A 116,408-nucleotide genomic window follows, 5' to 3' on the forward strand; every position below is an offset into this window, starting at 1 on the left:
ATTATGAAGAAACAAAGAAAATGACATTTTCATGCAAAAAAAAACTAGTAGTTTCTAATGCTTTAGATTTTCTCAAAAACTATCTTATTTCCAAAGAATACTCACTAGACAAAGGAATTTCAATTCTCTGTAATTTGATATACATTACAACTAAATTAAAGCAAATATTATTTTTATGCAAAATAACTAGGAGTACGTGTTGATTCAGTTTTTTCAATTTACTCAGAAGTTATAAGTTTTGACATGCATTTTAACAAGATGTTAAGAAACAAAGCAAAAGGCATTTTATGCAATAGAACTAGGGAAACCTATAGTTTTTTTTTAATTTACTCAAGCTCTTAGAATCCTCCTCTCCCTCAAATAAGGCTGATCCTACCGCAGCCCCAGGTTTCTCTAAAACTCTTACTTCGCATGCAGTATGGTATATCCAAATTAATAATTGTCACTGATTGAATTAGCTGATTGCGATTGCAGAGGAAGCCATTAATTATACAGGATGTCAATAAAAAAATGTTTTCTTTTTCCCAAAACGTGATAAGGGTCTACAGAAGGGCCTGCAAGTACTTCTCAAACAATTTATTTGTCTATATATAAGCATAAAAAAAACAACAAAATCCCAAACACAGCAATACATAACATACTATTTATAATGTACGTATTTAGCGGATCATAACAATGACGATGGTGAATTTATATACAGCGGAGCACTCAAAAAACGAAAATGGTGACGAGGGTGATTGGTTGGTTGGTGGTGATGGTAGTCTTCAAAATATCGGCACCTCTTTGGGGGGATGATCGTTACTGATCAGCCAACTGGTGCCACTTTTTGCTGAGTGCATCAGGTCGATCAGAGCTTTGCCCAGTTTTTCTGATCTGGAAAAAAAAGTTTATGGATAAACGCAAAGTAACAAGCTAACAATTGGTTATCTTTGATCTGAGCGTCATTAAGCGACTGTATACTTTCGAAAGTTTGATGATGCCTTTAGGGAGCGAAACTTTAATGTATGTACCGGGTGTCCAAATAAGAAAGGACGCCGGCTGTATCTCGGAACATATTCATCGCACAGCGCTAAAAAAAAAGTGGCCAAAAAAAATGGCTGGAAAATATTTACAAGTTTCTAAGACTACCACAAGAGGGCGTAACTGTACAGTAATTTCAAAAAATTTCAATTTCGTCTAAAATAGCCAGTATTAGGTACCATTTTGAAAACATCAGAATAATCTTCATTAATTTTGCCTTAATTTGGCTAAAGAATTTTCTTCATATCTCCAATGAGAAGGGTGGGGGAAGATCATATATAATGCAACTTTTTAATCGCCCTGTACTCAGATTCTTTATTAAAAGTAATTCAAGTGGGTACTCGTTGAAAAGGAAATTCAAAGGGTTTTCAAAATATGCACCTGTCAATGTCACTTTGTTTTCAGTGAAGGCGTCAGAGGGCGTTGTTTAACAAAGACTGGGTTGTTAGAGATTTTCTCTAAAAAGTTAAATGCAATAATATGATTTTTTCACTGCGGTTTCGAAGACTTAAAACATACTAACAAACCAGTGAAAACCGCGTTTCGATATCTGCATTTGTTTTCGAGTAATTGTAAAATAACCTATTTTTCAAATTTTAAATATAAGTACCTATAATTAATTTAACAAATGATTAAGAATTAGCAGGAATTGACAGATTAGATAAGTCGGAATAAGTTTGTCTTAGCGTTTTTACATATATTGAGTCGCATTAATATACAGGGTGATTCACGGTAGATCGCCTATTAGACGTTTTAGGCGAATGGCAACGCCGATCAATCTGAAAAAAAAAACGTTACAAAAATTAAACTCCTCCGACTTGATAACAGTTTATTTAAAATGCAATCAGAACTCAACGGATGCCTCTAGAATAATATATATGCTATGCGGTATCCAGAACAGAGACATTATACGAAAAGGACATTTGCAAGATTAGCTACTCGGTCAGCAGAAAATAGCAGTATCCGTTTACCTCTTATTCAATCTTCAAAATCCTTCTGACTAAACAATTATAACAAATAGCGCAAATTAATACTAAATATAAAATAAATAAAAATAAAACATATAACTAAATCAATTTCTTTCAAGATGTTCGAAGTGTCCACCATCGTTACTAATACAGTCGCGTACTTTTCGATAAGTAACGTGAACTGCAGCCTCCACTTCGGCAACTGATACGCTTGTTACCGCATTTCTGATCTTCTGATCCTAGCTATCATATCATCTCGTGTTGTAGGTCTGGTTTGGTAAACGATATCCTTTAGTCTGCCCCACAAATAAAAATCTAGGCAAGTCAGATCAGGAGATCGCGGCGGCCAAGGAAATATACTTCCTCGACCAATCTACCTATGAGGAAACTAAAATTTAAAAAATTTCTTACATTTATTGCAAAATGCACGGGACATCCATCGTGCTGTAAAAACATCTTTGCACGGGTTTGAATTGGGATGTCTTCAAGCAGTACAGGCAAGTGATATATGTAATGGCAAGGCAAGTGATGTAAAAAATCTAAATAGGTGTGTCCATCGAGGACCTCTTCAAAAATGTATGGACCAATAATTCTTCCCCCTATTATCCCACACCAGACATTAACAGACCACCGACCCTGATACTGCACTTCTCTCATCCAGTGGGGATTTGTCGGAGCCCAATAGTGCATATTATCTAAATTTACACTACTAACACTGATGAAAGTTGCCTCGTCTGTCCATAGAATGTTTGAGACAAACTGGGGATCTTCTTCCATCATATTGCTAAACCAGATACAATAATCAAGTCTATCATAATCGGTTCCTGTTAATTCCTGATGCAGCACCATATGATATGGATGCAACCTAAAATAACATTCAAATTAGGTAAAAAATAAAAATAATATATATTTTTTAATATTCGATTCTAGTAATAGTCAAATTTAGTTATCAACTTTTTAACAAAGAAATTGTGGTCTCTTAAAATGTTATGCACAGTTGATTTCGTAATGCTCAAATCCAATGAAATTTGCCTTATTCCTATGTGAGGGTATAATCCAATATAAGCAAGCACATTAACAATATTTTCTTCAGATCGTCCAGAGCGACGTCTTCTGTTAAGAGGTAAATGGATACTGCCATTTTCTCGCAACCGAGTAGCTAATCTTACAAATGTCCTTTTCGTATGTCTCTGTTCTGGATACCACATAGCATATATTCGAGAGGCAACCGTTGAGTTATGATTGCATTCGAAATAAACTGCTAGCATATTATAGGCTACTTCATTTGGAATTTTCATTTTTAAACTTACTAATTTGCAGTAAAAAAACACTTACACATAAGAAATAACTTAAAACTGACAACTGTCAATTTAAGTAACTTTAAATGACATTTTCCAATCCTTTGTTTCTGTTTATATTTCCATAGGCCTCTTGATATAATAGTAATATTCAAATAGAATTAAAAAATAATGCTCTAATAAATCATATTCGGAGATTCTCGATTGCCAATTATATTTTCAAGTGGAAATAGGATTATGAGCTTTCAAATAATTTTCAGTAATTTTTGATAATATTCTGTCACAAAGACCGCCCTAATATTGCTAATAATATTTAAAATTTGAAAAATAGGTTATTTTAAAATTACTCGAAAACAAATGGAGATATCGAAACGCGGTTTTCACTGGTTTGTTAGTATGTTTTAAGTCTTCGAAACCGCAGTGAAAAAATCATATCATTGCATTTAACTTTTTAGAGAAAATCTCTAAAAACCCAGTCTCTGTTAAACAACGCCCTCTGACGACTTCACTGAAAATAAAGTGACATTGACAGGTGCATATTTTGAAAGCCCTTTTAATTTCCTTTTAAACGAGTACCCACTTGAATTACTTTTAATAAAGAATCGGAGTACAGGGCGATTAAAAAGGTTGCAGTATTCATGATCTTCCCCCACCCTTCTCATTGGAGATATGAAGAAAATTCTTTAGCCAAATTAAGGCAAAATTAATGAAGATTATTCTGATGTTTTCAAAATGGTACCTAATACTGGCTATTTTAGACGACATTTGAATTTTTTGAAATTACTGTGCAGTTACGCCCTCTTGTGGTAGTCTTAGGAACTTGTAAATATTTTCCAGGCATTTTTTTTGGCTACTTTTCTTAAGAATTTTTTTTTTCAGCGCTGTGCGATGAATAGTTTCCGAGATACAGCCGGCGTCCTTTCTTATTTGGACACCCGGTACAAAAAAAATCACGATACTCTAGATGTAGACGAGAGTTTTTAAGTGAGTTTCTTTGGGATGATTTCTGCGTTTTTTTTTTACAATATTTCAAAAAATCTATTAATTCACTTTGTTATCGAGTCACAGCATAAGGAAGACTAATTGTAACTGTAATTATTTAAGCTGTGATCGAGTTACATGGTGAAAATGAAAAGTTTCCCTTTTTGGAAGGGATGGTGAAGAATTTACCTGGAGATTTGACCTCGATATATAAATAAGGCCTAATGTGGTCTTAATAAGTTATGTTAAAAGAAAAACGTTAACAAGTTTTTGAATTTAATTCGCTATTTTCTTTATTAGAAAACTAGTATTCTCAAACGCATAATGGCAATTCCTAGTTTTCGCTTTTGACGTGCATTAATTAATAGCGCATAATCCAGAAAAATACCAAAATTTTTAATTTAATAAACTATTAAAAGAAATGTATCATTGATTTAGGCACAAATTTCTCGGGCATTCTTTTATGTTTTAGATTGGTACTCTATAAAAATATTTCTTAATTTTAGGAGCGTTTATTAAAGGTAAACATAATAATTGTGGAAATCACATCAATCGTGGTGAGGGTGAGAAAGAAATATTCATCAAATATAAGTGTGGGAAAGGCAGATCCTTTTACAAATATGCGAAAATTAGCACTTGAGTTTAATTGGCAAAGACCTACAGTTCATCGAATCCTGAACGAATCCCTGTTGCATTCTTATCATTAACAAAAAATGTGTGACGTAAATTTCTATGTATTCCATATAGAATATTTTTTTTTGCTCGTTGGAAAGTTGACTTTATTTTTTAACTTGATTAGCAATAAGTTCAACTTATTGCTGGGTGTCTTCCAGGGATTCAATTTATTAGAATAATTTTTCATGTTTTCTGGGCTTTTGAACTAAAAATTACCTGATTTTTGTGACAATAATGTCATTTTTCGCCCCCTTCCTGAACACTATATTAGACAACAAAACCAACCGATTTGAACAATAAGAAAATTATGTAAAAATCGACTTAGGAGCTACAAGGCAAAAATGTCATTTTTCATTTTCTAACAGTTCAATTTTTTTTTAAAGTAAAGCCTCTAGCTTTAGTTGACTTCGTTGCATTGCAAAGATAGGGACGAAAACCAAGGCGTCATAAAGTTTGAGGCTTGACCACGTTTTTAAATATTATCAACACTGCCGTCGTAAAAGAGAGTGCCGTATCTGCAAAATGTCTGTTTTGAGAAAACGGTTAAAACGCGTATTTCTCTATAATGGCGTGAATTAAGTCCTAATGATTTCTAAAATATATTTTATTTGTTAATTTTGTGATAAAAAAATGAATAGAAATAATTTTAACATTCCTGAATTTTAACAGTAAGCTTAAAATGCACTTACGGCTTTTAAAGTTAATAAAGCAATATTTTTTAAGCCGCTCATTGTAACCAAAAAAGCTTAACTGCAAAACAAATTAGTTATAAAGGTACTATATTCTATAAAAACTAGAAATTATTTTAGCTTTAAATCTTTCTTTGTAGTAAATATATATTTTTTTGCACCAATGAAATAAAATAATTTGTCTTTTTTAAAGAAATGCATTTATGTTATGCTATAACGCCTATAACATAGAAAAAACACAGAGTCATTGTATAAACTTAACTCTTACATATTTGCCAAACAAAAATAATAATCGTTTCTGAATACAAAAAAAAACACTCTCATACAAAAAACACAAGAACAAACACATTCATTCTAAGTTTTAATATGGATATTAACAATCAGCTTTATTCAAAAGTTTCAATGAGGTCATTGGACGCATCAGAAATTGGAATATCCTCCCAAAATTTCAGTCTATCTTTGGGCATAACAGAAGACACATTTTTTAATATATTATCACATTTTAACGTAGATATCCCCCGATTTTTTGTGTATTTTTCAGGTTCTGGCATTTGCTGCCTATTTTTAGCCAAAGAAACTTTTAAAAAATTTAGCTCTTTAAATTCCTCGTTCATAAAATGATCTTTGTATTTCAAGTGAAGACAGCCGCGTTTTGCAACTACTTCTACAAGATCTGCTATATACACTCTGGGCCTCAATCTATTCAAAACTGCCTTTGAGGAATGATCTTTCCAATTAAAAAAATCAGAAAAATCCATTGATTTTGTAATAACTTTTTCAGAGTTCGCTTTTGATAATAATAATAATAATAATAATAATAATAAGCCTTTATTTCCAACAGGCAACTTGCCCAATAACAGGAAACAGTTGCAAAACAATGAAAAATATAGTTAAAAAAAAAACACACACACAAACAAACCTAAAAGAATGAAAAGAAAAGAAAAAGAGTAAAGTAAAGTAAGTCACATTCTCAAAAGTTATCCAAAGAATTAGAACAAATAACTATTAATATGATATAAAAACCCAATTATAAAAGTTTAACAAGATAATCACATATTCAACAAAATTAAATTAACTGCAATATACCTACTAACTATAACTTAAACACATGGGTCTTAATCCCAAGAGTAATGATTCACCAAGATATCGACAATCACATGAACCGGAGAGAAATTTATATCGCACATGTGACAGATCCGATTAAATATAGCGCATATTGTATATAGTGGCGATTTCAACAGGATGTTAGTATGAGGCCTTGGCAGAAAGAATGTTAGGGGATGTCTAGCATTAAGCCTAGGCACCATGAAACGTACACCGGAAAGAAGTACAGGACTATCAATGAATCCATTCAGTAACCCATGCAGGAATTTTACAGAGAAGATTATTCTTCTGAGTTGTAATGGATGTAGATTGAAGCGTTCCAATAGTTGCCGATGATCAAACCCTCTTACCGGATATATGCCATCCTGCCTGAAGGCCAAAAACTTAGCAAATCTACGCTGAACAGATTCAAGGAGACCAACATGATTCTGATAGAGCGGGCTCCATATAACGCAGCCAAACTCCAGTTTTGATCTCACAAAGCAACAGAAAAGCAGTTTTAATGTAGACTCCAAAGTAAAACTCTGAGAACTTCTAATTATGAACCCAAGCCTTCTCAGGGCTGACTTGACTATGTTATTGAAATGTGGAACGAATGTAAATTCAGAGTCAAAGGTTATACCAAGATCAGTAATTTGCTCTAATCTACTCAAAATAGTATCATTAATAAAGTAATTAAAATTTAAGGGTGTTTTTGATCTAGAGTAACTGACCACACTACACTTAGCCGCATTCAAGCCTAACCTGTTAACAGCGCACCATACCTCCAATGTATTTAGACAGTTCTGAAGAAAAACACAATCCTCCAAGCCATATACATTTAAATATAGCTTCAAATCATCGGCAAAAGCCAGCCTATGACAAGTGAGTGACTCAATCAAGTCATTTATAAAAAAACTAAACAGGAGCGGAGCCAGGTGGCACACTCTCGAGCCCTGTGGCACACCCGACGTTACGTTAAAAAGTTTCGATTTAAAGCCCTCATATTCGACATATTGAGATCTACCAATCAAGTAGGAATGAAATAAATTAAATAATCTCCCTGAAAAACCATACTGAGTTAATTTATGCAGCAAAATATAGTGATCTATCCGATCAAAGGCTTTTTGGAAGTCGGTATAAATAACATCGACTTGAGTATTAACATCAAGTGATTCACAGATGTGACTAGACAGACAGGATAAGTTAGTAACACAAGATCGCCCGCTGAAAAATTCATGCTGGTCTACAGAGATGAGTTCTTTTGCGTGACTAAATAGCGACCGATTCAGGATAATTTCGAAAAGTCTTGAGAAGTTACAGTTGATACTGCAGTTTGCTTTTTTAAGGAATTTTCAACCTGGTGGTGAAAATGGTCTGCAGACATGAAAGTATGTCCAGCTTCAAAATATTTTAAGGTTATTCTTTCAGTTCTAACATGGTCTGAATTTATTAGGTACACTAGAAACGAAAACAACGCCCAGTTCTTGTTTTGTCCACTGCAATTGTCAAGCCAAAGCACAATGTCATTCTGATCCCGATGGTACAGAAAAAACTGAAAATAGGCGCTGATTATTTCCTCTTTTTTTCGGCCTGCAGTGGTTTCATGCCATATTACTGCAAAAGGTTTTTGTCTAGAATTTTTTCCGATTGGCACAAAACTTTCATTAAAAGCAATAATTCGTTGAGTGAAAAGAACACTTTTGAACATGTCCAGCCTAGGTAACATTATTACTTTCTGTAAGTCTGCGGAAAAATATAATGTTGTAGACTCGATGGAATTTTGAACATCATTTCTATACATCTGACGGGCAATATTGGATTTTTTAATATGTTTGTCCCATTGTTGACAATTGTGCTTCATTATGCAACTTATAGCATTCACATATTTCACATTTCTCGTGGCCGAGATGTGCAAATGAAATATTTTTTTCTTTAACCACAACATTTCTATAAAGTTCATATGAACATTCAATAGTGGGATTATTTTCAACAAAGTCAGAGTGCATTTGTTTAACTGTTATATCAGAGGGTAAGTATAATTTATTTGGGGCGTGTTCTCGCCTGTAGTGTGACACGCTTGGATGATATTTTTGAATATGATCATATATGGCTTGTCGATTAACTTTTTTGTGTTTTGGATGTAAGCCTCGTTTGTTTTTTTCTACTGACATAGCCGTGGAATTACACACTAGCTTTATAATTGTGTCATTATGACTGTTATACCCTAATGTTGACAAATAAAATGTCTTACATACTTGCAAAGAATCTCCTTTATCATCTTTCAGATAAAAGTTTATTGTTTTATTTCTCCTTGAGTCTTCTTTTAAGGTATTTGCCGTCCTTCTTTTTACATCTATTTTTTTAGTAGTGTGAAGAATAAATAACCTTCTTGGTATCCATTCTTGATTCCAAAATTTTTCGTTAATAACCTCTCATCTAGCCGTAGTTATTTTTGTGGGACATTTTCTTTTGCAAGTGTCTTTGCAGGGTGGTCTAACTTTATGCTTCTCTTTATTTTTTTGCTTTTTTTTTTGCACATACTACATCTCTTGTTTCCCTTGCTTGCTTCATTTTCCGTTTTCGTGGTTTTCCTTTTTTTGTAACTTCCATATTTTCTACCTTGTTTCCATCACCGGTGTTTACGTCTGATTGCAGTTCTTCTCCATTTGTAGCTAGATCTTCAGTTGTTTCAGTAAATACGTCATTCGATTCAGTTATTGCTTGAGTGTCTTGGTTTTTATAGCTTCCGGGTCACAGGTACTTAAAAACAGCGCTGATGGAGACATCACATTTTGCTCTTCAACAATTGGCAAGTTTGGCGGTACCGGTAATAATGTTTGAAATATCTGTGGCTCTGCTTCACTATCTGAATTAGCAGGTTCAATAACGGATGATGCATCTTGAATTTGATTAATTTTTCCTGGCTCAATGTTAGGTCTATTATGCTTGACAATTGTCGTATTTGAAAATTTAACATTAGAATTACCAGAAAGTTCCACTTGGTTTTCATTTGCGAGGCGTAGGATCTTTTTAGTTCTCTGCATCTTTAAACGTTGCTGTCGTTGGTAACTGAAAAAAACAACAGCATTAACTAATAGTTAGCTAGCTACTTACTTTTCTAGCATCATAATATATTGTAGGGTGGTTCGTAATAAATGCGATTGAGAGTATTATATACGTGCAATAATAGATATAGTGAACAATTTACAAATGAAAAAATTGCAGCAAAAAAAGGAATTAGTGATGAATTCATTTCTAAGCAGTAAATAATTCATATCTAAGAGTCCTAATTAAAATTGATTAAAATTATCCTAAATAAAAACTAATCCCCTTTTCGCTGCAATTTTTTCATTTGTAAATTATCCACTATATCTATGGCGCGTATAATAACTGGCGATTGTTTAAGTGAAAAAAAATGAGATTTGGCTAAATTTATATAATCCGAAAGTGACGATAGAAATATGTACTTACCGAGATACAGGGCGTCGAAACTTTTTAAAAATCTTAAATATAAATAGTTAATTTTTTAAATAATTTTTTTTAATATCTGATATCTAAAAAGTTTAATATCTTATAAATGCACCCAAACCAAAAATTTTAATAAGTTGCATCAATGCCGAAATTTGAAAATATCTCGAAAACGATGATATGTAGCTGTTTTAAAATTGGGTTGGGTTGGTACCTTTAAAAAAGATGTAGGAACGATAACAACTCATTAAAAATATCAAAAGATTACTGCCAAAAAAGTTAGAGCCAATTAAAAAGAAGAATATAGCGTACGTAGCGCCCTCTAAGTCTTACATGAAAATTTAGTCCAAATTATGATTTCTCACCTCAAAAAAACCCCCAATATTTGTCAAATTTTGGGTAAAAATTGAATTTTGTGTTAATTTTATGTTAAAAATTCGAAAATAGAATTTCATTTTCAACTCCCTGTATCTCGGTAAGTATCGATTTTTGGATTATAAACTTAGCCAAGCCAAATCGATTTTTTTTAACTAGAAGAATCTCCCGAAACTCTATATGTCGCATTCATTACAAACCATCCTGTATACATAAATAGTTACTTACCAGCTAATTTTTGGTATTTATTATTGTTTTTAAAACAAACTGCCACAAAAACTTTTTTCCAAATAACACAAAAAAATACAGATATATGTATAGGTAACATATATCGAAAGCTGATTGCTGCACGTGGTTTTTCTATTATTATTATGATTGGAGACAGCGTATGTATATCTGCACAGCTCGGTGGTCAAATTAAAATTAATACTAAATTATCCTATCACTGGTAAATTTAAATATGGAAGTGTAGCATAAAAAGCCGTAACTGTTTTGCGCCAATGCAGTTGCGGTTTTTTAAACTAGTAATCCGCGTTACATCTTTCTAAGCTACAAACGTCTAATATATATTTGCGTTAACTGTAAAGTAAAAAGGTAAAAGTTTTTAGATACGGGAATGTAAGCAACATTTGCTAGTTAGGGTTGTTTAAGTTATGAAATCGGAAAATTACGTCATTTTGTAGTAATCGTATGTACATTTAAGCAAACTTGCGATGCAGATACGCGTTTTTAAGATACATCAATCGATTCCTCATGCCTCAAATACCCATATTATAGTTTTAACCAATTTTTTAAAAAAATGCAGATACGGCTCTCTTTCTTACGACGGCAGAACAGTCAAGGCTTTTTTTTATTTCTTGGTCAAAAATCTCTGAAAGTAGTATTGTTACTCTCTATTCTGTCATTTGGCATTTTTTGGTTTAAGGTCCGCTAATCGGTACAATTTTAATTGGTGACAAATGAAATATTATACTGGTATTTGTTACCTCAATTTTGTTTATGAATTGTACTAAAACATTCCTTATGGAACATACAAAGTGCTCCAGTTTAAACGTCATTAATTTTAATACGTGATAGAGAATTTAAAAAGAAATATACATTCATTATAACATTTTTCTCTTCAGAAATGTTTAATAACAAAGATACAGGGTGTTAAAGTTAAGAATAGTTATTTGTTTATTTATCATAACTTTTAAACTACAAGCTCAATTTTAATTAAATTTCGCATGCAGGTTATTATAGTAAATTTTCAATTACTGATGAAGCCAATTTAAAAAAAAATTGCCAGTGGCGTAAACGGACTTGGTCCTTTTTTGCCTCAAATCTGCGAGGTGATGAAATATTTTTTTATAAGAAGTCAACTATTTTATTCCCCGTTTAATTTCGAAAAAAAAAGTTACTCTTGCAAAATTATGATTTAAGGCACTGTTTTTAAAATAAAAATTTCACTGTTCTTAACCTTCTACAAAAAGCAAATCTTGCCTTGGAATCTTAGGTTTTCTTTAACAAATAGGGCTCGTATGTGTATAGAATGGCGGTTTTAGTCCACCCTATATGTGGCCGGCGGATTGGCCTCCTTTTTCCGGACACCCTGTATTTACTTTTAAGATGTGTATTTTTATTATTGAGGTAAACTTACTTCACGGGTGTGCTACTCGACGTATCCCTGAGCCACGCCTGTTCGTATTCTCCGCTCAGTATCCGCTTTCGGGGATCCCCAGCCATCTCAGCTTCGGTTGGGGTGGGGCACAGCGATATCACCTTGATCCCCGTTAAGTTCACGTGGTACGGATCGCCATAGCATCGGGTCAGGGCAGCTACAGCTTGTTTCGTCGCTGTGTACACCTTCGGACATATTTAAATTTGCAATTAATTAATTTAATTTATTCAATATATTAGACAGTTTTCGAAGCGATTAAAAAGTATCAACCATTAATTGACATGTATGACATTTGAAGTTTCATTTATCGTATATCCCTATCGGCACCCTCCGCTATCTTACGGACGATAGATAGTCATAAACATAGCGAAACGCATTGATGTTGTTTACATTATTGTCAAATAATAATAATTAGTAATTCAGGTTTATTTAGTATCTTTTTGTCTAAAACAGTAAAAGAAATTCAAAGAATTTTACATAACAATGACCACGACTAATCCAAATCTAAATTCTCTTGACAAAATTCAAGAAAAGTAGGGTTACATTTGTTACCAAATAAATGGACATTCAAGCCAATAATCCCTATGTTGATCCAGCAAAATCATACACAATAATTTTTGTCTGATTCAAGAGCTGCTTTAGTACTTCAGGTACTTTCCAATTTTTAAATAACGCTACCTAAGTAAATAATTAGATATAATATTGTAGACCAAATAAAGGGTGCACTCTTAAAAATAGGTGAATAAAAATTCAACAATTGTATAGATTTTACATACAATTTGATTCTGGAAATGGTACAGAATCAATTTGTGTAGAATTTCTCTATGCTATTGTGTTTAAACAACTGTGGTTCTATAATCAACAAATTGTGTATCAATTTGATTTATTTTATTGTATATATAGTACACTATTTGTGTACTTAAATTCAACAATATTTTATATTTATTTAATATAATTGTTCAGTAAATAAGCAAACTCTTAGTGTTTTTTTTAACATGGTATGTACAGGAAAAAAACACAATTTGTGCATTTTAAATACACACGTTAGTGTAGGTTGTTTTTACAATATATTTTATTTTCTTTCAACTATAAAATTTTATTACAAATTGTGTATATTAATACTATATATTGTTTTATAAATTTAAATATAGTGTAGGTTACTTATTTTAGGTTTGTATATCAAATTAATATAAGAACTGGAGTTTTTTATTACAATGTTTTGTATTTATATTTATAAAAATTTAAAAATAATCAATATATTTGTATAAAAAATAAACAAATTGTTTAAAAATTTAAAATACATTTTAGAGAATTTCGTCATAAATCTGTGTAATAATAAATTCTAGGGCGCCTGGGAAAAACAGGATAGGTCATAATTTGATTAAAATAAAATAAGTCTTGTAAAAAATGGCAAATAAGTGAGGCCCAACGTTTGGTAAGAAAAGAAGTCATATAAGAAAAATACAGATTGAATATGTATTTTCCTAATTTGACTTATTTTCCATATTGACTGTTTTTCCCGAGCACTCTAACATTTATGTTTTATAAAAATTTTGTAATTTTTGTAATGTTTTTGTTTTATAAAAAGTTGTATAGGTAGGGTAAAAAAATTCAATTGTTTTAAAGAAACATTTTTTTATTTAAATACCTTTTAAAAAAGTACATATAACCTGCACAACAAATTAAAAAAACTTTAGTAGTAGTATTACAAATACACATTAGAAACGCAAATAGGAACTTAAAATGGAAATTCTTAGTTGTAAAAACAGGATTTTAACCTAAAGGCTAATAAACACATACATTTATGTACAGGGTCATTTTTTATATTTGCGTGCCCATAAACAGGGGTAATGTAAGTGATGTATCAATTTTTTTTTATCACATGGTGTTGAAAATTGCACTTTTCATAACTTAAGGAGGCTTTAGAGCTAATTCTGTTAAAAATAGAAAAAAAAACCTTAGAAATCATTTAAAAAGTTTAAATTAAAAACACGAAATGGAAAATTGAAATATGTTTTTTCTTCATAACAGAATTAGCTTTAGGTCCCTTTTAAAGTCATAAAAAGTGCCAGTTTCAACACCTTATATTAAAAAAATTGTTAACAAGTATGACATTATGATACAAGAAAATGTTTAACATTTTATGTAGAATTTAAAAATGTGTTGCCTATGGGGTGGTTCGTTTACAATAACTAAGGTTTTGGCATGTTTACATATACCGGATTTTCATATCCCATGGAAATCAAAATGATTGTTATTTCGTTTTAAATCGCCCTTCATCAATTTATTTCAAAATCACTTAATAAAAATAAATGACACAACAAAACGAAAAAACTTAAAAGAAAATAGAAATACCTAATAGGAACGTAATTAGGAACTTAACGAAAATTCTTATGTAGATACATACCTACATATTAACAACATACAGTTTTAAGCTAAGGGTTTTATTTACAGGTACATAATAATATGCTCCTGGAGTTGGTCCAATAAACCCCACTCCTTAAGTTTATCTTCAACGAATATATCCATATTCTTCTTATGCAATTTTAACACTTTTAACAATTAATGAAACGAAAAAACCTTAAAACAAATTAATACCGGTCGGTTGATTGAAGTACTGAAGAATGAACAGTTGAACACCTTGGCACTGGGAATTATCAGCAATGCTGCCAAATCAAAGGTATCTTAAAGATTACACCGCCAATTAAAAAAGTTACGTTTCCTTTTTCCTTACGCGTGTTATTATCACGATATTATTTAAATAAATAAAATTAGAACTTATGCTGATTGGGCTTATTTTTAAATATCCTGTTAAATCATTTTCAATTAACAACTTTAAATCGACTGCAAATTTTGATGCATACCTTTACAACTGTTTAATATTGAATCTGGCAACATTGACGCTAATAACGAAGTTCTAGCGGCAAAGGCAAGGGCGTCGGGCGCGTCCTCCTTTATACACAATTGTGTATTATAACTACACAATACATGTTTCAAAATTCTACAATTGTGAAGGGCTATTAGCAAGAATCTTTTTTAATCTACACAATTGTAAATAAAATCAACACAAGCCAGAATAAAAAAATTAATTAAAAATTGTAGCAAAAATATACTTTGTTATATACTATGATTGTTAGATTTTTTACCAAACTGCATTGGATTTAAAAAAAAAATGTGGAATATTTATACACATTATCTTAATAATTAATATCCACTTATGATGTATTAATTTAATATGCAATAATTGTATGAAATATACACATTAAAACATATACAAAATGCCTAAGAATTTTTATACAAGACTGTGAGTTATTATCTAACAATTGTGTTTAAAATTAAACATTTTTTTTACACAACAAAATGTGAAAAAATCCATCAGGATTTTTCTGTGTGTGTTTTTTTGAGAGGTATACAAATTTGAAGTGAAATAAAACTATTAAAAAAAAATTTATTGACATGGTATTGGTTTTATTTAAAAGATATTGTTATGCCATTAGCGCTTAAAAATGATTTCGGGCATATGAGCGCCACGGCTGGTTCGTATGTAGCGTAATCGGGAAGTCCAATTTTCGACCACTTTTTCAAGCATCTGGGGCCGTATCTCGGCAATAACGCGGCGAATGTTTGCTTCCAAATGATCCAACGTCTGTGGTTTATCTTTGAAGACATGTGACTTCACATATCCCCAAAGAATGTAATCCAGGGGTGTGAGATCACACGATCGTGGAGGCCAGTTCACAGGTCCATTGCGTGAAATTATGCGATCATGGAATGTTTTCCGCAATAAATTGATAGTGTCACGCGCTGTGTGGCATGTTGCACCATCTTGTTGCAACCAAAGCTCTGCCACATCAAGTCGGTTCAACTGAGGAACAAAAAAGTCGGCAATCATGGCTCTATAACGTTCTCCATTGAATGTTATCATCTTTAAAAAAATATGGGCCAATGATTCCTCCTGACCATAAAGCGCACCAAACTGTGGCTTTTAATGGATGTAAGGGCGTCTCAACAAAATCTTCTGGATTTTCTCCACTCTAAATTTGCTTATTGACGAAGCCGTTCAACCAAAAATGAGCCTCATCGCTGAACAAAATTTTGGATTGAAAAAATGGGTCAAGCTGAATACTGTTTTCCGCCCATTCACCGAACGTACGGCGCGCATAAGTTGGATCTTGTAAGCTCGCAAGCCAAGATCTTGCCGCAAAATCTTCCACAAAGTGGATGGGCACAGCCCCAATTGTTGTGCACGATGGCGAATCGACTCATTCGGGTCCTCTTCAACACTATGCTCTACAGCAGCAATAACTTCTTCTGTGCGCACTGTATGACGTCTTTGTGGATGCGTATTATCAACTAGAGTATGCGTGGTATGAAAATGATCCATGGTTTTTCGAATAACTTGCTCGGATGGCCGATTATGTCGACCGTAAAATGGACGCAGCGCACGGTAAGTTTTGCGAATTGAACTATGATTTTCAAAATATATTTGCACAATTTGAAAGCGTTGTTCTGGAGTAAGTCTATTCATTGTGAAATGGCAAACGGTACTGACCACGAATACACCACCAACTGTCAAATTGACAATCATCAGAAACAGTTTTGACAACTTAAAATCCAAACCTCTAAAAAAACACCCTTTATTAATAAAAATCTATAGTTGGTTTAATATTAAATAAAAATGAGGTTATAAAATTTAAGGAATAATAATCACAAAGAAAACGAATTTGTTTCTATCGTTAGGTTAGCGGTAAACGTATCACCTATTTCGAAAACACTTTTTGGGGAGCTGTCAAACAGCGGCTAAGGTAATGTTTATGTCTATATAAAACGTCAAAATATATGCATCTTCGAAAACTATCTAATCTTGTTATACATACACTTATTTCCTGATCATTTGGCATCCCTGCTGTTCAATGTGCTGTCTACAAACCTGCCCGAGATTTTACGTCAAAGCTGTCAACACCCGGCAACTTCGAACCAGTTTGTAGATAGCATATTGAACATCGGCGATGCCAAGTGATTAGAAAAAAAAATCCGTATTTCCAGAGAAATGTATGTTCCAGCAACATTGTGGCTCAAAGTGCTGTTTACAAACGTTCAAAGCTGTCAATGGCATTAATGTCAACCGTTAAAATTAAATCCAGTATCATCGATGCATAAACTTATAAATAAATATATCTGGACTGCTAATGCATATGGCCACAATACCCAAAAATGACCACAGCCTGATGGCCGCCATTTTTATAGCGGTTGTCTCCTTTTGATGTTGCTCACTCTGAACATTTACAGTGTTGCCAACAAAAAATATATTAAATAACGTTAATGAAGTTGACGTTTGACGTGTGAGTATAGCGGATTGCCTAGTTTTTGGCGACAACGCATCCTACTAAATTGAGGGATTTTTGGACCCTGCGTCACATAAACGCTAATAACTTGGCTTTTCACTTCTGGTTTTCACTGCTTTATGCAAGAAGGTTGAGGCTACGTGACTGTGAAAATTATTTTTCCCGCAAAAAAACCGCATTTTTCGCGAAAACAGTCGGTGCAGCAGTTTGTGGAAAATTGACTATGCCGATTTTTTTGAAACTCAATGATATCAAAGGCCTCTATGGAAAACTGCTCCTAAAGGGCGCTTTTTAAGATAAACCCTCTAGAAATGGGATTTTTCTGTGAATGAAATTTGAACTTTTTGCGCGGTACCTCGCGGACTTAAACGGTTGTGGGGCCTAAACGGTAACGTTCCCGACAATACGGACAAAACAGCTCTTTTGTACGTGAATGTAGCTATCTTTTTTGCTAAAACTGTTTTTTTTAAAAAGAAACTCCTTGCGAGATAAACGAGCTCAAACTTAAATTTTTTTTTTAGAAAAAAAAAGTGAATTTTTCAAGAAATAATTTTTTTTCTACTTCTAAAAAATTTTTTTTTAATTTTCTTTGTTTACACCGTTTGAAAGCGTAATCCTTTAGGATTAGACAGAGGTATTACTCATAGCGCTAGGTATTATACAGGGTGAGCTGTGTTAACAAATATGAACCCGTTTTTGAGCCTTTTTTTGACCGATTTTTTTCTATTTTTCTTAATAACTCTTTATTGGCGGCACCTAGAGATTTCAAACTTTCAGCGTTTTAAGAACTTTTTAAAACCTATTTTTCGACGTAGTCTACAACTTTCTACGTAGAGTAGTTTTTGCTCTACACCTTTTTTAACTTTGACGCCTAATACCGGCATACCTATGACACCTGCGAAAACCATTTTTTTTCTGAAACCACCGGACATTATCTGGCTATAATCCACTAAAAACCGTTTTTCCTCAAATGTTACCGTTTTTCCGCAACGCGCTGTTATTTAAGAAAAACCCCAAAAACAAGGCCAGTACAATCAACCAGTCATATCGTCGACACCACGGGAGCCCATGCATGGTACAATAAAGTTGGCGGTCCAGCACCCAATGTAAAAGTATAGGGACAAGGTCTGTGTCAACAAGCCTATGGTCGCGTCTCCATGGCAACGAAAACCGCGAAAAAAGACCCTTTTTATAATCGAAATTTAACTACTAAAACCAAGTAGAATCGGTCCAGAATTGATGTTAATGTGTTCCTAAGGCTTTATACTATTTTTCCATGTACAAATCATAAGGTAAAAACTTTTTTTTATACCCTAAAACATCGTCTGAAAATGGTCGATTTTGACGTCTACGTGCGATTTAATGCCGACTTTTACGGCGGTTTTGACAACATGGCGTCAACGTCTCGGACTTGCTTCTTAATTTAATTGATAAAATGCTTAAAATAGCTCAGAACTTCCTAAAATTGGTATGGAATTATTCAAGAGACTCTGGAGAATCCGAATATGTGCATATCTTTTACCAAATCGGGTTTTTTTAGCTGTGATAATTTGGAACGTTTTGACGTTTTAGCATTTTCCGTGTATTATTATAATATTCATGCGACACAGTGTCTATACAAGGCATTTTGCTAGACAAAAATTACAACACAGTGGGTCCTAATGATAAAAAAAAATCTAATCGGGATTTATTATGTATTATTATTTTGTGTGGAATTTTTTTTTTAAACTTTTTTGTTACTTGCCTGATTTGAATGAAATTTGGTATTTGGAGTTTATTTAATAAATAATTATTGATTTTTAACAAATTTTTTCCAAATTAAGTTTTAAAATATAAAGCGTATTATAATAATAAAATAAGAAGGTATCATTGAAGATATCATTCAATATTAGTTATATTCATCCGAGTTACTTAAGAGCGGAGCGTATTGTAACACATCATGGTTCTCTGAAGGATGATACCCAGAAATAAGTAAGTAATATTTAAATGAAATTTATTTCTGATTATAATATATAATAAGACCTTCCGTTTTCTCTCTGTATTTACTATAGATGTAATTTTTTTCGAAGTACTAAGAAAGAAAAAGTTGGGCAAAGGATCGTGCCGAGGCTAAGGTTTGAACTCAGAGCCTTACGAGGATACGGCAGGTCTCTTCCCCACTGCGTGTTTAGGGCACTCCTTGGATAATTGTGGAGATTTTTGTTTGTAATACTAACAAAAATTTTAAAAATTTCCACTGGATCCCACGGACTAAAGTAATAGTTGAATAATGTATCACCATCTTTATTTAAAGGTATTTGGTTCACTGTTTCTCAAAACCGAATTATTGTGAATTGTCTGTCTGTGGAAACACTGTACGCAGAAAGAAAGTAAAAGTCCTAAAGTAAAAATAGAAAGAAAATAAAATTATTTTTAACTGAATTTGTTAAATAAACACAAGCATAAAAATTTAAATGAAGATCATCATTTTTTGGTATCAGGATTTATAAAATTCAAGTTTAAGTTTAGATTTATAAAATTCAAGATTATCAGAATAATAAAACAAATATTTTAAAGTGCATGCATCCATCCTAAGTTAATTAAAATTCTTTCATAAATTTTAACGAAATTCTTCAGAGTTACCAACATCGAAAGGACACAATCACGCAAAATGGCGGCCCTCTAATAGTGGTCATTTACTTTTCATTGAATTGGCAGTCCAGGTATATTAACTAAGTTCGGGCATACTGCAAGACTGAAGGCTTGTAGGCAGCACATTGAACCGCAATTCAATTTAAAAAAAAACACTCACTCACCGGTAGTGATAGCAACGGATTTTTACAGCAACTGGATCCGGCGTTTACGACCACGCCCCCCGGTCCGCCCCTGTCTTTCCCTAAAAACCTGAAGGCTAACAGGAGACCTCGGATCACCCCGTTCTAAAATTTCCAAAAAAAAATGGATTTTCTGGATTTTTCTGGACATTTTCCAGTTTTTAACTCACCAAGTTGACGTCCACTTCCAGCTCCCACAGTCTGTCGTTCATCACTGAGGCGTTATTGATGACTATATCGACCCCGCCCAGTTTGGTGATTGTTGTCTGGAAAGCTTCTGGAAGGGTAAGAAAACATGTTAAGCACACTAATGTTTTATGATGGTTTTTTGAATGAAATATTCCTGTAATTACTACAATAAAATATGTGTGAGACTTGGTATAATTATAGAATGTCCTGGAAGAGTATTAAGTGCATGTTCCTGGTACGTTTGTATGGTTTTAATGTAGAGTCATAGCTTACCTTCAAATTGCATGTAGTCGGTCACGTCGCATGGTATAAATATCGCGCGATCTTTGATGTTTTTCGAGAGGGTGTGCAGCAGTTCCTCCCCTGCGTCCGCGTTTATATCACAGATTGCTATCTAGAAATTGGACTCTTTAATGAGGTTTAATTCACATAGGGAAAATATTTTAGATGACAACTTTCTTATTTCATATATATATTATTCTGTATATTATTGTATATTAAAATCAACTTGAAATTCTAAACACATAATGGGTTACATGGTATAATTTGGTCAAGCAGTTTCTGAGATTTAAGCAGTTGAAAATCGCTCTTCTTGATATCTAGAGGTTCTTTAATTGAGCACATCCTGAGCTCTTTTTAAGAACATTAAGTATAACATGTGACCCATTAAATCTCTTAGAATTTCATGTAGAATCTGAAAACGTAATAATATCTAAGATATTATAAATATAAGGTCGGTACATTTCATTTACTTTAAATCGAGTCTTTCTTATTTCATTTTCAGGTTCTACATAAAATACCAAGAAATTTGATAAGTCACACGATGTAGTTTGGTCACATGGTTTCAGTTATAATTTAACGAGTGAGAAATTCAAAATATTTCTAGGTTGGCAGCAATGATTTGTCTTGGGAGAATTGGGGAATTTGTATTTTTAAGTTGGCACTCAGAATTTCAATTTTTATAAGTTGGTAGTATTGATCTGACCTCCTTTAAACCCTCGCAGATTCCTTTTTTAGGGTTTTTTTTTTAGGTTGCCAGTATTGGTTTGTCTTTGATTTCATGATTTTTCTATGTTGGTAGTACTCATTAGGCTTAAAAAATCCAAAAATTAAATACATTTCTTTGTTGGTATTATTAATTACTCGAAAATTCACAGGCTATTTTTCTATTGGCAGTACTGATTTGGCTTTAAACAACAGAGAGTTTTTAGGTTAGTATCATTGCTGTGAACACTTCAGGGGTATACGTAAATTGGCCCTACTGATTTGGAAACTTGAGGATTTCTAGGTTGGTAGTACCGATTTCTGGGTTGGTTTTAGTAGTTAGGGGTTGAAGATATTTTTATGTTGACAGTCTAATTTGACTGGAAAATTAGAGAATTTTGAGTATTTTTTTAGCTTAGCGTCACACTCAGACATTTATTCAAAGCAATTTTGAGTTGGTAGTATTGATCTAACCTCTGACTCTATTTCTATTGAAAATTTGGCAAAAGTTGTTTTTTTTTTCTCAGGTTGGCACTATTGATTTGCTTTTGAAACTCATCTAATTTCTAGATTGGTAGTATTGATTTAAATGAATGGATAATTCAAAATGTACTAAGCTGGCAGCACTAATTAGACCTGAAATATTCCTAAATTGTTATAATATTGTGTTGTGAAAAATGCATAGGATCTGTCTATATTGGCAGTACTGGATTGGCATAGAAATATACGGATTGTTTAGGTTGCTATCATTGATTTGAGCTTCAGGGGAAAAACAGTCTTTAAAAAAGGACAATGCCAGGTAATAAATTGGCAGTTTAATGAATTTACATGGTAAGTTGACTGCCTTTACTGGGAAAAATTGAAAATGACTATCAATAGTGTCAATTGTCTGGATGTATCAAAAAATTACTTCCATTACAGCCATAATTGCCTTAAATGCCTTGAAAAGTTGTTTTTCCTACTTGAAACACAAGTGACTATTCCAGGCAGTTGAAACTTCTTCCAGGCAATTCTCTGGAAAAGCTTGATGCTTTAAACTGCCTGAAAGTACCAAAAAATGACTCCCAATAGTATCAACTGCCTGGAGTGACCAAAAAAATAAATTCCATTACTTCCATTAATTCTTCCAGGCAATTCCCTGGAAAAAATGTATGCCTTTAATTGCATGAAAGGGCCAAAAAATGACTATCAATAGTGTCAATTGTTTGGATGTATGAAAAAATGACTTCCATTACTTTAAAATTGCCTTAAATGCCTTGAAAAGTTGCTTCTAATACTTGAAACTCAAGTGACTTTTCCAGGCAGTTGAAACTTGTTTCAGGCAATTCTCTGGAAAAACTTGATGCTTTTAACTGACTGGAGTAATAAAAAAAATAAATTCCATTACTTCAAAATTACCTCAAATGTCTTGAACAGTTGCTTTAATTACTTGAAACTAAAGTGGCTATTCCAGGCAGTGGAAACTTCTTCCAGGCAATTCCCTGGAAAAACTTAATGCTTTAAATTGCCTAAAAGTGTCCAAAAATGACTATCAATAGTGTCAATTGTCTATATGTATCAAAAAATGACTTCCATTACTTCAAAATTGCCTTGAAAAGTTGCTTTAACTACCTGAAACTGAAGTGACTATTCCAGGCAGTTCATACTTCTTCCAGGGAATTGCCTGGAAAAAATTGATGCATTCAACTGCCTGAAAGTGCCGGAAAATGACTCTTAATAGTGTCAATTGCTTGGATGTATCAAAAAATAACTTTCATTACTTCAAAATTACCTCAAATACCTTGAAAAATCGGTTTAATTAGTTGAAACTCAAGTGACTATTTCAGGCAGTTGAAACTTTTTCCAGGCAATTTCCTGGAAAAAATTAATGCCTTCAACTACCTGAAAGTGTCAAAAAATGACTGTCAATAGTGTCAATTGTCTAGATGTATAAAAAAATAACTTCCATTACTTCAAAATTACCTCAACTGCCTTGAAAAATTGCTTTAATTAGTTGAAACTCAAGTGATTATTCCAGGCAGTTGAAAATACTTCTAGGAAATTGCATGGAAGAAATTGATGCCTTTAGTTGCCTGAAAGTGTCGAAAAATGACTGTCAATAGTGTCAATTGTCTAGATCTATAAAAAAATTACTTCCGTCACTTTAAAATTGCTTTAAATGCTTTGGAAAGTTGCTTCAACTACTTGAAACTCAAGTGACTATTCCAGGCAGTTGAAACTTAGTCTAGGCAATTCCTTGGAAAAACTTGATACCTTTAACTGCCTGAAAGTGCCAGGAAATGACTCCCAATAGTGTCAATTGTCTGGATGTATCAAAAATGACTTCCATTACTTTAAAATTGCCTCAAATGTCTTGAAAAATTGCTTTAACTACTTAAAACTCAAGTGACTATTCCAGGCAGTTGAAACTTCTTCCAGGCAATTTTAAGACAATAGGATCTTTCTATATTGGCGGTACCGGATTGGCTTTGAAATATACAGATTGTTTAGGTTGGTAACATTGATTTGACCTTCAGGGGCATGTTGATTGGACCTTGAAACTTTAGGATTTTTAGGTTGGTAATACCGATTCTGGGTTGTTTTCATTAATCGGATATTGAAGATAGTTTTAGGTTAGCATCATTTTTTTTAGATTAGCAGTATTGACTTGAAAGACTCGAACATTGAAAGTAATTTTGGGTTGGTAGTATTTATCTGATCTTTAACTCCATTTCTATTGAAAATTTCAGGGTAATTTTTTTTTTTTATAATTTTTTTCATATTGGCACCATTGATTTGCCTTTGAAGCTTATGATATTTCTAGATTACTAGTACTGATCTAAATGTGTTTGAAATTTAAAATATTTATATATTGGCAGCACTAATTAGATCTAAAATATTCTTAAACTGAATAGGGTTCTATGTTGGTGATATTGGTTTCTCAAAATTCACAGGATCTTTCTAATATATTGGTATTATTCATTTGAGATTCAGGGGTATATCTAGGTTGACGTTACAGATTTGAGCTTAAAACTTTTGGGTTTTTACGTTGGTAATACTGATTTCTGGCTTAATTTCATTCTTTAAAACTTTTGCTTTGGCTTTAGAAAATTGGGGAGTTTTTTGTATTTTTCAGTTAATATTCAGAAATTTAGGTTAGTAGCATTGACTTGAGCAACTCGAAACTGCAGACTATTTTTGGGTTGGTTGTACTGATCTGACCTTTAAACCCTTGCAGACCCAAATTATTTTTAGGTTGGCAATACAAATTTTGTTTATTGGTTTGCCTCATGATATTTTTAGTTGGTAGTATTGATTTAAATGAGCGGGAAATTCAAAGTATAAATTTACGATATTAGGGTTGCTGTCATTTAAACACTTATAGTAGATTTAAGTCATTTTTATGTTGGTTGGCAATACTGATTTGGTATTGGACGACCATGATCTTCAAAGACTCGGACATTTAGGGTATTTTTTATTTGGTCTTTGAGCAGTTAGAAATGCAGAATATGTCCACATGTTGGCAGCACTGATTTGCCATTGAAACACGGGGAAAGTCATGGATATTTGTTTAAGTTGCCACCATTGATTTGCCTCTACAATTTGAATCAATCAAGTGATGATGAAGGATGTTGGTATAACATGTACAAAAGTTTCTCCAAATTGATTGAAATGCACAACAAAAAAAGAACGGATAACCTGAGAAATATTAGAGCTAATGGAACATTCGGAATGACAAACAAGGTCGTCTTAATCATAATTTTAACATATATGCAAAAAAGTGAAAGAAATAGCTGGGATATATTAAAAAAAACCAGGTGATTATTAGAGATAAAAATAATGATATGATGGGGGACATAAACCGAAAATAGGAAATCTGGAAGAAATATGTAGTTAAGAATTTTAATGACAACCGCCCAAACAACCCAACGAATCTATTAAAAGAGTTGATAGGGTCAAGTATATTAATAGCAGAAATCAGACATGCGGTGAAGCTCTTGACAATATGCTTTCTGACACGTTCCAATTTATTAATGAACAGTAGAACATGAAGATAATTTCCAAACTCTTTAACAACATATATGTATGACACGAGACGTATTTCAGAGGACTGGCTTCGATGTTGTACTCTTCTAACTTCACCAAAATCAAGTAATGCAAAGATGGCCAATTTATACGTCCAATGAGCCATAGCTTGAAGCCTTGCATGGATACCGTGGTGCACCATATTTTATTTGATAGATAGATTTAAAAGAATTGGATTCATAATTTCTTGAAATCGTACGTCGAATCTAAATCGAAAATAATAAATAGGGTTCTCATTCAAAATAACAAAGTTGGCATTTGCTTTCTATTGTCAGCAATTTTTTATCGATCCCTGGTTTACCATTAAACTGATACTTTAATATAATACAAAAGAAATAATAATTACTTACTTTGCATCCCTGCTTGTACAACTCCTTGCAATACTCCCGACCGTGTCCAGACGCCCCTCCAGTCACCAGGGCAACTTTCCCTCTCAAATCCATACTTCGCTAAGTAATAAAAAAAAATTCCTCTCCCAATATCCCTTTTACTTACTCTAAACCGTTCTTGCGAAATCTAAGAGGTTAATGACAGGATTTTCTGGTATATTTACCGAATATAGGAGCGTGTGTACTCGTTATAGTGGTTTTGTATACATTAAACCGAATAAGGGAGTGAGTCAAAATAGCCGCACCCCTGGAAATTGAATGTGCAGTGGGGGTGGGGGAGGGTTGACGGTCGGACGCGACGCGTCTGGATGGGGTTGTACGAGGGTGAGAGGAAAATGGAGAGAGAATTTAATATACCAGGGTCTTTGAATGGAATTTGGTTTTTTTTAGACATTTAGTAAATTTTAACTAAACCCTTATTTCTCGTTTGTTTTTAGAAAAAAATGCTTAAGATACTTTTTGTTTTGAATTTAAATGGAATTGGATTGATTGCAAAAATAGTAATTAATAAATTATTCATAGATTTCGAGAAAATAGTTTTTCGCGATTTTTTCCCACTGTATGAAAAAACATTTTTTTTGTCTAGGTATACTTATATTTCATTATTCTAAATATTTTTTTATGTAAGCCATTTTATTCTCGTGCCCCTAGATTTTCCATAAAAAAATAAATGTCCAATAATAAATAATTTATTTGGCCCATTGTGACAATTTCTTTTTTTTGTTCTGAGGTTTTTCACGTTTTCCTCCCACTATATGGAAATTAGGATGAAAATTAATTTGTCTAGGTGTATATCTTATTATTTCTATTATATTTTTCATATAAGCCATTTTTCTCTCTTACCCATAGATTTTCCTGAAAAAAATAAAATGCCGAATTAAACTTTATTTGGCCTACTTTTAAAGTTTCTTCGATCACTTTTGGTTAAAAATGCTAATAACTCATTTCTTGTTCATTTTTAGAGAAAATACTTGAAATAATTTTTTATTAAGATTTAAATAGAGCATCGATTACAATAATAAAAATTAATAATCTTGCCATAGATTCGAAAAAAATTTTTTTGTTTAGAGGTTTTTCACGATTTTCTCCCACTGCATGGAAAATAAAATAAAAATTTCTTTTTTGCAGTATGCCTCTTATTTCAAACAATTTTCATTTGAGCCACTTTCTTTCATACCCATAAGTTTTCCATAAAATGTCCAATAGAAATTTAGTTGACGTACTTTTTAAGGCTTCTTATCAGTCACATTAGGTTAAAAATCACAATAATTCATTACTCGTTCGATTTTTGAAAAAATGCCTAAAATACTTTTTATTTTGGATTCAAATGGAAAATCCAGTGGAAAAATAAAAACCAATACATTTCCCATAGATTCTGAGAAAATTGCCGTTTTTGGAGATTTTTCACTATTTTCTCCCACTGTATGAAAAATAGGGTAAAAATTTCATTATCTAGGTATATATTTTATTATTTTAATTTTTTTTTTCTAAAAACTATTTTTCTCTTATAACTATAAATTCTCCACAAGAAAATCAAATTCCAATCAAATATTTATTTGACCCACTCTAGTTTCTGCAGTCACTTTTGACTAAAAATGCCAACAACTTATTTTCCGTTCATTTTTGTAAAAAATGCCTAAAATGCTTTTTATTTTAGACTCCAATGGTGCTTCGATTGCAAAAATAAAAATTAATAAATGTCCTATAGATTCCGAGGTAATTGCCTTTTTTGTTTAGAGGTTTTTCACGATTTTCTCCCACTGTATGACAAATAGGATCAAAATTTCTTTGTCTGGCTATATATTTTATTATTTCAAGCATTTTTGGTTTAAACTATTTTTCTCTCACAGCCATAGATCCTCTATAAAAAAATAAATTTCCAATAACAATTTATTTGGACCACTTGTCAAGGTTTGTCGGTCAATTTTGGCTAAAAATTTCAATAACTCATTTCACGTCTATTATTAAGAAATGCGTGGAACATTTTTATTTTGGATTTTAATGGAGCATCGATTGCAAACATGAAAATTAATTAAATTACCATACATTCCGAGAAAATTAAATAGTTTATAGATATTTTGCGATTTTCTCCCACTGTGTAGAACATAGCATGAAAGTTTCTTTTTTCTCGCATACTCCTTATTTTTTTAAACAATTTTCATATAAGTTATTTTTTTCTCATACTCATAGATCTTCCATAAAAAAACAAATTGACTAATAAAAATGTATATGGCCCACTTTTCAAGGCTTCTCAGTCACTTTTGGTTAGAAATGCTAATAACACATTTCTCGTTCGTTTTTGGAAAAACTGCATGAAATGCTTTTTATTTTGAATTTGAAGACAGCATCGATTGCAAAAATAAAAATCGATAAATTTTCCATACGTTTGGAGAAAATTGGCTTTTTTGGTTTCGGATCTTTCACGATTTTCTTCCTGTATGAAAATTAGGATCAAAATTTATTTTTCCACTTATACTCCTCATTAACCCAAACGTTTTTTATATGAGCCATTTTCCTAGAACCTAAGAGAACATTTTTCACATTCTAGTCACATTCCATAAATAAAAACAAATTAAGTCCCTTTTGCAAATAAGTATGTATTTATTTCCAATTTAATTAAGTATATATATATATATATATATATAGCTCTGTTGTATTTAATACATACAATATAAGAATCCCGACCGCCATCACAAATTGACTAGGGCAGTCTCCATTTTGAAAAGAAATAAACGACAAATAGGACGAGCAAGCGAATATAAAAACACAAAAATTAATGTAAATTTGCCCAAATAGTCGTCCTAGTAAAAAAATATACTCGGTTAGAAAATTTGTACCGTTTTTGGTTAAAATTGACCACGTTTACACGCATGCTCCATCCACATTCAGCATTATGAGCGGATTTCTCGCGTTTACACGACACCTTAATACAGAATTAATGGTCTAAAGTTCCCTCTCTTGTCTAAAACATTGACAGATATGACAAGTGACAACCATAACGTTGACAGCTATAAAGAAGTTCAGTTCAACAAAACTGTCATTTGTCATTAAACGTAATAAATCATATCTTTCAATATTTTCGACAAGGAAAGAGAGAGAATTCGTCCAATCTGAGGTCTCATCAAGCGTCATTAGTATGTGTCAGTTTTCTTAGACGAAATAAAATGGGGATGCACTGGAACTGTCACGATCTGTCACTTGTCATTAAACGTCATAATTGTCAAATATTTTAAACAAGCGACGAGAGGGAATTTGTAAAATCTTAAGCCTACTCAAACGTCAATAGTTTCTGTTAGTTTGGAACTTCATTTTGGCTTTAAAAGATCCGTAAATAGAATTTTATTATACTCTCTTGCCTTGTCTAAGAGAATGAAGTTTAATAAATGATATCTAAGATATATGACAACTCTGGTTGTTCAGGAGCGTTCTTTACACGCAGCTATCACCAGAAAAACCAGATTTAGGAGATTTTTTGTTTTGTAAGCAACTAATTAGGATTTGACTAACTTCTTCCCTTTCATTGTCTAAAACATTGACAGGTATTATGCTTGACAAGTGACAATCATGACGGTGACAGCGGTATTGGTGTCTAGGAAAACAAAATCACCCTGTTCGACAAAACTGTCACTTGTCATTATGTGTCACTTTTATGACAAGGAAATAAGTCTCATCAAATGTCATTAATATGTATCAGTTTCTTAGCCAAGGTAATATGGGGAAGCAGTAAAACTGTCATTTGACAAGGAAAGAGAGGAAATCCTTTAACGTCTTGTCAAACGTCATTAATATCTTTCAGAGCTTCATTTTGACTTAAAAGTCAAATTTCTCTTAATGGAATTTTACTACTATTATGCTTTCTTGCCTTAACTAAGAAAATGACGTTTAACAAATGACATTTATGACATATGAGAGCTCTGGTTGTTCAAGGAGAGTTTGAGCGTCCTTTACTTGCAGCTCTCACCAGAAAAATAAGATTTTTTAGTTTTGTTAAGATTTTACTAGTTTCCTCACTTTCCTTGTCTAAAACATTAATAGATATGACGTTTGACAAGTGACAGTAGTATTAAGCTCTAGAAGATACTGAATCACCCTGTCCAGCAGAAGTGTCACTTGTCATAACACATATCTGTCAATTTCAACAATCAAGGACAGAAAATTTGTCCAATCTAAAGTTTCATTAAACGTCATTAAAATCTGTCAGTTTCTTAGACGAGGGAAAAAAGAGATACACCTGTCAATTCATATTTGTCAACTTTTTAAACAAGGAAGGAATATTCTCTTTCCTTGCCGTCAAATCTGAAGTCTTGTGAAACGTCATTAATATTTGTCAGTTTCTTAGACGTAAAATGGGGAGACACTGGAGTTCCATTTTCAATTAAAAGTGACAATTCTGCAAATAGAATTTTTCTACTCTGCTCTTTTACCTTGTCTAAGAAAATGACGTTTGATAAATGACATTTATGACATATGAAAGCTCTGGTTGTTCAGCAGCTAGCACTAGAAAAATTAGAATTTTTAGTTTTGTAAACAACCAGTCAAATTTTACCAATCTCCTACCCTTCCTTGTCTAAAACATTGATAGATATAACGTTTGACAAGTGACAACCATGACACTGACAGGTGTATTAAATTCTAATACTAAATCCGGTCCAGCCGAACTGTCAGTTCTTATTAAACGTCATGAATGTCAATTTTTTAGACAAGGACCGAGAGGGACTTCGTCAAATCTTAAGTGTTATGAAACGTCATTGGATCTGTTAGTTTCTTAATGAGGTTAAATGAATAAATACAATTTTACTACTTTGCTCTCTTGCCTTGTCCAAGAGAATGACGTTTGATAAATGACATGTGACAGCTTTGGTTGTTCATGGAGAGTTTGAGCATCCTTCACATGTATCCAGCACCAGAAAAATAGGTTTAGGAGATTATTTTGTCTTATAAACAACCAGTTAAGATTTTACTTATTTCTTTCCTTTCCTTGTCTAAAAACCTTGACAGATATGACGCTTGACAACCGTGACAAGTGTATTGAAGTTTAGGGGATACTGTATCACCTTGTTCTACAGAACTGTTACTTGTCATTAAACGTCATAAGTCATATCTCTTAATTTTTTCGACAAGGAAAGAGAGGGAATTCGTCCAATCTGAGGTCTCATCAAGCGTCATTAGTATGTGTCAGTTTTCTTAGACGAAATAAAATGGGGATGCACTGGAACTGTCACGATCTGTCACTTGTCATTAAACGTCATAATTGTCAAATATTTTAAACAAGCGACGAGAGGGAATTTGTAAAATCTTAAGCCTACTCAAACGTCAATAGTTTCTGTTAGTTTGGAACTTCATTTTGGCTTTAAAAGATCCGTAAATAGAATTTTATTATACTCTCTTGCCTTGTCTAAGAGAATGAAGTTTAATAAGTGATATCTAAGATATATGACAGCTCTGGTTGTTCAGGAGCATTTGTGCATTCTTTACACGCAACTATCACCAGAAAAACCAGATTTAGGAGATTTTTTGTTTTGTAAGCAACTAATTAGGATTTGGCTAACTTCTTCCCTTTCATTGTCTAAAACATTGACAGGTATTAAACTTATTAAACCATTTAAGATTTTACTAGTTTCCTTCCTTTCCTTGTCTAAAAGCCTTGGCAGATTGACAGCCTTGAAGTTTACTGTATCACCTTGTTTGACAGAACTGTCACTTGTCATTAAACATCATAAGTCATATTTGTCAATTTTTTAGAAGAAACTCGTTCAGTCTGAAGTCTCATAAACCGTCATTAATCTCTATCAGTTTCTTACACGAGGTAAAAAAGGGATAAAGTGGAGCTGTCACTTGTCATAATTAACATATGACAATTTTTTAGACAAGGAAAGAAAGGGAATTCGTTAATTCTGAATTCTTGTAAAACGTCATTAATATCTGTCAGTTTTTTAGACGTAAAATGGGAAGACGCTGGAGTTCCATTTTTGACTTAAAAGTGACAGTTCTGTAAATGGAATTTCACTACTCTGCTCTCTTACCTTGTCCAAGAGAATGACGTTTAATAAATAATACTTATGGCATATGACAGCTCTGATTCTGCAAGGATCGTTTGTGCATCTTTTACACGCAGTAAACACCAGAAAAACCATACATGGGAGATTATTTGGTTTTATAAACAACCAGTTAAGATTTTACTAATTTTTTCCCTTTCCTCGTCTAAAACACTGACAGATATGACGTTTGACAAGTGACAACCGTGACGGTCACAGTCTATTGGAGTCTAGGGGAACTATCAACGTCACTGTTGTCACCAAACGTCACAATTCATATCTGTCAATCTTTCAGACAAGGAAAGAGAGAAAATACACCCATCCCTACCTGTTAACGTTTAATGACAAGTGACGTTGATAGCTCCGCATGCGTTTACACAAAATCTTAATGCGGATCTACCCCATTGGGTTTGTACGTGTAAACGTAGTTATATTGACAATAAATCTATACTAGCTTTTAAAGCGTTACGAATCCATACCAGATCGGTATGTTCACAAGAAGTTCATAAGTTTCCTTATAATGTACCAATAGACTAGACTAGGGTTGGTTTTTTTTTTGTTAAATTAAATGTACTTAAATAGAAGGACAATTGTTTTTTTGTACAATAGGGCGCGTTATCACAAATTGATTTGCCGTGCTGGTTTATATAGTTCTTACAAATGTAGTTACTTAAGTACAATCTAATGATAATCTTAATTCGATAAAGTCAAACTGTTGTAGCTGGAATAATTTGAATCTGGCGCCAAATGTGAACGTTAGATACTCCCGACTTGATATGAATGACAAGTGATAGCTATGTTATTATTCTTATTTCAAGTTCTTATTCGGATTTAAATTTGAATTTGGCGCCAAACATGTGAACATTAGACACTCCCAACCTAATATGAATGACAATTAGAGGTTATGTTCCTATTCGAGAATCCGATAACGTTTTCACTTTGGGAAACCAGTACAAAACTAATTCAGTTAATAAAGAAATTATTTTCAAACTCAATGAAATAATTTGAATTTGGCGCCAAGTGTGAACGTTTGACACTCCCAACTTATTATGACAGTTGACAATTTGAGGTTAATTTTTTCAATGGGTCACGTGACCGATAATAGCGTTTTCCCTTTGGCAAACCAGTACAAAACCGATTCAGTTACTAAAGAAGTTATTTTAAAAACCTGAAAAGTGTTAATAACTTCTTTATCGTTCGTTTTTTGGAAAAATATGTGAAATACTTTTTTATTCGCTTTTAATACGAGCATCTATTGCAGAAATAAAAAATGTAAAATCTCCCATATCTTTTGAGAAAATCGTCTTTTTTGTGTTGATAGATACTGGCTTTTCTATGGGAAATTGAAAATTTTGCCATAAGACTTTTTCCATAGTCTCTTCATGCCTAGCATATGGGAACAATTTTTTTTTATTCCGTCATTTCTTGAATATTCTCGAAATTTTGAACAAAAACTCAAAAAAACCCAATAACTTTTTAATGGGTCGTTTTTTGGAAAAAAGTATAAAATTCTTTTTTATTTGCCTTTAATACGAGTATCTTTTGCAAAAATTAAAAAGATTAAAATTTTTGTTAGATTTTAACACATTGTTGGACATTACGGCTATAGCCGTCGATTTAAATGTCGTGCAATATGACATAACGTCTATAGCCGTCAATACGGTTTTTGTATTTTGTGACAGAACGGTTGCTGCCGTCTTGTTTTACATTTGTTTCAATGAAGACCAATTCGGATGTGTCACAACGTAAATATATATGTCGTAGTCCTATTGTGAAATCCGCCTTTTCGCGAAGATCCTAGGATCTTCATGAAGTGCCGGCTGATAGTGAAAAATGATCATTTTACACAATCAGCCGGACCTTTTCCCCCATATAATGTAATTTCGCTTGTTTCGCAATCAGACTAACTTAAATAGTCGCCACTTTACGAAAAGCCGGCTGATTATGAAAAATGAGATATATTATTACAATTAGCCCAAATATTAATGTAATGAGATGATCCGTCTGGAATTAAACTTTATTTAATCTGATACAGATACGTGCGTGTATTTATAACAAAAATATTTATTTAAAAAAAATAACAAAATAATACTAAAATATAGTAAAACATGAAGTTTAAACAAAATTTACTTATTCATTCGCACATGGACCACTTTTGTGACACCGTGAATTACATTGCATATTTGCTTTAAAGCACTGACATCTTTTGCTTTTACATTGAATTTCAGGACTTTTGTAATACTGAACCACACAAGCTCGTTGGTTGTCATTACTGCAGATGGTTAAGCGGATCCCAGAACAGTGGGAACCTTTAAAATTGTTTTTCACTTCAAATTACCTGGAACATCGTCTTATATCCAGCGAGGAAATAAATATTGCTCTTAATAAATTCGAGATAAAAATATTTTATATTTTTTTGGAATGGGTTCTACCTAAATTTGTCGACCTTAACAAATATTTTCAGAGTGAAAAAGTTGTAATTTTAAATTTACACAGTAAGATGGTTATGTGTAACAAAGTTTTTTTATCAGCTTTTATGGAACAAAACTATATCAATAAAACAGACATTGGTAAAATTGACCCAACTGATGATGCACATTTCCTTCGAATAACAAATATGTATTTGGGTATTGGGGTTCTTCAGAATATCGATTCTTTAGAGGAATCTGCTAAAATTGATTTTCTTCGACGCTGTCGTAATTTTTTAATTACGGCTTATCTAGAAATAAAAAAAACGGTATAATTTCGAAGATCCTGTGCTAAGCAAGTTGCCCATCTTAACTTTAGATAGTATCAAAAAGGGCAATGAGACCACACTTTTACCGCTGATATTTTCTTTACCTCAAATTTATGAACTTCAAAACACACATCAACTACAAAAAATTGATGACCAGTGGAGAAAATTACAAATTTACGAAGATTTACCAGAATCCACGGAAGTTGATGAGTTTTTTTATGAACTAAGTCAGGTAAAAGACTTTAGTGGAGAATTCATATTCCCCGATTTGTCCAAGTTTGCACTAAATGTGCTGTCACTACCGCATTCAAGTGCCAGTTGTGAAAGGCAATTTTCAAAGGAGAATTTAATAAAAACTATGGCAAGAAATAGAATAATAACGGATACGTTAAATGGTCATATGTTATCTTCCCAGAAAGTTCATCTAGAACAAAACTGTTTTAGATTTAATCCTAGTGAAAAAATGTTGAGAAGTATGACGTCAGCCACACTTTATTAGAATAAAGCTGCGACAAAAGAGAAAGAAACTAACGCAGAATCTGAAGACGATTAATATATTTTAATTCAAATTTTGTAATATTTAGGAAATAAATACATTTAAGAATATTTTCAGAATTTTTTTCCCCTTAAACTTTCGACTTCAAAGTAATATTAATTAAACTTTCGAAGGTATAAATATCGACGTTCAGTACGATAATGTACGATAATTTTAAACAGGCTATGCGATTGTTCTCTTTATGACATCTAGACACTGACCTGTAGGCGTCCAAGCGACTAGGGATGTTAAAGAACAGGTAAAAATCGTGAACAGGTTCAAACTGTTCCGTTCTTTTCAGAGAACATGTTCTATAAACCTGTTCACCTGTTCATCTGTTCTTTTGATTTAATTGTATGGATCTATGGTAAGACATCGATTATATGGCGTTTTATACTTTTATATAAAGTTAAAGTTAAACTTGCTCAATTTTTGTATGTTTGTTAAGGTCACTTAATAATTTTTTTTTTGTATTGTATGTATTTAAATGTTATTTATGCGTTATGTTAAAAGTTTCATAATAGTATAATAATAAATACTTTATTCAAAAGAAAAAATTTTATGAAAAAAATTTCTTATTTTTAAGTATTTTAATTTTTTTCAAAAATACGAAATTCACCGTTATACAAGAAAATGCATGTTTACATGGTTACACATGGTTTTTCCATTTAAGCCTTAAAAAAAACTATAAACTACCGAAAAAAGTTTGATAATAGTTTGATACGCCGTCATCTGGGTATCGCTTACAATATTAATGTTTTTATTTTCTTGGATTTTATTTTTTATTATTGTTTTGATTTTGACATTGACAGATCAGTTCTGATAAGTTAGAACCTGTTGTCAGTATATTCTTAGTAGCCTCCCTTGTTTTATTTAGTATTTACTGTTTTTTTTGTTTTGTGGTTTTAATTGTTTTCGCGTTGTGCTGTGTTGCAATCAACATTTTTGTCTAATTCAAAATGAGTAGAAAAAGCAGCCCTGTATGGAGTTTTTTTACAATCGTAGATAAGACTAATCAAATCGCAAAATGTGACATTTGCAAGAGTGATATTTCTTTTAAATCCTCAGTTTCGAATTTAAAAAGACATATTTCTAAAAAACATCCTACGGTGCAATTGTCAGTAGGGCAAACACAAACAACTAGAAATGGCATTACGATAGGGAATTCTGAGGTAAGTACATATTCTTGGTTATAAATTTATTTTATATTTTAATTTATACATAATACATACATATTATGTGGTAGAGTAATCACAGTCTTAAGTTTATTATATCGCTATATCCTAGCGCCACCTCTGCTATTTGGTAAAAAAAGTCATGTATAAGTTTTAGATGATGCGTTTACCGCCAAAATGTACCATGGCCAATAGGCAATAGGCCAATCCTTTCTTCAATTTTTCTTTGTCAGATGACGTTTCACAGTTTAGACGCGAATAAGGAGGATTAAGCCTAGTTTATATAGGCTTGCGAAATGCGAATCGCGAATAATATTGCTATTTAATTTTGTTTTTTTAGCCCAATGATTATTTAAGACTTTGAGATACAAAATAAATAAATAAATTATATTTGCGTTATTTTTAAGGTATATTTTTTAATTTCAGATAGAAAAACCACAGGAACAAGCGCCTTTGCCTACTGAGAGCTCCAGTCCTGGTACTAGTTCAATTAGCTCTGTTCCTGCTACTGCTAGTGGCACCATTCACCCAAAACCACGTCAAACCACCTTGTCATCGTATTTACCAAAAAAAGTGACAGTAAGCTGTAAAAAAAAAATTGATGCCCAGCTACTTAAACTCTTTTATTGGGACTACCAGCCGTTTAGAATTGTCGATGATTTGGGATTCAGGGAATTCGTCAAAGCACTAAATCCTAATTATGAACTTCCATCTCGCCAAACAATTTCGAGATGTTACATACCTAGTTTGTATGAGGAGTGCGTCTTGCGTGTTAAAGAAATTATTTCGAAAGTTTCATCAGTTTCCCTAACAACTGATGCCTGGACCTCCAAGACAAATGATAGTTTTGTCGGAATTACAATACATTTTATAGATGAAGAATTTAGGTTTCGGTCAGCCCTATTAAAATGTGCTTTCTTTGATAAGGCTCATACTAGCATAAATCTTGCTGCTGACTTGAAATCTGTAGCAGAAGAATGGGGACTTGAAAAAAAAATTATGCTCGTTGTGTCAGATAATGCATCAAATATCAAGTCAGCAATAGCTAAAGAACTTGGGTGGAAGCATTTTGGGTGTTTTGCTCGCACACTTAATTTAATAGTTCAAAGTGCCCTAAATCTAGACTTAAATAGAGAACTTTTAGATAAAGTTAAAACTGTTGTTGGTCATTTTAAAAGAAGCCCCAAGGCAACATTTAAACTGATAAAAACTCAGCAGAACAGTGGAGTCAAGAATCCTCTCAAACTCATTCAAGATCTGGCGACAAAGTGGAACTCCACATTCTACATGTTGCAAAGATTTACCGAACTGGAGGAAGCAGTACGGAGTACGGTAGCTCTCTTGGACGTCACATTGCCACCCATTAGTTTGGAAGAGTGGCAAATACTTCGGGATCTGCAAAAAGTGCTGGAACCTTTTGAAGAGGCAACAAAGGTCGTTAACGGTCAACAGTACATGACTGCCTCATTAGTAATTGTTGTTACTAATGGGCTGTTGGGTGTCTGCAAACAGATTTTAGAGTCTTCAGACTTTGCTGTGAATGCAAAAGTTGTGGCAAAGAAACTCGAAAAAGAACTTACGGAACGCCTTGGAAATGTGGAATATAGCAATACATTAGCCATGTGTACTTTTTTGGATCCACGTTTTAAAACCCTGTTTTTTATGAGCGAAGATGCGGGAAAAAAAGCTCAAAAGGAAGTAATTTCTGCATTAGCAGACATTATTTATAGAAAAGATTTGGAGCAGCAGAAAAAAGTTAAAAAAGATGCCAGTACTGACGAAACGGGAAGTCAACAAAATGAGTCAAAAATTGCCGAACCTTTTAATGTCGAGAAAAAACAGAAACTCTCAATATGGGCCTCCGTTGACAAATTAGGCTCAAACAAACCCACTCAAATAAAATCCTCAACAGCCAGATCCATTATTGAAGTCCAGAGATATATGGAAGATGAACCCCTTGAAAGAAAAATGGACCCTTTGACTTGGTGGCTCGAGAACAGATTTGTTTACCCAAACTTAGCATTATTGGTAAGGGAAAAATGCTGTGTTGTTGCGACCTCTGTTCCTTGTGAGCATTTATTTTCAAAAGCTGGGCAAATACTTACTGACAGGCGAAACCGTTTAGGAAACTCTAAAGCACATCAGCTTTTGTTTTTGAATACAAACACAAAGCTATTATAGGTTTATAATATCTTGGTGTTTGTCAATATAATAAACTCAATGTATAAAATGTATATTTTATAATATAGACATTTGTTTATGGATATTTGTTTAATATATCTACCTAAGTAAAACTTATAATTAACTTTTTTCATTTATTCTTATTTAAAAATTTATTAGAGATTTCAAAAAATTGAGTAATAAAACGTAAAACAACTAAATATACCTATTTAATAAAAGCAAAACGTTCGTATAAAAAATAAAAGCAAACAAAACAAACATTTTTAGAACCCACAGTTAAATAAAATAACATTTTAAATAACAGCAAAGAACCGATGAGTACGACATCTTGGCATCTCACGCTAACTATACACGTGAACAAGTCAACAAGCCGACAAGCACTCGCGAATCGTCAAAGAACGGACAGAGACAACCAACGAGACGAGCAACTCCGCGTTAAAAACGAATCCTATCGTATTATTATTCCGTCTTTGTTTTTAACGTCTCTGTCTAGCATCATCAAAGGTCAACGTAGATGGCGCTTGCGAATTTTGCCGCCACTTTTTAAAATATTTCATTTATTAGCGCGATGCAGATAGATGTGGCCCCGGATTTCGTTATGAAATGAGAAAGAGCCAATAAAAAACCGCGTTAGTTTAACTATATATAGGAGAGGCTTCATAGGCTTAACATTTTGTTAGTGCCTCTTGGCTTTTTAAAATGTGTGAAACTTGGAAGTTATCCAGACTTGTCTTTTTTTTTAACCGAACCGAACCTTTAGGTATATGTACCATTAGATTCCCAACAAAAAAAATGAAAAAAATAAACGTATATATACATGATCCTGCAGCAATGCCAGGCTTCTGTACACAGCCTATAAGAGTATACCTACAAAAGATGATAGAATTTAATTTTTTTTTAAATTATCATTAGGATTTATAATTGTGCATTTTATAAGCATTTGTACTTATACAGGGTGTTTAAAAAAGGCGAGACGAATAAAACATATATTTTTTTTTAATGGAACATTATATTTTTAAATTTATGTTTGAGATTTCCGTTAAACTTCATGAAATTTAATGTAAGACTTGGTTTAATTGTTTTTGAAACGTTAACCGTTAACTGTTGAAAATCGCCTATTTCTCAAATTTCTGAGGCTAGAACTAAATAATGTATTAAAAATAGATAAAAAAGATTTTTACTTTCTCATCTTAACTTTTTTAAATCTATCTACTGGCATACATTTTAAAAAATGTTGCTGTAAAAATTTTTGACAAAAAGCTAAAACTGTTTTAGTCTATCAAATAAATTTGGTTTTAAGTAAACAAATTAGTTCAATAACAATTTAACCAAATCTATGATGTGTATCATAATATGTATCTAAATGATAAATCAAATTGCATGTAATATTATAGCAAACTTAAAAACAAAATTAAAAAATGCAAATGGTCCCATTTATAAATAACGTGTGTTATTTCGTTAATTCGTAGGCTTTTTTGAGCTCCCCCCAAATATTAAAAATATTTTTAGAAAATGAACCAAGGCGTTTAATTACATTTCAAAAAAATTAAATAATTTAACTTTTGTAATCATAAGAATAAGGTTAGGATTGGGTTCCAAATTGTCTCGTTTCTTGTTAGAAAAAAATCAAGCCTGTCATGTCCAATTTTATTCTCGCCACAAATAAAAAAGTAACACTGCTAACAAAATTCAAATCCTATGCCGCGCCTATAATTTAACTTTTTCGTGTTATTTATTGGCTCTGCCTCGCTTCATAACGGAACCCGAGGCTAAATGTACATCTTTGACGATCCTTTCATAATTGGCAATTCAAATTGAGGTCCTTGAATAAGTAGGCACTAATGAAATTTAATTTTTTGAAATTTTTATTTTATGATTGATTTTTTTTTCGACAAATTAAATTAATTCAATTACATTACAATAATATATACAAATTTACAAGATTTTTCGTTATCAATGGTATAGTTTATACATTTCTACTTGGATCAGTATAAAAACTAAAATCCGCTAATACTCGGGGTTATTCTTTATGAATCATGTGGTATGACGCGTCGATTTAAAAACAGGCTTTATTAAATTACTGAATTTAATTGTTGAGGTAATCTAATAATATTGTTTGTTGCGAATTTGGTAAATTGCAATTTAAAAAACATATCAAGTAACTTCGTATAAACTATACATGGAAATCTATTGTGGGTTTTCCTTTGGTTATTTATTTTTATAAAGAGTGAATGTAATTATTAATTCTAAAAATACCATCGTGTAGATAATAACAATTGGATGCAACTTATTTCCTACAACAACGTATAAAGATTTTTAGTATTGTACCTAGCACTGCACAATATTTATGTATGGCACAAAAATGGAGAAATTCAAAAAAAGCAACTGTTGCTGTTGGAAAATAAATAAGAGCATTAGAGCTATTTCGAAATATAAAAAAATACATGGTTTCATGCCCAAAGGTTTCTAAAAAAATAAATCTGACTTTGCATGGTTAATATGTGCAGATTAAGATCTTATATCAAACCTTACCTTCAAGGCTGCCTGAAAAAATGGTATCTCTTGCTGATGCAAAAGATAAAAGCTGAGAAAAAAGGACTAATTCAAGAAAACTAACTAAATGTTTAAACAGTTAATTAATTAAGTGAATTTTATAAGTAGGTATTTGTGTTGATTAATATTCATGTATATTATAATATTATTATTAATATTATAAATCACTTAAAATGTGTGTCCCACGTGTGTCCACGACGTGTCCCATTTGGCATCGCCGAATCCTTGCTTGCTCCTACCGCCACCTACATACACCTTTGATCTAGACAGACAGGGATAGTTTAATACGAAATTAGGTGTAAAAGACAGTGATGAAAAAATGGGAATAAATTTCCTATTAAGTGGACAGTCTCGTTGGTTGTCTCTGGAACGGAATCGGGAATCGAAAACCGGCGTCGGCATAGCCAGTGGCAGTCCCGACATATTGAGAACATGCGTAGTCAGTCCGTTCGTGGGGAACGATAGCGAAACTTACGGAACTGTTCCGTTAACCGTTCTTTGAAAAGAACTGTTCACTGAACAGGCTTTGTGAAACCTATTCTCAAAAACCTGTTCCGTTCTTTTTGTAACATCTCTACAAGCGACAGTAAAAAGTAAAACGATCCGCGTCATTTCTGTGTCGATTTATGAAGGTATTTGTCTTGGTATTGCACGTGGTTGGGATTTTGTAAATAAAAGAGTAAGTAAATTATTTAGAATTGTTGGAATATAAAAAGTGTGTTGTTTGCCTATTATTTTTTTAAATTATTTTATTTATTTACATAACTGGTATTGTTTTAGATGGCAATGGATTATTAGCGCGAACAAAATCTGCTTTTACGTCTATTTGAAGACGCAAGTTCCGATGAAGAAGACACCGATCACTTAACTATTCATGATCCATTTAGCGATGATGGAGAATTTGGTTCCGACCCTAATAAGGAGGAATTCTCTTCAGATAGTGACTGTTCCCTTTCGCCGGACCCTTCTAGTTCAAACAACTATAGACAATTACCACCTTCATCCGAAGAGGCTGAGGAAGACATTGACACTGGTTCTGATAGTGACATAAAGCAGGAAGAAGATAATGCAGCAGGACAAATAGAGGAACTAGAAGAGTGGAAGGAAAGTGTAAAAGAAATACCCTTATTTTATTTTAACGAGGACGAGGTTGGTGTGAAAGTAAATCTACTAGCCTTTACCTTTAGAAGCGTTTAGTGCAGTTTTCACTCCAGACATTTTAGAACTTCATGTGCGGTGTACAAATGAATAAGGCAAACTATGCAATATAAACAGGCCACTAACTCGCTATAGCAGAAAAAGTACATTTCGCGAAACAACCTCTCTGGAAATGACAAAATTTATAGGATTATGCCTTTTACAGGCTCATGTTTCTATATCCCACAGACGACGGCTATTTAGTACAAACCCGTTGTATTTTCATCCCATTTTTTTGCATATTATGTCTGGAAGAAGATACGAACAATTGTTGCAATTTTTGTCAGTTGCACCTAAAAATGCGAAGGGAATGGCTAAGGTAAACCCTTTATTGAATATGCTAATTAAACGTTTCTAATCATCTTACTCTCCTCAAAAAGAACTTTCTCTTGACGAGTCCCTTTTATTACATTGAGGAAGACTCCGATTTCGCACATATATGAAAGGCAAAAAAACCAAATATGGCATCAAGTTCTATGAGCTGACCTCTGCTGATGGCTTTGTCCTCAATATAGAAATATATTCTACAGAAAAAGAAGAAGTCAAGTGCTCAAAAACTGAAGACTTGGTTAATCGGCCTATGAATCCCTACCTGAATAAAGGGCATGTGTTATATATGGACAACTATTACAATAGTGTATCATTATCCAACACCTTATTACAAAAAAAACACATAGTGTTGGAACTCTTCGAGGTAACAGAAAATGGAACCCGAAAGTAATAGTTACAAAAAAACTGAAAAAGGACGATTACACCTGGAGAAGGCAATGACAGGTTTATATTTCAAAATGGAAGGATAAACGAGACGTATTGCTTATAACCACACTAAATCATCCTGAATTAATAGAAGTAACTAATCGCTACGGTGTCAAAAAAATTAAGCCGAAAGAAGTTTCCTTATATAATACCTAGCGGAGTAAAAACGACAATAAAAGTAGCTCCCTTGTTAAAAAAATAAAATCGGCTTAGAACTAGATGAAACCTTTACCAAATCATTAATTAGGTTATTGTACATACGAAATGGGCATTTACGACTTTTTTTAGTGGTACCGAGTTTTATAAAATGGAGAATATTGCAAAAGGCAGGAATTTAAAAAAGTGCTTTTTAACCTTAACCTTTTAATATCTCTGGAACTTCTTAACATATTCAAAAGACCTTTTTTTTTGTTTTAATGAGAATACATAAGCGCTGAAAACTGCGATAAAATAAATCCAAAAAACGTTTCTTTTTATTAATATAACATTTAAAAATCATTAAAATTATATTTTCTGCAATGAATTTTTGAGCAAGCGAGAAACTTTTTTATTTGAAAATATTTTTCCATACAATCTGCGAATAAAAGGTAGACAAAACTGTTACGAAGTTTTTAAAAGTAACTGCAATCGGATATATTAGCTAGATTACGAGAAATCCACCGGCAAAGTTGTGCCAGATTAGCGACGGCCAGAACAGTCGCCGACGTTCGTGGGAGACGCGTGACTAATCATATCATAACCCCTAAAGTTGTGTCATAACGCTCTTGATTTTTGTGCGTTAAAACATGTTTTTATTGCGTTGTCCTTCGTCAATGTTTTATGAAGATGGTTCGATGCGAAAAACTGCCAAGTCTGAATTATGCAAGAGATTAGAGCCAATTGCAGATACAATAGTTTCTCCAAATAGTGTCGAATCATATATTATTGATGGTATGGTTATAATCCAAGAATTGAAACCAACTTCCTCTTTGACTTTTAACGGCTTAGCACAAATATTCTTAAGTCGAATGCTAAGTTGTGGACAGAAACACAAGAGAATAACAGTTGTTTTTGACACTTACACATGTAATTCATTAAAATCTGCTGAGAGATTCAGACGTGGTGATTCATCTAATACAACAGAATACAAAATTTTTGGGTCTCCAATTTTTAATGATTTTCTCAAATTATCCAACAATAAGAAGGCCTTATTAGTTTTTACTGTAAGTTATCTTTTGGAATTTGCAGCAAAATCTCTAAACAAGAATGAAACTTTAATAGTAGCAGGAGGATCTATATTATAACCACCGATAAAGAGCCCCAAATTTGGGAAGAATACAAAACTAATCAGGAAGAAGCAGATACTCGAATTATTCTTTACGTCCTGGCAGAGCGAGAGCATAGTAATTCTATTCTTGTCAAATCTGTGGATACCGACGTATTACTTTTACTTTTACACCATTTCATTATTACAAAACAAATAAAGGGCTGTAAATTACTTATGGAATTAGGGCATTCAAAAAATCAACGCTTCTTAGCAATTCGGGATGTAGTTCAAAAATTGGGAAAAGCAGTTTTAAGAAACATTTTGGCAGTTCATTGCCTCACGGGATGCGACACAACTAGTTCGTTTTTCAAAATTGGTAAAAAAACAGCCTTTGATGTACTAATAAAAAATATCGATAGGTTAAAAGAACTATATGATCTGCCATTTGTATCGGATACAGAAGCAGTTAAACGGAGTACACAATTTGTTTTACTTCTATATAGAAACAAGGACAATGATATTTCTACCCTAAATGCACTACGATTGCATTTAACTACAAATGCAAATAAATCTGCCGTGGAACTGCCACCAACTGACGATGCGTTTAAACAGCATTTAAAAAGGTAGGTTTATACTTACATTTTGTCTTTATTTCTATAGATATGAAAACATAAAAAAAATCATATTTTACAGATTACAGTTTAGATAATAACAAAAAAAGAAAATTTGGACGCTTATGGCTTTTTTTATTTTAGGTGCATATATCAACTAAAAATTTGGTATAACAGTCACATACCATATAAGAATTTTGAAGACCCAAAAAAATATGGATGGACAAATGATATAGAGTCTAATACACTATCGGACAAAAGTAGAGAAACTTCTAAAAATTCTTTGATTTACGGAAACCATGTATTTAAATTAAATATTTACTAAAAATATTGTAGTTCTCAACAACTGCGTTTTTTTACCGCATTTTACATGCCTCTTATCAGTTGTTTATTTACAATAAAAGAATTCAAATATTTTCGGATGGACATAAGTAGAGAAACCTAAATATCAATCGTCCAAATTTAGTATTTAGTTCGCTTTACGTGAGTTCTGTTGATAGTTTTGCATAGTTTTTTTAATCAACATGCCTCGCAGAAGATATTTGTCTGAAGACCTTCGTAGAAAAATAGTTGATGCACACAAGAGTGGTATACGACAAGTGGACATTAGTAAAACGCTTAATTTGCATAAGTCCGTTGTTAGCAAGACAATTTCTAATTTTAAAACACGAAATTCAACAAAAAGCATTAAAAAAAGTGGCCGCCCAAGAAAAACAACCAAACACATGGAAATGATGATAAAAAGAATTGCCCAGTCTGATCCTCACAAATCAGCAAATAAAATTTTAAGTGAATTACCTGGTGTTAATGTTAGTTCTAAGACCATACAAAGACGACTGAGGGAAGGAGGATTATTTAGTAGAAGAGCCGCTAAAAAGCCGTTTATTAGCAAGAAGAATCAGAAGGCCCGACTCAACTTTGCACAAAAATATTTGCATTGGACAACCAACGACTGGAAAAAAGTTCTTTTTACTGATGAAAGTAAGTTCAATTTGTTTGGGTCCGATGGAATCTCATGGGTACATCGACCACAAGGCAAAAGATTCGATCCAAGATATACACAGCCTACGGTAAAGCATGGTGGTGGCTCCTGCATGGTATGGGGTTGCTTCTCTGGGTTCGGTACAGGACCATTACACATCATTGAGGGTATCATGGATCGATTTGTGTATTTAGACATCCTACAAAATGTAATGCTACCCTTTGCTGAGGATAATTTACCTTTGACTTGGATATTCCTACAAGATAACGACCCCAAACATAAATCAAAGGTTGTCAAAGATTGGTTTTTATCGGAAAATATTAGGGTTATGGACTTTCCTGCGCAAAGTCCCGATCTTAACCCGATTGAAAACCTCTGGGAGGAACTAGACCGGCGTGTAAGGCAACATCAGATCAGTAATAAAAATGATCTTATAAAAGTTTTACAAGATTCCTGGAATTCTATTGGAGAGGAAACCATTATGAAACTGTTGGAATCCATGCCAAATCGATGCCGCGAGGTGATTGCCAATAAGGGATACTCTACTTACTATTAATTTTTCTAAGATAGAAATAAGAAATAACTTGTACTTTTGGAATAAAATTTAGTTTCTCTACTTTTGTCTCATAAATATTTTGTTTAATTAAATTAAATCTTAGGATTTTCTTCTACAATTTATTTTACTTTATACAAATTAAGTCTTAACAATTATTGTTGATTTTCATTATGTGTAGAACTGTATTAGTTTTGAAGTATTCAAATAAAACGCAAATTTAAAAAGTTTCTCTACTTTTGTCCGATAGTGTATATGGACTCCAATATTTGCGACGCAGGATCCCGTCCCAAAGGAACTACGGAAAATTTTAGTTTTTTCGATGTTCCGATGGAAACTGCAACACTTAAAAGTGTATATGTGTACCCCAGGGCTTGAAGTGTTATAACGAATGTAACTGTAAATTTTGTGGCAACAAAGACATTATAGACACACCAGATTCATTGGAATCACAAAATTATGATGACTATTAAAAATTAAAGTTCGTTTAATTAAAATATTCAAATAAATTATTTTTTTAAGTTTACTTAAAAATCTTCAAAGTTATTATTATTCACCAACTTCGATTTATAAATTATTCGTAGATGGTTAATAAATGGCGGCAGTTGGAAGTACGTTCGGTCGGCAACGGTATAGAGCGCGGCTATTTCCACCTACGCGTTACTTTAAAAATTCATATTTCAAAAACTATTTCGGATAGAAACCTGTGGCTTTTTTTAAAAACTTTCTTATGGTTTTTTCTACATTTCACTCGTAGCATGTATGGCAAAATTCATCATAATAAAAAAGTTTATCGCTTGCTGAAAAATTCAATACCAACAATATAAATTTTATAATTTTCATGTTTTTTATTAACAAGAATAGAAGTTTTCTGCAATTATTTTACTGCAGTTGTTAGCGCTTATATATGCTTTTTAAGCAAAAAAAAAAAAAATTTGGCTATATGAATTAGTTTCGGAGATATTGGCAGTTTAATGTATAATGGTAATATTTTTGAATTAAACCATTTTTTTTTAAATTCTGATTTTAAAAAACTCGGTACTATTAAAAAAAGTCGTAATTGCCCATTTCATGTGTGCAATAACCAAACTAATGATCTGGTAAAGGTTTCATCTGGTTCTAAGCCGGAAAAAAAAATTGAAACATTTTAACCCGTTATTTACTCCGCTAACCCATATGAGTGGCGTCGACAGATGTGATCAAATGACGTCATATTATTCGTTACTGAGAAAAACTATTAAGTGGAATAAGAAAGTGATTTTTCACCTAATTAACATAGCAGTGTGGAATTCGTTTTACTTTTACAAAAAAAAATAAAAAACATTAGATTTTTAGAGTTTCGCGGTGAGCTCATAAGATAGCTGATAGAAATTGAAGCAAATATGAGACCTAATGATATGCTGCGTAAGCTTTCGATCCATTTAAATCGATTACAAAAAAAGGTTACGCAGGTGGATGCTCATGTTCCCATAATTGGACATTTTCCAGAAAAAATTCCGTTGCAGGCGGGTGCTAAAAGAAAAAATCATTTTCTCCGGTGTAAAGTCTGCACCAAAAATGGAATACGCAAAGAAACAAGCTATAGATGTAAAGTTTGTAAAACCGCTCTTTGCCCGGAATGTTTTGAGGAATGGCATACTCAAGAACCATGATAAAAAACTATGGGTGGTCAGGTTTACTTTGGTTTTAGTTTATTTTGTGGTATTTGGCTAAATTCCCAATGCTTTTTATGTTTTCGTTTTAAAAATTATGTTTGTTTTCTTTCTTTTGATTTGTTGTATCACCACTATTTACCTAGCCAAATAAATATAATGTTGTATAACTTGTAAGTCTTTTTTTTATTTCAGATAGTATATTTATGTAAGTATGTTAGCTTATTTTTTGCCAAATAACGGCTTAATATATCTGACGGCAATAGCAGTCGTGTCGCATCACAATGAAATTACTGGGTGTGATGTGACATGACGGTTAGGGCCGTTTTTTTTTAATTCTCTAAAACCTACTAAAAATCCTTTCTTTTTTACTAAAAATAGTCCCTAATAAATTATAAGGTTTAAGGCTTTCTCAAACATTACATACTATAATGTGTCATATTGCACCTAATTTTCATTCGGATAGTGTCCAACAATGTGTTAAGAAAATCACCTTTTTTGGATTTTCTCCCACTGCATGAACAATAAAATCCATTTTTTTACCACTGTATACTACATCACTGTCCTACATTAATTTTATTTGTGAATATTTCCGTCCTCTTTCTTCCCTATTGTACACAATAAAATAAATAAATAATTTATTAATAACGTAATAAATAAATATGACAAGGTGTTTTAACAAAAATAAACACCATAGAGGGTATGACACTTTGCCACACCCTGTATATATACCTTTACATAACAAATCTTCATTAAGTACTTTAAATTGATAAAATATATACAACTCTGACGCATAAAAATATTATACGGGGTGTCTTCTAAAAGTAAGCCCCACCCCGTATATTCCTGAGCTATACTCTCAATATCAACTTTATATTAACAAACAAACTTAAACAATTGTTTTTCTCTATTATTCTAAAGGGGAAAAACTTGCGCACAACGTTTCGGTAATATCCATCCTCAGGGCCATAAAATAGAAAATAGTGTTGGAAATGTTCGAAACGTCGGTACAAGAAATACTGTTTTTTCTTGCTCTTATAATAGGCCTTTTTTTCCATATTTGTATATATAAACTCGTGTCATGGATAACAATAATTGTTTCTTTTTTTAAATATAAAAATTTTACCACTAGTTTGGCAAAATATCAATTTTTTTTCTTTAACAAAATATAAATCTTTTAAAATATAACAATATGTACAGGGTTGTGATTAATCCTCCCTACTACCACGTCTTCTTATAAGGTAACATTTTTTTAAACAATAACTATACAGGGTGTTTCATAGTTGAGAGGTGAAAACGTATGTCGTTGCTTGCTTCTTTTTTGAGATACAGAGGGTTAAAGGTAAGGCGCTTAAGGTAAAGCTTTTCTTTACAATCTCAATGTGAAAAAAGCCTATCTGTAACTCAAATATTTTCCAGACTGTATGATACAAAAAAACCAAATCGAAAGCATTTATAACCTCACTTTCTCAGTGAACGACTAAGCAACTATTTTTGATATATTACTTGAAATGTAATGGTAAAACAAACAAATTAACTGACGTAAAAGAGTTAACCTTCTTGGTCTCTCTGTATAATATGTACTTCCATTTTTAACAATTTAATTCCCATCTGAATAATCAATGAAAAGTTGATTTTTTCACTTTAAATCAGTTTTCACTCAAAAACCAACTTAAATCAACTCTCAACAATGACCCACCCTATAAACCTCAACAGACAGACAAACAAAACGTAACTTTCTGCCTCAATTTCAATTCACATCACACATTAAAACCTGTCGGTTCACATCGAACTGGTTTTGGGAAACATCTTCATTACGGAACTGGTTAAAGCTATTGGATCGGTTTGGGTTGTACCTGCAAAAAAATGGCACCCATAAAAATATAAATTTAGAGCGGATAAGTCTGTCGTCTAAAGCATAAAAGTGGTTAGAGGATCTTTTTGTCAAAATCAATGAAATCGTTATGGAATTCTTTTCATTTTACAAAAACAACTATATTGTTTGTTAATAACCACAGAATAAACGATCTCACAGAAGCGAAGGCTTGCGTCGGCTCCTTTGATATCCGTGAACCAGTTTTTTATAAGCCCAACTGACAGATGCACCCGGCGCAAATACACTGAGATATCTCGTGAAGTTGTAGTAAACGCATACACCGAACGAAGTGCTTTTATTTTTAAAATCAAAATAGGTATATTCATATAATACGGGAGCAAACTACAAAATTTAGTTACATTTCAAATAGGATTTTTTTTTTGTTAAGGCTTATATTGGCCCTTGCTTTTTAGAATAATTATAATAATTAATATTTTTATAAAAATTGTTATTTGACAGTTTTGATACACGATAGAGGTGTAGGTTAGTATACTTTTAATTTGTTTTGGAATGGAATTTTTGTGTTTTTTTGTGGAACGTTGTTTTATTATAATGGTAAATAATATTTTCCTTTAGTAAGGCACTAGCTGAGAAAAAGTCTGCTATTTGTGTGATGTTAATATATTAACAATATACATATACATATGTACATAGGTAGGTATTTTCAAATTAAATTTTAGCTGGAAGGTTTATACGCAGGTATGTTTTCTCGTATGTTTTAAACACAACACATTTAAGAATAGGTAAATAGAGAGTAATAGGAGTAGTAAGGTAGGTTATATCATCGGCTTTTATATATTTATATATAAAAAGATATATGTATGTATTATTATATATATATGTAGGTGCCACACATACGTCCATATTTTATAAAGGTATTATACGTTGTATAGTCGCCGTCCATTATGATAGTCTGGAACAAAATATAAGATTTTTAAGGGTTTTACTACTACTATATTATGCACTTGATTGGATAAACCAGTCCATAAAAAGACAGATAATTGAAAATTAAAGTCATTATTCTTTATTACATAAAAATATTGTATACCTAAATCAACCTTAACATTTTTATCTATGTACAATGTTATGTACCTGCACGTATGTACACATACATAGATACATATGGTTTAGGCATATACATATATGTTTATTAAATTAAATAATTTTTATTCTGTATTTATTTGCATGGCACGACAAATTAATTAGGGAATATTCTGAACTTTTCAAAGCTTTTAAACAACCATAATAATAATAAATAATACATAATAATGTAACTTTTGTATACCTACTTTAATGAAAATAAAAAACGGCAAATTACAAAATATCGCAAATATACACACTAACGCTCGTACTAATACACTAATTATGACCCGATACACCACGTGGGCGACGACAGTTGTACCCGTTAGAATGGGGGTAAATGGGAGGAGCCTGAACGAAAAACCGGTTCGGTAAAAACGGCTAGCCTTCGCTTCTGTGAGATCGTTTATTCTGTGTTAATAACATCGATGCAAAGTTCACTATGCATTAGAAAATTAATACAAAATGACATAGAAAAAGTTGATTTTCTCGGTCACTTTTAGGCTTTGTACGATAGATGTGACTTACCGGGTCGCTCGTGGTACTCCTGAAAACACGGTACTATACATAAATTCGTTTGGCATTCCGGACAGTGGTACTTCGTTTTTCTCCTGAGGATTCGACCGTGGTTGTCAACGGTGTTCCAGCAGTAGTTGCACCCCAGGGCCGGACCCGATCGGATTACCGGACAGTGGCTCGATCTACCCGCCTAAAAGTGAATTAAATCGTTCAAAAAAATTGAGTCAATGGTGCCAACCTAAAAATATCCCCAGATTTCAACTTGAAATTCTATCAATAGCATTATTGTTACCAACTTAACTATGCTCTATCTACTTTATCATAAAAAGATGCAAAAGACCTCAACTCAGTGAAGAAATGCAATGATTGCCCCAGTTTTTCAAAGGCAACGCAGTACTGCCCACCTAGAAATATCTTACGTTTCAAAGGAAAATCAATGGTGCCAACCTAAAAAAAAACAAAAATTTTCCCTGTTTAAAAGTCAATTAGATCAAAAATACTTCTTGAATCTTTGAAGATTATGGCCGTTCTACTATGAGGGTTTAAAAAACAGAAAACGCCTTGCCAATATAAAATTATTCTGAAATTCCCGCTCGTTCTAATCAGTATTAACAAGTTAATAATATCATGAATTTCATAGGCAAACCAATACTGCCAAACACAAAACAAAACCTGCACTGCCAATTGAAACAATTTTCAGAAGCAAATCACTGGTGCCAACCCAAAAAAAAATCCCCTAAAAATATCCCTAGCTTTCGACTTGAATTTCTAACAATAGCATTAATGTTACCAACTTAATTATGCTCTATCTACTTTATCATAAAAAGATGCAAAGACCTCAACTCAGTGAAGAAATGCAATAAATGTCCCAGTTTTTCAAAGGCAAGGCAGTACTGCCCACCAAGAAATATTTTAAATTTCCCGCTCATTCGAATTAATACTACCAATCTAGAAATATCATACGTTTCATAGGCAAATCAATGGTGCCAACCTAAAAAAACAAAATTTTTCCCCGGTTTTCAATGGTAAATCAGTGCTGCTAACAGGAAGAAATATTCTGTATTTCTAACTGTTTAAAGGTCAATTAAATCAAAAATACCCTGAATGTCGAATCTTTAAAATCATGGCCGTTTAATACGAAATAAGTATTACCAACATAAAAATTATTTGAATCTACTATGAGAGTTTAAAAAACAGAAAATGCCTTGCCAATATAAAATTATTTTGAATTTCCCGCTCGTTCTAATCAGTGTTAACAACCTAGAAATATCGTGAACTTCAAACCAATACTGCCAAACACAAAACAAAACCTGGACTGCCGACCGAAATAATTTTCAGAAACAAATCACCGGTGCCAACCCAAAAAAAAAACCCTGATTTCCCCCAGTTTTCAAGGGAAAATCCATAATGGGACATAAAAATAAATCGAATTTGCAAGGGTTTAAATAAAGGTCCGATCAGTACTTCAAACTCAAAAATGTACTAAAATTTCAAGTCTTTCGAATCAATGCTAGCAACTTATGAAAAGTTTCTTATTAATGCCAACGCAAAACTACAAAAATCCCGGCTCTTCTCCATCTTTCAGAAACACGTGCTGCCAATAGGGAGAAATATTTTGTATATGACTGTTTAAAGGCCAAATCACAAATACTTTGAAGTTTATTACCCAATCAGTACTGCCAACATAAAAATTATTTGAATTTTTATAAGTGTTTAAAGGACAGACAAACCCCTGCCAATTTATAAATATTTTGAATTTCCGGCTCAGTCAAATCGATACTACCAACCTAGAAATATCATGAATAAACGTATGTTTTTAAGGGAAAATTAATAATGCCAACATAAAAATTTAAATTTCTGAATGTCAACTTAAAACTAGAAATTCTTCAGTTTTCAAAACCTAAGCAGTACTGCCAACACAAAACTATCTTCAATATGCGAGTAATAAAATAAACCCAGAAAATGGTACTACCAACCTAAAAACCCCAAAGTTTCAAGGCCAAATCAGTACAGCCAATATAGAAATTGCCTGTGAATTTTAGTGTAATCAATATGACCAACATAGAAAAGTATTCAGTTTTTGAATTTTCCACTCATTCATATCAGTATGACTAACCCAAAAATATCAGAAGTTTCAAAGGCAAAGCAATACCTCCATCATAAAAATTAACTAAACTTTTTCAAATCTGAACCAATGATGCCGACCTAAAAAAACCCTGATTTTCCTTATCAAGGGCGAATCAATAATGCCAACATAAAAATAAATTGAACCTGCAAGGGTTTAAAGGTCAAATCATTATTAAAAACCCAAAAAGTCTTTGCTACCAACTCATAAAAAAAATTAAATTTCCGAGTGCCAACTTAAAAATACAAAAAGGCCAGTGTTACCAACAGAAAAATATCCTTAATCTCCTAGTGATCAAACAAATACAGAACTTGGTAATATTAACCCAAAAATGCACTGAATTTTTGAGTTTTACAAGTCAATCCTACCAACTTAAAAATAGCCAAAATTCCCCAGTTTTCCAAAGCCAAGGCAGTACTGCCAACATAAAAAATATTCAATTTCTCTCTCAAAACCAATCGGTACTGTTAGAAAGCCTAGTTTCAAGGCGAAATCAGTATAGCAGCTTGAATCTTAACATATATCAAAGAAAAACCAGTGCTACCAATATAAAAATGCTCTTAAATTAAATTTTCTGATTTTTTAAGGATTAATCAGTGCTGCCAACATAGCAGTAAATATCATAAGTTTCAAAGGGAAAGCAATATCGACCATATTAAACATTAACTAAACCGGCAAAAGCAAATCAATGGTGCCAACCTAAACAAAATCTTGATGATTTCCAGTTTTTCCAATTGAAATCTGTAAGCGTTTGAAGGTTAGATCAGTACTGCAAATCCAAAAATACTCTGCATTTTCGAATCTTTTAAGTAAATGCTACCAACCTAAAAAAACTAAAAGTTCTGAGTGACAACTTAAAAATACCAATTTTTAAAAGCGAAATTAGTGCTGGCAATCTGGACATATTATGAATTTTGCACTCATCGAAATCGGTAGGACTAATTCAAATATCATAAGTGCAATCCTAAGTCAATGGTGCCAACCTAAAAAAATTCTCAAATTTTTATCAGTTTTCAAGAGCAAATCAATAATGCCAACATAAAAATAATATGAATCCGCAGGGGTTTAAATGTCAAATAATTACTACCTACCAACCCAAAAATGCACTAAACTTTTAAGTATCTCAACTTGATATTACTAACTTATTTTTCCCATATTTCAAAGGTAAAGCAGTGCTAGCAACATATAAATAATTTAAATTTGCAAACGTTTAAAAGGCCAGATCAATACTACCAACACAAAAACATTTTGCATATCGAATCTTTTAAGTCAATGCTACCAACCTATAAAAAATTAAGTTTTCAGTGCCATCTTAAAATTAAAAATTCACCAGTTTTCCGGAGCCAAAGCGGTACTGCCAACAGAAAAATACCTGCAATCTCCAAATAAATAAAGCCAGAAATTCGTACTACCAACCTAAAAACCCCAAAAGTTTCCAGGCCAAATCAGTACAGCCAATATAGAAATTGCATGTGAATTTTAGTGTAATCAATATGACCAACATAGAAATGTAAACTAAATTTGAATTTCCCACTCATTCAAATCAGTATGACCAACCTAAAAATAGCATAAGTTTCAAAGGAGAAGCATTGGAAAATTAACTAAACTTTATCAAATCTGAATCAATGATGCTAACCTTAAAAAAACCCTGATTTTCCTTATCAAGGGCGAATCAATAATGCCAACATGAAACTAAACTGAACCTGCAAGGGTTTAAAGGTCAAATTATTATTACAAACCGAAAAAGTCTTTGCTACCAACCCATGAAAACTTAAAAATACAAAAAAATCCAGTGCTACCAACAGAAAAATATCCTTAATCTTCGAGTGATCAAACAAATACAGAATTTGGTAGTACCAACCTAAAAATGCACTGAACTTTTGAGTTTTACAAGTCAATTCTACCAACTTAAAAAAAAAAGCAAAAATTCCCCAGTTTTCCAAAGGCAGTACTGCCAACATAAAAAATATTCAATTTCTCTCTCAAAACCAATCGGTACTGTTAGAAAGCCTAGTTTCAAGGCGAAATCAGTATAGCAGCTTGAATCTTAACATATATCAAAGAAAAACCAGTGCTACCAATATAAAAATGCTCTTAAATTAATTTTTTTAATTTTTTAAGGATTAATCAGTGCTGCCAACATAGAAGTAAATATCATAAATTTCAAAGAGAAAGCAATATCGTCAATATAAAAATTAACTAAACCTGCAGAAGCAAATCAATGGTGCCAACCTAAACAAAATCTTGATGATTTCCAGTTTTTCCAATTGAAATATGTAAGAGTTTAAAGGTTAGATCAATACTGCAAATCCAAAAATACTCTAAATTGTCGAGTCTTTCAAGTAGATCCTTCCAACCTACAAAAACTGAAAGTTCTAGGTAGGCAACTTAAAAAAACTCGAAATTCCCCATTTTTTTTAAAAGCGAAATCAGTGCTGCCAATTTAGAAATGTTTTGAATTTCCCGCTCATGCAAATCAGTAACACCAAGCCAAAAATATAAGTTTCAAAGGCAAAACAATACCGCACACCTACAAATTAAGTAAACTTTTGCAAAGCGAAATCAATGGTGCCAACCTAAAAAAAGTTTCCCAAGTTTTCAAGTGCAAATTAATAATGCCAATATATAAATAATTTCAACGTACAAGGTTTTTAGGGTCAGATCAATACTACCAACCTAAAAATGAACAAAATTTTCGAGTGTTTAAGTTCATGCTACCAACTTAGAAAAACTTATATTATTTAGTGCCAACTGAAAGTAAAAATTCCCCAATTTTTCAAAACCAAAGCATTGCTACCAACCTAAAAAGTTACACTTCTGAGTGTCAAATTAAAACTAAAAAATTCCCTAGTTTTTCAAAGCGAATTCGTTACTACCAAGCGAAAAAACTCCCTTGTTCTTCTCATATTTCAAAAGTAAAGCGGTGCGGCCAACATATAAATAATTTAAATTTGCAAGCGTATAAAGGTCAGATCAATACTACCAACCCAAAAATATTTTGCATGTTTTCGGTGGCTAAAATTAAAAATTCTCGAGTTTCCCAAAGCTAAATCATTGATACCAATATAAGAACAATTAAATTTGTGAGTGCCAACTGAAAAATTAAAAATTCCCCAGTTTTCTAGAGCCAAAGCAGTACTACCAACAGAAAAATACCTGCAATCTTCAAGAAAAAAAACAATGCCAGAAATCGGTACTACCAACTTAAAAACCCTAAAGTTTCAAGATCAAACCAATAGTGACAATATAGAAATACCATGTGAATTTTTGGAGTAATCAGTATAACCAACATAAAATTATCAAAAAAAATCTCTTAGTTTTTCAATGTTGCCTATATAGAAATATATTCAATTTTTGACAATTTCAAGGCTAATCAGTGCTACAAACCTACAAACATTTTGAATTTCCCGCTCATTCAAATCAGTAACACCAACCCAAAAATATCATAACTTTCAAAGACAAAGCAATTACTGCCAACACAAAAATAAATTGAATCTGCAAGGGTTTGAAAGTCAGATCAATACTACCAACCCAAAGGTGCTTTGAATTTTCGAGTTTTTTAAGTCGATGCCACCAACTTATAAAATTCCCCAATTTCCCAGATCGTTACTGCCAACCTAAAAATGTCCTAAGACTTCACGTCTTTTAAAGCAATACTACCCATTTAAAAACCGTAATGTTTTAGGCCCAAATTAGTACTGCCAATCAGAAAATTCTCCATATCCCCAAATCTTTTGAACCAACACTACCAACCTAAAAATCTAAAAGTTTTAAGGCAAAATACCGAATTTCCGAGACTTGCCAAATAAATACTCAATAAAAGGGTATAGTCAAGTTCTATGACCTGACCTTAACAAAACAATCAAATGTCCCTAAATCAACAGAAATTACGAAGAAAGCAGTAATGCCAACATAAGCAGAAATAACCACGGAAATACCTTGAATTTGTAAATAATTCAAACCACAGCTACCAACCTGGAAACCTTAAAGTTTCAACGCCAAATCGATACAATACTTGACCAGATTCTCGTAGTTCTTCAAGGTTTATTTAGCACTACCAACAGAAACCGAATAAATGAAATATCTTCGCAAAATTCCCTAAATTTTTCAATACTGCTAACCTTGCCCTTCTGTAATACCCTTTTTTTTAAATCAATACTACTAGCTCTGAAGTTTTAGGGCCAAATTAGTGCTGAGAACCTAAAATTCTTTCAACCTCACAACAGTGCTACCAACCTAGAAACTCTCAAGTTTCAAAGACAAATCATGAAACCCTGACCAGCATCTCTAATTTTTTTCCTCGAAATATCCAGTAATGCCAACCTAAAACTCTTAATCTTTCAAACCAATACTGCTCCTAAACTGGTTAAGGTGTTCCGTGACTTATCAAAGGCATTTGACAATGTTGACTATGAGCATCCACCATCACATCAAGAAAAATAGACTAACCTTTTATTGCTTGACCTAAATAGGATGTCAATTCAAAATCCTTTTAATCAATAAGAGAAAATTGATACACACATAAATGTTGCCTTAGACCAGAATTTCCATTAAAATTACAGGGTTCATAATAGGGGTTTATTATGAACCCTGTACCATGTAAAAACTTAACTCCAGTTTGATCGATAATCCTATGGGATCAACGGGAATGTTCCGCACAAAAATGAACGGGAATTATTCCACAAAGGTTCCGATAAACTTACCGAAACTGAACGTGAAAACCTCTGCTGAAAAAACGCTGGAATTGCTATTAAAACCGGTAAAAGAGTTCATATTACCCTCCGATAGTGAGAGTGATCGTAGCAGCGGTAAACTGATTGAAATTCCTTGAGGAAACTCAATTAATTCAGTCGGGTTTTCCAGAGATAATCGACGCTTTCGAAGAGTTTCACAGGAACAGTTTCTTAAGACCCCTTCCGGGAACAAAGAGGAAGTTCTTGACGAAACAGGAGGCAGACTGGAAAACTGTCGAACAATTCACTGAAGACTTTAAGGAAACTTTAAGGGAGATTCGTAAAGAAATGGGGGTGAGTTAGATTAATTTAAAAGTGAATAGTTGTTAATAGTAAGGGTTTTTAGTTGCCCATTAAGCTGAGTTTAGAAAACGAGCATGAGATTGAGGAGGAACTGAAGCATAGTAAAAATCCTTTTTTTCTTTTTAACACCCGAGTGTTGGACAAAGAAGAACCGATTTTAGTGGAACGTGAAGGGATTAGCAGCGAAACCACGTCAAGTAAGAAATATATTGTTTTAAGGCTTTTTTTTGTATAACGTCAGGATGAATTTAAGGGTAAAAACGTGCCTGTGAGTGAAGAATTTGGGTAGTTAGGGCAGTTTTTGTCAAGGCATTTTTTTTACTCAATTTTTTAGCACATTTTCACTGTTTTTGGGATTATTTTGATAAAAAATTGGAATATACTTGGAAAAGTTTAGTAGCCAGAGAAAGTGTATTTATTTCCAAATAATTTCATATATGAACGATTTTTGTACCTCAAAAACTCTCTGAGTTAGAGGCACTTTTGTTCAGCAAGGTCCAAGAGCATCCAAATTTGAGGTTTTTGAACTTATATTGCAACATCAAGGTTTCTTTTATCTTATGAGACATTTTTGAGCATAACTTGGGAATCACTTGAACTATTTTAATAATTTTTTTACTATCGTATAAAGAGGGTCCTGAGGATGGATTTGAGGGTAAAAACGTAATTCTAGGTCAAAGATTTGGATAGTTACAGCAGTTTTGGTAAAGGCATTTTTTTATAATTTTTTTTTTTATAAAATTCACTTCTCTTGAGAATATTTTCATGAAACAATGGGAATATTCTTAAAAGGGTTCTAGTCAAAGAAAGCGGGTTTCTTGCCCAACATTTTTATATACGAACATTTCTTGTACCTCAAAAACTCTCCGAGTTAGAGGCACTTTTGTGCAGCAAGGTCCAAAAGCCACCAAATTTGAGGTTTTGAAAATTATAGTGCAACATCAAGGTTTTTCTGTTTTATGAGACGTTTTTGAGCATAACTTGGGAACCACTTAAAATATTTTAATAATTCTTTCACTTTTAAATAAAGAGAGCCCTGAGGATGGATTTAAGGGTAAAAACGTCATTCTGGGTCAAAGATTTGGATAGTTACAGCTGTTTTGGTCAAGGCATTTTTTTTACAAACTCTTACTATTCTTGAGAATATTTTCATTAAATAATAAGAATATTCTTAAAAGAGTCCTAGTCAAAGAAAGTACGGTTCTTGCACAACATTTTCACATATGAAGGATTTTGTTACCTCAAAAACTCTCTGAGTTAGAGGCACTTTTGTCTAGCAAGGTCCAAGAGCCGCCAAATTTGAGGTTTTAGAACTTACACTGTAACATCAAGGTTTTTCTACTTTATGAGAATTTTTGAGCATAACTAGGGAACCACTTGAACTATTTCAATAATTTTTGTACTTTCGTATAAAGAGAGTCCTGAGGATGGATTTGAGGGTAAAAACGTCATTCTAGGTCAAAGATTTGGATAGTTACAGCAGTTTTGGTAAAGGCAATTTTTTATAATTTTTTTTTTGATAAAATTCACTTCTCTTGAGAATATTTTCATGAAATAATGGGAATATTCCTAAAAGGCTTCTAGTCAAAGAAAGCGGGTTTCTTGTCCAACATTTTTATATACGAACATTTCTTGTACCTCAAAAACTCTCCGAGTTAGAGGCACTTTTGTGCAGCAAGGTCCAAGAGCCACCAAATTTGAGGTTTTGAAACTTATAGTGCAACATCAAGGTTTTTCTGTTTTATGAGACGTTTTTGAGCATAACTTGGGAACCACTTAAAATATTTTAATAATTCTTTCACTTTTAAATAAAGAGAGCCCTGAGGATGGATTTAAGGGTAAAAACGTCATTCTGGGTCAAAGATTTGGATAGTTACAGCAGTTTTGGTCAAGGCATTTTTTTTTATAATTTTTTTTTTAGAAAATTCATTTCTCTTAAGATCTATTTCATGAAATAATGGGAATATTCTTAAAAGGATTCTGGTCAAAAAAAGTGGGTTTCTTGCCCAATATTTCCATAGACGAATGTTTCTTTTACCTCAAAAACTCTCTGAGTTAGAGGCACTTTTGTCCAGCAAGGTCCAAGAGCATCCAAATTTGAAGTTTTAGAACTTACACTGTAACATCAAGGTTTTTCTACTTTATGAGAATTTTTGAGCATAACTAGGGAACCACTTGAACTATTTCAATAATTTTTCTACTTTCGTATAAAGAGAGTCCTGAGGATGGATTTGAGGGTAAAAGCGTCATTCTGGGTCAAAGATTTAAATAGTTACAGCAGTTTTGGTCAAGGGTTTGAAAGGTTTCTTTTACTTTATGAGACATTTTTGAGCATAACTTGGGAACCAGTTGAACTATTTCAATAATTTTTTTACTTTCATATAAAGAGAGTCTTGAGGATGGATTTGAGGTTAAAAACGTCATTCTAGGTCAAAGATTTGGATAGTTACAGCAGTTTTGGTAAAGGCAATTTTTTATAATTTTTTTTTTGATAAAATTCACTTCTCTTGAGAATATTTTCATGAAATAATGGGAATATTCCTAAAAGGCTTCTAGTCAAAGAAAGCGGGTTTCTTGTCCAACATTTTTATATACGAACATTTCTTGTACCTCAAAAACTCTCCGAGTTAGAGGCACTTTTGTGCAGCAAGGTCCAAGAGCCACCAAATTTGAGGTTTTGAAACTTATAGTGCAACATCAAGGTTTTTCTGTTTTATGAGACGTTTTTGAGCATAACTTGGGAACCACTTAAAATATTTTAATAATTCTTTCACTTTTAAATAAAGAGAGCCCTGAGGATGGATTTAAGGGTAAAAACGTCATTCTGGGTCAAAGATTTGGATAGTTACAGCAGTTTTGGTCAAGGCATTTTTTTTTATAATTTTTTTTTTAGAAAATTCATTTCTCTTAAGATCTATTTCATGAAATAATGGGAATATTCTTAAAAGGATTCTGGTCAAAAAAAGTGGGTTTCTTGCCCAATATTTCCATAGACGAATGTTTCTTGTACCTCAAAAACTCTCTGAGTTAGAGGCACTTTTGTCCAGCAAGGTCCAAGAGACACCAGATTTGAGGTTTTGGAACTTATAGTGCAACATCCACATGTTTATTCTTTAAGGAACAATTTTGAGGATAATTTGGGAACTACTTAAAATATTTTAATAATTTTTTCAATTTCATATAGGAGTAGTCCTGAGGATGGATTTGAGAGTAAAAACGTCATTCTAGGTCAACGATTTCGGTAGTTTGGACAGTTTTAGTCAAGACATTTTTTTCTTGACATTTTATAACAGATTTTCACTTTTGTTAAGAATATTTTAACGAAATAATAGAAATCTAAGACCTTTAAGATTTTTTAATAACCTTAAGGTTTTTTATTGGGATTCGTTTGTTTTTAACTTTTAGGTCTGATGATGGTCTTAGAAGCAAAAAACGTGTAATCGACTTCTAAATTAATGTTTTTTTCTTGAGATCGAGACTTTGTGTAGTCCCCTCTAGATTTTAGAATCTAGGTCTCTTTGAGAAAAAGGACGACTTCTTTCTATTTGAAATAATAGAAATATTCTTGCAAGGGTTTTAGCCAAAGAAAGTCCATTTCTTGCCCATTATTTTGATATAGGAACGATTCTTGTATCTCAAAAACTCTAGGAGTTAGAGGCAATTTTGTCCAGCAAGGTCCAAGAGACGCCAAATTTGAGGTTTTTTGGAACTTTATATTGAAGTATCAAGATTTTTATGCTTTTGCTGTGAAATTTGACGTAATTTTAAATTTTCCAGACTTTCGGAAGTATTTTTGATTAATTCAATGTAATTTCTAAAATTATTCCAGGCACTAAGGATAATAATTTTTTACATTGTCCAGGCATTTTTTGGGAAATGGAATATTTGTTTTTCCAAGGTTTGGAATTATTTTAGTTATTTCCAGGCTTTCGGCTAGCAGTTTCTTTCTTCCAAAAATTTGACTTAATTTTTTATACTCTCCAGAAATTTGAACTAATTTTTTAAGTTTTTCAGTTTCTCGAGGTAATCAGTATACCTTTAGGTATAACTTGGGAATTATTTAAAATATTTTAATATTTTATTATAGAAATTCAAAAGACTTCCTGAGGATGAATTAGAGGGTAAAAACGTGCCTCTGCATCAAAGATATGAGCAGTTAAGGCAATTTTGGTCAAGGCATTTTTTTTACAAATTTTCACTATTCTTGACAATATTTTCATGAAATAATGGGAATATTCTTAAAAGGGTTCTAGTCAAAGAAAGTACGTTTCTTGCCCAATATATTCATATACGAACATTTCTTGTACCTCAAAAATTTCCTGAGTTAGAGGCACTTTTGTCCAGTAAGGTCCAAGAGCCACTAAATTTAAGGTTTTAGAACTTATATTGTAACATCAAGGGTTTTCTACTTCAGAAGACATTTTTGAGTATAACTTGGGAACCACTTTAAATATTTTAATAATTTTTTCAATTTCATATAGGAGTAGTCCTAAAGATGGATTTAAGAGCCAAAACGTCATTCCGAATCAAAAATTTGGTTAGTTACAGCAGTTTTGGTTAAATCATTTTTTTTTTAATTACAAATTTTCACTATTTTTGAAAATATTTTCATGACATAATAGGAACATTCTTAAAAGGGTTCTAGTCAAAGAAAGTGGGTTTCTTGCCCAACATTTTCATATACGAACATTACTTGTACCGCAAAAACTCTCTGAGTTAGAGGCACTTTTGTTCAGCAAGGTCCAAGAGCCACTAAATTTGAGGTTTTAGAACTTATATTGATTGTAACATCTTGATTGAATTTTTGGGTTTATCTTGGGAGCCACTTAAAATATTTTCATAATTTTTTCACATTACTATAAATGATTCGCTGAGGATGGATTTGAGGGCAAAACATGATCCTGAATCATAAAAATAATTTTTTCAAAATGATTTTATAACAAATTCAAGCTGAAGTTAGTTGGAAATGAAATTATCATTTTTAGTCTTGTTTTCTTTTTTAAATAATATTATTTAAAACCCAGATGGTTTATTTCATAGATACGTATTGCCTAGCAATTTATTTTAATAAAGAATTTTAACACAGTTTTATAAATGAATGTATAGTCTTTTGCCCAGGTATCATATTTCGAGTAAATATAATTTTGATCATTTAAGAGCCTAGGAGTTAAGTATAGTAAAACCTCAATTTCTCTATTGTGGATGTGCGCTGTAGGTATTGGTTAAGAGAAAATCTGTTTATTTGTTTCTGTTGCTTAAATTTACTCACTTTATTATTATGTTTTCGTAGTGATTATGAATAAAGATAGTTTAATTCATCTTTCTTAAAATCCTCTTGTTTAAATACAGCTCAAAAACTCAACCGAATCTCCTCTTTTTTAGATTCAGCGGTTTGGAACATGATTAAAGCCCACGCCAAACCTTATTTTGCAACCAGTCCACCGCAGTACGACATTTACAACCTGAAACCCGACCATTACTTGAAAAGACCTCACGTCCCGTGGGACGAACTGGAAAAATCAAGAAAAAAATGTGAAAAATGGTTGAACGAATACCAATAAAACCTTCTCTATATAATGTTTGTTTTTTTTATACCTGTGGTGAAGAGGCGCTCCTTTTTAACTCGTCGGTACGCACTCGCAATATTTGGGTGGGCGCAACTTCGCCCAAATGCGCCCTCGCCAGTTCCTCGTAAGGGGGCGAAGCCTCACTTACCACCACCACCGGACTAATCGCCCTTTCCGCGCTACTTTCCGAAGAGGTGCGGGGTAAGAGGTGGATTTTGAAGGGTGGTGAAAGGGGCTGAAACAACATGTCAGCTTTTTTGTTTGTTTTTAATTTCGGTGCAACACTCACAGGCTGCAGTTGACTGGGTAACAAGGGATGCGAGTGCTGCTTCACCAGTACCGCCCCCGGTACCGACAGCAGGTTCCCGTGGTGAGGCGGCGACAAGGTGGGAAGTGGATCCGAGTGTTGTCGTTCCATCCTTGATGGTACGCTCAGGTAGTGGTGGTACGACGAAGAGGGCGGAGGGTCACCATCGGAGGGTTGGCTGGAGTCGCTGTCACGTTTGATTCGAGACTGTCGCATCAACAGTCGGCAACGTTTGGTGCCCATCGGGAGCTGTTGGTTCATAGTTTTGGCTGTAATTGAGAGAAATGGGATGAGTTTAAGTTGATTTCTAACTGTGGAAAGCACTTATTGATCCCAAGAAGAATATACAAAGAAAAACTTATAATTATAGTAATTATTCAATTTTTTTTTAAACTTACACCTTTATAGGCTAGTCCAGATCTTTTAACTACATATTTTACGTCAAAAATAAGCCTTACCTCTCATATGTGGAAAAATGATTCCTGTTCGAGATACAGGGTGTTAAAATTATAAGAAAAAAAAAGTTTTTTATTTTTAACTTTTACACTGCTTGAAATATTTTTATAAAACTTGGGACAAGATAACTCAAAAACTTCTGCATGAAATGATTTGGGATCAAAACAAAAATTGTAGCGGGATTATTGGTTATTAAAACACTTTTTGTTTCATTGAGATATCTTTAATAGTCTTCGAGATATTTTGATTTTTGTGAGGTTAAGTCTAAAAACAGTCAGAATTCCACAAAAACCTGGATAACTCAACAACTTTTGGATAAAATGATTTGAAATCAAAACAAGAATTAAAGTGAAATTATTGATTATTAAAACACTTTTTGTTTCATTGAGATATCTTTAATAGTCTTCGAGATATTTTAATTTTTGTGAGGTTAAGTCTAAAAACAGACAATATTTCACAAAAACCTGGATAACTCAATAATTTCTCGATTAAATCCAAGCTGATAAAGGAAAATATATTTTTATTGGAACTCATTTTACTGGAAAATATACTAGTTTAGTTTATAATCTAAGCTAAGGAATATCCTAAGAATGTTCCCAGAAAAATGATTTTAATAGATTTCTTATTGGCGATATTAATTTAAGAATATTCTTGGAATATCCATTGTAAAGTTATGCACGAATTCATTATAACTTTGGAATATTGCACAATATAGTTTAACGAAAATATCTCCAGACTTATGAATAGTATGAACTTTCTAAGAATATTCCAAGAAATTTCTTAACGTATCAAGGGAATATATTCGTATTCTAGAACGAATGTTCAAAAAAAAAATAATTGTGAGGTTGATTTATAATCTAAGAAATGTTCTAACAATGAATGATTTTTTATTGGCAATATAAATTTAAGCATATTTTGGTCATGAATTGAGAAGGACCGACTATATTATTCTAAATGCTCCTGGAATATTCTGAAAAAAATTTAATGTTAATATTCATTGGCATTAATCTATTAAGAACATTCATGGCATATCAAGATCATTCCAGGATAATAATATGATCCCTGCCTTAATTAGAATATTCTCGGAATAAGTGATCCAAGAATAATTTAATTAATTTTAAGAACTATAGAGGGTGGGTATATAAAGAATGCAAGGAGTTCCTGGAATATTCCGTAAATATTCTAAGCAAACTGTAAATGTCCAGTACCTTTTTATTCAGGAATTAATAAATCTTGTATTTAGAAGAATATATTATATTATAATGTTGCAAACTTTGGGATTTTTTTCTGGAAAAACTATCGACTTTCAAATGTTTTTTCTAATGTTTCTAGATTATTTGAGACCACCTAAATCGTTTGGTACTACTGAGAAAGTTAAACAAGTTTCATCAAGATTCATAGGGGGAATAAGGTGTTCCTCGAAAATTACACATTTTGGAATTTTTTTCTGGAAAAACTATTGACTTTCAAAGGTTTTTACAACGTTTCTAGATTATTTGGGACCACCTAAATTGTTTGGTACCACTGGAAAAGTCGTACGATTGATATTCTCCGAGATATAGCCCTTCAAAGTTAAACAAGTTTCATCAAGATTCATAGGAGGAATAAGGTGTTCCTCGAAAATTACACATTTTGGAATTTTTTTCTGGAAAAACTATTGAATTTCAAATGTTTTTTACAACGTTTCTAAATTATTTGGGACCACCTAAATCGTTTGGTACCACTGGGAAAGTCGTACGATTGATATTCTCCGAGATATAGCCCTTTAAAGTTGAACAAGTTTCATCAAAATTCATAGGAGGAATAAGGTGTTCCTCGAAAATTACACATTTTGGAATTTTTTTCTGGAAAAACTATTGAATTTCAAATGTTTTTTACAACGTTTCTAAATTATTTGGGACCACCTAAATCGTTTGGTACCACTGGGAAAGTCGCACGATTGATATTCTCCGAGATATAGCCCTTCAAAGTTGAACAAGTTTCATCAAGATTCATAGGGGGAATAAGGTGTTCCTCGAAAATTACACATTTTGGAATTTTTTTCTGGAAAAACTATTGAATTTCAAATATTTTTTACAACGTTTCTAAATTATTTGGGACCACCTAAATCGTTTGGTACCACTGGGAAAGTCGTACGATTGATATTCTCCGAGATATAGCCCTTTAAAGTTGAACAAGTTTCATCAAAATTCATAGGAGGAATAAGGTGTTCCTCGAAAATTACACATTTTGGAATTTTTTTCTGGAAAAACTATTGAATTTCAAATGTTTTTTACAACGTTTCTAAATTATTTGGGACCACCTAAATCGTTTGGTACCACTGGGAAAGTCGTACGATTGATATTCTTCGAGATATAGCCCTTCAAAGTTAAACAAGTTTCATCAAAATTCATAGCAGGAGTAAAGTGTTCCTCGAAAATTACAAATTTTGGAATTTTTTCCTGGGAAAACTATTGACTTTCAAATGTTTTTTTTAACGTTTCTAGATTATTTGGGACCACCTAAATCGTTTGGTACCACTGGGAAAGTCGTACGATTGATATTCTCCGAGATATAGCCCTTTAAAGTTGAACAAGTTTCATCAAAATTCATAGGAGGAATAAGGTGTTCCTCGAAAATTACACATTTTGGAATTTTTTTCTGGAAAAACTATTGAATTTCAAATGTTTTTTACAACGTTTCTAAATTATTTGGGACCACCTAAATCGTTTGGTACCACTGGGAAAGTCGTACGATTGATATTCTTCGAGATATAGCCCTTCAAAGTTAAACAAGTTTCATCAAAATTCATAGCAGGAGTAAAGTGTTCCTCGAAAATTACAAATTTTGGAATTTTTTCCTGGGAAAACTATTGACTTTCAAATGTTTTTTTTAACGTTTCTAGATTATTTGGGACCACCTAAATCGTTTGGTACCACTGGAAAAGTCGTACGATTAATATTCTCCGAGATATAGCCCTTCAAAGTTAAACAAGTTTCATCAAGATTCATAGGAGGAATAAGGTGTTCCTCGAAAATTACACATTTTGGAATTTTTTTCTGGAAAAACTATTGAATTTCAATTGTTTTTTACAACGTTTCTAAATTATTTGGGACCACCTAAATCGTTTGGTACCACTGGGAAAGTCGTACGATTGATATTCTCCGAGATATAGCCCTTCAAAGTTGAACAAGTTTCATCAAGATTCATAGGGGGAATAAGGTGTTCCTCGAAAATTACACATTTTGGAATTTTTTTCTGGAAAAACTATTGACTTTCAAAAGTTTTTTACAACGTTTCTAGATTATTTGGGACCACCTAAATCGTTTGGTACCACTGGAAAAGTCGTACGATTGATATTCTCCGAGATATAGCCCTTCAAAGTTGAACAAGTTTCATCAAGATTCATAGGGGGAATAAGGTGTTCCTCGAAAATTACACATTTTGGAATTTTTTTCTGGAAAAACTATTGACTTTCAAATGTTTTTTACAACGTTTCTAAATTATTTGGGACCACCTAAATCGTTTGGTACCACTGGAAAAGTCGTACAATCGATATTTTCCGAGATATAGCCCTTCAAATTTAAACAAGTTTCATCAAGACTCATAGGGGGAATAAGGTGTTCCTCGAAAATTACACATTTTGGAATTTTTTCCTGGAAAAACTATTGACTTTCAAATGTTTTTTACAACGTTTCTAAATTATTTGGGACCACCTAAATCGTTTGGTACCACTGGAAAAGTCGTACAATCGATATTTTCCGAGATATAGCCCTTCAAATTTAAACAAGTTTCATCAAGACTCATAGGGGGAATAAGGTGTTCCTCGAAAATTACACATTTTGGAATTTTTTCCTGGAAAAACTATTGACTTTCAAATGTTTTTTACAACGTTTCTAAATTATTTGGGACCACCTAAATCGTTTGGTACCACTGGAAAAGTCGTACGATTGATATTTTCCGAGATATAGCCCTTCAAAGTTGAACAAGTTTCATCAAGATTCATAGGGGGAATAAGGTGTTCCTCGAAAATTACACATTTTGGAATTTTTTTCTGGAAAAACTATTGACTTTCAAATGTTTTTTACAACGTTTCTAGATTATTTGGGACCACCTAAATCGTTTGGTACCACTGGAAAAGTCGTACGATTGATATTCTCCGAGATATAGCTCTTCAAAGTTAAACAAGTTTCATCAAGATTCATAGGAGGAGTAAAGTGTTCCTCGAAAATTACAAATTTTGGAATTTTTTCCTGGAAAAACTATTAAATTTCAAATGTTTTTTACAACGTTTCTAGATTATTTGGGACCACCTAAATCGTTTGGTACCACTGGAAAAGTTGTACGATTGATATTCTCCGAGATATAGCCCTTCAAAGTTAAACAAGTTTCATCAAGATTCATAGGAGGAGTAAAGTGTTCCTCGAAAATTACAAATTTTGGAATTTTTTCCTGGAAAAACTATTGACTCTCAAAAGTTTTTTACAACGTTTCTAGATTATTTGGGACCACCTAAATCGTTTGGTACCACTGGAAAAGTCGTACGATTGATATTCTCCGAGATATAGCCCTTCAAAGTTGAAGAAGTTTCATCAAGATTCATAGGGGGAATAAGGTGTTCCTCGAAAATTACACATTTTGGAATTTTTTTCTGGAAAAACTATTGACTTTCAAATGTTTTTTACAACGTTTCTAGATTATTTGGGACCACCTAAATCGTTTGGTACCACTGGAAAAGTCGTACGATTGATATTCTCCGAGATATAGCCCTTCAAAGTTGAACAAGTTTCATCAAGATTCATAGGGGGAATAAGGTGTTCCTCGAAAATTACACATTTTGGAATTTTTTTCTGGAAAAACTATTGACTTTCAAATGTTTTTTACAACGTTTCTAGATTATTTGGGACCACCTAAATCGTTTGGTACCACTGGAAAAGTCGTACGATTAATATTCTCCGAGATATAGCTCTTCAAAGTTAAACAAGTTTCATCAAGATTCATAGGAGGAGTAAAGTGTTCCTCGAAAATTACAAATTTTGGAATTTTTTCCTGGAAAAACTATTGACTCTCAAAAGTTTTTTACAACGTTTCTAGATTATTTGGGACCACCTAAATCGTTTGGTACCACTGGAAAAGTCGTACGATTAATATTCTCCGAGATATAGCCCTTCAAAGTTAAACAAGTTTCATCAAGATTCATAGGAGGAGTAAAGTGTTCCTCGAAAATTACAAATTTTGGAATTTTTCCTGGAAAAACTATTGACTCTCAAAAGTTTTTTACAACGTTTCTAGATTATTTGGGACCACCTAAATCGTTTGGTATCACTGGGAAAGTAGTACAATCGATATTTTCCGAGATATAGCCCTTCAAAGTTGAAGAAGTTTTTTGATTGTTTGTGGTACAAAAAATCTGATTGCACTAATGAATTCCCTGGAAAAAATTAGCGAGAAAGAGTACCATGCCGACCCATTTATCTAAATTTGTTAAAATCTAATACACATAAAACTTTATCATAACATCATCACTTATTATTTTTATTCACTCTTCAAGGGTCAAAATGAAAGACACCTCTAATCAGACAAACTGCGATTTATTAAAAACGGGTCCTACCTACAACTAGAATTAGAAAAAAAAACAGTAAAATTAACAATAAGATTTCAATTTCATTAAATGTCATATTAAGGAATAAAAACAATTTGACAAGGTGTCAAGAGATTTATTATAGATGAGCCAATTGTTTCAACTTCTATCCGCGATAACTCAAAAACTACTACGGATATTTTAATGCGGTTTACACTCGAAGTTAAGGCAATTCTTAAAGAATAATTTGATATATAAGGAATTTTTGTAACTCGAGTACTTTCCGAGTTTACGAGGGATAAAGGTGAGCGAGATGAAAATTGGAATTAAAAATGAGGTTTGAGACACTCTTGAGTGATACTCAAAAACTTTTTGAGGAATTTTTGTTATTTTAATAGAAAAGCATTTTCTTAGATGAAAAATTTAATAAGCTACAGCACTTTTGGTAAATCTTTGTTTGATAGCACTTTTGTCCTTAAACTTCTATACATGATAACTCAAAAAATAGTTGAGGTATTTTATTGAGGTTTTCACTCGATGTTAGAGCAACGCATAAGGAACAATTTAATATACGAAGCATTTTTGTGGCTCAAGTAATTTGCGAGTTATACTCAAATTTAAGAGGGACGTACCTGGACGATACTGAAACTAGAATTGTAAAAAGAGTTATTAAGCCGTATATTGCTTAATATAAAGCTTCTTAGATTGAGATTTAAACATTCATGCAGGTCATAAGAAACTAAATCTCAAAACACCTTGTATAGATCTAAAAATATACAGGGGATTCCAGAACTACTACTGCACTTTAACTGGATCATGCAACATGTTTTTTGTTTACAATATACTGTCTGGGACACCCTGTACTAAAAATAATGAATAAAAAAAATACCTTAGCCTAAATAGATCAGTCTCTAATTTTTGTGCACAAAAGTGTCGCCCTCTTGTGCTATTTTCCGAATAATCTCTCTAATTTCGTCACACCTCTCTCAAAAAAAAAAAAAATTTAAAAATAACCGGAATATGTACAACAAATTGGGAATTAAACGCTAAACATTAGTTAAATATACCCCACACGCACACACGGGCTGCAGGTATTGTTTTCTTTGTAGTTGTTTGACAACTAAGTACGATTAAATAGACAGAACCTTATTGATCTATTGACTATATTTGATATTGGTAATGGTAATGGCGGGCGATATAACGGGGAATTTTTGGAAAGACTTTTGTCGGAAGCCCCTTTACAGTCACGAAACTTACGGCAAAGTGTTCTGGTTTATGCAAATAAATCAATAAAAGTATATTGTTTCTAGAGCACGTGTTTTTGCTTATTAGTTTCTTCAGGGACAACCATTTTAGTAAATTCAATAGTTTATTATTTGAGAATCTTATTAAGTTACAGCAGTTTTGGTGAAGTTAAGCACTTTTGTCCTTAAACTTTTATCTATAATAACTCAAAAAATATTTGAGGTATTTTAATGAGGTTTTCACTTTATAGTAAAGCAACTCATAAGGAACAATTTAATATATGAAGCATTTATGTAGATTAAGTACTCTCTGTGATAAAATGATTCGTAATAAGGCATTTCGAACTATATACCACTTAAGCTGATGCGGAAGAAGTCGCTCTTAGATTGGCGTCAAAAAAATCCATTTTGTAAATTTCACAGCGAAAAGCCTTAAAGCTGTAATTTTTCTAGAAACTAAAGTTACCTGTAGCGGATTTATAGCTTGTGGATAATATCGCTGGAATCCAGATTCGATTGATTATAGCAAATGTTAGGTAAGCAGTATTAAAAAATAGCAAGTTCCAACATTGGAAAGACTAATACGAATAAGACTAACAATAATAAGTTTCAAACATACTAAAGGTTTATTGAACTTATTGGGGTCAGTTACGCATGACTCCAGTTGTATGTCAACAGAGCAATGTTGTCACAAGTGAAGATCCTGTCTACCCGCTTAACTGCGGGGAATGTAATGCCGTTTACATTGGTCAGTCTGGAAGGAAAATAAAAACGAGAGTGCAGGAACACTTAAGAGAATATAATAAACACAAAGATACCGAAATCACCGAGACGAAATCGGCTTTTGCAAGTCATTTATTGTCCTCAAAACACTTTCCTTCCATCCCGGAAAATGTAAAAATCCTTCATGAGTGCCCCAAAGGAAAGAAGCTTGACTTATTAGAGAAGATGGAGATCACAAGGGCAAAAAAGAGTCCTGTACTGTCTTGTGTGAATGATGTTTTTACCTTCGAACCACATTTAATTTTTAACAATATTCATCACGACCTGGATAGCACGTAAGTTTAGCGCTTGCCTACGAACCCGATGGTCGCTGGTTCATTTCTCGACCATGTCAAACTTCACTTTTTATTTCATTTTTTGCTTTATTTCCGTTCTTTCGTTCAATTTAACCTCATTCTTGCTTACTTTTATTTTATTTAGTTTTGACACCGGATTTAATGTGAACGTCAGCATTATTTTTTATGTATTTATTTTTGTTTTAACTTAAATGTTTGTGGTGTTAATCTAATAGCTTTACCGGTAAGTCATATCTTAACATTGTAATTTATGTCTATGCATTGTTGTTTTTGTAACAGGGTTGCCTTCTTTTCTTTTAGATCTGACGATGCCTTAGGGCGAAACACGTGTAATCGTTTTTAAAACCCTTTCAGGCATAGTGGTTTCACTATGAAACCACCATATCAAAAGTCTTTATTTTGTCTCACAGTGGTTTTTAAGTGAAACCAACGACAGTATTAGCAACATCTGTTATCGGCTCGTTGAATTAAATGTTTTCAAGGCATTCTATCGATTCAATTTGAGGCTACCGTTCTTCAAATATTTCCGTCAGGTGATTTTTTGCAGAAGTATCCAAGTTCGCGGGTGTTTTTTTATTATTGTAAATTGGCATAAAATTAAGTGGTAAGTACAATACAATTAGTAGGTGTGTAGTATTACGGTTATGTTTAGAGCGATATATGTCAAATGTATGCAAAAGTAAGATTAGTAAAAACGTTTCTTGTTATGGTTTCGCGGTGAAACCAGTATGAGTTATCTAGTATGAACATAGAATTTGATAATATATTTTGTAATTAGTGTTATTTAGTTTTGATTTGATTTACAGTATTAATTTTTATAAATCCTACCTAAATAATGACATAAAATCTTGCTACAGTATTGACAGAAAATGAAGAAAATGGTGGCATAGACTGTTTTGGCACTTCATTGATGTTTCTGTGGTAAACTCGTATATTTTATATAGAAGCTCACTGAATGCAGAAAAACTAACTATGAAGTTATTTCGCCTTAGAATAATTTCTGGTCTTACTGGCGCGACTAAAAAAACACTCCTGGCAAAAAAAGCGTCATAAAATAAAATAGGTACAAGCCGTACGTACCGCCTGAGGTAAGAAAAAGTAATGCTCTTCATATGCCCGTCCATGGAGGATCTAGACGTTGTGCTCTATGTAGCACTGCAGTAATGCCACATCGAACTAAATGGGCCTGCAATACTTGTAATGTTGGCTTATGTCTCAATTCGGATAAAAACTGTTTTATTACGTACCATACCACATAAATTTAAGACTTTGTTTTCGGAACCAGTTTATGTTGTATCTCACAGTGGTTACCAGATAAAACCATGTCCTGCAGGATACTTGTAAATAAATTAAGGAAAAAAAATTAAAGGTAAGTTATCAGTTAGAGTATAAAGTTTTTATTTATTAATAAAAATTTTTTGATTAAAGACTTTTTCTTTTATGTGCCTGAAAGGGTTAAAAATAAACATAATTTGAGACCATTGACTTTGTGTCCCTCCAATCTCTAAATTTTTATTATTTGAGGTCTCTTTGAGAAAAATTGACTACTTTTTTGAATTTGAAGCTCTTGGTTTTTCTACTCAAAACAAGAACAAAGAAAATTGGGAAGAAAATTGTTTCCAAGTTGTTCAACATAAAAGAAAGAAAAACACCTCGGAAAACATAAAACCTTGACCTGCATTGTAGGTGTGAAAAAATTACGACCAGAAGAGAAAAGTACTGCAGCTCTTTTAAATTAGCAGTTCTTCTGGAGCAGAAATCTGAGTATCTTTGCTCAGTGTTATGGCCCAATGGGGTTACAATAAATTACAATAAATGAAATCATTGACAAATAAAATGTTTATTATAGACAAAAACATACGCATAATATGCGTATTATAGAACACCGGTTGAGAGCAGAAGAAATGCACTATGTTCATCTCGGGGGATACAATCTAGCAACCTTTTCTACGAGACTACCAAATATTGCAGGGTGGAACTAAAGAAGTAAAAAATTCTTCTTTAAACATAGAAAAAGATTTTGAATATTGCTTTGTTTATGTCAAAGTCAAAATCAAGTTTATTGTGCATATATACACAAAAGGTGTTATTCGCGTAAACGATCTTCCATAACATCATACATTATACATACAATTACGGTACTGTTAAAAAACAATAATAAGAAGCAAACAGTTACATAAAAATAAATATACAGACAGCTTAAGCCTACTAACACAACCAAGACGTATAGTATTGAGAAGAGCAAAAAAAATCAAGCTATCATCTGTTGTAAAAACTTGGTACATTGATTCTTAAAAGAATAATGACCAGAGCCAGCCACCAGAAAATAATTTGAATTGAGAAATTCCACCGCACGGTAGGCAAAACAGTCTTCAAATTTTGTTGTGGATTAAGGATTCCACCAAGAGGTATTTAATATGGTCAGGAAGAACATAGTACATAGTGTGTACACAGACTTCTCGAAGGCTTTTGATAGGGTTTGTCATGAACATCTGGTTCAGAAGTTTGGGGCTATGGGCCTTGGTAGGACTTTGGTCGAGTTTTGTCACAGTTTTTTGACTGGTCGCACACAGTTGGTCAGGATAAGTAATTATATTTCTAATGGTATTGAAGTATCTTCAGGCGTGCCTCAAGGTTCGCATATTGGACCGGTCTTTTTTAACTTGTTCATAAGAGATTTGAGTGATGTAATTGTTCATTCAAAACATCTTGCTTTTGCTGATGATTTTAAACTGTATAAAGCCATTGAGTCATATCTTGATGCTGAGCTACTTCAATTGGATTTAAATAGTGTTGCTGAGTGGTGTAATAGCAATAGTCTGGAACTGAATGTAAAGAAGTGTGTATGTATTTCGTTTGGTCGTTCTAATAAAATTATTAATTATCAATACACAATCAACAATAACGAACTCAAATCAGTTGATACAGTTAAAGATTTAGGTGTTCTTTTTGATACCAAGCTAACTTTTTTGCCGCACATTTTGGATATTATTAACAGGAGTATGCGTAGTCTTGGTTTTATCACTAGAAATAGTGTACATCCTTCACCTTATTGTTTCAAATTACTTTATTACTCTTTGGTACGTTCGTTGCTTGAGTATGCGTCTGTAATTTGGTCCCCTTATTATGATTCTCATATTGAACACCTTGAGGCTGTACAAAGAAGATTCTTAAGATCCCTTGCTTATAGAGCTGAAGTTAATATTTCTCGTAATTATTACATCGACTATAATGCTATCAGTGTCCAATTTAATATCCCTAATCTTGAAGTCATACGGCATTATTCTGATGCTCTAACGTTTTATAAGATCTTAAATCGTTTATATCATTGTCCTACCATCTTGGAAGCAATTCCTTTTAACACCTGTCAAAGAAGGATCAACTCTTCTATGTTTCGTTTACCCTTTCATTCGGCCAACTATGGGTTTTTTTCTCCACTGACTAGGACTTTGCGTTTCTTTAATGAAAATAGTTTGGATCCATTTTCCGGCGGCTTACGGTCATTCAAATCAAAAATAAATAATCTTACACTTTAACCTACGTTCCTTGGATAGTGCTAAGTTTTTAGCCCTGTTGATGACTGTTTTTTCAGAGGTTTTATCTTGGTATATATATATATATTTTGTAATTCTAGTATTGTATTTATATTGCTATATTGTCTAGTATTTTGTATTATCTATTTTGTTCTTGTAAACTGGCTCTGCCGTATATTGAAATAAATAAATAAATAAATAGAACATATTAAAAAGAATAAAGGCTCTTCAATTTTAAGTAAACAGAGCACAGCTTCTTTAAAACATGCTGCCAAAAATTGATCGCAACATCCATTACAAGGCCCAGATTTCTAGCATATTCAACGGACGGGATAATTACTCCTTTTATTATAAATGGTTGTAAAATAAACCTAATAAACTTAGCCCTGATGGCCTCGGACCCAATAATCAGGTGTAGGGTAGGGCGGGGCTAGTTGATCCACGCACCATATGACAAAAACCTAACACTTTTTAAAGAATCCGAGTGAACACGAAGCTACGCAGACCGGCCGTATTTGTTTATCACTCTGAATTTGGAATTGATCGAACGACACTGGGCCGATATATAAAATAATAAAGAGTGGAGATGGACCAGACGAAGTAAACAATGGGATATGTTGCATCTCGTCAAGTTTTTTCTTTTGAGCAAGAAGAAATTCTTAAAGATTACTTGCTCAAATTGGCATCCATTTTTATCTAGCGCCAATTGATGTTAGACGCCTAGCCTTCGAATGTGCAACAAAATATAACGTAAACGTTCCTGAACCTTGGAAGATAAATAAAATGGCAGGAAAGGACTGGTTGACGGCTTATTTAAAGAGAAACCCTCAGCTCTCAATAAGAAAACCAGAACCGACAAGCTTAGATAGAGCAACCTCGTTCAATAAACATAATGTTAATATGTTTTTCGAAAAACTTGCCAACGTTATGGACAAATATAAATTTTCGCCATTAAGAATTTGGAACACAGACGAAACGGACGTGTTCACAGTAACAAAACCTTCAAAAATAGTAGCAGCGAAGGGAAAAAGAAACATAGGGGCTGTTACTTCAGGAGAGCGTGGAACTAATGTAACCCTAATTACCGCCGTATCAGCAATAGGGAATACAATACCACCCATATTTGTCTTTCCCAGAAAAAAATTTAAACCCTATTTTAATTCAAACGGTGCTCCAGAATGCATCGGTGCAGGAAATGCAAGTGGTTGGGTGACTAATTTAGAATTTTATGATTTTATGAAGCATTTCGTTAAACATACAAGCCCTACTAAACAGTCTCCTGTTTTACTTTTACTGGACAATCATTCATCACATTTATCAATTGAGACCGTTGAATATGCAAAGAACAACGAAGTGGTAATGCTTTCATTCCCACCACACTGCACCCACAAACTTCAGCCACTGGACGTGTCAGTCTTCGGGCCTTTCAAGAAGTATTTGGCTTCAGCCCAGGATGCATGGCTTCGTAACAACCCCGGACAGACAATTAGCATATACGAAATACCAAAAATTGTTGCCACAGCTTTGCCATTAGGAGCTACAAGTTCCAATATAATAAATGGATTTTTAAAAACGGGTATATATCCTTATAATCGTGATATATTTTCTGATACAGATTTCGCGCCATCATATGTGACTGATCGTCCAGTTCCCGAATCTATATCTCAGCCACCGTCGACAAAAAATAACAGCATTTCTGCCAGCACTTCCCAAACCATAGCTCCAGAAACACCTGATGACAACGCCATTCTATCTACATCTAATGGAGTTTTTTCACCTGAAAGCTTGCGGCCTTTGCCTAAGGCAGGACCAAGAAAAACACAAAACCAGAGAAAAAAGAGAGCTTGCGCGATTTTGACAGACACGCCTGAAAAAGAAGCACTTGCTGAAGAACAAAGCAAAAGGAAAATGAAAAGTTCTGGTAAAGTAGACAAAAAGAAGAAAGAAGCTGCTAAAAAAGCTATTTTAACAGATGTGTCCTACTCAGGTAACAGATGTGTCATACACTATTGAAAACTAAAGAACGACGGTCCAATATTACTTCTTCACATTCAGACGATGGAAAGACTCTAGGAGCCGTTGCTCGAAAAAAAGAAAACAAGTTTTCCAAGAACATAAAACAGCATAAAATAAATAAGAAATCTTTTTCCCCATTGGCATCATCTGAGTCTGAAGATGATGAATGTTTATGTCTGATGTGCCTAGCAGCCTTTACAGATAATGTTCCGGGTAAAGAATGGATACAGTGTTTCAATTGCAAAAAATGGGCTCATTTAAGGTGCACTCCGTACTAGTATACAGGGTGATTCATTAATATTGCACGAAAATGAAATGCCGGTTTTTTTGGGTTAAATTATGACGAAAAGTTCCTATAAACATATGTCCGAAAGTGCTTCGTTTCCGAGATACAGGGTGTTCAAATTTTCTTAAAAAATCGATTTTTTATTAATATCTAAGAAATGCCTTTGCTGTTTGCAATGTCATTCACACCATTTCTGGATATCTTAATGATGTATCTTTTTGACATATGACAGTTGATTTGTTATTCCAGGGACGTGCCCACGGGGTAAGCGGGTTAGGTTTTTTGTACAAAAAAATAGCACCTAGTAGATTTTTTGAACCTCCTGTACATTTTTTGGATGACGCAACTAAAGATGGAATTGTTTCAATTCTTGGGTGTTTTTCGTATCTCCCTCCGTTTTCGATAAAAAAATTAGTTTAATGCAAACGTTTGAAAAAACTTGAATAAACATAATAAAATGCCTACTTATCGATTTACAGGGTGAAGAATAGTAAATACGGTAATTTGGAATTTTGACATGACATTAACTGTACTACCTGTTGAAAAATAGTTTTAATTAAACTTAGGTACATTAATTAAATTCTTAGAATAAACATTAGTAAATTGATGAAGGTAATGAAAAGCTATGGACTAAGAAACGTACGCTATAAGAGTTGTTCAAAATGAGTTCCTCCAACTGCAATGCATGCGTCTGTCCTGCGACGCATTGACTGGCGAACACGTTCAAAGATCCCTGGCGTGTTTCGAATAATATCGCAATTTGCAATAATACGATTTCTTAATTCTTCAACATTTTCGATGGGGGTGGTATAAACTAATTGCTTGAGGTGGCCCCAGAGGAAAAAGTCTATTGGATTTAGATCGGGAGATCGCGCAGGCCAGGGTTGTATACCCCCACGACCTATCCAACGATTGGGATATACTCTATCTAAATACTGTCGAGCAACTAAGCTGAAATGCGCCGGAGTGCCATCATGCATGAAAAACATTTGGTACCTTAAGTCAAGCGGGACGTTTTCTAATAGTGTTGGCAACTCCTCTTGAAGAAAACGCCGATACACTTCTCCACTTAACCTTTGTTGCAAAAAGAAAAAAAGAAAGGACCAATTAAGTGGTCTTCAATGATTCCAACCCAAACATTCAGTGAAAATTGGTGTTGATGGCGACTTTCACTTATTCCATGTGGATTTTCATCTGCCCAAATGTGATTATTATGGAAATTCATTATCGAATTCCTGGAGAAATTAGCTTCGTCCGTGAAAAGTATTTTTGATAAAAAAGGAGGATTTTCTACAATGTTTTGTTGTAACCATCGACAGAAAGCCACTCTATGAGGATAGTCGTCTGGCAAAAGTGCTTGTACCCGCTGGATGTGATACGGGTACAAAAGCTGATTTTTCAGTATTCTAAACACTGTTGGCTGACTAATGTTTAAAGTGGCAGCAATCTGTCTTGTACTCGTTGAAGGATTATCCTCGATTTCGTGGAGCACTGCTTCTTCAGCTTCTGCGGTTGCAACTGTGCGGGGTCGTCCATTGTCGACTGTAAGTTTTTTAAAACTTCCACTTTCTCTGAGACGTTGATGGAGGCGAGTAAACATTTGACTATGAGGAAGTACTCGGTTAGGGTATTTGTCCGCGTAAATACGCCTCGCTGCTTGTGAATTACCATTAGCAAGACCATACACAAAGTGCATATCGCACATTTCACTATAAGTGTACTCCATTTTAGACAAAAATGAGAAAATTGTCTACTTGACAGGAAAAAAACAACACCTTATCACTGAGCCACACCTAGTAATTTTAAATGAACTGGTATTTTATTTATTGCATTTTCAAAGCAACGAAAAGAATGCGACAAAAACTAAAACGATAATAGTATTTACTAAATTTTGTTTAATACGTATTTACAATTTCAACATTCCGCAGTATTTTTTAGATCAGCAGTTGTTAATGCAGTACTTGATATTCGACACTATGAATAGGTAAGTATTACATTTTAGGAAGAAAATTATTTCTTTGCTTTCGCGTGATTTAAAAGCATTTACTTGTATTTTTACAGAGGGATGCAAAAAAGCAATTCTTAATTTTTTTATCGAAAACGGAGGGAGATACGAAAAACACCCAAGAGTTGAAACAATTCCATCTTTAGTTGCGTCATCCAAAAAATGTACAGGAGGTTCAAAAAATCTACTAGGTGCTATTTTTTGTACAAAAAACCTAACCCGCTTACCCCGTGGGCACGTCCCTGGAATAACAAATCAACTGTCATATGTCAAAAAGATACATCATTAAGATATCCAGAAATGGTGTGAATGACATTGCAAACAGCAAAGGCATTTCTTAGATATTAATAAAAAATCGATTTTTTAAGAAAATTTGAACACCCTGTATCTCGGAAACGAAGCACTTTCGGACATATGTTTATAGGAACTTTTCGTCATAATTTAACCCAAAAAAAACGGCATTTCATTTTCGTGCAATATTAATGAATCACCCTGTATATTATATGTAGTTTTTAATTTCCAAAATGTTTAATTTAGTTTTGGTAATAGATTTTTTGAGTATTTCTAAAATTAGATTTTTATTTTTCATCAGAAAACTGACTTAACCAGCCATTATGCTAGTTTAGTTAGTGTGGTTCAACTGGCCCCATGTGTCGGTTCAAGTTGCCCCATATGTGGGGTAAGTTGAGTCAACTGTACCCAGCCATATTGCAGTCATTTTTACCTAAATAAAACAAACATTTCGTCAAACTTATTAATTGCTTTTTAAAAACAAATATATACATCAATAATCTCTAGAATGTTTAATTATTTATATTAAATAATAACAACATGACCTTGACCCTTCATTTTTCCAAATCCGGCTCAACTAGCCCCACCTTACCCTACACTTTTTTTGGCATTAAGCAACAAACCATGCCCAGAAGACCAACAAGTGGGAGACATTGTCCAGATCAACGTTGACACCAGTAAGTCCCTTGCAAGAATCTTCAGGATAAAATGAACATAGAAGTTGAGTGTCATCAGCGTATAGATGTGATGAGATATGTAGATTCTTTAAATTTGTTTGTTTTAGCTTTTTACCGTTCACCATCGGGCACCTTCTTGAAAAAAACTGAAAATGTAATTCCCATTGTTAAAAGCAATGCAATTCTAACACACAACAACCTGACAGACTTAACTTCCATAATTTAATGGTAAGTTTTGTATATCAAAACAGGACAATTTTTGAACCATCTGACCATAAATGTCAAATGGTTAATACATTATGGTCTAAACGTCTTTTTTAATTTACTAGAGAACACTCAAATTACGAGACAGTTTTACCACTAACCAAAACTCTTTATTTTTACTCTCGACACATGTTTCGCCAACGATGTTAGAATCTTCAGAAGAAAATTAAAACTGAGTTTGAATCTTTTCCAGTTCTATCGTGTCAAAACACGTGTCAAGAGTAAAAATAAAGAGTTTCGGTTAGTGGTAAAACTGTCTCGTAATTTATAGCTTGTAGAGGTTTATAACCACCATAAATTGATTTAGTTATTCAATATCTTGAAATTATTGAAATTTTGTGGAAATTATAGGAGATACGGTCATTATATCGATTAATTAATAGCGGGCGCGGACTATAAATAGGATGCTGGCAAACGATGATCACGGAGGTTTGCGGGCAGATAACTCAACAGATGCTGCACTCTGTTCATCGATCGTTTAGAAAGCGAGTCGAAAAATGTATAGAAGTGGAAGGTCGACACTTTGAACATTTATTAAAATAATTTTCTGACTTTTTTGTTTCAATTTCTTTTATTTGAACTTTGTACGTTTTATTTTCAAGTTTTGGATTCTGTTGATAATAAAATTCTCTCTATCATAAAACACTTTCACTCTTTTTGATAGATCATCAGATACTATCTACAAGGGCAAATGTCATTGTCAAGGAAAAATTCGTAAAAGAATCAGGAATTAATATCTTGAAAAGGAGAGGTCGCATGTAAAAAGTGTCAGATGAAACTTACTTATTTTTTAAAGCTAAATCAGATACTATTAAAAAAAATAGGGGTTTCTATGCAAAGAAGTGAAGTTGACCTTCATTTGACCTTCAAGACGTTTACGCAAGGTCAAACCAATGACGTCATTTTATGGTCTCCTGGAAACCACCAACTCACCTGTGATTTTTTTACCAAAAATTAATAAACCAATGGCATACAATAAAATGGTATTTATTTTTTTTTGTCAGAAACGAAGTGAGATACGAAAAAAATACAAGGGGGCGAAAAAGTTGTACTTTTAAATGCTTAATCAAACAACAAATATTAAAGTTGAAAGAAAGGCAGTGGCGTACATTTTTTTGCCAATAATATTTACTAAGATGTCCCACAGGACGCCACTGGACCTTATAATTTTAATTTAATTAAGGCTAAATTAGCCTCTTAATACTGCCAAGTTTCAAAAGAATCGAGTAAATATTTTTTGAAATATTAATACAAAAATAATATTTTAAAAAAAATTTATCACCCTGTACCTTGAAAACTGTGCATTTCCGGACCCATGTTTATAGAAACTTTTTCTCATATTTTTTTTACAAGGGATCATCCAATGAAATATCTCCGTCCATTTTTCGAAAACCCTGTATGAATATTGTATGAAAAATTGGAGAACCGATTTGACATCATTGTCTGAGAGATGGTGAACTCAAACAACCTTGGCTAAAGTTTACAACTAGGCTTATTCAAGGCATTCGATGTTCTAAGATAAAAGGCCCCAAGGGCACAATAACCATTTTTAACTACTCAACATTTAATTCAATTATGTCAATAAAACATATTTGATTTGTTCCATCCTGACAAAACCAATAAGCAACAATTCTCACGCTGAATCTTAAAACACCAGAAACACCTTGCGCATAAAAAAACCAACCCCCACCCGGAACGCCTCAATGACCACTTAACATAACCTCAAAGTCACATCTGCTCGAAATTGATACTTTGAAAGTTGATCCCTTGCGCGTTTCCCATCAGCGCGGGGTCCAAATATTTCGGCCGATGATGCAACACCGGCCCCAAGTCGACGTGTTTCCCTTCGAAAAACGTTCCACTAATCAACGCTACCGGATGATTGGAGGCTGCTGCTGCTGCTGCCGCACACAAAACCTGCGCGTTTTCACTTTTCGTGCCCTGATAAAGCCCCGACTCCTCCTGTTTGAACAGGATCTGTTGCTGTTGCGGCTCCTGTTGACCCGGCGACGTCGTAACGGTCGCGCTCTGCTCCATCACACCTCCCCCGTCCTGTTTCCGGTTCTTGATGCTCAACCGAAAGTTCGGGTAACCCCGTTTCTTATACTCCAACCACAAAGTGCGATTGTTCACCCCGTACATCCTCGCGGCCTTACAGAACCCGATCCCACCGAACCTGACCGCCTCCAGCGCTTTTATGAAATTCTCTTCCGCTTGCGGATTAAGACTCCGTTTCCTCTTTGGTAACATTTGGGGTGGTGAGTTGCCTATTTGACCGGAAAAACATCCTCCTCCTCCTCCTCCCTCGTCGGTGGGACTGGGAGGTGCGTTACAGTTGGTCTGTACACCACCACCACCGCATTGGCTACTTGGGTTCGATATAGTGTTATTTGGGATTTGTTCTGGTTGTTGTTGTTGTTGTGGTACTGGTGGTGGTGGTGGTTGTTGTTGGGGAGTGGCGGTGCAGCCGTAGTAGTTTTGATCCATCATGTTCCACTGGATGCCTGGAATGAGGAGGCGACGGATGAAGGGAGAGCGAGATAGAGACGAAATAGAGGCCAAGCTCAACGGCAGTAGTAGTGAACGAAGCGCGACTGCGACAACGCGAAGGTGAAACGAGGATGGGGGGATTTAAGGGATGACTGAATGATTTTGTGGCGGGTTCGTTTATGATGGCTTTTAAGCGTTTGTTGATGATATATGACGAATATAAATGAACTTTCCTTGATTTACTCAAAAGTGTTTAATGATTTTCGTTTCGTTTACCTGAAACCTCGTTTGAGGGTAATTTAAAACTTTTTTAAATCTATTTGGTTTAGACCAAGGGCCTGGAACACCCTGGATTTGGCCTAACCTGAACGCCTGAAATAGTATATGTGGACTTTCTTTTAGGGCCAATTTGGCTTGACCAAAGATTTTACAAGATTGCTTTTCTTAATTTGGAGTTTTCTTATTGAAATTTAATAGTAAATTAGATTAGTTTAGAATTGTTTTTTAATGGTTGTTTGTCTATAAGCTGATAGAATGTTTTGTTTTTTATATTTAATTTTTGTCGTTTTAACCACTTTGTATTTTATATGTAGCAATTTGCTAAATAAAGATTATTATTATTATTATTTTAAGTTTACTTGGGTGTTTTTAATTTTTTCAAGGTTTTGTTACTACCAAGAATTTCTTTAGATTTTTCCGATCAAATTTTTTCATTTAATTTAAATAATTTTTCCAGGCTTTCTTGTTTTTTCGACATTTAAATTTATTGTTTTCAAAAAAAAATTAATTTATTTCATTTTATTGGTATTTTCGTTACTTGCCAATTTTAGATTTCGTTGCTTTTTCTTGACGCTAGTCAAGGTTATTATTACTATTATAATTATAATTTTCTAAATATTTAATTTTTGTTTCTGAAATTCAAAGGTTTTTTTGGATTTTTCTCGATTTCCCTAGATTTTTTTAAATTTCTGTCCTTTTCTCAGATTTTCTTGACATTTCTTTAAACATTCAATTTTTTCTTGTGAGTTATTTGATTTTCCTAGTTTTTTCTTCAAGTTTCCTTGTCCTTTGAGTTTTCGTTAGTTGACATTTTTTTGTTTTCTTGAAATGCTTGATTTACTTGATATTGAATACTTGATTTACTTGATTTTCCCAGGTTTTCGGATCTCTCCAGATCCGATTTTTTCAGTATATTTTATTTCCTTGGAATTTTTCAGAATTTTCTTTCATCAGTTAAATATTTTTTCAGATTAAGTTTTCCTACGTTTTCTACGCAATTTTAGGAACCACTTTTCAGATTTTTTTGGATTCATTTTCAATTTTTTTTTTATTTTTCTTCAAATTTGGATTACTCGATTTTTTTTTAAGGAAAACATGAAATTATGAAGAAATCTTCAATAGTTGGACCCCTAAAATCGGTTTCCAAAGGAAGCGCAAGATTTCACCCCATATGTGACGAGAACACCCCACAAGAAACAAGTGTTTCTTTGGGAACGCAAGTTTCTTAACATTCTTTTAAAGGTCAGCCAAGTTTTCACCCCACAGACCACGAAAACGTTGAATCAGGTATTGACATTTTTAATACATTGATGGTCTCAAATCAATACCTCGTAAGTCCAAAATTTGCCATTTTTTTTCTGTTAGACGATAGTCAACCTACAAAAATACGTTACCGGGAAAACTTGACTTACGCGGTATTGAAATTATGCACTGGATGTGATTTACGTGGTATTGTTTTTTTACTTTTTAACTTTAAATTTACGGCTTGTTGCAGGTAATTAGAGAAATAAATAATAATAAATAATATTATGAGAAAACGCATGCTTAGAATAAAAACTTTAATAAATATTAAAAGTATTGAGCATACTGAGGTTACATTTAAGCAGTTCTTCTCGTAAAAAAGTCAACACTAAAGATAAAACTAAAAGTATTTTGCCTGATATTTGCCAAAGTTTATTCACTTAAATAGGCTTTTTTGATGTCTACTTTTTTATTTTAGTAGACTACAGTGAGTTCAAGATCAAAAAGATTGGTTGAAATGTGCCAAAGTAATGAAAATAGACCAAATAAAATGGCCAAAAAGAGACAGTCTACCAGTCATCGAAAATCAAGTTGGTTTTAATATAATGGATTTGCCAATAGATATTATTATTGATGTTGAGGTCAATGGCAGTTTTTTAGAAATAATGGTTCCTGGTTCTGTAGATGACGAAGTTGAACGCGCTGTGCTTAATTTGCAAGAGACTTTAGAGTCTACCACTAGTGACACTCAGGCTAATTGTTATGATCTTGGTCTTGAAAAGGACGTTTATTTAACACCGACATTTTCTAATTGTGTCCGCCAGGATTTACCTGTGAATGAAGAGCAGCTATCACCAAGAATTAGAGACACTGAGTCAGATATCCACACTGTTGTCTCGGAAAATGAAGACGACAAGGCAAACCAGGACAGCGATTTTCATCCTAGTGAAGACAAGTTATAATCAGAGTTAGACTCATCCGAATCTCTGAATGAGCAAGTTCAACAACAAACCAAAACGAAACGTGAGTTTGGTAAAAATATTTAAAAAAATAATCAAGATTTGCGGATGAAGGGACAAGCCTACCTAGGATACAGAAGACCACCAAATCAGTCAAAAACATTTCAGGATATTCAAAGGGGAGAAAGAAAAATGGGTATATCATATAAGTCAAACTTTTGTAGGAAGTCAAAGAAGAGAAAGTGCAATGAACTTGATGACTTAAAACGTGAAGAAATTTTTAAAAAGTTTTGGCATGATTTAACGTGGAGTCAGAGAAAAACTTTTGTTTGCAATTTAGTAAATAAAGTATCACCACAACAGAGAAAATCAGAAAGAGAAATTTTTCGAAAAACAGGAACCCTTAAATATACCCTGAAAAAAGGACAGTACCGTTTATCATGTATGCAAAAAGATGTTCCTTGCTACCCTAGGATTAGGAGAATGGCAAGTTCGCTTTTGGGTCGATCGAAGTAAACATGGGATAAACGATAAAAAAAACGAAAGACCAAAAGTTGAAGGCATTTTGTCAGAACGGGCCCCAAATAAATTTATGAAGACCTTTTTAGAAAATCTTAACAAGTTACCTTCGCACTATTGTCGAAAAGACACAAACAAGCTTTATTTGGAGCAGACTTTTTTCAGCATTGTTGATCTTTATAAGGCATACAAAGAAAGTTGCGGGGAAAATAGTGAAGTACCAATGAGTCAAAATTCTTTAACAAAAATGTTAAAAAAAATGAATATTTGTCTCTATCAGCCCAAAAAAGACAAGTGTGACATTTGCTGTCAGTACAAAGAAAAAAATTTATCACCGGAAGAATGGAGAAGAAAAAGATAGAGCATAAGAAGAAAAGATAAAAGATAAGGAACGAGGTGTTTTAGGTGTCCAACATGTGCTTACAATGGATCTTCAAGCCGTAAAAGTTTGTCCTTCATTGATGGCTAGTTCCTTATATTTTAAAACTAAATTATGTATTCATAATTTTATAGTCTATAATATAGTTACCAAGCACTGCACTTGTTATTGGTTTGACGAGACGCAAGCAGACCTTCAAGCCTCAACATTTGTATCGTTTGTCATAGACTACATCAAAAGATTCCTTAATGATGGTAAACCCATAGTCATTTATTCGGATGGGTGTACCTACCAAAACCGGAACAACATAATATCAAACGCTCTTTTACATCTCTCACAAGAGCTCAATATTACCATCGAACAAAAGTTTTTGGTAAAGGTCACACTCAAATGGAGTGTGACAGCGTTCACGCAAACATTGAGAGAAAAATTAAAAACCAGAAAATTTTTTTACCCAGTGACTACGTCCGAGCGTGCGAAGAGAGCAGAACGTGTGGTGAAAAATATGAGGCAAAATTGGTAACATATGATTTTTTTAAGAATTTTAATAAAAATCAGATTTATCCTTCAATTAGACCAGGAAGGAAACCTGGAGACCCCACTGTTATGGACTTAAGGGCTTTGAAATACAAAGATCAAAAAATTTATTTTAAAATAAATTTTGATAATATAGAATATCAAGAGCTACCTCAACGAACAAAACCGCATCTTAATAACAGTGAATACCAACAACTTCATACTCAAAGGATTAAGATTGCCAAAACCAAATTTGATCACCTTCAGCAGTTAAAACCAGTGATACCTGAAGATTGTTGGTTATTCTATGACAATTTACCTTTTCAATAACTCCTTTTCTCTTTTTAATTTCTCTGTTTTTAGAACTCATTTCTTTGTAGAAAGCACATTGGTTTTTTTTAGTTTTTTTAGACTACCTAAAGACTGCTCTTATAGGGTTTGTGTTTCTAAAATATTTGATTTATTTTTTTAAAATTAAAATGTAAGTTTTTTTGTGTTTTGGAAACTATTCATTTATAAAAACTAATAGTTTTTAGGTTTCTTATTTAATTATGATTTTTTCGTTGTTAATGTGAAATAATATGATTGGATACCTCTACTCACTTTTCAATGTAATAAAATAAATTAATAAAGTGCAATAACACGTAAGTGTTATTTTTTGTGTTCCAATAGCACGTAAGTTTGGTTTTGCAAAGAAAAGATGTGTTTTTTAAAAATTCGTTTTCTATAACTATTTCCTATTATATTCTTACACTTATATGTAAATTAAACAACGATTGTACGTTAAACAAAAGAAAAAAATACTTTTTTTTGATTTCTCAAAATGTATCATTTTGGACTTACGAGGTATTGATTTGAGACCATCGACATGTTGACGTATCAAAAATCTTAGAATTTATGTTAATTTTTTTTTCTGGAAAATTGCAAAGCACATGTCTGTCAAAAGAAGTTTTAACTGTGGAGTTCAAAAGTGAATATCCCATAAAAAAGTGTCTTTGCTACATAAAACCCAAATAAAATGAGTGAACCAACAAACGCACGATAAAAAGAGATGCATGGGTGACGAGTGTATGTAAAAATGTAAATCATATACTAGTGAGCTTAGCCTTATTTAGTCAATATCACGGTAGGATAAGAGAAAGAGGGGAAGGCGGTTGGTTGGTTGGATCGAGAACCGTATTGTCTTGGCTTTTATACGTTCACACCCTGCAGTTGAATCTTAGCCTTGTTTCCGCCCTAAGAGATTAAATTAAACGATATTTGGCACTCACCTATTGAAGACGCCGATTGTTGTTGTTGTTGCTGATTGGACGAACTCGATGCACCCCCCGTCATATCTGAGCCAGGATCCGGGTCTATATTGTGTCCTAAATTTGGTTCTTGCTGTTGCTGGTGCTGTGGTACTTGCTGCAAATATAATTAAAGAATTAAGGGTTTATTTATGGGGTGGAGGGATGTTTCGGGATTACCAGGGTTATTTGGTGTAAAGTATCACTGTCGCCGCTCTCGTGCGAGCTGCCCCTTTGCAGATCCGAGGATTCGCCGCTGTGTTGTTTGCTCTTATGACCTAAAGTACTGAAACAAAGATGTTTATTTTGCAACTCATTAATTAGTAGTTATAAAAATGCCTTTATTTAAACAATTTACTACATTCTAAGTAGTACTTATTACGTTATAAAAGTCTCTCGACAATATCAAATACAAACTAAAACTAAAAAGAAAAACGACTTATATCAGTATGTATTTAAATAAAGAACATTATACTTCAGATTATTTTAAAAACAAAACCTTAAAATTTATTTTGTACCGGGTGGCCAAATAAGAATGCGAAGTACTGTATCTGGGAAACTATTCATCGTAGAAGCTTGCGATAAAAAAATGTATTACTAAAATGGCCAAGAGAATGACCTGGAAAATATTTTGAAGTTTCTAAAATGGCCGCTAGGGGGCGCAACTGCAATCTTGAATCTAGACAACTGATGTTTCTGTAAATTTTGCTGAATTAACCTAACAAAAAAATAGCTGATTATTAAAGTAGAGACTAATCCGAACCTTTTTTATTTGAATAGTTTTGCTGTATCTCTAAAAATAAAGTGGTGGGGGGTGTTCAAAAGTTGGCTTAAAACACACCCTGTATACTAAAAACGCCTTAGCCGATTTTATCAAACTTGGGCTAGTTGAAAAGAGCTATTATTAAGCTACGAATATTATTATATTTCATGTTTTTTAGTTTTACATCTCGCCGCTAGAGGGCTTTTTTCGGCTTTCTGACACAAATGACTAATTTTCTCAAAAAACTTAAATGCAATGGTATAAATTTTTTTATACAAAAAATAGCTTAATGACGCCTAAATATGCTTGCGAAAACCGCATCTTAATATCTTCATCCTAACCTAAAATTTAGGCTAAAGAAAATTTTATATGGAAATCCCTTAATATTTATAAAAACTACAAAATAATTTATTTCGAATTTCTTTTATAATGTAAGTTGTGGCCCTATAAAGGAACGATTTTAAAAAGAAAGGGTTTTAATGCCCCCGTAAATGCTCGAAATGCTGACCATCACGCTCTATGCATTGCTGAAGCCTCTCATGGGTAGATAGAACTGCAGCTTCAATTTCGGCTCTCGATATGGTATGTATTGCATTACGAATGCGGTTTTTCATATCTTCTCTAGTCGTAGGCTGAGTCTGAAATACAATGTCCTTTAACCGCCCCCATAAATAGAAATAAAGGCAGGTTAAGTCTGGGGATCGCGGAGGCCATGGAAACAAGCTTCCTCTTCCAATCCACCGCTGTTCAAAAATGTTATTAATATGCTCTCGCACATTACTAGCAAAATGTGCTGGACAACCATCCAACTGCAAAAACAAATTTTGCCGGACTTTTAGTGGCACATCTTCCAGCGAGAACGGTAATTGATTTACCAAAAAGTCGAAAAAAACACTGCCATTTAGAGATTGCTCAAAAAAATATGGTCCAATAATGTTGCCTCCAAGTATACCACACCACACATTTAAACTCCAGCGCCCTTGGTGCTGAACTTCACGCAACCAATGCGGATTTTCTGCAGACCAATAATGCATGTTATGCAGGTTGACTCTACCGTCACTATTAAATGTGGCTTCATCGGTCCAAAGAATTTTAAATAAAAAATCTCTGTCCTCGCGTATCATGCCTAATATCCAATGGCAATAGTCCAACCTACGGTCAAAGTCTGCTTCTTCCAATGCCTAATGTAAATTAACATAATATGGGTGCATTCTATAAATATATTTAAAAAAAAGCTGAACTTAAATAAATCCATATATGGCGATGGCTATTAGAAGACCTATTGTCCTTCAAAATATTTTGAATCGTTGTTCTTGATATGCCTAATTCAAGGGATAATGCTCTTGTGCTAACATGAGGATTTCCTTCAATATATCCCAGTACGCTGTTAATATTGTCCACATTTCTTCTAATTCTTGGCCGTTGAAACCCACTCCGAAAACTACCATTGGCTCGTAAGTTCGCCACTAATCGGGGAAAAAATCTAATATCGCAAGGACTTCGATTTGGATATCGAGCAGCATAAACTCTTTTTGCTACTGCAGCATTTTGAAGACATTCAAAATAAACCGCAAGCATATCAACAGCTTCATCGTTCGTAAAACGCATTTTGCAAAAACAAAAAATGCTAAAGTAACGTAAAACTTTTGACAACTTACTATTGAAAATTTGAGGAATGTTTATAATTTGAGTAGACATTTGTTTTGTTGCATTCCATGGCCTGCTTTCTAATAATTATTTTTTTCGTATTATATCCATAGTGAATATATAACATAAAATAGGTCTGATTTTTGATATAAGCATTATTAATACTTACCTTTTAGTGATATTAGGTAATATTTTCAAAAATGGTAAATCATTTGTGTCAGAAAGCCGAAAAAAGCCCTCTAACGGCGAGATGTAAAACTAAAAAAACATGAAATATAATAATATTCGTAGCTTAATAATAGCTCTTTTCAACTAGCCCAAGTTTGATAAAATCGGCTAAGGCGTTTTTAGTTTAGCCGATTTTAGTATAAGCCAACTTTTGAACACCCCCCACCACTTTATTTTTAGAGATACAGCAAAACTATTCAAATAAAAAAGGTTCGGATTAGTCTCTACTTTAATAATCAGCTATTTTTTTGTTAGGTTAATTCAGCAAAATTTACAGAAACATCAGTTTTCTAGATTCAAGATTGCAGTTGCGCCCCCTAGCGGCCATTTTAGAAACTTGAAAATATTTTCCAGGTCATTCTCTTGGCCATTTTAGTAATACATTTTTTTATCGCAAGCTTCTACGATGAATAGTTTCCCAGATACAGTACCTCGCATTCTTATTTGGCCACCCTGTACAAGCTGGACTCTTATTCAAATACAATCTAAATCAAAAAGTAGCTGTATGGACTTTATATACATAGGAGAACATTGCCACTGATACCTCATCGTTTTGGTCTTTTGTTAGAGCTAAGAAAGGTCACTCTTCACTTCCGTCTATCATGTGCGATACCAATAGTAATTCTTTTCAAGGAACAGAAAATATTGTGCCAGCTTTTTCAGAATGCCTATAAAGATCCAATCAACCTCGCAGAAACCTATCCTCCTTCTAATTCCTCAGACCTCATTGACATTCTTCCATCAATTACCACTGAGGAAATTATTGCTGCTAGTCGGAGGCTAAAAAACAAGTTGACAGCCGATCCAGATGGTGTTCCAAGTTTTATGGCTAAAGACTGCATGTTTGTCCTGCATTTTTAACCTTATTTTGAAAACTGGCAAATTTCCAGACGTCTGGAAATGTGCTAAAGTAATACCAATTCACAAAAAAGACGATATAAACAGAATCGACAACTACCGACCTATCTCCATACTTTGCAATTTTTCCTAAACTTTTAAAACTATTGTTTATGTTGGTTAATAAGCAAAAAGCATATTCGTGTATGTTTATAAACGATTGTTTAGAAAACGATTTCCTAAATGACTGGCCTTCTAATCTAGCTGAATAAGAGATTTTGTGTATGAAGCAGTCATGCCGCTCTTTGTGTGTATTAAAATACATATTGCCAACAACACTGTTTTTAGTTAGTTCTTAATAAGCTCTCACGCATAAAGCTTAGAATTACGGTAAAAGAAATATAATCGATATTGAAGTTAAATCACTTGTGTTTTATTGTGTTCAACCATACCTTATTTAATAGTTTATAACAGAATTCTTCCCCAAGTTCAATCACTACTCTCTATAGATCAGCACGGTTTTATTCCTAAAAGGTCGTGCATCACTAACCTCTGTAATGTGACTCATTTTATTTCTTCAGCCCTCAATAGAAAAAGTCAGGTTGATGTGATGTATACTGATTTCAATAAGGCTTTCGATCAGATAAATCATAGCATTCTGCTGGAAAAATTGAACAAGCGTATTCATTCATACTCCATACATTTCAGTGGGTTGCATGTGAGTCTGATGGGTTTGTAGTTTTCCGGTTTGTTCCGGTTTCCCTTCTTGAACAGTGGTGTCACAATTGAATGTTTCCATTCTTCTGGTATCTTTCCTTGTCCCCGAAAGCAAGGGACTGAGGGAATTTCTGCAATTTTGAAGTAAAACTGTTGGGATTTTATCTGGTCCTGGGCTTGAGTCCCTTTTCATATTTTCAAGGGCTTCTTCAACTTTCTCTTTTGTATTGTAAAATAAATAGTGACAATTGAGGGTTGCACCCTGCTGTGATTAGGCAATAATGGAATTGGATATGAATCCTTCGTGAATGCTGTATCAAACTGTTCTGCGAATGTTTCCGCCATGGATTTGCTGTCTAGAAACTGCTGGGTTGCTGTATCTTTTAGGGTTATGGTTGAGATTTTCGAGTTTAAGTTGCGATTTACATATTTAAATAGTTTCTTTGGCGAGGCCGAGTTTGCAAGACCATTCTCATATTTCTTTCTGGCGTCGACCAACTTATGTTTGGTAATATTATTTTGGCACATATAGGCTTGATATTTGTCCCGAGTTTTGTTTGTTATATACTTTTCCCATAGTTTCCGTTTTTTGTTAATTTCTTTGAAAATATTTTCATTTATCCATGGTTTTTGGGGGTTTGTTTTCACACGTCTGGTAGGAATGTATTGTTCGATAGCACCATTCACAACATTTTGAAACTTTTCGAAGATCGATTTGTTCGCATGCGCCGGTTGTAGTTGAATGAAGTGGTTGATTTCTTCATAGTTTGCAGTGTAAAAGTTCATTACTTCATTTTTACAATTGTTTGTGTTTGTTTGGGTGGAATTTTTAGTTGTGTTTTTGCTTTTATTACGACATGGTCGCTGCGGCCAATGGGCGGTTCTTAGCAAAGATCAAAGATGCTTTTAGGATCGTTGGTTATGAAGAGGTTCAAAAGGGAGCTTTGGTCTTTTCTGTATCTTGTTGGGAAATCAATCAACTGCTGGGCTCCTATTTCTTGATACATGTTCATAAAATCCTGCGTCTTTTTGTCTGGTGGTGCAATTGAGAGACTTTTTCAGTTAATGTTGGGGTAGTTGAAGTCTCCCACAACAATTGTTGGACATTTTGATGATGTGTATGCCTTTTTTATAGTATCTATCATGTGGGTATTGACCTCTTCGCTAGTAGTTGTTCCCGGTCTGTATAAACAAGCAACAGACAAATTCACTTCACATATCTGGACATCCAGCCATACTGCATCAATTGGTGTTTGGAATTTGTAACTATCCGAGAAAATGCAATTTATTTTAAAGCCATTAATTTTTCCCTTGGCCAGAATACATACACCTCCCCCTTTTTTATTTTGACAGTCTCCGCGGTGTGTATTATATCCATCCATGCTAATCAGGCTATCACTTATGCCGCCCTGCAGCCATGTTTCTGTCAGCATAATAAAAGTGGGATTCGCTGTTGCAACTCTTGCTTTCCATTCGTCTATCTGGTTCACCACCGAGTTCAAATTACTATACCAAAACGAAACATCAACTACCCCAGAGCAATTTAGTTTTTTTGGCCTTTTCGATAATTGTAGGTATACCATTTAAGTACTTTATGATTAGATTGATCCTTCCTTTGGCCTTTTGTTCCTCTAAATTGGCCAGAACCCCCTTCAAGAACGTTCTCTGGGCCTCTGTTTGATCGTTTTTAATGCCTGGTTGTTTCTCCTCAAGTAACTTCCTACTCTTTAGGGCCTTCAGAGCTTCTTCTTTTGTTGGCAGGATCACTCTAAGGGGTCTTCGTTTATCTGCAGCTTCTCTTCCCAGCCTAAATATTTTGGTGAAAATAGGTTTCTCAGAACCTGTGCTTGTAGGCTAAATTTGCCAAATTTATCTATGACGGACGTTAGGTCGAGAGTAAACTTAATTTCACTTGAGAATTATAGGACCAGATGTGATTTACTTGTTTTCTATAAACTTCTTAATGGTAGTATTAATTGTCCTGAATTATTAAGACTTGTAAAGTTTAGATGCAATACCAGATATCTTAGAGAGATGCTACTGTTTTTAATTAAATAACATCATTCATCAAGTTAACATCAAGTTTTTGGCCTTCAGGCAGGATGGCATATATCCGGTAAGAGGGTTTGATCATCGGCAACTATTGGAACGCTTCAATCTACATCCATTACATCTCAGAAGAATGATCTCTGTAAAATTCCTGCATGGGTTACTGAATGGATTCATTGATAGTCCTGTACTTCTTTCTGGTGTATGTTTCATGGTGCCTAGGCTTAATGCTAGACATTCTTTCTGCCAAGGCCTCATACTAACATCCTGTTGAAATCGCCACTATATACAATATGCGCTATATTTAATCGGATCTGTCACATGTGCGATATAAATTTCTCTCCTGTTCATGCGATTGTTGATATCTTGGTGGATCATTACTCTTTGGATTAGGGCCCATGTGTTTAAGTTATAGTTAGTAGGTATATTGCAGTTAATTTAATTTAATTTTGCTGAATATGTGATTATCTTGTTAAACTTTTATAATTGGGTTTTTATATCATATTAATAGTTATTTGTTCTCATTTTTTGGATAACTTTTGAGAATGTGACTTTACTTTACTCTTTTTCTTTTCTTTTCATTCTTTTAGGTTTGTTTGTGTGTGTTTTTTTTTTAACTATATTTTTCATTGTTTTGCAACTGTTTCCTGTTATTGGGCAAGTTGCCTGTTGGAAATAAAGGCTTATTATTATTATAATTATTATCATTCGAATTAAAGAATGAATAATTTCATAACTATCTTGTTTAGAAATTGGGCAAATTTGTTTAATTACTTAAGGAATACTTATTGTTTACTATTTTTTTATTCTTATGGTTAGGTTATTAATTTTTGCTGCGATTTATTTCGTTAATGGGGACATCCCATATATAAATAAATAAATATAGTATTTCAATAATAAAATTTAATTACCTGCTATCTGAAGAGTAATTGGTGGGGTCATTTTTAATAACCGTCCCAAGAAGATTTCCCACATTTTGACTTAATATTAACTCGTTGCTTTGTGCCTCCAAGTTCTCACACCTCTCCCCCGAACCTGAACCTGAAGAGCTCTTACGTAACCTTTTCCTAAGAAAAAAAATTATATATAAATTCCAAATAACAAAAAAATTCCAAATAAAACAATTTTTAAAAAAATTACCGCCTAGTGCCAGGACTCAAAGGACACGGCGAAGGGGTCGAGGATTGCACGGGAACTCCGTCAGAGCTCCAATTGGAGTCCTGCGGATTCACCAGTTCGGTTTTTTCCAGCGAAGTGTTATGCGGTTTGGTCAGGGTCTGATCCACAGGTATTTCTGCCAAACCTACAAAAAACCCTTCAAACTATAGGTTCATATTTAAGACACAAACACTCACCTTTAATCTTTAACATCTCCGCCGTTTTTAGAATATAGGGCAGCTGCTCCTGTGACACATTTACCTCACCATAATACATAAAATCCACCATTATCTTCAGATCAGTAAACTTCACATCTTTTAAGATGACAATGGGATGCTGACAGGGGTTTATAGTGAACAGGGATTGGAAATAGGAGCTGCATGCGGACAAAACGACTTTGTGGGCCTGTAAATGTTTACCCTCCGCTGCCAGGGTGACATCTACGAGAGATTCGCTATTCAGTAAACTTGAGAAGACTGATATGAAGTTTGGCTGATGGTTGTTCCAACGGAGACAGTACTGTTGCATGGTCATGGTCGGTTATTTAAACTGGAAAAAGTTTGTTGAGTTTTAGCTATTTATTTATTTATTTATTTATTTATTTATTCATGCCAAAAAGTATAAAGCTTTTACACAAGTCAGTCAAAAATATAACTCCAAATAAAAGTATTAAACTGTAAAATTCGTTTTACCTAAGAACAAAAATAAAACACATCACAGCCTAAAAAGTAATGCTTAAAAACACTTAACACTAAAAGTCAAGAGACCCAACCTATGCAATAGCACTGAAATTTGAGCTCAGGAATTCCTCAAATGAATAAAAAGCATTGGTGACTAAAAAATGTTTTACCTTTGTCTTATAAGCATTAAGAGGCAAATCCTTAACGGAGACCGGCAGGACATTAAAGAACTTAATTCCATAATAAGACACGCCATTACGGGTATGCTCGAGTCTCCTAAATGGTGCCACCAAGGAGCCGCTATTTCTGGTGTCATGACTGTGAGTGCTAGCATGAGTCGCAAACCTGGGTAGGTTTTCCCTAATGAATACAAGGCACAGAAGTATGAAGGCGCTTGGTAAGGTGAGAACTCTCAGAAGCCTGAAGTAGACCCTACAACAATCCCTGTATACAATCTGCGCAATCACTCGCAGACATCGACATTGCAATGCAAAAATCCTGGGCATATGCGCTGAATGACCCCAGTTTAGTAAGTTATACGTCATTAGAGAGTAAAAATATCCAAAGTAAGCTGTCCTGAGAGTACCTGCGGAGACAGACCCAGACAAATTGCGAATCAGGAAAGTACACCTTGATAATTTGGTTGACAATTTATCTATGTGACCTTGCCACGTCAAACCACTATCCAATCTAACACCCAGAAAATCCACAGACACACCTAAAGATTGTTGCTGGGAATCAACGTCCCGAAGGGAAAAAATTATATTTTGAGTTTTAGACTCATTTAGGCACAATCTAGTAGAAGTAATGGCAAAACTTCTTGTGTAAGGAAGCATCTTCCTACAAAATATTGATACTTGTGATTCTATGTTAACTACCTTTTAACTCAAAGAGGTTAATTTTTCAACTATTTCCTACAAAAACCTGCATAACTTAAAAGCTCTTTGATGAAATATCTTAAGACCTGTAACTAAATTTAAAGTGTAATATAAGGACAAAAAAAAACAAGGATTTATCCATGGAACTAATTGTTATAAAAGAATTATTGTGTTAGAAGTATCGACCATGATTTTGTACTCATGTTTGGCTAAATTCTAGAGGTCTTGAATAATGCATGAAAAGCATTGTAAATTTAACTTTAATGACCATTATTTAATTGTTTCCCTCACTAAGGAACTTCTGTTAGGACAGTTTTAATTCTCAGTTTTTACAATATTTCTGAACTGATTTCCAAGAAGTTTCAAGTTCAAACTTCAAAATGTGTTCAAAGAACTATCACAATGCAGTTTCTGGAAAAACTTATGAGTGAGACTAAGTTGTGAGACAAGGATTAAATCAATTTCATCAGAAAGGAAGAGAGAGCAATCTGACAGTTCTTATATATCAATATTTATAATCAAATGTTAAGTCAAATACAGACTGGAATTCCCTTGGAATAAAACCCCCCTCGGTAATGTTTATGATGGTCTTATATTAAAAACATAATGGCTTACCCCAGTTTATAATTATTTTCCTATTAACTGCTGAATAGTGGTATTAATTAAAAGTGGCAAAAACATTATAAACTACAGTAATTCAGTTAAAAATAGTAATCAACACCCTTTGCATTACCCACTGGCACTGCCAAATAATGTCCAAACAAGTGTGTATCTATCCTAGGAAACTTTAAAATTAGGCTCACCAGTAAAATACTCTATATTTATAAAATCTAAGCAGCTAAAACATCTTTTACGTAGTTGCAAATCAATAATATACCTTCAGACAGGCAGGCAGGATGACCCCTGAAAAGTAACCTTGAATGTTCCGATCAGCTTTTCGCACCTTTTTAAGGGCCGGAACGGTTCGGGAACATTTACGGGATATCCGTGGAATATTCCGCCGCAGGGTTCTGGCGGGATTTACTTAGTTTAACACCAAACTAAACGAAAATTTAAAGGCAAAACACTGGATCGCAGGAAAAAAACAAAACCAACAACCATTTTTATTTTTGTGAGTGACGTAATTGTTTACGTCATTTAGGGTTTTTTTATTGGTACGACTGCGTTCGAGGATTTCCGCATGTTCTATCTCGCTTTGGTTTATAGGGAAGTGCTTCAGTCAGAAAGAGATAGATATAGCGCGACGAGTTATGTCGAGGGTTGGGAACGCACTTGTGTATACCGAATTATTGCGTAGGCGTGTTTTGCGGGTTGCCTGTTTAGGACGTTGCCGATTTATCTTTTTTCGAAGAACAAATAAAACATCTCAAGTTTATAAATTTAAGTGCGTATTATAACCAATTTAGGAAATTTATTAATTTTTTAACGGCTTTCAACTACATACATTTAAACTCTTTTGTTTAAAAACATTCTTCTTATATCGGCAACGCAGTGAGATTTGCTAAAGGGAATCGATTCCATGCAACGTTGTCACGTGTCGTTATGTCAAATTCAAATAAAAAATGACTCAATAGGGCTGATAAGCGCCAAATACAAACCTATGATAAACTAATCATTTATAGAGAAAAAAACCCTAATTTCAGTGTACTTTCTTCCAAATAAAATCAGAAAAATGTAATTAGTATTTTCACTTTTATGATGTATTAACCGGAACATAACAGAACACATTTGGCAACAGCGACTAGTTAGTGACAGTCGCTGTAACAATTTGACGTTTCGTCTGTGTTGACTTGACCGCCATTGTGCAGTTGTCAATAAAAAGCACGCGTTTGTATTTTCTTTCTGTCTCTACCCAGTAAATCGAGTAAATAGTGAATAATTGTTTTAAATTTTCAATTAAAAAGTATCTCTAAATCCCTTAGTTGCGTTAACCGTTCCAAACAGTTACGCGAAACGGTGTTTTACTCGTCAAAGACGCTTAGCGTCATGCCGACCGCCAAATGACCGAACGTAAAGTTTAAAATTAATTTTCGGCTTGTTCGACATAGTTTAGCCGGTTGAATTGCACTAAAATCGGGAGCTGTGAGATTTAAATTGAGGGAACTCTAAGTGTTCGTGCTGATCTACCGAAGCCTCAGGTGCAAGCTCACTTGTTACGTAAAGAAAACATCTCTTCAAAATGAAGTCACGTAAGTACCATTTAGGGGTGTAGCAACGCGTGCTTTGGATCATCGGCACATTTTTTAAGGGTTTTCTGGCATTATTCACTGTTTGCCATAATAACAACAACAGAAAAACGCTTATTATTAAATTTGAGCGGGCTGTCACAACAGCACGCGGTTCGCCATGTTATGATGGGTCAGCTGTCACTCGGTTGTCAAAAAATAAAACGTGCTGGTTTGTTTTTATTTATCTTTTTAGTCACATTTATTTATCATTGAGCTAAAAAAAAATCCAGTAATATCCAATTTCTCACTTTTTCTTCCTCACTTAATTAGGTCAAGAGCGTTTCAAATCCTCCTCCAGTACTGATGAAGTGGATTCAGCCTCGGATCATGAGGAGCATCATATGTGCCAATATAAGATTGCGGGGAACATGCAACTGGCCCTCCAGCCCTTGCAGCCCCATGAAATGGAGCTCCAAGAGGAGATTTGTGGGGATTTTATGCATATGGACGAAGTGGGTGACATGGAGTGCACCATGGGCCCTATTAGGAAGAGGAGGGGCAACTTACCAAAACATTCTGTGAAGGTTTTGAAGAAGTGGCTGTATGAACACCGGTAAGTTGCTGGAACTTATAATATATAAGGATAAGGAAACTCATTTGTTAATTTTTCTATTTGCATACTATAATTTCTGAAAGAGCGATACATTTCCTACTAGATACATAGGTTTGGGTTTTTTGAAATTAAACGAAAAATATTCACAAAATGTATTACTATATTGTGAAAATAAAAAATTTACAAGTCATATGATAAAAATCAACAATAAATAATAAAGAATAAAGTTTGTAAAGTAGAATTTATAAAGGGTGTTACAAAAGGTTATAGTAAATTTATAAAAGTCAATAAAAATTTTATAAAATCTCCAAGGAATTACCTTCTACTAAATTCACTAGTTATGTTTTTAGTAAATATTAAATAACTAGCAATAAAAGAGCCAGTAAGTCAAAATTATAGAGCAGAAATAAAAGATAAAATATTCACAAAATTTATTACTATAAAAACAGATTGTTGCAAAAAATTCACATGTTATACCATGAAAATAAACATTTATGCAAGTTCGTTTAAATTCCACAATGTACAAGAGATATTGTATAAAACCCCTATTTGAATTCAGCATGAATGAATCAGGAGTAGAATAATTTTTACATAATATTAACCCTTTGCACTTGAAGGCTCCGTAGCGGAGGCCTCGAAGTTAATATTCTTTCAAGTTTTAATGTAGGCAGCACCCCAACATATTATACCATAGCTTGGACATGAATCAGCTAGTGCTTTGTACACATTTATTATGATTTTTTTACTGAGTATATTATGTAACTCGTAAAATTTATATATTAGTTTTTTTAGTTTGTTTTGAACATAATCACTATGATGCTGCCATTTTAAATAATTGTCAAAATAAACACCTAAGTATTTAATTGTGTTCATTCATTTGATGCTGCCAGAACAAGTAATACAAGTCAATATTCATTTACAATCTGGGGTATGAATCCTACGAACATGCTTGCTGGGTAATTCCACTATACTCATTGAAAAACACATAAAGTTAGTTTTTTTGACATTTACTGACAGTGAATTAATATCCATTCTTGTTTGAACACTACACATTGCACTTTTAGCATTTAAAAAAGCTTCATCTCAACAATTCCCTTTACATAACAGAACTGTGTCATTGGCGAAACATACCACTTTTACTTTCGGAACTACATGTGGAAGATCGTTAATGCAGATTAAATAGAGTATTGGGCCAAGCACTGTACCCTGTGCAACACCACATCCCACACTTACATAAGAACTTGAAACAGATTATAAATTTACCTTTTGAAATCTGTTTATAAGATATGACTTAATTAGGTCAAGTGCAATTCCCCTAATACCGGTATTATATAATAATTTATTTAGTAGGATGCAATGATCCACAGTGTCAAACGCCTTGGTAAGATTCAAAAAGACAGTCAGAGGCTTCCAACAGTTATTAAAACAGTCTGTAATAAAAGTGCAGACTTCATTCAAAGCCTCATCTGAACCTGCACCCTTGGTGCATTCAGACTGTGAGACAAGACCCTATTAGCTTTTAAAAAACTGCATAACTGGTTTTTTATACATTTCTTGATTACTTTGCAGATAGGACTAGTGAGTGTAATGGGTCTGTAAGTGCAAGGTAACAATTACTGCTCTCTTAAATATAGTAGGAACAACGCCACTGGTAAATATCAAATTCACAATATGTACCAAGGGCACAATCAAAAATTCTATATTTGATTTCACAAACTGGTCGGAAACACCAATGTCATCTGGAAAAGATTTTGCTTTCAAAGTTGTAACAGCATTAAAAACTTCATTTTTGGTGACAGGGGACAAAAACATGGATGGAAATTCCCTTTGTTGCTCCCGGATCACACCACGAACAATGTCAGGCTTATGTATCTTAGTGGCTAGCTTAGAACCAACAGAACTAAAATACATATTAGGTTCATTAACTACCTCTTTCTGGTCAGTGATTTCTTGATTATTAGTATTTTTAATACAAGGATCTAGACAGTGTCCAGCTTTTAACTTGAACGCAGGCAGGTCCAACATTCTGTACCAGAGTCCTATTCACTTTATGTGCCAACACTTTAACACTATTGCTGATTCTTGTGATATTCACCATGACAATCTGGCACTTATTTTGAGTCACCTGCATATGGTCGGTGCGGGAGGCTAGGTTATCGTAATTTAGTGTTGATTTTTTATTATTTATTTTCTTAAACTCACTACTTTTTTTTATTATATAGCAATTCTTTTATAGTTTAGTTGCATGGATCTAATACAGTTCATGCATTTGTACTTGTACATTTATATATTTAATTGATTTTTCTGTAACTGGGTATTTGTAACCTGTTGGAAATAAAGCTTATTATTATTATTATTAATAATACAAGGAATATTAGATTTTATCTTATATTCATTGATAGCTAATTTCATTATGTCCCAGGTTTTCCTCGAATCACCCCCAGCACTTTATTGTTGCTTATAGTAGTTAGTCTTGGTACCTCTAATAAGTTTAGTTAGCATATTTCTATAACTTTTGTAATTAATACGAAAATCTCTGGGTACTGCTTCTTATCCCACTCTTTGGAAAAGAAGTTTTCTAAAACCCATTTTTAAATCTGGTAGTAGCAATGAAATTTCCAATTATCGGACTGTGTGTAACCAATCTGAGATGCCAAAGCTGCTTGACTGCCTCGAGTTTTAAATCTTTATTTAATCCTGAGCAATTTAGATTTACAAAAGGCAGATCTACTGATGCTAATTTGGTGCTGTATGTCAACTACCTGAAGGGACTTCAGGTTGACTCAATATATACAGATTTTTCCTGTTTTGTTTTACCTCTTTTTGATTGATTTAGTTTGGAAACTTGAAAATTGTTGTGTGCTAATGTTTGCTGATGACGTGAAGCTATTTAGGCTTATCACATCCCTTATGATGCTGTGCTCCTGGAAAAAGACCTTAATTTGTCTTTGATTGGTGCCACTTGAATAGAATGTCCCTTAATATCAATCAAGTGTCATAAGATTACTTTTTTTAAGCAAAGAAACCTTTGATAAAATGAACAATGCAGTAATTGGTGTCAAAACAGAGGGTTCTGACTTAGGAATATTTATTGACTTCAAGTTATCTTTTAAAGGTCACATCAATGAGGTGACCAGTAGGGCAATGAAAATGCTGGGTTGTATCCAGCAGTCTACAACTGATTTGTCTTTGTTTACTTTTAGAATACTTTACTGCTTTCTTGTTTGGCCCATCTTGGAGTATGGCTCAATTGTGTGGTTCTCTTCATATAACTGCTAAATTGAGCAGATTGAAAAGACTCAAAATAGATTTTTAAGGGTGGTGGTTACAGGAAACAGGAGTATTACTATCAGTGGGTCAGGGATAACCTGAACTTACCCACATTAGAGTCCCAAAGAACATTATTCGACTTATGTTTTATGCATAATTAGATTAATGAAGATCATTTCTTTTTCTATAGTTGAAATTAGCAGGCCTGAAGTGATCCAGGGTTTAAGGCGAATTTTTTTTATTTGATATTGATTTTACATTTGTTGCTGCAAGTATGTGTTTTTTTAAGCTATTCATAAACATTTCAGAGGTGGTAGCCGGGACTCAATATTTCATCAGGTTTTAGAGATTGTATTGAGTTTTTAAGCTGTTCATGGTTAATTTTATTAAAAGATCTAATAATATTTGTTTCGTTGGATGCGTTAACTTATTTTATAAGTTAATATTAAATAATGAAGAATGATGGTCGGAAACCGAGCTGGTTAGTAAAATCTAATTATTTTCAAACCTTGTTTTGCTTTTCATGAAGATATAGTCTATTCATATCTAACTATATCAACCCTAGTAGGTCTATCAGTTTTAGAGATATAACAAATATAAATTTAAAAAATATGTGAGCGTTATATAAAGAGGATCATTCAATAGATAGATTCTAATGATAATCCGTTCCTCTGCAGTTACAACGCGTATCCATCCGACATGGAAAAAATGACCCTGTCCCACGAGGCGAACCTCACCGTCCTCCAGGTGTGCAACTGGTTCATCAACGCCCGCAGACGAATCCTACCGGAGATGATCAGACGCGAAGGCCACGACCCGATGCACTACACCATCTCGCGGCGCGGCAAGAAACTAAACGGCATCGGCGGCGGTACCAACCAGGTGATAACCTGGACGGAGGATTTCGACGGTCACGAGAGCAAACGGATCCGGATGGACCACGATTACGAGGACGGCATGACGTTGATTTACCACTCGGAAGAGGACAGTCCGGTCGAATACGAGGAGGAGAAGTTTAACCCGTGGGACACCGTCATCCGGTTGGGGGTCGGTAACGAGGTGATCTGCAGATCATCGGACGAGGACGACGAGGTGGTACAGTTGCCGCAGGAGCCGTCACGTCCCTCGGTACCGACTAAAGCGCAACTGAAACAGTACGCGGACAGTCGAACGCCCCAGAAACAAACGAACGAGGATAAGTTCGAGCCGTTTTATTTGCTGGTTGACACGGCGGTGGCCGTGCGACAGAAAGAGATGGAGGGCGTCAATTAATTCGGTTTAAGTCATCAGATGTATATTGTTTTGATGGATTCGTGATTAGTTACCGGTTTGGTTGGGTGTTACGTCACTGTTTCGGTGAGTATCAAATTAAAAAAATACTCTTATCTCGTACTCTTAATTGAAAAGAAGATAGACGTATTCACGTATTTTGAAGAAATATGAACTTAAATCTTTAATGGTACCTTTGGTTATATTTAATTCTACGTGGTGCGCCAGAGAAACTTACTTATTTGAAAGGTCAATAAAAACAAAAGTACTTCAATTATTGTTTTAATTTTTTTTTATTTGACAATACAATATCCCAATTTTTTTTTCATGCAGTCTTGAAAATGACATCGGATAAATGGCGACCTCTATTGCGCATAAACTGATAAAGTCGATTTTTGAAATTCGTATCCACTCTTTGGAGCATATCAATCGGTATGTTGGCAATTGCGTCGCGAATGTTGATCTTGAGGTGTGCTATGGTCCGTGGTCGATCGACATAAACCAGAGATTTTAAATAACCCCATAAAAAGAAATCGCATGAAGTCAAATCTGAAGAGCGTGCCGGCCATTGGAGATCATCTGAGAGAGATGAGGCGATCGGGAAAATGTTGTCGCAACAAGTTCGTTGAGTCTCGTGCTGTGTGTGCTGTGGCTCCATCTTGCTGAAACCACACGTTTTTAACGTTCATTTCTTCGAGTCTTGGATGAAAAAATTCCTCGATCATGTAACGAGCTCCATTCACGGTAACTGCGCGTTCGTTTTCTCCAAAAAAAAGAAGGTCCAATTATTCCCATTACCGACATCGCACACCAGACAGTATCTCGCTCACAATTAAGTGGCTTCTGGTGAAGCTCACGTGGATTTGCACCACACCAATAACGCATGTTTTGCTTGTTGACGCAGCCGGATATGTGGAAGTGAGCCTCGTCACTGAAAAAAACGACCGCGTCTTCAGGCAGGTTGTCGACCAGTATTTCACATGCATTTTGACGGGCAACCAAATCGCGTTCAGTTAATTCTTGCACAACAGCCAATTTATAGGGATGAAAGCGCACCCTGTATCTATGTAAGTCCAATAATTTACTTGAGGTAGTGGAAGTTTTCCTAAAATGGCCCAGCTTAGCAATATCAAGGAGAGTTACATGCCTTATCAATGACCGCCTAATGTCTCTCAGATAAAATACGTCATTCTAACGGGTTGTTATATAACGCAAAATTACGTTATTCCTATGTCATTTTGGAAAAAATACATCTATATATAAACGTATATTTAGAAATATTTAACAAATACATTTAAACAAACATATTGAGCAAAAAATGTACACAAACCTTAGATGTTAAAACTAAAAAATAACTTAATAGGATCGTATCAATAGGTTGGGTTAATTGTGGACGATCATTTTTAGGTATTTATCAATGATTCACATATACGCGAAAAAGTATATTTTCTTCTTTACAATAATTGAGCGTTTCAGATAATATTTTGTAAATTGACACTTACTAAAACAGTGATGCAATACCCAACAAAATAGCTAACTAATTAGGCTTTTGTCGGTTTAGTGTTTAGGTAGTGCCGTTGGTGCCTTGAAAACGTCGTCTTTTTCTACTAAAAGTACTTTTCTTTTTCTTTTCGAGTGATAGATACTAATCGTTACGTGTAGCTTTTAAGGAGTTTTAATTGTATTTTTTTTTTTTTTTTGAAAAGTTTAATCTGTCGGACCTTTTCTAGTGTGACTTTTGCTCAAATTCGTAAGTACAAAACTGATAATGAGGGTGCATCTTTTCGAAGTCTTTTATTAGTGTCTATGTAGGCTTAAGAGTTAGATCGTAGAACGGAAATTATGTATTATAGGCAGGCCTTTGCCCAATTTATTATTGTTGACGCTCGAAGAGCGGCTCTATGTTTCCCTTTATTGAAAGAAAGAGTGATGTGCATATTTAGTCATTGAATAAAAGGTTCATTTTTGTTTTAAATTGTGTTTTATTTGTTAACCTGGGTTGATATACTAAAATAAGTTGACTGTACTAGTTTCACAAAGGGAAAACGTGATAAGTCGCATGATTGAAACCAATTGTCAACGGTTGTTGGAATATCGTTATCGGGGGAGTGTTTAATGTACAGCAGTACTGGGATTCTAAAATTACGATTACTCAATATGACAGATTTTAAATAAAATCGTGTGTCGAAATTTCATCTGTAAATACACGCATTCTTACGCTCCGCGAATTTGCTTTATTTTACACGATTAGAAAGAGGTAGACTTCAGATTCTTACATATTTTCTGCTTCTTGGCATTGTCTTTGCAATATTCTGATCTGGTACTGTTAGTGATTGGTGGTTCGTGAGTAATTGTGATTTTCAGTGGAAACAATAGAAATTCTCAGATAACAATACGTTTTTTTTTTTGTGCGTCTATGAGAATCAATACCTGAACATTCTTGGTATTTATTTTGCCGCTCTGCTTAAGCCAACGAGTTTGAAGAATTGGATTTGTTGATTTTTAATAATAATTTCCAAGTCATTGTGTTTTCGGATTTGGAGTTTTTGGGAGCCTGTTAAATTGCTATTTTGATCTATATCATGGCTTGCGGAAGGTGTGGTGCAAGTCTAACAGATAGAGAGGTAAAATATAAGATTGTTTGCGACTTCTGTAATGTCGTGCATTGCTTATCATGTTCAAAATTTACTACATCAGAGGCTCAGGTCACTCAAATGAAGACTAGAGTCATGTGTTTTGTGTGTTCTGTGTGCAAACCCAGCTTGCGTATAACCAGCACGGATAACAGCTCCCCAACAAATGCTGCTATTTTTCTGGAAGCTCAAATGAAATCCTTTCAAAACACAATTACCAACCAAATTTCTTGTGGTTTTCATGATGCTAATATTGCATTCCAGGAGGGACTTATGAGATTGGTCGAGAAAGGAATCGGAGGAAAGGGCGTTTCCGCCTCAAACAGTGATTCTGAATTGTTAAAACTACTACAAGCAAAAAATGAAGCGCTAGAGGCCAGGTTGACAACACTGGAAGAGGATTTAAACATGCTCAAGGATCTTATTCCATCAAAGTCATCCTGCCTCCCAACTAATATAACTTCTCTAACATCTTTGTCTCCGGACAATACTGTGTCTTTGCCGATAGAAACAGAAACAGTAGCCCATACCTACGCAAAAAGGGTTGATCCAATCAGATCAAGGCCTAGTAGCTCTTCAATGGCTGGCGCCAATTCTGAAGCAAAATCACAGAATAGGTCGACACCACAATCAATCCATCGAACTAACCCTGGCAGACAAACAGTCATCATTGGGACTTCTTCTGAAGCTTCTTTACTATCTGCAGCTGATAGACGTCAGTGGTTGTATTTGGGCAGATGCAATCCGGACACTACTGAGCAGCAGATTCTAAAATACCTTGAGAAGCAACTAAACATCTCAGATGTTAAATGTGCCATATTGGATAAGAATGAGGATGTTGTATCCTTTAGGATAGGGGTAAAAGAGTCCCTACTTAAGGGACTACTTGACCCGAACCTCTGGCCAGCCGGTATAGCGGTCAAGGAATTTCGTCCCAGGCGCACTCAGGGCCGAGGGGCGAATTTTCAGTTAGACCCAACACTGTCTCAGCGCCCACAGTAGATGATGTATCGTTCTTTTATCAGAACGTGAGGGGCTTAAAAACTAAACTAAAGGGATTTCTCTGTGCTGCCCAAGCAGAAGACTACCACATTCTTGCCCTAACTGAAACTTGGCTGGATCCTACAGTCAACGACGGTGAATTCCTTAGCTCCAACTACTGCGTGTATAGAACGGACCGCAACACTAGTAACAGTTCAAAATGTAGAGGCGGGGGTGTGCTCCTAGCAGTGAGCAACACCCTAAAATCCCATCGTTTGCCAACTGCTGACAATTCACTTGAAGAAATCTGGATCTCTGTGCGTCTTGGTGATGGCGAGGACTATTGCATTGGCTGCATTTATGTTCCTCCATCCATGGATCTATCTGTGTATGCAGCGCATTGTGCCTCTGTTACCAAAGCTTGCGAGAGCTTTAATAATGTTCTTATTGTTGGTGGCTTTAACCTTTCTAATATTTCATGGTTACCTAGTGATGATCATTATGGCTTAACCCCAAATAATGTTACATCTGATAAAGAAAATCTTTTATGTGACACATTCACTTTTCTAGGTTTAATGCAGCTCAATGCAGTGGTTAATGATCATGGAACAATTCTTGACCTTTGCTTTACAACTTTTCATTCCACTTTAACAACTAAATGTAATGGTTTAGTCGGGTCAGATCCTTACCATCCTGCTCTTGAGCTGCAACTACCCAATAGTAAGTCCAATTACCTGGAACTACCTATAACATATTTTTACAACTTTAATCAAGCAGATTTTGTGTCTATAAATAACTACTTTTCTACATACAACTGGATGTCTATAATTGTTAACGATAACTTAAATACCACCGTTGCAAACTTTTATTCTGTTGTTTATGATTGTTTGAATCTGTTTGTGTCAATAAAAAAACACTCTCCCAAGAAACATTATCCACCATGGTTTTCTAGAGAATTAAAAAGTCTAGTTATTCAGAAAAAAATAGCACATAGAAGGTACAGACAGTCAGGATCAAATACTGATTACTTAAGTTTTAGTGTTCTGCGCTCAGAATGCCGTTCATTATCTAGTGAATGCTACAGACATTACATTAAGAGAGCCGAAAATGCAATAGAGAACGATAGCAAGATCTTTTGGAAATTTGTAAGACTTCAGTCCAATCAAAGCGATTCTACTGTTCCAGATGAGATGTTCCTTCATGATCTCAGGGCCGATACTGGTATTTCTATTGCAAATCTCTTTGCCACCCACTTTTTATCTGTATTTAACAAGAATACTAACCCTTCTAATGCCTCTGACGGTCTCGATACCTCATGTAAATTTAACCATATCAACCAGGTGTTCCTTAGTGCTACTACAATTGAAACAGCATTAGCTAAACTGGACAGCAGAAAGGGAGCGGGTCCCGATGGAATTCCAAACAGGCTTTTGAAAGAGTGCAGCCATTCCCTTTTCCTTCCACTTTTTCATATTTTCAATTTGTCCCTAACTTCTGGAACTTTTCCAGAGAACTGGAAGCTATCTCATGTATGTCCTATTTATAAATCTGGGAATAAAAGTGACATAACTAACTATCGTCCCATTAGTATCCTCTCTGCAATTCCTAAGCTGTTCGAGCACTGTGTAGAGGTGGTCCTATCTGGCACATTTCAGGAAATAATTGGAGATCAACAGCATGGATTCACCAGAGGTCGTTCTGTGGATACAAACTTGTTTGTTTTTAGCAACTATATCTTTAAATCTTTTGCCGACGGTAATGAAACACATGCGATATACACGGACTTTAGTAAAGCCTTCGATAAGGTCAACCATAATATTCTTATCTCTCATATTTCAGATCTCGGCATCAGCGGATCTCTTTTACTTTGGATCAAGTCTTATCTGATGGATAGAGAGCAGCGTGTTGGTGGTTTTTTGTCCAACCCATTTTGACAACTTCAGGGGTCCCTCAGGGCTCCCATTTGGGACCATTGTTATTCAGTCTCTTTATCAATCACCTCGGCTCCCTACTGGAGTCTGAGTTTTTGCTCTTCGCTGATGATTTGAAAATTTTTCGGCGGATTTCCTCCTCTCAGGATCAGTTGGTGCTTCAGAGAGATATAAACAGAGTGTTTTCCTGGTGTAAGTCGAATGAAATGTCATTGAATGTTAAGAAATGTGGGTTTATGAGGTTTACTCGTTTAAGGGTCTCCCCTCCTTGTCAATATGTTATTGATGGTATCCCCTTGAAGGAGCTTGACTCAGTCAAGGATTTGGGTGTCTTTCTGGACCCGAGTCTTACTTTCTCCCACCACTTCGAAAATACTGTAAATAGAGCTAATAAACTGCTTGATTTTATCAAAAGATCTTGCAAAGACTTTCCTAATGTGTCAGCATTGAAGACACTATATATTTGCCTGGTGAGATCTCTTCTCGAATTCTCCAATATTGTTTGGTCACCTCATTTTCTGATTCACATTGAGAGGCTTGAAAATATCCAGCACAAGTTTATCAGGTTTGCCAGATATACTCTTATGAAGTCAGGCCTGGATCTTACCTGTTCAGAGACCATGTCCTACCTGAGCATAAACTCCTTATCAAGTAGAAGGCAGTTCTTTGATGTTTGCTTTGCGTTTAAGGTTCTGAATGGTATTGTTAGAAGTCCGGAATGTCTGTGCCTTTTCTCTTTGCATGTATCTTCTTACACAACACGAGGTCAGGCGCTTCTCCATATTCCCTTTTGCAGAACATCCTATCTACTAAACAGTCCTATAAATAGAATAGCTTCTACAGTGTATAGATTTGCAAAAGATCTTGATTTTTTCAGTACATCTTTAAATAAATTTAAGTCTTCAGCTAGGGCAACTATCTTGGGATAGTGCCCTACTCCCACTCTTTGGATTAGGTTTAGCACAGTATTGTTTATTAGTATTATAGTTTTTACTTAAGACTACTGTTAATTATTAATAAGTACTTGAAATGTTATATACGTTAATAAATAAATAAATAAATAAATAAAAAATTTTCAATCGTGAGTGTCTTGCGGATTGTCTGGTTTTTAACGATTTCTGGACGACATGCTTTGGTGTATCGTATGCACCAGAGGATATAGGTTCTTCCTTATTTAATACGTGTATAATGTGTCAGCATCCTTTTTTAAACGTATTTGTTTCATTTATTGTTTATCAAGAAGCTTTCTTAAACACAACAACCAATAGATCTAATTCGACTTTATTTTCCACAACCTTCTGTTAATAATAGAAGCAGAGGGAGTAAAGTTAGCATTGAATGGGCAGTTTTAGTATGCCACAGATTGTTACCAAAGAAGCATTACGAGAGCATTACAAGACAAGATTTTAAATTTGGAATTAGCGAAACTACTGCAACTCCTTGGATCCATAAAATTACTGAAATTATTGACAATCACCATGCTGTGACCGATTCATTAATTTTCCAAATATAAGAGATAAGAGACAAATTAATAAATTAACATTTATGGAGAGATCCAATTTCCCTGGTGTTATCGGTCCTATTGATTGCACCTATGTTGCCATATTAAAACCAAAAGTGGATAAACCTAACAAGTTTTTGTGATTTTCCATGAATTCAATTATTATTTCCCAATAGGTAGTGGTGCTTTTAAACGACATATTTTTATTTTAAAGAAATAATATAGGCATTTATTTAAATAAAAAAAACATGGAGGCAAAAAAAATTAACAAAATAGATGAAAATTCTTAGTGTTTATCAATAGAAAGGACGAATGCCGTTTGCATCTGTCAAATATTAGGGAAAATAAATATATACCAAGAAACCGGTCCCGATCTTAGGATATCTTGAGATTAGGAAAATTTGACAGTAGTGATGTTAGTGACAGTTTTGACGTTGACTTTTTTTGTTTTTGAGAGACTCGGGCATATGTATATAAAGGTTCTATAGTTCTATACGACCTTTATATATATATGGACTCGGGCGCCAACATCGCAGAAATTCCCCTTTTAGAAAAGAAAGTTAAAGCCTCAGACGGAGGTCGTTTAATCTAACAAAAATTCAATTTATTAGGTAATAATGCACAGTATATAAATACAATAGACATAAATGACACCTAGATACAGAGATAGAATATATACAGATAGATATATACACTAGATACAGGTAGTCTATCTGTGTGTGCCACATGATTCAAAACAATACTTCAACTTAAATATACATAAAATATTCCCTCTACAAAGAAATACAGTAAAAATTGATTTTACCAAAGCTGGATTAGTTAGTATAGGATAGGTATCCAATAATTACACAATATAATACTGAATTTATAATGTATAGGTATATCACACAGAACTAAGTTAATAATATATAATGCGTATATAATGAGCATTGAGCTCTATAGATTGGCCCTTGATCACATTTTAGATAATATTCCTTATATGTAGATCATAATATCTATCCTACAAAAACCAAGAAATTAATTGGAAAAAATTGATATTAAATAAAGTTTATGTTAGCTCACAAATCTTGTTTTATTTATTTTAGTATAATTAGTATAACTAAGACATGAAACTTTTTTAAAAATTTTACTTGCTTAATTTCATTTGGCAATAGGTTATAAAATTTGGAGCCCAAGAAAAATATTGTTTGCTGACTTAATGTTTGGTTTACTTTAGGTAGGAGTATATTTTTATTTAAATTGCACCTGGTTTGATGATGATGATTGGTAATTGTTTATGTATATAGGAACAACATGTTGCAATAAAAATTGACTTAATATCACTTATATCACCTTTATACAATTCATTAGTTGAAAACAATCTGGGTTTTTTAAACATTATTTTTATGATGGAATTCTGTACAATTTTAAGTGCACCAATACTGTTTTCGTAAGCTGCGCCCCAGAGCAATATTCCATATCTTAGTAATGGTTCAATTAAAGCCTTATATATCAAAATCAGTATTTTTCTTGAAAGACTTTCTCTAAGAATATAAAAATTATGGATTAGTGCTTCAATTTTTTTTTTAATACTTTACATGATGATCCCTTTTTTAAGTTTTTATCTATGTATACACATTACACCCAAGTATTTAATTGAATCAACATGTTCAATAGAATTTTCTAAATTGTTGACTTTAATATTTTGAAAATCTGGTCTACCGGTGTCCTTTATAGAAAATTTATTGAACTTAAGTGAGTTTAAAGGTGTCTACAAATTTTTTTAATAAGGCCAGACCATGTTGAAATTTTGATTTAACCTTCCCATGTGTCATAGAAAAACACAGAAGTATCATCTGCGTAGGAAACTATCTTCCCACATAAATCTATCTCATTTATACCATTCCTGTAGATATTAAATAGTATGGGTCCCAGCACAGTGCCTGTGGCACCCCAGTCCTTACAATCTTTGGCTCGCTAATAGTATCCTGAATTTTGGTGTATTGTACCCTATTTAATAAATCGTTCTTTAAGAGTAAAAAACGTTTCCTCGTATTGTATCAAATGCCTTTGATAAGTCCAGGAATGCCACAAGGCACTTACTATTTTTGTCTAGATGTTCAGTTATAGTACCCACAATTTCATACATGGCATCCATTGTGTTCATACCAAAGGTAAACCCAAATTGGTTTTTTGATAGAATATTGTTATGGTTAAGATAAGATGTCAATCTTCCTTTAAGAGATATCTCAAAGATTTTGCCAAAATTAGAAATGGTACTTATAAGTTTGCAGTTTTCCATGTGTTGTTTTTTACCTGATTTAAAGATGAGACTTACGGTGGATACTTTGAACTGGTGTGGTACTTTTCCAGTCTGAAATATTAGATTTATAATAGGTACTAGAGGTTCTAATAGGTATGAATGAAGAGACTTTATTACTTTTGATGTTATTCCATCCTTACCTGGTGAGCAGTTATTTTTTAGGGAGCTTATATGTTTAAAAAGTTTTAGTTACCTCGCTTTTTGTCACAGGTGGTAAATACGTAGATGTTTGACATGCATTTTTTAGTTTAAATTGGACTGAAGGCTTTGCTACTGTATCTGCTATTTTAGAGCCTGCATCAAAAAAAAAGTATTAAAACTGTCGGCCAAATTTTTAGGATCTGCTATCTTAGTACCATTTTCCAGTTCAATGCATTTTATGTCTTCCTTTTTTTTTATCTTCGCTTTCATTAAACGCATCATTAACAAAATTATATATTTTCTTGATATTTTTACTATTTTGTTTAATCTTAGTTCTGTAGTATTCATTGTTTGTGTTTATGATTAATTTGTTGAGTTTATTACGATATATATATAATAAAATATCCGCGCGTTGTAAACGTAGCTATTGAAATTTCTAACACAACCAAAAGTGACTTAGTAAGGAATTGAAGCAATTTGTATATTAGCTTATGATAACTTTAGTATTTTTTAAAATCTTTCTTAACTGTTATTATTAGGTATCTTGTTAAAATTTATCACATATTATTGCCCTATTTAGTGTTTGTAATGAGTACAATAAATAAGCTCAGATAAGTCGTTGTTTCTTAATTTTATAGTGAATTATTATTTGATTACATCATTCACAGTTCTTTGAAAATCGGTGCGTTATCAATGGCAAAAATATTTCAGGAGTTTTACGGGATGGAATTCCACAACAAAAAAATTAATTGTTTCTTAATTGATATGGGTTTGAAAGATTTAAGAGGGTGATAAATGTTCTTTAGGCCTAAATATGTTATTTAATGGGT

General features: G+C 33.5%; 4 protein-coding genes across 8 annotated transcripts; 2 read left to right on the top strand and 2 right to left on the bottom strand.

Moving 5' to 3' along the window:
• Nucleotides 1-561: 561 nt before the first annotated feature.
• On the bottom strand, nucleotides 562-26,282 carry LOC126738247 (15-hydroxyprostaglandin dehydrogenase [NAD(+)]-like). Of its 2 annotated transcripts, XM_050443488.1 has the most exons (7): nucleotides 26,112-26,282; nucleotides 25,967-26,060; nucleotides 20,841-20,961; nucleotides 20,549-20,655; nucleotides 20,361-20,483; nucleotides 12,200-12,405; nucleotides 562-873 (listed from the first exon to the last, which is right to left on the bottom strand). In XM_050443488.1, the coding sequence occupies exons 2-7, from the start codon at nucleotides 26,057-26,059 to the stop codon at nucleotides 765-767; spliced, it is 759 nt and encodes a 252-aa protein (XP_050299445.1). In that variant the 5' UTR covers nucleotide 26,060; nucleotides 26,112-26,282; the 3' UTR covers nucleotides 562-764. The 2 variants fall into 2 exon arrangements, with proteins under 2 accessions (XP_050299445.1, XP_050299444.1); XM_050443487.1 differs by having other exon boundaries at nucleotides 25,967-26,280.
• Nucleotides 26,283-28,582: 2,300 nt separating this feature from the next.
• Nucleotides 28,583-99,875, bottom strand: LOC126738244 (longitudinals lacking protein, isoforms H/M/V). Of its 4 annotated transcripts, XM_050443485.1 has the most exons (10): nucleotides 99,647-99,875; nucleotides 97,409-97,760; nucleotides 97,194-97,356; nucleotides 96,965-97,120; nucleotides 89,993-90,098; nucleotides 89,795-89,930; nucleotides 64,711-64,997; nucleotides 64,450-64,656; nucleotides 51,703-51,883; nucleotides 28,583-50,074 (listed from the first exon to the last, which is right to left on the bottom strand). In XM_050443485.1, the coding sequence occupies exons 2-10, from the start codon at nucleotides 97,743-97,745 to the stop codon at nucleotides 50,001-50,003; spliced, it is 1,647 nt and encodes a 548-aa protein (XP_050299442.1). In that variant the 5' UTR covers nucleotides 97,746-97,760; nucleotides 99,647-99,875; the 3' UTR covers nucleotides 28,583-50,000. The 4 variants fall into 4 exon arrangements, with proteins under 4 accessions (XP_050299442.1, XP_050299438.1, XP_050299439.1 ...); XM_050443481.1 differs by lacking the exons at nucleotides 28,583-50,074; nucleotides 51,703-51,883; nucleotides 64,450-64,656; nucleotides 64,711-64,997 and adding an exon at nucleotides 70,736-84,643; XM_050443482.1 differs by lacking the exons at nucleotides 28,583-50,074; nucleotides 51,703-51,883; nucleotides 64,450-64,656; nucleotides 64,711-64,997 and adding an exon at nucleotides 70,736-84,643 and having other exon boundaries at nucleotides 99,573-99,875.
• On the top strand, nucleotides 58,282-59,101 carry LOC126738248 (uncharacterized). Its single transcript, XM_050443489.1, has 3 exons — nucleotides 58,282-58,626; nucleotides 58,682-58,845; nucleotides 58,898-59,101. The coding sequence occupies exons 1-3, from the start codon at nucleotides 58,452-58,454 to the stop codon at nucleotides 59,087-59,089; spliced, it is 531 nt and encodes a 176-aa protein (XP_050299446.1). The 5' UTR covers nucleotides 58,282-58,451; the 3' UTR covers nucleotides 59,090-59,101.
• A 690-nt stretch (nucleotides 99,876-100,565) lies between the features above and the next one.
• On the top strand, nucleotides 100,566-108,064 carry LOC126738740 (iroquois-class homeodomain protein IRX-3-like). Its single transcript, XM_050444176.1, has 3 exons — nucleotides 100,566-100,958; nucleotides 101,268-101,550; nucleotides 105,498-108,064. Exons 1-3 carry the CDS (start codon nucleotides 100,949-100,951, stop codon nucleotides 106,090-106,092), a joined length of 888 nt encoding a protein of 295 aa, XP_050300133.1. The 5' UTR covers nucleotides 100,566-100,948; the 3' UTR covers nucleotides 106,093-108,064.
• The last annotated feature ends 8,344 nt before the right edge of the window (nucleotides 108,065-116,408 follow it).

Source organism: Anthonomus grandis, chromosome 7 (genome assembly GCF_022605725.1).
Source record: "Anthonomus grandis grandis chromosome 7, icAntGran1.3, whole genome shotgun sequence".
NCBI lineage: Eukaryota > Metazoa > Arthropoda > Insecta > Coleoptera > Curculionidae > Anthonomus > Anthonomus grandis.

Excerpts from the sequence above, each read along its gene's own strand:
- LOC126738247 (XM_050443488.1), bottom strand. The coding sequence starts at position 26,059 with ATGGATTTGAGAGGGAAAGTTGCCCTGGTGACTGGAGGGGCGTCTGGA. Across the intron at positions 20,962-25,966 it reads TGTACAAGCAGGGATGCAAA|ATAGCAATCTGTGATATAAA; the intron begins GTAAGTAATTAT and ends TCCAATTTCTAG. Across the intron at positions 874-12,199 it reads TCGAGTAGCACACCCGTGAA|ATCAGAAAAACTGGGCAAAG; the intron begins GTAAGTTTACCT and ends TTTTTTTTCCAG.
- LOC126738248 (XM_050443489.1), top strand. The coding sequence starts at position 58,452 with ATGGGATCAACGGGAATGTTCCGCACAAAAATGAACGGGAATTATTCC. Across the intron at positions 58,627-58,681 it reads TGAGAGTGATCGTAGCAGCG|AGATAATCGACGCTTTCGAA; the intron begins GTAAACTGATTG and ends CGGGTTTTCCAG. Across the intron at positions 58,846-58,897 it reads AGATTCGTAAAGAAATGGGG|TTGCCCATTAAGCTGAGTTT; the intron begins GTGAGTTAGATT and ends AAGGGTTTTTAG.
- LOC126738244 (XM_050443481.1), bottom strand. The coding sequence starts at position 97,745 with ATGACCATGCAACAGTACTGTCTCCGTTGGAACAACCATCAGCCAAAC. Across the intron at positions 97,357-97,408 it reads GGAGATGTTAAAGATTAAAG|GTTTGGCAGAAATACCTGTG; the intron begins GTGAGTGTTTGT and ends GGTTTTTTGTAG. Across the intron at positions 90,099-96,964 it reads AATTACTCTTCAGATAGCAG|TACTTTAGGTCATAAGAGCA; the intron begins GTAATTAAATTT and ends TCTTTGTTTCAG.
- LOC126738740 (XM_050444176.1), top strand. Across the intron at positions 101,551-105,497 it reads AAGTGGCTGTATGAACACCG|TTACAACGCGTATCCATCCG; the intron begins GTAAGTTGCTGG and ends GTTCCTCTGCAG.